This window comes from Lampetra fluviatilis, chromosome 12 (genome assembly GCF_964198595.1).
Source record: "Lampetra fluviatilis chromosome 12, kcLamFluv1.1, whole genome shotgun sequence".
Lineage (NCBI taxonomy): Eukaryota > Metazoa > Chordata > Hyperoartia > Petromyzontiformes > Petromyzontidae > Lampetra > Lampetra fluviatilis.
Window position 1 is genome coordinate 2,311,405 of NC_136286.1, and position 121,896 is coordinate 2,433,300.

The following is a 121,896-nucleotide window of genomic DNA, read 5'->3' on the forward strand; positions in this document are numbered from 1 at the left end:
CCAGTAAACTGGAACTGTGACGCAATAATAATAGTTGATCGCAAGATGCACTACAATTCCAAGCGATGGCTAACATCAAACGGTGAGTAATATCCGAACAACCTTTATGACCGACATGGCGTGGGCAGGCCTTCATCCAGCAGTAGTCTGACAGACAGGATGTAAATTATTATTTCTTTATCTAGAAAAGTCTCAACATGTAGACCTCCGCACAAATGGATTTCAATGAGTCCCTTCCTGGACTGTCGTCTCTCGGACACCTGGCCGCCCAAGCTGACAACACCTGGTATTCTCCGGCAGTCTGCCATTGATGTAACTAACCAGCCTCGGCCCTGCTTGGTTCCCAAATCCACCAGGAAGGGTGGACGCATTCAGGTTGATTTGGTCGCAGGCATTCTGCGTTTTTCCCCGTAACAATTTCCAGTGCCGACTTCCCCCGCAAACACCGGTGAAAATTGGGGGGGGGAGGGGAGGGGGGGCGGTGGGGGGGCAGAGGGGGGCGGGGATGCGCTCGACGCCCAACGCTTTTGAGACGTACGGCGGACTGGCATGCGGTGGATTTACAACGCACGTCCTATTTGTAAATTCCCACGTCTAAAAATAAGCCATCCATAAACATCCTGGGCTACGGAGCATTGCTTGTTCAAACAGCGTGAAGTTTGCAGAAGCCAGCAAAAAAACCAAGCCCCCTGAATGCCGGCTCTCAGAAGTGACTGGCACCAACGGTGGATGAGGGGGGTGTTGGGGAGGTGTGGGTTTTGGGGGTGAGGGGTGGGTAGAGAGTTGGGGGGGGGAGGAGACTGAGATCACATGGGTGTGTAACCCTGCCGAATGTTAACACTCAGCACGGCCAGACACAACTGTGATGTTATTCTAATTATAATTTATTATTGTGCTTGTTTACCGTGGGAAGCCTCACAGAATCCCTTGACTCTTTGCCAGCAGGGTCCTGCCAGGGTCCTGCCAAATCTTTGCAATACAAATTCAAATGCCCTATGTTTATCCAAAAAAGTTTTGCTGAGCATCGGAACTTTTTCAGGAGGGTCCTGCTTGATTGGCTTACTTGGTCAATCCCATCAAATAGTGTTTGGCTTCATGTGGGAGGAAACCGGAGAGACCTGGATTTAACCCACACATATGAAGGGACACCACTCAAAAACTTCACAGTCAAGAATTCACTGATGTGATGCCAAGTGATCAGCACCTCATAACCCATGCCTACAATGGAGCTTCCTCCCCCCAACAAACTCGACAAAAATTAAAACACACGCACCAGGCGTTTGCATCGGCTTGCGTGGCACGGGTGCACTGCCGTCAACGATCCCAACTGAGACAAGATCAAGTGTGCGGGAGTGTTGTGGACTCACTAGCTCCCCCGGCCGCTCCTGGTTGCACTGCCGGCAGTCGCTGCAGGCGAACTGCATGCAGTCGGCGTGCAGGTGGAGGTCACACACTGCAAAGAAGGAAGGGGGGGCAGCAGATGAGACACGGTTAGTCATCGCCTGTTCCCCGTCTGCTCGTACAGCCGCTCACCCAATCCGCTCACCCATCTGCCTGTTCGCCCATCTGCTTGCTCGCCCCCATCGCTCATCCATTCGTCCAACCACCGGACCTTCAATGGAAACTCTGCTTCAAAAGCTAAAATTCAATCATTGGAGCTCAGGGCTGTAGAGGTGCGGGCGGCGGTGGGGGAGAGGTGAGGCAATTTGCTTTAGGCCTCAGATCCAAGGAGGGTTCAGAAAAGGCCAAGGGGACATCTGAGGGGGCCTCATTCTGGCATTTTGGCACGGGTCTGAAAAAGACTTTCACCGGCCCTGTTGGTGCTATTCTTACAGTGACAATTGCACAGCATCTAAAACACTACAGTTTGATTTATTAAAGTTGTCTTTATTACAAGTGAGATGCGCTGGCAACAAGCCGGTGTGTGCAGATAATGAATTGTAACGTTACAGAATTGAAGCAATTTCTCCACCAATTGGGTGACTTTCCCACAAAATCGATGTTAAAGTAATTTCCTGACAACCAAACCAGGACTCTGGCCTGTAAACTCGTGCAATGCTGAAGAACACGTTTGCGCAACCCGTATCACAGTGGGAATAAACGGCCATGATCATTCATAAACTATAATTAATCAGCGATCGTAAAGTTTACTAAAAACTACAGACTCTGCAATAAGAGGTATATGCCATGCTAAATGTATGAACGCACTGTACAACACTGTATACTGCGAGCGAAACCTTTATTTGTGAGTTTTTATTCATAGTAAGCAATTCTCAGTGGTTAGCCGTGATGTAGTGGTTAGTGCACTGAACTGTGAACCCTGTGACCGATTCCAGGCCATGGTCAACATCAGCGGAGAGCGATATCTGAATGGGTCCATGAGCAAACCCGCACCAACCAGTGTCGTGACCTATGGCGAAATAACCCCACGCCTGATATGGCATGGGGAGGGGCCTTTATCCAGCAGACTGAAAAATTTGTATAAATTATTATTAAGAAATTGCTTGAAATTATATCAAGAGAAGACAAAGAGAAACATATGGAATAGATAACATACGCAAGTTAAAGACAGCATATGGTACGTGGGCTTGGGTAGAATACGTCTCGAGGAGGGATGATGGCTGGTGGTTGAGAATAATGGAGTGGCAACCGAGCACCAGAATGGGTCAAAGAGGACGTCTATCGAGAAAGAGCAACCAGGGACATACTCGTACGCAGATCGCAGCGAGGATTGTTACGTCACAGGACTGTGAGAGTTGGTGAAAGCTTGGGTAGGCCTTCAACCAGCAATGGACTGATCGTAGCTGATGACGATGACAATTATAATGAAGATTAAGGAATTCTCACCCTGTTGCATATCAGCTCATGTGTCCATTCCTTTCGACTTTAAGCAATGCTCAATTGATGCCATTTCATTTAGGCCTCGAGGGGAAAACGCAACAACGAGCGACATAGCATCCCCGCCGCGGTAGAATTTCATCAATTTTTCCGACAACGTTTGCCCATCGGCAGCGTCGCAGTCATCGTTGCGAACCCCATTCACGACCACCAGGTTCTGGTGAAACTGTTGCTGGGAGGAACGTAGCTCCCAAAATTTTCCAGCACAGCAGGACTGTGGTTACGAGAAGCCATCGGCAAGGACGGCGCTATCGGTTTCAACGCAGTTACACTGTGTGGGTTTGTTCGGCATACAAATTCAACCGTGTTTCCTCAGGATGCCGTGCCACCAGTGTGAAGCAGTGCATTTTCGGAGTGTTGGGAAGAGGTAATTTTCATTGCGTTAGCGCCATCGAATATTTGGCGCTCTTGGCAGAAAGTATTCGAGCTCGAGGCGACGTAAAAGCCAAATTTGAAAAGCGTCCGGCAACTCTGAACTGAGTGGGAATAACTTGACGCCTTTATTTGGCGAATGCCTAAAAAGTGCAGCGGAAGGGTGCGTCCGTGACAAAGACGACTGTGGGCACGTCTCGGCGCGGAGTAGCTGTCCCGTCGCATGCGGCAAACGGGCCGTCAAACTGACAAGTGAGGCTTCCACCAACGTGCCGTCATGAACGCAGGGGCGCAGGCATCTCCGCGGCGGTGTCTCAACGCGAACTCTCTGACCGGGTGCCGGAACAAGCCGGGTTTTATTGCAGCGGCCCCTGTTTTAACGTTTAACGACCACGAAATAAAAATTTTAAAATCTCGGTCAAAAGAAATCCATTGGGTTTAGTTTTTTTTTTTTTTACAAAAATCTGTGTATCTTCACCCTTTAGAAACAGTCTCGATGTCATCTTCTAAATGTGCTCTAATGGTAAGAGGAGGCGGAAGTGGGGTAGGGTAAGGATCAGAGCAGTCTTACTCTGTGCACACTTTGTTAAGAAATTTTCCTCATGTTAAACCATCCCCGTGCGGTAGAGAGCAACGGCGGCGAGCGTTGTCAGCGTCAGCAAGCATCGTCAGCGTAAGCGGCGGCCGGGGGCGCTGACCCCCCCCCATCCCTCACTAAGAGCCCCCGGGTGCACAGCGCCAGCTCACGTTCAAAGCTCTTCAACCGTACAACCCACACGCTATTAATACCCCCGTACGCGCCTGAAGTAGAAGTCGGAAAAAGGTTGCACGTAAGAAGAAGACCTGATACGGGCAGTGATGAAAAGGAAACTGGCACTGTTTGGACACATACGTAGGATGGACAACAACAGGAAAATTTAAAGTGTGCTGTTCTAAAAATGTAAGGAACCAGAACGAGAGGAAGATCTAACAAAGAATAGCTTGATGACGACATAAGAGGTTGATGCAAGAAAGATTCGGCACTACTTGAGCATATTGGTATAAGACAGAGGAAAGTGGAAACAAATGATGAAATGTGCAGTGGACACCTACGGGCAATCTGCCCAAATGACGAAATGTGTGATGATGAAGATGATATTCTTAGGTTTTTTCCGGTAAAGTCACGTAGGTAAAACCTTTAAATTAATAAAAGTAAAATAAAACAAAATCAAAAATCACGATGATGACGTGCACGAAGCCTCTTGCCATATCAAACAGACTGCACCCAAACTCGTCGGCACTATCCAGGCTCAGCCCTGCTTGGATCGGCGACAACCGCGCACAGACGGGTTCACACAGGGAAGCTGTGGGGCTACGTTGCGGGCTGGAGATGGCAGTGTAGCAAAATCCATCATTGTCCTGTACTTCTATGCTCTCCGCCTCTATCCACACACACCGAGCAGCGTGGGTGAAATATGGTCGAGTAATCCACACGGCCGGCACGACATCGGGAGGCCCTCATCAAGCAGTGGGGACTTATAAACGAGCTGTACATGCGCGTGCGCAGCTGGTGAATGTTCTAGTTTAATGAAACCCACTGCAGGCTTTGGCGATAAAAAGAATCAATAAACGCCACGACGTCCGTGGGCACGTTGGCATCGCCAGTTTGGGGCATTCATCGGAATCGTTGGGCAGCGGGACACCCGAGAGCCGGCACGACGGGCTTTGTTCAGTGAAGCGTGCCGCAATTTAAATACATTATCAGCTCCCGACGTGAGCCAACTGCTAATGCCGGTCGTGCGCAGCGTACGTGACGTGCGCGCAATCGCCGGCTACACTCCTCTCTTGCCAGCTTGACGCGACAAACCTACCCGTCATTTGATGTGTGTGTGTAAAGTGTACTGCCCTTTGTCAATCCACTGCTGGATGAAGGCCTCTCCAAGCCATGTGGGTCGTGGGGGTTGTTTGACCACATTTAGCAGTAGTGTAGCGGATAGCGCACTGCGCTACGAACCCGGTGACCCCGAGTTCGATTCCAGCTCATGGCCAAAACCAGTGACTATTATCTGAACCTATTCTGGGGCTCCCCTAGGTCGACTCAGCCTCAAATAAGTATCTGGTGCAGTGTGTAAACATCACCACTAGGTAGACAAATACACACCCCCTCGTGCGCCGTGCCGGTCTTCATCGGTGCTGGCTAACAGTACTTGCCCCAGCAGTCTGTTTAGGCTGTATGGGAGAGTTTTGTCTTTTTTTTTGTAAAATCCAATCCACTGCTAGATGAAGGCCTCTCCAAGCCGTGAGGGTTGTGGGGGTTGTTTGACCTTATTTCAATAAGCTGGCGAATATATCACAAGTCACTGATATTATCCGTCGACAGGTTGTCTGAAAGGCAGAATTTTTGTTAAAGAAAAATTTGAAGAGCTTGACGTCAAGTTGGCTTGAGGCTTCTCATTGCAAGCACTCATGGGTAGGGCCACACACAGAGCGTGTGATCCACATGCGGTGCAGATGCACTCCTACTCTATTCGACTGCAGTATTTGAGAGCAGGTAAAGACAACGCGAGAGCGAAACGGTTGCAGTGCGACATCAGACTGCGAACGTCATAACAGTGATATATTCTACAGCGCGAAGAATTAATATTCATGATTAAACAATAAACGGTAAACATCGTAACCGCTTAATTTGAATCCAACAGGGCGTTACCAAATGACTGACAGCCCTTTTTATTTAAAGCAACATTGTTCCATGTATGTGGACCACCGTAACTACACGATCCATTTCCATATGTATTTTTAGCGATGTGACAGAAGAATTTACATCGTAAATTAAGCAAAGTTTGCTTTTGATAGGAGCAAACCAGTCAGGCTTGGTGACAATTTATTTATTCTGCTCCGAGAGCCACCGTGGCCTTCAGCGCAGAAATGTGGCCATGTCAAGTAAAAATGTTACCTCACATCATCATCAGTGCTGATCAATTCACTGCTGGATGAAGGCCTCCACCAAACTGCGACAAAAATAGAAATTCCTCATCTACTGTAATGCACTCCATGTCATCCGTGCGGTTGGGTAGGTGCCTTGGTTGAGGTCTCGGAGCCTTGGGAATTCCCTCAAAATCCAGCGAATCTTAGAAATCTGATTTCACGTTTCCAAACTAGGCCCCCTGTGGAATCAAGTGTGGTGTTACCAATTCAAGCTTCATGCGGCCTGATTCAACAAAAAAGCGAGCCCAGCGTTAAGCAATCTCTTTCAATATCAACTATTCAGGTGCTCCAACATCCATTTGCGCACAGCACCAAATTATATGACTAATAAGCTTTTCTCTATTTCCAATCATCAACATGCCGATAGTTTTGGGGAATTTTTTTCCAGTGGAAAGGGACATTTCCATCGGAGCTGTGGCCCGTCCATAATAGTTATAAATGTGAGTGGAAAGTGAGAAGCCAGGAAGCGAGAAACTGGGAAGTGGGAAGCAGCAAAGTGGTACAAGTGGGAGAGTGAAGAGCCGTGAAGCAAGAAAAAATCAAGTAGCGGAGCAAAAAGTAGGGAAGTGGCATACAGAGTGGCAGTGAGATGTACAGAAGCAGTGGGGCAAAAAGCAGTTAAGCATAAAAGCGTCAGAAGCATAAATGTTAAAAGTGGGGAAGCAAGAACCAATACAAATAAGCATAAGGGAAGCAAGAAACAGAGAAGCAGGGAGAAAAGCACTGGTCGCATGCACCTCTCACCTTCGCATCGGTAGGCAAGGCTGTCCTCCAGGTGCCGCCTGCACACATTGCAGAACTTCTTCTTGTACTGCCCCGGGGAGGTGAAGCAGTGTGCCACGGGGACCTGTACACAGGTGAGGGCACCTTCACGTCAGCACAGCCCACCACTGGCCAACCGGCCAGGTACCAGGCCAACCGTTCAGGTGCCAGCCACCAGCTGGCTGAGTACGGACCAAGCGTGCAGGTGCCAGCCAGCTGGCAAGGTACTGACCAGCCAGCAGCCGGTTACTGCCAAGATGGCCGGGTATCAGCGCACAAAGGTACGCTTACGCGCGCTGGTGCATATGTGACGGAAGGAGCACTCAGCTTGATTGGCAAAGCAGTGCGGGTAAAAGAATCCACGTAAGGATTTATCGTTCCCACCAGCAAATCAGCTCGTGTTTGTCAGATTCTTATGGTAAGGAACGCGGCGGAGTCTCCATTGGTCGCAATGGGGATTAGAGGACGCTCATCCGCAGGTTGTAAAATGTCGTCTTAGGACTGGATAGGGCACGTCGCCAGTGGTGCTGATGCCAGGTGGTCGAGACTAACAACAGAATGGCAGATAACGGAGAGAATGCGCCAAATGTAACTTGAGTGCGGAGATTGAGCGACGAGGTCAGCTCGTGTGCAGGAATGGTCACCGTCGCAAGACCGTGAGAGACGGCGGACGGCTTAGGGCAGCCCTTCATCCAGCAGCAGATAGATCGCGGCTGACGATAACGATCGCGATGGTACGCGACCCTGAGGCTCTACTTAAAGCGACTTTAAATTTACATGCGGAAATTGGCGGGACGATTAGTTGGCTGTTTTTTTCGGGTCCCCTCCGCTTTTTGCATCGGGATAATCGCTCCACACATTGCGGGAGGCCGCCGGGCTCTGGGTGGCCATGCAGGAAGATAGCCCGCCGCACGGACTTGTTTGCGCCTTCCAAACACGCGCAGGTGTGCTATTCTGGGCCGGCCAGTGGAAAAACTTTGTGGCCACCAATTACGTCAAACCGTCCAAACACACGCCAACCAGAAAGGCAGTGCGGTAATATATTTGGAGGGGTTTTTATTTTCCCTCCCTCCGGAGAATGGCGGCATAGGTTGTGATGTGCGAGCCTTTAATACGACCGTGTAACACATAAACAAACCTGTTGATGAACCGTGGCAACGTAGACATCAATAAATTATTACAAAAAATTATTTCACAAAATCTCATTGCAGTGCACTTCGTAAAGTGAAAAGACACGGAAGTCGAAGCAGATGGCGTGAAATCCTCTTCGAATGTTTTTCGTCAGTTTTTCTTTTTGTGAAGAAGTCTCGGTCACCAACAATGGGGCAAAATGGCCACGGTGATTTGACAAGTTTTGGCCATTTAGTCGAGGAGTAAATCGGACCCAAAGACCATGCAAATTACCACACCATTCTCTCCTCATCACTCACTCACTTCCTCGTCACTCTTTTATTGCTACGACAACGGTTGTTGCGCCATGTATACACCGCGCCATCATACCCCACCCCTTTGTCACGGACTCGTTCTATCGGAATGGCAGTTTTCTCTCACCATATTTCAGGAAAAAAACGCTCTCTTCCTCCTCTCTCATTGCTCTGCTATGTAACCCCCTCACACACTCTCCTTTTCTCAGGTTGCTATGAGCCTGACACAAAAAAAGTGAGTTGGTTCTTATCTGCTGTACTATCATTAGTGCTTTCTGTTTCTGTCTTTGGAACTCCCATGCCATTGTCTCCTTTTTCCAAGTTCATATTATTTGTTATTATTACTATTATTTAAAATTACACTCGTTTACTCGGGAAAGCCTCACCGAGTCTCATGACTCTCTTTCAGGAGGGTCCAGCTAAGATTTCACAGTAGTGGGCGATGGTTGCTGTGTAATATCCAAAATGAGTCATTTGCGGGTCATCTTTCAATTCTGGCCAAGTTGGACCATGGCCGCCGGCACACAATGGCTGAACCCTTGCGAACGACATCAAAGGATCTTTAGCATCCACTACGAAGAGGACGGCGCGTAGTATTTTTAGGATTAATACACACGCAGTACTAATTGGGACGGCTGCTGGATTCGAACTGTGAATCTCTGCTGCATCAACGCCCCTATGACCTCGCTCAAATAAAAAAAGAGTTGAAAACGCTAACCTTCCAATCTCTTTCTATGTACAATGTCCCTTCTCAAAGACGTTTGCGATTATGTCCTTCCAATTAGCTCTCCGCACCTCCGATTAGCACGGTTGGCTATGTACGGTGCGAAAGACGTTCAACATACATACATACTGCTTACCGCTTTGTATTAGAGGCATTTGGCTTGCCGCGGCTGTGCAGAATGTTTTCACAGGGGCTGAGCGGGCGCCTCGAGACGGGCTTACCTTGACGCAGGTGGCCAGGTGAGTGGAACACATGATGACCACACTCTTGAGGCATTTCTCGTGCGACATGAACTTGCAGACTGCAACAAGATGGGAGAGGAAGGTAACACAGACTGCGGGGGAGGCTTCCGTGCGTTACTCATGCTTTCGCAAACGATTTCAACCATAACTCGGGCTCATTCCTCTCTGCTGCCCTCATAGTTTGCTACTACCATTGTTTTTCTTCCCCAGCCATCTGTGATGTAGGCCCCCTACCCCTGTTCAAATCCAGGCTCAAGCCCTGCCTTATTTACCCTTTTCCTATCACTGACTGCCTCTCCATCTATTAAATAAATGTTGCGCACCGTTGCTGTATGGCTTCTTGAGAGGCTGTCGCTATATAAATCCCAATTGGACTGTATGGTAATTTTAAATTGTAAAGAAGCATAGATACCCATGTGTGCAGGAAATATATCTGGAGTGGGAGCTGCTGTTGCACAGTGGTGAACACATTGGACTCATATCCCCAAAAGGGCCGAGTTCAATTCCCTGGCTCAAGGTTGCATGGCAACAAAAACTGCCCATGTCCACTTAACAGAAAACAGAGAGAGTAATATTGAGAGGTGAATCCCTTGTGGTGGGGCAAAGTGTGGGCAACTCCCAACTCTATAAACATGTTATCACACAGGTAACATCTTCACCTCTAGATGCCATACTTTAATGTAAATGGTGCAGTGTTTCTCAACGCCAGTCCTTGGGACCAACCACTGTGACCGCCAATCATTTGCATTCATATGGAAATGCAGCAATTGCCTGATGATTGCTAATCACAGGAGACTGTACCTTGGAGTTTGAGAAACGCTGATGTACAGTGCGAATACACGTTGAAATAGGTGCGGCTGAGACTGCTGCCGTGTTTAAACTTACAAATACTTTCAACGAGACAAGTCTGTAAACCCTTCAACATAACACCACTTGGTTTTTCTTTTTTAAACCCCTTCACAATTGCTACGTGACACTCGCCCCGTGTTCGTTTTGAACTCACTGTCACCCGGAAACTAAAAATGCACACTTCTCCCCTCCACAGAGCTCTCGCAAAGCAACCAAACCGGATTTTTTTTTCAGCCACGGCCTGACCTAACGCTTGGCGAGCATTCAAAATAATGAAGCCGTGTCAACAATTGGCCCGCAAAAAGTTCCGTCAGTGGATCGAGGACTGAGCGCCCCCCCGCCCCCCCCGACTCCCGAGCTCAATTGCCCCCGTGGATGATCGAGGTCGGCACGGAGCCGTCGCGTCGTAACGATTCCAGTCGCGAAAACTAAACACAATCGCCGGTGACGCGCACCACAACTGGCACGTGCGATCCGCTCGTCTGTTCGGGCTAGAAGGAGAAATTAACCCTTTCCCATTCCGATGACGTGCATGCGTGTACGTCATCTGTAAAAGGCCATGCGGGAGGGCGTGTGGCACAGTTTGTCGCTAGAGTTCTCTGCGGTGAGCACAATGTCTTTAAAAAACAGCGGTGCGATCCCTTTCTAAATAATATTAACGCTAACCGCTTACGCGTTCCGAGATTCAGCAGTGAACGGGATCCACCCTGCAATTTGCAGACATCTCGGAATGGGAAAGGGTTAGGCCACGGCATTGCATTACGGAGGGAAGAGAAAAAAGGTGCGATAATACTAAGAGCGAAGATATGTGCCGGGAACAAGCGGCTATGGGCAGGAATCACTGAGAAGTCTGATGAGAAGGAAGGTAGCGTATGCGGGATATGACTAAAGGGGGGGTCATATCGGGAGATATGACGGCGACAGCAAAGGTGATTCTGCAAGGGTACATGGGAAGGAAGAGGGGAAACGGAAGGGAAAATATCGGTTCGTGGGACAGTGTGAGCAGTTGGACGGGGCTCTCCATGAAATTCTGAAGATCGCGGAAGATGGAAAGCACCTGTCATGGGAATCAGCCCTTAGATGTGAGGATGATATTATTAAGTCAGTGGTTGTCAACACTTTTGGTATGGCGGCCCCCAATCAAGACCACTAGACCCTGCACAGACCCGCACCCCCCCAAATCCCACGACTAGCATCCTTCCCAGGTTACGCAGGCCATAACACAATGAGGTCACATGTCCACGCCTCGAGTCAACACGGTGTTTGTTTCGCGTCGAGTTTGTGCTTTTTGTCATTGCATTGTGGTGTTGACGTTCCCCGCTCACATTAAAAATATCTCCTGCACTGTATCCATGCTGCAGCCTGTGCACCCCTGCCCACCCCCCAAAATGCTTTCGTGACCCCTTTGGGGGGGGGAGCTCTAACTGCTGTTCTAGGGAGATAGTGCAGCATCTGGCTCCGAGCCACCACTCGGCGTGTGACACAGACAACGCTTGAAGCCCTTGGCCGTCTGCTTACGATTCACCGGCAATACAACGCCGGCGCGGCGGCACGTGCTGCACGCAGGGGCATCGTCCCGTCCTGCTGCGGTAAATCATCACGACGAGCTTTGTAATTGCAGCCGATAACGATTTCCGTACTAAACAAGCGCCACACTTTTTTCTCTCTTCTAACCGTTAAGGTGGCTTGGGAAAGTGTGCGAGTGTGTGTGCGTGCGCACGTGTTTTATGATCACCGTTTCCTCTTAACATTGACTAAGTCACGTCAACTTGCTCGGCTCGCCACGCTCCGCGCCGAATGAAAAATGCCGCAGTATCATTAACGCTAAGCGCTAATCTATATTTCCCCAAACAGCGGCCGGCAGACTGCAAATTACGGGAGAAAGCCAATACGTGCCTGCAAATAGCGGCGTGAACATTCAATCACAACTACCAGGCAAACGCGGGTGGCCGTCTTAAGCGACGTCGACCGCGCTATGAAATGTGTGCGAAACCAGTTTGTGGGGCTGCTTGCCACGAAGAGCGCATCACACCAGGCCAGGCGTGTCTGTACTCGCGCAGCCGAGCCCTTGTTCATTGTTGATCGAATGTCACGGCGCAGGTCTCGTGTTGCTCTTCATGCACGGCGCATCTTCCCGTGCCCCACCCAGCCACCGCCGCCACATGCAAGGAGCCCGTTCCGAGCGCCCGTCTTTCGGTAATCAATGTTCTGGGACGTCGCGGATAAAGTTCGATAGGTATTTTGTTGGTGTAATTCGGCACAGGGTGCTAACATTACGTTTGTAAAGCCACTGGCCGAATCGCCCGCAATGCGACCCATTACGTCAGATGTCGGAAGCTATGCAGGGCTGAGCCTGTGCTTGGGACGGGTGACCTCCATGCACACAACAGGTGTTGTAAGCTGCTTCGGAGCTGTGTTGTGTTTCACAGACGGTTGTGCAGCAATATCCATCGTTGTAATATACAATGTTTATATGCTTCACCGTCTATGCTCCGTGCCTTCACCAACCTGCTGTGGCCAACATGGCCAAGTCTCGTCAAATAACCCCCCCCCCCATGACACACACGGTGCAGGGAGGCTCTCATCCAGCAGTGGATTGACAAAAGGGCTGCACATGTCCATGATGTTGGAGTCACCATGATTGACAAATAAATGCCACCTCGGTTAAAAAAAATACAGGGTGCTAATTGCAGTGAAGTGCCAGCTCAGATCTTCCACCAAAAGCCAACCAGTTTCAGGCAAAATTATCACTAAACTTCTCATGTCACCTTATTTGTGTGCATACACTGCGGTCCTGACAAGCTGGCTGTCAAGCCAAACAGATCAATGAAAAGTGGAATCTCGATCCGTCTTATACCTCCCCGAGGCTGACTCCACGTTAAATGAGTACTGTACCAAGTGACATAGACGTATGTATATTCAACTTCTTTCGCACCGTACGTAACCAACCGTGCTAATCGGAGGTGCGTTATACAGGCATCGTGCCACACGGGGAGACAAAAGCAGCTAAAATGCACCCTCGTGTGTGACGTACCATGTGGCGGTCTTAACAGGTGCTCGCTAACAGCAATTCTCCCTCCGGCTTGTAAGACAAAACGGGATATTTCTAAAGCTATTTGTTTCAACTGCCTCCTCCTATCGCTCCCATCCAATCTCCACGGTTTCACATTCCGGCTCAAACACAAACGCGTCCAACCGGTCTGGGTGGATGAGGAGTTCCCAGTTTGAAGAGTGCGATCGCTGCTGCACCACGCCATTGCGCCTGCACCGCTCATTGCACCTGCACCGCTCCTGCGTCTGCACCACGGTGCAAGCCTGTCGTTGGTAGCATATCGAACATTGACTCTTAAATCGAATCGTGACTCGGAAGCGTTACAATTTGTCGAAAAGTTATGCGAGGGGCAGTAGCGTGGCTATCGAGTGTGCAGGCGGTGTAACTGCATCAGGTTCCACAGGTCAGGGGGGCCCAGGCGCCGAGGCTACGATGAGTGAGGGAATTAAACAGGACCTCCTTGCACCAGGACCCATTCCAACCACGGTACGCCACTGCCTGTAGTGCAGCCTTTTGGATGGGAGGGTTGGTGGATCACACCAGTTTGTTTGTTCCAAACTCACTGGCAGCGAGATGGCCAGAAGATGGCAGCACTAGAAGTGGGTTCTTAAAATCCATTCTGTGCAAATCTTTGATTATTCTCTAGGATGCATGCGATGGGTTCTTTGGCTTCCTCCCACAAGAAGACAAACACTCATTAATGAAATTTCCCAAACGTTCCAGTTCAGGACCGTCTATAAAAAGAGTACAGTACTGAGACTTGATGAGGCTCTCGTGGGTAAACAAAGGGCATTGTTTAGCAACAAGCCTGCGCTCAGATGATGCAATAAACTCTGTGAGATTGACTCACATCTCACCAAAGCAGAAAAAACAAAAAACGTTTACATCGCTAATGTTTAACATAGAGAAAACTGCAGCAGCTGTGCAAATCGAAATATATTCATGTTTTTTGGTTAGATATGAACAGCATATTTGCTATTTTATTGTTACATTCCTGAAGCGAATTGCCCACAAAGTCCACCTGATTTTTTTTTCCGAATCATCTCTTTCAACTGTCGTCGCATTATTTTATCGCGGCAATCATGACAACGCAGCTGAGAACTGATCTCTCCCCCTACCTCAATCCAGCGGTCGAATTTTTGTCTGCGCATACGAAAGTGGCAGAATGCATAGCGCAATACCCAATTATCGTGCAGATTTGTATTGTAACGACGCTCCAAACCAAAATTCAAAAATGAGCAGTCATGCCTGACCGCCGCGCAGGTCCGAGCATGGCGGTCCATCCTGTTGCGTGACAGAGCTGTGATCGTTTTCAAGATTTGAGCATGGCTTCATTTCTCACCAAATATTTTCTGGATCGCTGGTAATCGGGAGGGTGGCACGTAGCTTGGTAGCCACAGCCATGGCAAGAGGCATACTGGCATACTGGCACACAACACCCAGTAGTAGAATTCTCACAATGGCCTGTGGGCTACTAGTCAGAGTTCACGATGCTTGTAGATACCAGTCACAGCCACATTGAGAGGTATACTGGATGTGGTGTGCCGGGATACCTCTCGCTATGGCTGTGGTTACAAGTGACATGCCACCTCCCGGTCTACCACAGCCGATACACTTCCCCCATTTGGCAGTGGCGAAGAGTCAGGTGCCACCTCCAGCCTACCATCTCCGGAATACCTCTCGTAATGGCTGTGGTTACTCATCAGAGCCATAGAGAGGTATACTAGATGTGGTGTTCAGGGTGCAGGAAAATGTTCTGGGTCGCAGACCCGGACAGGCCCAGATGAAATTAACCCTGGTTCTCAGGCTTCAGCAGAGGATGGATGTCCCGAGGCTCAGGCGGTTGAAATGAAAATGGTTTTGGCGCAACGGGTGCAGAAAACCGTAGCATGCGGGCTGCAGCTTGTGTTGAGATGACGCTCACGGACGCGATTACAGCGCCGCGCACACAAAAACAGCTCTTCCGCGACCGAGGCGGATGGCGGATGCCCATCCTGCTCGAATCCGATTGCCCATAATGAATGCCTCCAAGCAACCACCAGCACAAATAGAGGAATGATTCAATTCCCTTCAATCAGGGGAGTCAGTTCATTTGAAGTTAGATTAGAGGCGGCTGACAAACAAAATCCCTACTGCAAGAGACTGATGAGTAACTGCATTTCACAAGAAAGCTACCGCTGGTATAATCTTTTTTTGGCAATTGAGTTGCCAACTGTTTACACGTCAGGCATTTGGATCACAATGCTAACACGCATCAGCCGGCTCTTGTGAACGCCGTCACAGGATCTATGATGCCCGTTTGTCATCACCAAACAGCGCACTTTGATAATGCAACACATGACCCAGGCAGTGGCTTAGGGAGACTATCATTCAGCAGTGGATTGAACATGGCTGATGATGATGGTGAATCTGAACCACCGAACGACGATCAACTAATTCCCATCGTCTGGTGTCCCACCAACCCATCTAGCTGGAGCCTGTGACATAACTACTGTCAAATTAGCTCCAGTGTTTTGGAACCGTCTTTCATGAGGAATTTCCAAAATATACGCATGGCTCATGAGAAGAGCAAGTGTGGCAAATGGTTGAATGATTAATGTAAGAGTGTGATATGGCGAGGTAAGATGGAAAGGAAGGGTGAAAATGTTCGACCCCCAAACGTGCAATGTCAATGACATGGTCACAATTCGGGGTCGTAATTCAAGTCAAGAGTAAATTACGTCTTAACATCATGGAGCATTGAAATAAAATCTAGTAGCTGCATGGGTTAACCTGAAACACGCTGCAAAGATACACAAATCGAAAAACACCAATTCGTAGACGCGGCATTCGGTGCCCGCGTCACGAGATTAATAATCGATATTAAAAACAGACTGTAAACGTGCCTTGGAGCGGTTCTTCCGATGACGGGTGCAATTTAAATGTGATCATTACAAGCACTCCCGCCGACGGTGGAATTCAAGCAGCGAACACCCATGCTAATGAGGACTTCAGACGAAGATGTCAGGCCACGACACCGGCCCCGCACACCGAGACCCCGCGCCGTCTCCCTTCATTCGCACGCAGTCATCGATCCCTAGGGAGCCGAGCACAGAGGGTGGACACCACTGCAGTGCCCTCGCAGAAGGTCATTCGTTGTGCAGCGCTCTTACCAAGCCCTCTGACGCAGATACGCAATAGCACAGCCTGACTCGGACTTCTTTATTTTTAACACGTGGGTTTTCCATGGGGGTTGTTTGACCATTCTTCACCATGCTGGTCATTGTGGGTTTGTGAAAGGGGATAAAACCAAAGACTGGTTCAGAGATCACTCGCAGCTGATGTTAGCCTTGGCCAGGAATTGAGCCTAGGTTGCTGGGTGCACAAATCAGTCCCGTTGATCCCTCCCACTTAAAAGTATAAGCAACCCAAGGTTACATATTTTTATTATTTTCTAAACAGGTACCTAAGATGTGTGCCTCCAGGTTGTTCAATACGAGTTTTAAGGAAATAATATAATACACACCTGATAACACACACACACCTTTTACCACAAGCCAGAGCACCTGACAGTAGTTCTAAAGTCTTTATTTCTCATTTATGGAGCACAAGCCCGGAACACATGGCCTTAGGAACATGTGTAAAAGATACGAGTTGTGTGATTTTGGGGGTTGGGTCTCACTTTTACTGATAAGGCCACAAGCAATAAAATGAGCCTGCTACTTTCTGTAAGTGAATTAGGGCTTGTGCTAAAGACAAAATGACCACTGTCATATAAGAATGTGGAATTTCCACAACCGGCTCAAATAAGCGAATGGTGATCAGTATCAATGGGGCACCACAGTGGCGAGATGTTAACTACCTCGCCTGGTATACAGATCGTGGGTTCGATCCCAACCCTAACGCCTGCTGTATATTTGGAGTTTGCGTGTTCTCCCCGTGATCGCATAGACTCTTATCTGGGTCCTCTGGTTTTTTCCTCCAGTTAGAAATGAGCGTTTACAACATTTGACTCAGATACATTTCCACGTGATAAGCCCCTTCGTTGAGCTATCATTTGTGGCCAGGTCGCTTCTGAAAAAGAGCTATATAGCTCAATGGGTATTACCTAGTAAAATAAATAAAAACTTTGCAGTTTTTTAATTCACACCACGTTCCTACTGTTTGACATTGGTTTTTTCTCCAAACTGAAACTTCAAATCAACTATATGCAACTAGGTGAGGGCCCAACTGAGATTTACTGCCATTCCCAAATGACAGCCGAGCCAGAAAAGTTGGGTAGAGAAAGTTTCTGCTGTAGAAATTACTTTGCAATGCCTACGCCTGTCTATTTTTAGAATTAGAGTGATCACCAGTCACATCCCAGCCACGTTGGCAGACATGAAATAAGCACAGACACATGAATAGTTTACAACCCTTTGTCGAGACACGGCTAGAAAGTCTCACCGAGCTGTGTCGGTCATGGGGGTTGTTGTTTAGCGACACTTCACCATGCTTCTTGGTACAAGTTGGTAAGTGGGATGGGGATACGGGAGCCAAGACCAGTTCTGATATTTCTCGCTACACCGCTGTTGTTACCGCCAAGGCTGGTTAACAAACTCGGGTGGTGGGATTCATAGCGCCGTTCTGTGCGCTGACAACTGCGCCACTACTGCTCCCAAGCTATTAATGCGGCCATAAAAAGCGAGTCTCTGAAAGCACGGCTGATTCACTTTGACTGAATACACTGGTGAGCACTCAGGTGCATCAAGGAAACGACCTCCCCAAGGTGTTAGGCAACCGAAGTGATCAATTACATTCCTACCTCGCTGACGTTCACAAACAAACGCGCCCAAGGCTAGCAGCTCACCACCACTGCCACCAACTACCAACGTCACATAGACCACCACTGCCACAACCGCCTCCACCATTGCCACCACTGCCATCACAAACATGGCAGTTTCCCACTCCATTCAGCTGCACAGCGCACACCTGAAGATTGGGAAGCATGGGTTGCTGTGAGCGAGCTAAGCAAGGTCAGGGTCAGGGGTCAGCAGCGCCCTGATGTCACAGGGGTATATAGCGTGGGATCTAAAGCACACGTCGTGCTTTTGGTAAACGTGGCAAATCACCAGGATTTGACGTTAAACACCCCGTGGCATCGTTTGTAAACACAAACCACTGCTGTGGGTTTGCGTTAGTAAGCGAGAACAAAACAAATTCTTGCATTAGAAGGGCTAACCAGGTCTCCCTTCCAAAAATGGGTTTCGCGTTCTCATTTTGCCATCACGGTGAGAATGAAGAAAGACAGTCGGCTCTCTCAGAGGGCTCCCACCTTCTTTAAATAAACGACATTGAGGTGGAAATTGATTTGACCCTGCGCAAAATGGCTTGGCAGCCAAACCCTTCTCGAATCACGTGGAACCCAGATATCTCCAGCAGGGCCCCCCTCTTAGCCCCTACCACCACCACCAATGTATCCTAGATACCAGAGGTGTGGACTCGAGTCATGTGACTTGGACTCGAGTCAGACTCGAGTCATGAATTTGATGACTTGCGACTCGACTTGGACTTGCATAACAATGACTTTGTCCCACCTATGAGATGTGGACTCGAGTCATGTGACTTGGACTCGAGTCAGACTCGAGTCATGAATTTGATGACTTGCGACTCGACTTGGACTTGCATAACAATGACTTTGTCCCACCTCTGCTAGATACTACCAGCTCCTCCAGCCCCCCCCTCCACTGTGGTCTGGTTGGCATGAGATGGTACGCCTGGCCCATCACACATCTGCAATTTCGTGTGGGTGGCCAAGTGTGCCCCCTTTAAATGGGTAAGCAATTTGCGGTATTCATTGATCGTGGATGTCGCTGTATACAAATGTTATGTTATTCTAGTTGTTGTGGGTTGATCGATGAGCAGGTCCCTACCCATTTCCCTTAAATAGGTTGTGGATGCCCGTGGGAGAGTTAATGAGTCCCTCACCGTAGCTGGTTAAGAGTTCCGCAGTTAATTGACTTTGTCAATAGATGAGCGAGGCTCCTCCGCTCCACCTTAAACAGCTGAGTGGGCACAGGTGGGTTTATGTACACTCACAGCCCCTTTGTCAATCAACTGCTGAATGAGTATGCGGGGGTGTAATATGACTATTCTGCACTCCGGTCAACGCGGGCAGGTGAAGGCGGGGAGTAGAGACGTGGCAGCATAGCACATGAACAACAATGATTTGGGCTGCACTGCCCCCCTCCACAACTGGTCAGTGAGTGGGCGTACGTGGACGAGCAAGTCGGCAATCGACGAGTGGGTGATTGAGCAAGACTGGGTGAGAGAAGCCCTCCAGAACACGAATCGGTGACCCTCCCACCACCAACCTCGCCACACCAACCTAACATCTGAAATGAAACGCTCACCCACCACCACCCAACCACCTGCTTTCACTCACCTTCGCACTGGTAGCCCACGATGCCCCACACAAAGTCGGTGCAGTGCTGGCAGAACGTGGGCTTGGTGAGCGTCACCTTGCGGAAACAGTGTCCATGGGAGCCCCCCTTCAGCAGCCTGTGGCGACTCCTGGGGCTCATGTCACCTCCAGCTGCTGCTCCTCCAGCTGCTGCTGCTCCTGCTACTGCAGCCGCGGACGAAGCCCTCGGCCTGTGTCGCCTGTCAACGCTGGGACTGCCAATGTCGCCGTCACCTCCACCACCACCACCTCCTCCTCCGCTCTCAGCCATGCAGACATGCGCGATCGAACTATTGCTTCTAATTAATCGAAGGCCAGGGCACCCCTGCCAGCCCCCCCTGTCCCCCCTGCTCAGGTGTCAATTAATTGACCCCCTTGTTGGGGCTCCCAGGGTCTCGAATGAAGGGCCTCCAGGCACGTCCCTTCAGCACTGCGGGGCCTTCACGACAACCTCCTCCATCCGCACGCAGTTGTCTTCATTATAGCCATTGTTAATTGCCTGTCCTTCCTCGTGTGTTGACGGCGACCGCCGTAAATGAACGGCGCTTGCCTTGCGCTGTACGTAATCAACGTTAACCCCTATGTCCACACACACACAGTCCTGTACTCACTACAGTATATACTTCGTGTGTACTGTATGTTGCCTACCGCAGTCGGAACGCGCTGCTGCCAAGCGGTGCCAATTGACCCAACGAGATCGAATTAAACAATCAAGGCGATCAATGTCATAATCGCGATGACAATGAGTCGATGTGACAGGGTGAAGACGGTCCAGAGAGAACGAAGACACGTTCCAACCCTTCACTCGTGCGGGTAACCACGCGGCCCGCAGTGCGGAGCGACACCGGGACGGGGTCAAACCTCCAAACCGCGCGGAGGTCACTGACCAGGTCGGAGTCCTGCTCAGGGCTAAAGGGTCCGAGTCTCGAAACGACGGCCTCCCAACAACAACAGCAGCAGCAGACGCAGCAGCAGCAACAACGGCGGTGCCTGCTGTAGGAGCTGTCGAGCCACGCGCTCCGGAAGAGAGCGGAGCCACCCCCACCTCCTGCCAGCGACGCCCATTCATTAGAGGCCCTCCCTCCACCACCAACACCACCAATACCACCACCCCCCATGCATCCCCATGCAGCTCAAAGCTCAGACGCATCCTCTCGTAAGCCTCGCCCCTCAACACGTCCGTCGATACACATTGCTGTGCGAAGAGAAGGGAGATTTTAAAATGTGTTTCGGGAAAGGGCCTCCGTTTGAAACGTCGCCAATTATTGCTATGTTTATGTATTTTAAGGCGGTTGGCCAGCATGTTGCGTGTTTCTGTTTGTGATGTTTGATTGTTTTTGGACACGTGATGGGAAAACTAGAGACTGAATATATAATGTTGTTTTGACTGAGGAAATTATAGCGACAGCAAAAATCCGGGGGGAAAGACAGCGAATTTAGTTATACGGGCAAGTTGAACAATTTGATGCTTCAACTGTAAATAATACAAAGTTATCTTGTAAACATGGCCAGAGCTCAATGGAAGGCCTTCGTCTTTGAGGAAGGACATGGCACACAAATGCTTGTGCACCACTGCCAACGCAGTAACAACACAATAACTCTTAAAACATAAAAAATAAACAATTATGGGGAAGGAAAGATCTCAACAACATGATCTTTTCTCTAACCATTCCACGTCCAAATCCTGATACCGTTTTAATTCCTGCCCAGTCCATGTGCCAGTGTCGTCGAGTTAACGGTCCAGGTGGGTCCCAAAGATGCCTTTATCTTATCTCTTGCAGGGCAATTAACCGGAGGGAAAAAAAACGTAGGCGTGGACTGGCAGTATTAAAAAAAGGTATCAAGATCGTTGTAAACGTGTCAGTCTTCACCGGTTGGTAGAGGAACATGAACGACACGAATTCTGGTGTATAACCACCACGTAGCCCATCTAACCCAAAAAACAATGACTGTACGGATCAAGCTACGCCCCCGTAGACAATCACTCTCGCCCACGCATGGTCTTAACTCAGTTATTGCGTTGCGAAAAAAACACACCGAGTCCATCGGCCAATTGCTTTCACAGACAAACACATCCAACAGCATTTGTTTAAGCAACACTGGACCGGTTGGGGAGTGGGGAGTGTCATCATCAACACGGCCCAGGCTTTGTTGAATGCCGCCGTGACAAGACGTCATTTGGCGATAGCACTCCGCTCGAACAAATGCCATTGGATAATTTTGTTCTGGAAAGCCGAAAGACCATTAGAAGAAGAAGAAAACAACATGTCAAGAGTATAACGTGCTGAAAAGAAGGCGCATATCACGAATCGTCACCTGTTCCATATTCATATGTTTTCAATTCAAGCCCCGCCCCACCACTCCCACTCCACATGATGTCTCCGCCCTTCGTTTACATTTCCCACACGCGATGCGCAACGCCGGTGGGGGGGCGGGGCTACGACCGCGACCAATCGCGTGGCTGGGCCCCCTGCGTCACACGGGGCTCGGGCCCCCGATGCTGTCTAGGGAATGCGACGGCCTCGGGGCCTTCAATTAAAAGTGGGGCGGGGGGTAGGGGGGGTGGAGCCACGATCGGATTTGATTTCCCAGTGCGGATAGGAAGGGAACACGCGGCTGATGCACTTTGGGGCCGTCCATAAATGACGTCACGCGATTTTGGACGATTTTTGCCCCCCCCCCCCACTTCGTCACACGGCGTCAAATATGACGTCACAAAACATACAATGTGAGAATTGTATTTTATTATTTTTATTATTTTATTATTTCCCTTCGACGTGACTTTACCGAAAGAACCAATAAGATGAATCCCTGCAGTCAAGAAAGCTTTAAATCGAAATTATGCTTAAAATCGCTTTAAACTATTGTCATTGTAGTGCGTATTTAATGTGGCGCTGCACACTGATGTTGTCGGAGAAAACATGTATTAAAACGTCTATTCAATTAAGTAGAACGTGTTGTCTATACTGTATTTATTTAAAGTTGCGCATTTTAATGTGACGTCACATTTCTCACCCCCCCCCTCGTCACAAATGTCTGACCCCCCCCCCTCTAGGTGCGTGACGTCATTTATGGACGGCCCCTTTTCGCGATATGGCCCTTTTTAGCACGTAATACTCTCTTACATGTGTCTTTTTTTCTAATAGTCTTTCGGCTTTCTGGCTCTCCAGAACAAAATTATCCGATAGCATTTGTTCGAACGGAGTGCTCTTGCCAATAACGTCTGGTCACGGACTTTACTGAAAAAACCTAAGAGAGTATGAATCCTTGCAGTGACGAAAGCTTCAAATCTAGAAGCATTCAACAAGCCTGGCCATGCTGATGAAGGAACACGTGGCTTGGGCACTTTTTCACCGCATTGCCCACACGAGCAGTTGAATAATGATGGTGATGGAGAGGCAGGTTTGGGGCAAACGTATGCCTCGTAATTGATGGATAGTCTTTATTTAACCACGACTCCAGAGAGAGCATTTACATGTGTTGTATTGTTTACTATGGACGGTTTGTATCCGCCCATTTGCATGTATTTGTTTGGTTGCAGGAAATGCTTAAGGTAGCTATCCAGCTTTCAATCAGTGTCAACACCAATTGCTTAATTTAATATGCGTGAGAAGGCTAAAAATAAAATTTCTGTAAGATAAAAAAAAATACCTGAAGCAAATGTGTGATAACCTATGTTAACCTTCAGTGCCACATTGTCAAATTCCTGGAATTCTGCCGACGATTTGAATTAAGTTTGCGGTGATCACTTACATAAACGCCCGCATAGGAAAATGTAGTAAATTTGTCGTGAAGAGGCTAGCCACGATGTTAACTACTTCGCCTGGTATACCGTTCGAAGTCGACCCTGGCACCTGCAGATTTGGAGTTTGCACGTTTCTCTCCCCGTGGTCGCGTGGATGTTTCTCCATGCGCTCCGGGTTTTCCCTCCACATTTAGAAACACGAGTTTTGAGCATTTGGCTGCTATAAACTTTCACATGATGATCCACTTCGTTAAGCTATCATTTGTGGCCAGGTCGCTTCTGAAAAAGAGCTATTATAGGTCAGTGGGCCTTAACTGGTAAAACATTTAAAAATTGTTTAAAGGAATAGTTAACAGCTGTGCTGGATAGGGACACCCATACCAGCCAGTCACGTACTCAGCAGTGGATGAAACAAAATGTGTTCTCTTCAACCCGCAATGACCGGCGTGGTGAAGTATGATCACCTCTTCTCCCTGTGACCGACGCACTTAAACCATGGCACCCAGTCCCAAGCGGCTCTGGACTCACCAGACATCGCTCACTTTGATTGTGATGATGGAGCAAGGGGGTACGAATACTGGATATGAATAGGACACCCTCTGGATTTAATCATCGCTACGTACAACACACTGAACTGTGGAGAATCAAACCTTTGTTGAAGTGGCTCATGATCAAGAATAATAAATTAGTGACGGCCAGTGAATTGAACAGGTCCGAGAGCACGTCAACCGAAGAGATGGAGCGATATATTAGTTCATGTGCAGGCGCTAGGTAGATTGTTACATCGCAGAATCGTGGCTGAGTATGATGACAGGTTCATTGAAAAAGTTATTTTAGATATTGTTTTAATGAAATGCCAAAGTTAGAGTGGCAGAGGCGATTTAATGTAAGTCATGCACCTCGTGGGCGATTGCGCTGAGGCTAATTAACCACGAGTTGACTGCTCTCTGCTGGCCGGTGACGCGAACTGCAAGAGCAGTTTAATTTCGCGTTCGTGACGATACTATTTTATTAATCCTGTACGTTGTCCAAAGTTCTCAACGCGTTGTCTTTAACCGAGCGAATACGGGATGAATGTCATTCTAGAATATTAGTGTTTTTCGACTCAATAATGTCCAGTATGTGCACATCCCCAATCAAGTCTGGTGGAAGAGGGCCCTCCCCACGCCGTGTTGATCGTGGTGATTCTATGATGGCCTTTTACAACGCCTGTTCATTATACAAGTTGCTGAAGGCGGGGAACCACAGACCTTAGAAGGCTTAGAGTATAGCACAGGACAACAATTGACTCTGCTGCATATTACTCTCTGGGTGAAAAAGCAGCTCAGCAGCATCCCATGCAACACGAGACTTCAAAACGTCATGAATTGCTCCTGAATGTTTAAATACAGCAATCCATTACATCCATAAACCTGACAACATTCCAGGGTTGGGTACTCAGCGTGTATTTTAATAAAAAAAAATTTTACCAGAGGTTTGTGATCAATCAGCCTAAGGCAACCTCGAGGGTCCATTACACGTTGCATCATCATACATTGTGAGGACATGATCTCAAATCACAATGGGGTTTAAACATCACCCACTTTATACAATGCAATATTAAAATGTAATGGACTGCCTTTGTCAAATCCAGTACATTGTTGGGTAAAGGTCTCTCCACGAGGTGTCGACAGATCGTGGGGTTTGTTTAACTATAGTTTTGGCGTCATATCGTGAGGGTTAATTGATGTCCTCTTCCTCTTCTCACCACTTGCAGCAGCACGGCTCCGAAAGATGACATCAATCAAAAACTCTATCTCACATCACTGAAATTGGTTACACTTGAGGGCCACCGACGCATTTAATATCTTAATTATATATATTTTTTTCCATAACTGGTGCAATAATCACCCTAAATCAATGTTGCGTCAAACTGTGGGGACCCCATATCGTAGAAGAGGGTGCTTGCTTGAATACGATCGGGATTTAACCAGCATTTATTCAAGAAAGCCTCTAGCTCTGCTGACGAGACAGTGTGTGTGTCGTAACCGGTCCAGAGTTGTGCTTGTCTTGAATCAATTCTGCTGAAATTATGCACTCCCAGAAGAAGGCGGTGCGGCTCATGGTTTGTGTAAGAAACACTTTACATTTCAAGTAAAGAGAGGGAGACATTGCCTACTTTTTACAGTGTTTCTAAATCATGTTCATGTTTCTGTAACGTAATGTTGTTAAAATGTCTATTTAAAGTAATTTGTCCAAATCAACATTTGTTTCAGGAAAATGACAGTACTTAATAATGACAATGTTTGCATACTGTTTTCAATCTAATTTGTCACGGGGTTGTTTAGTGCGCTCAGTTCTATTTGGTTGTTTTTATCTGGTGGCAGATCACTAGCAAATGAGACATATACTGGTCGCTAATGGAGTTCTCGCCTTGTTAAACAAAATCAACCTGAAAAAACTATATTCCTTTCTAAAAATGGTGTCCCACTTCAATTAAACCGACTTTTTTTCATTGTCATAACTAGAATGAGCCATATTGATTGAAAACCAAAGTTGTGTGCAGTAATTGGTGACCGCATTTGATTCATCTGCTGTATGTGCCAGACACCACGACATTTCATAGAACGTTTAACGTCTCATCTTCTTGGTTCTTTGTGGTAAAGTCACGTAGAAGGGAAATAATAAAAATACAATTGTTTTTTATTGCTTTATTTTTATTATTTTATTATTTCCCTTCTACGTGACTTTACCGAAAGAACTAAGAAGATGAATAATAAAGTAATAAAAATAAAATTTTATTTAATTTTTTATTGTTATTATTTTATTATTTCCCTTCTACGTGACTTTACCGAAAGAACCAAGAAGATGAATAATAAAATAATACAAATTAAATAATATTTTATAGTTTTATTGTTATTATTTTATTATTTCCCTTCTACGTGACTTTACCGAAAGAACCAAGAAGATGAATAATAAAATAATAAAAATAAAATTGTATTTTGTTAAATTTTTTATTATTTTTATTCTACGTGACTTTACCGAAAGAACCAAGATGAATAATAAAATAATAAAAATAATTTTTTATTTTATTGTTTTACTTTATTATTTTATTTTTTCCCTTTTACGTTACTTTACCGAAAGAACCAAGATGAATCCCTGCAGTCACGAAAGCTTTAAATCGTTAACGTCTATTTTGGGCAGGACAGTCGCAACAGAGTTTACGAATGTGAGTTGCCACTAGGGGGCAGGAGAATGACTTCTCGTCGTAGCAAGAGATCAAGAGATAAGTGTTGAAGAGTGTCTTCGAGATAAAGGTACCCAATTCCTCACGCCCGTGGTGACACCGCATGGCTGTGAGGGTGTAGGGGGCTTGTTTGGTACCCCCGGAGCGAGATCTGTGAGACTAAGCGTCTAATGTGTGAGAGAGACCTCCATTCATCTGCAGTCGTGTCAAGAGATGATCTATGCCTGTGGGTGGGTCGCCAAGTACAGTGCTGGGTTAGCTGTGATGAACGTGCGACACTGGCTGGGTTTTGTGAGATGTCAATGTCACGAGCATACTGTAACGAGGTGCGAATGGTAAATATTGGTTGGAAAAGTTGGTGACCGATGCAGTGGATGGATGTGTCAGTGCTGCCTAATACGGTGGTTTAGAGGTACGTCTTGTAGCATGCTGGCAGGTGCGGATGGTAGTGCCGAGAATAAGCTGGGGGTGAGATAGTGCCGCTTAAAAACAAACATTGTAAGGTGTAAAGGAGTACCCGGTATATAGTAATTGGGTTGAGACGTGACATTTGTGGCCTTTTTGTAAATCCACTGCAGGATAAGGGCCTCCGCACTGCGACTTATTTGACCGGACACTTACATCATGCTCGTGTGAGTGCGGGTGGGCCAAGTGGTGGATTGATCTTCACTCTTCTCTGCTTCCCAACCTCGTAGCACTCGCAACAGAAAGCACTTGTGTCGTTATCTGTCGTTTCATTTCACTGTGATTCACGAATATATTCGATGAGTTGGTTGTGGTGTCTGCCTGCCGTTCGTGGGTGAGTCAGCCGTGTTTGTAGATTGTCTTGGTTAGGACCGTGGGGCCTGACATACACTGGGCTGGGCCCAGTGGCACTGTACAAAACTACACGGCTCTAGGTACTTTGGTATTACAAGCAGTGCTCATCAACGCACGCAAACGGTGTCGATTCAGGTTTAACGCTTCGAAGTGTGCGGCGAATTCGATTTGGGTCGCGATTAGAATCAAGCAAAGTCGATTATTGGTTGTTTCGTATGATGCGCATCGCTTGTATGGGGTGCCAACGTGACTCCGCCTGGTTTTTTTTAGTTTTTGCTCGCGTCTTCGAGCTAAACGTAACGTGCACACATAATTCGCATACTCCATAATAACGAAAAAACCCGATGCATTAGCGTAACTGTGATAATCGATTAATCGAATATTGATATGAAGTTCTCGAAGCTTGTAGCCAATGAATGCCCCATACCTCCCCCCAGTAAACACAATTCTCTAGAGTCGATGAATCATTGCGATTCGATTCCATACCGCCGATATATCTGTGCTGAATTTAACGGCCTCTAGTGGCTGGAGGAGTAGGGTCGACGCGAGCCCATTACATTCGACACACAAAACTATGGCTGCTGACACAACGATTCAACGTATCGTGCGCCCGAAACAAACCACGCAAACCGTTCACTAATCGACAACAAATCGATATCATTCATTGATTCCAACCACCAACCAGGAAGAGAGAGAAACCCCAAAATTACAAAAATATAAAAACCCAGAACCGTTTCTCCCCTCGACCAATCACGCGCCGCCTGGCGCCTTCCCTCGCTCCCCCGCCCTTGCTGGCGCCGGCCAATCGCGTGCCGAGGTGGCTTAGCCCCTCCCCCTCCTCTCGGCCAATGGGAGGTGTTCATTTTCGCGCTCAAGCCCGTGGATCCGGATCCCTGCCGAGCCCGGCGGGTTCTCGGTGCCGCCCGGAGCCCCCCCCCGGACCCCGGTGTTGGTGGTGGTGTTGGTGGTGGTGGTTGTGGTTGGTGGTGTTGGTGGTGCCCTGGTGGTGCCCAGGTGTCCCCGGCCACCTCCCTCCTCACTCCCCGTGCCCAGCGCAGCTTCGCTCGCCTTCGCCGGTAACCGCGGAGGAAGAAGAAGAGGAAGAAGGGGGCCTATCCGAGGGATGGGAGAGAGGGGGGTGGCAGATTTGGTGGGTGGCCGAGCAACGGTGGAGAGATGAGGGGAGGAGGGGGAGACTTCCACATGGAGTCGGCTGTCTCATCTCACGTGGGGTTGTCTTGGGTGATGATGAGTGGGAGACCCCTCGCAAATTAAGGAGACCCCCCCCCCTCTTCCCATGTGCTGTAATGTGTGCATCTCGTTCTGGCTCGTTCGGTGGGTGTTAGGTGATGGCCTGATTCTAGTAAGGTTGGAAAGCGTGGGGCTTGAGGTGGTGATGTTACTGGTGTTGTCATGGTAGTGATGGTGGTGGTTGTGGATATTTTGGTGGTGTTGATGTGGGGAGCGGTGGAGCAGCGGTTATCGCGCTGCATTACGAACCCGGTAACCCGAATTTGTTTCCCACTCCACGGCTAACACCGGTGACGATTGTCTGAACTGGTCCTCCCCTAGATCAACTCAGCCACAAATGAGTACCTGGTGCGCTGCGTAAACATTTCCACAAGGGAGACAAAGGCGGCCGGGCGTGGTGTTGGCCACCCACCCCCTCGTGTGCTGTGCCGGTCTTCATAGGTGCTGCTCGCCAACAGCACTTGACCCTACAGTCTGTTGAGGCTATCGGGGGGATCCTCGACTTTGGGCCTGATGTTAGTGGCAATGTGATTTTGGTAATGGCAGTGATGCTAATGTGCTTGGGCTTGATGGTGAGGATGGTGATGGTGGTGAGGATAGTGATGGTGGTGAGGATAGTGATGGTGGTGGTGAGGATGTTGGTGGTAAGGATGGTGATGGTGGTGGTGAGGATGGTGATGGTGGTGAGGATGGTGATGGTGGTGATGTTCGTGCAGGTGGTTTAGCAGCTGCAGACGTTTGGCTCCATCCACCGAGCCAAATTCTGCTTTATTTAAAGTCGTATTTGTTATATATTCTAATTAGCGGATTCGTATTCAAGAATACATAAATGTTCCGAGTGAAAGGGCTACAATTATTGAAAGTCAAGGCCGCGGACTACATGATGACCGAGGCTGTGGGGTTGGAGTTCGGGTTCAAGGGTTAATGGATTGCGGGGTTCATTTAAATTAACCCCGAAAGACACGACACGCCGCCGGAAATTAGTAGATTGTCCTTCGTGCTTGTCTGCGTGTGTCAACAACAGTGTTGTTATACATCTGTTTAAATAATAATGATGATGATTTGAAGCGTCTTCGCCCGCCATGTTACGCGAGGCGCACGAATTCGATCCCGGAGTGAAGACCAAAGGGAATTCTGACTTTCACAGGAAGCGGGACTCGCATTCCAATTAACGAAATGATAATTAACCACGGCACGGAATGCGAAACTCCAGTTTCGTCGTTTACGTAGAAGTTAACGTGGCGGGGAGGAATTGGATTCGGCCAAAACCCAAAATGAAATTTCACTCACTCGATTACCAAGCTGTTTTTTGTTGCATTAAGTCCCAATCACACAGTACTATAACCGAATACAATAGTTACATCTTCTTGGTTCTTTCGGTAAAGTCACGTAGAAGGGAAGTAATAAAATAATAAAAATAAAACAAAATAATTCTCACGACGTTTCGGCCACAACGCAAGCAGCCGTCCTCAGGGGAATAATGAAACACCACCAAGCTTGGAGCGTATATTTAAGCTCCAATCTTGGTGGTGTTTCATTCATGCTTGGTGCTGTTTCATTCTTCACCTGAGGACGGCTGCTTGCGTTGTGGCCGAAACGTCGTGAGAATTATTTTATTATGTTTTATTATTTTATTACTTCCCTTCTACGTGACTTTACCGAAAAAACCAAGAAGATGAATCCCTGCAGTCACGAAAGCTTTAAATCGAAACAATACTTACAATTGATTTTTACTGTTTTCCAGTACAGTGTAATATATCTGATTACAGCTGCCCGATCCGTGGGGGGCCTTGACTCATAACCGCACTCCTCCAGCATGGGGCCCGTTGCCCAATCTACCCGGTAACGGTGCGTACCCAACCCGTCACTTAATTCTTTATATTACACTGTACTATATATAGACACCAATTTGATTTAAACATCTTCATGAAGGCAGTCACTAAGCCCTTTGAGGTAAGCCCAGGAAAGCAGCCCATGCCTGCCAGGCCGGGGTGGGAATGGAATAAGATGAGAGGCCACATTGCCGGGGCAGTTAAAGGAGCACGTCCGGACCGGTCGAAATTGTCCCGCGAAAAAAATAAATTAAAAACGACCGGACAAACATGTCGAGCGAGCAGCCATGAAACAAAATGGTTGCACGGGCTTATTCGCTTTTTTGCACAGCTCCTGGGTTTTTTTTTGTCAAAGCAGGCACGGGGCCCCCCCTGGTGCGGTCCTTTTGTTTGTGTGGGTGGCAGCCGGCCGGCATTTGGACGTGATGCGGAGAGGGGAGCCCCCTGAAGGACTTGAAGCTTTAGCCGAGGTACTATTAGCTCCTCTGCGCTCCATGGATCCAAAATCAACTATGTGTTTTACAAACTAAAAGCTAAAACTGGGTTTGGTGCTATGGCTGACTGGACGGATGCCTTAACATCGATTCCGCTAAGCTGAGTGAACAGATTAGAGAAATATAATATTGCAGATTTGCATCATTCGTGAAAAAATGACGAGCGAATGAGCAGCCAGCTCGCTGTTGGCTCCATTTGTGGCAGTGCCATATTGTTTGATGACAGGTGAAGATTTTGACATAAACGTGCCATTGCCGTCGGCTTTAGTAAACCAATCAGGCAGTGCTTGAGTGATGGAACGTGACTGGTTTACCTTACAAGTCTACTGCACTGAAACTTGTACGCGTCCTGTATGGATGAGGTTGGCACTATTTAAGCGACGGTCCTACGAGGCACTCTTCATCCTAATGCTTGCCATGCACTTGTGTTGTTACTTTAGGGATCAATGAGGAGTTGCGCTTGAGATGGAGCGACGTCATATAATGGGAAACGTTCTTCCGCTGTCTGAGGAAGGCAAACGCTCTGCGTGTGCTGCTGTCCCTGTGGGGGGGCCACGAGCAACCCGGGAAGGCTGCGTGGCGGCCGGGGCTGCCGGGGCCACCATGGAGGGCACTGCTGGCCCGTGGGGCCTCCTAGAGGAGAACGGCAGGACTATGGGCAAGGTTAACGGGCACTGCCCACTGGTGGCCCTGCAGCAGGCGGTGGCGCAGATCCCCAACGGAGGAGAGATAGAGAGCGACCCTCCAGGCCTCACTGTTGGTGAGCCTGCCTTGCTGTCGTTTGAAAAGCTTTCCACAGTGTTGTAACGTTGTACACATGCCTTCGATAGATGTCCGTAAATAGTATTTTAAAGAAAGTGGTGTTGACATAAAAAAATTGACATTCATATAACACTGTGAAGTGTACTAATCTAAGTCTGCAACTTATGCGTGATGATAAGTTAACCGTTAAAGGTGAAAGTAAGATAAGATTTAGCCTTAACAACATTGAGCTTATGGACCACTAATTTCCAGGCTTTTGTTGCCTAAACGAATCTTACTGGAAAGCATTGGTCCAAAAGTCCCATAGACTTACGGTGAAACACCCTTGCCTATTATTATTTTACCCACAATCCACCAGGACAACACATCACACTTTGTAGATTGAATGTGTGGGATGTAGTAGTGGAGGTTTCTAAAACGTGGGGTGGGTTGATAGTCTACCTAGTGAGCACCTGCGATTAGCATGGTTGACTACGTATGGTGCAAAATAAGTTCAAGATACATGCATAAGCTCAGCTGCTTGCCTTCCCCAACAGTGGCTGGGTGCCAGACCCCACCTCACTCGCAGCCCACGCCAGAAAAAGCATCCGGGTCCCCAGAGATCAAGCTGAAGATCACGAAGACCTACTTTAACGGAAAGGCCTTATTTGAGTCCTCACTGTGCGGGGATCTGGTGGTGACACCCGAGCAGCCTGGCCAGCAGCAGCAGCCGAAAGAGAGTTCGGCAGCTACGGCAGCAGACGTCAAACAGTCGACGTTGGTGCGGACTAAGGGCCGGCCACGTAAGCTGCAGCCTGTGAAAGGTCCACCTGGGTCGGGTACATCGGTACCACCCGTATCGCACCCTGTGGGTGCGTGTGTCCTGCCTGCACAGCCGGTGCGTCCATCAACCCCGCCGTTGCCCACAACTCCTCCCTTGTCTGCCGACAAGCCACCTGTTCTACTGTCGCCACAAGAAAACAGCGTGAGTTTTTATGGGGGGGGTTTTTTGCATGTTTTTGTATGGTCATCTTGGAATGCAATGTCATGCTTAAAGTTTGCTGTCAAAGAAATTGAGTAGGTCTGTTAAAACATGTGAAAGGATATAAACCAGGTTTATTTTTGTGGTCATTACCAAATTAATATTTCCCAGTAATTCTCAATCTGTGTGATTAAACTGTGAATGACTTTATATGGTTATAAAAAAACACGTTAATAGTGTTCCGGATTCAATTCCCAAATACAATACCATCCTGCAGATGTCAGTCCTGCCTACGTGGATTGTCATGTGTGCATGTTGTGGTTTGGGATGGTGTAAGTGTGATAAATAAGTGCAAAATATTAGTATTCCCAGTGACTCACATTGGACATAATTGGCACCATTTAAATTTAGCAGTTGTATCATGTGGGTTTTCTTTATGGCTAGCTCAACCCAAAATTAACGTGTGGTGCAAAGTCTTTGCATCACTCGTGCAAGTTTCCTGGCACACTGATTATTGAACATAATAGCTCCTTGCTGAAATAAGTAAGGAGGCAGCAAGGGTTGATGTGGCGTGTGTGCAGGACCTGTATTCCATCGGAGATGTGGTGTGGGCCAAGATCAGCGGGCACCCGTGGTGGCCCTGCATGGTGTCCTGTGACCCCAAGTTGGGCATACACATGCGCGTCAAAGGTGGGCACCCCATAATAGTCAAGGAATGCACTTCAATTGGAGATGTCGGCACTCTTGTTCTTAAGACTTTAAATATTGTATCCAACAGATTTTTTTCACATATATTTGGCATGATGGATAAAGGAATGTACAAACCGTTGTTTTTGACATTTGGTACAGTCCAAAATATAATTGTAGATCACAGTTTCTTAATTATGTGTTATGTTTAAAATCCACCTTGTGATTTTTTGTTTGCAAAGATAAGGGCTCTTTATCTTTGAGTCAGTTATGAGCTGTTTTTAAGATGATCACATGTTATAATACAACATCAAAGATTTTCTGAGTATTCATGTTGCAATGGTACAATTATACCAATGATGTTTTTTGCCAAGCAAAGTCGAGGCTGGAGTAAATTGTATGCAAATCCTTATATTACATCATACAAACCGAGAGAAAGAAAATGCAATGTTTTTATTAAATCGATACTCCAGATCATAACAATTGTCAACTCTCTTCCCCCCCCCCCCCCATACTCTCCCTCTTGGAACCCTGATACAATTCCCGCTCAGTAGGGCAGGTGAAGTCTTTCACAAGGCAGTACCATGTGCAGTTCTTCGGGGAAGCCGCGGAGCGAGCGTGGGTGTGCTACCGCTCCCTCGTGATGTTCTCCAGCAGGGAGCAGTACGAGCTGCTGGTCTCAGAGCTGGCCAAGCGTACGCCCTCGGCCAGCGAGAGAACCAAGGTGAATCATCTCGTCCGCCCTCACTCTTCATATTAATGCTGTCATTATATTGCACAGACATGAAATTGCACGCAAGAATGGTGACGTGTTTACATTTGTGTTTTTAGGTGACTTTAGAGTGTTAAGTTTCACGTGGCAGCGGTGGAGGAGAGACTCGTGACAATAAGAAGTGCCGGGTAGCGAATATAGTAGTCTTTAAGTGGGGATTGCAGTTGTCTCGGAGTTATTGTGGTCTGTTAAACCATGATACTTGCTTATGTCCTCCAACCAGCAGGCCTTGACCATGCCATGTGGTCTTAAAGTGCACTTAGCTTGACACAAGTGCTGTGGTGACATCTTGGAAACTCGGTGGCAAGTAGAAGCAATTGTAGTTGTGTGTAAATGTAATGTTTTTAATCATTTACTATGTTGCTGAGATGACGTTTGTGAAAGGAAATGCAATATTATATACAGAAAAATGTCTAATCATGGTGATGACAGCTGACTTGACCATCTATTAGAAAAGCGCAGTGTTCCATTGGTCCGTGAACTAAATGATGAGAGCCTTTCAGAAGGCCTTAATCAAAAAATTATAGAAAGTGGACCCCACCCCCCCAGATGTGGGGGCAAAAAGTTGATCCAACAGGTTTACAATAATTATTGACACCCTCCCCCCAAAAAGAACATTCACTCCCCACACCACCCCCAAAAAAAGATGTCTTTTGTAGGCATATGTCTACACACCCTACATATAATAGAGTCCAGATTTATTTTTCAGGCATATATGCCTACATCTGTCCCCTTCCCACTGTTCAGACATGTCTCAGTCTGACTGGTCTGTTTTATTTGGTCAGGGCTGGTGGTAAACAGGTGTTGGCCTTTTTAAGTAGTACTGTGCATCAGTACTAGTGAGTAAAATACCTTCACTGAAAAATCTATTTTTTTACATTTCTCTTTGCATCAGACATTTCAAAATTTCAGGAAATCAAGAGGACCTGTTTGGTGCTTGGGAGACTGACTAATCCCACAACCAGTATGATTGATAATTATTGTTTCATCCATTATCCATAAATACATCATTTTCCATTTATTGAGCATTTGTTTAGAGTTTTGATAGTTGCGGACATGGATGGAGGATGAAATTAAAAATATCTAATGAGTCTTGATTTGAAGCTTTCGTGACTGCAGGAATCCATACTCTTTGGTTCCTTCGGTAAAGTCACGTAGGTAGAAATATAACAAAATAAATCACGACTTTTCGATAACAACACAAGCCATCGTCTTCTAATGAACTTTGAGGTACAACCCAGTAGTATCTGCACACATGGGGGGGGGGGAGAAGAGGACATCAGTGGGGGCGATGGGCGAGGCTTGAAGTGCCAAGAAGTCCTCCGCAGGAGCATCACCCTCTCTTATGACTTCGTAAATTATCATGGAAGATGGTTAATTGCCAGTATAAATATACCATTCACTCCTAAAGACCAGTTAGCTTTTTGGACGAGTGATTTGCAATTGTGTGAGTAAAGCAAACCATCAACTTTTTTCAACTTTAGCTCACCATAAGGCCCGTTCGTCGATGGAGTTAAACATTTTATCAATGTTTTTTGTAATGATGCGGACACTTGTTTTTTTATTACCCAAAATCCACCAAGGGAGCGCATATTTTTTTAATTTAATCCTTTATATTAAGTTCGCTTGCTTGCTTGCTTGCTTGCGTGCTTGCTTGCTTGCTTAGGACCGTGCAAATCTTTCGCTCGTTTTTTAACCCACTTCCCGTGATCCAATCGAGCTGACATTTTCCACACAGACTCGTTGTGTGAGACAATTAATGTTCGTAAAAAAATTCTTTTTTAATTTTACACTTTTTAGGCAAAAAAATTCTTTTACATTTATTCAAATACAACTCATTCATGGCTTTGGCTGAACGTCACAGTGTAGGAGCCCAGAGCGTAACCCCTCCACAGGCCGTGGCGGAGTAGCGCAGTTGGTAGCGCCCTCGCTTCCCATGCCAAAGGTCGCGGGATCGATCCCCGCGTCCTCCACAGGCGAATATATTTTTAAATCCTTTATATATATTTAAATCCTTTATATTAAGTTCGCTTGCTTGCTTAGGACCGTGCAAATCTTTCGCTCGTTTTTTAACCCACTTCCCGTGATCCAATCGAGCTGACATTTTCCACGCAGACTCGTTGTGTGTGACAATTAATTTTCGTGAAAAAATTTTCCAAAATTTTACACTGTTTAGGGAAAACAAATTAAATATTTAATTACCAATTGCTTAATACTGGCAGACAATCATCTGACCCATAGGTGGCAGCCATCTCAAGCCAGAGGACGAGAAGACTCTAGCCGCCACACATATAAAGGATTTATAGTGAAAAACTTTGTTTTTACGGGTTTACTTGTTATTTACAACGTGCGTGCTTGTCGGAGCCGGGTGAGCAATGGCTGCTGAATCTTTTACCACGTGTGTGTATCGTGTTCGTGGTAGTGTCGCGGTTAGCGCGCTACGCTACGAACCCAGCGAGCCGAGTTCGATTCCCACTCGCGACCTACACGAATGACGATTATCTGAACTGGGCATGGGCCTCCCCTAGGTCTATTCAGCCTCAAATGAGTACCTCGTGCAGTGTGTAAACATCACCACTGGGGAGACAAAGGCGGCCAGGCGGGGCATTGGCTACCCACCCGCTCGTGTGCCGTGCCGGCCTTCATAGGTGCTCGCTGTAGCAGCGCTTGCCTAAACAATATTACAGGCTATTTGGGGGATATTTATGTTTCGCGCACTCACCGCAGATCTTGAAGCCGATGGCTTCGCGCGTGCGGTCTCAGTGGTTCGTGGGCATTGCTGAGGCGGAGGAGGCGGCCGCCCTGTGCCACAAGGAGCGGAACGAAAAGTTCACCTTCATCTACTTCGACGTGAAGCCCAAGGATAAGGGCCCCAACAAGGGACAAACGCCTTCCTCGACACGAAAGCGAAAGTCAAAGGACTCGGTGGACTTCGAAGTTGACGCGGTTGATATGCACGACATGAGGAATGAGTTGGACAGGTGAGAAATATGGTCTATTACAAACGCGGTGAATATGTCAATGAATTCTGACCACCTCACCTCATGTCAAATTTCACCTTGCTGTTGAGGATGTCAGATGGCTCGAGGGTTTTATATTGTGTCAGAATTGAGAGCCGATTAAACTGGCTTCTCAAATGTAAACGTTTGATGGTATCACAAAACCATCATTGACTTCAACATGTTCCAGTTCCGAGAATATTGTAGAGTTTCAGTTTGAGTGCGATGCTACAAATACATTTGTAGTAATGCAATTGAGAAGGTGAATGCACTCGTGGGGTTTATGGGGAATCAAAGTGATCTCCGAAGTAATTGTGTTATATAATTTTTCAGAGGCTGTTCTCTAACATGGTGATGCTACACTCAGTTTTTTTATGGAAAAAATAACTTCATCTCAGAATGTAATGCCAATAGAACAATATATTTTAAATACTGACCTACCTATACATATATACTCTTAAGTATCATGGATTTAGACTTTCAAGATGCAGTGTTTAAGAAGTATGTATCAGTAATATTTTTTGGCTTCTTAAAATGTGGTGGTAAAAGATGCATATGTAATTACATAATTAGAATGTAATAGTTTCCTTTTAAAACATTATTGCAACTAAACTAACGTTAAACATTCCTCCACGATTCTACATAGAAGTTTTCCTAATGTGCAACGACGATGCCATGGAGGCATAGATTGTGCTGCCTTCCCACTCAAGTGAAAGTGTTAATCTTGATGTCGTCGTCTCTTTCTCCCACCGCAGGAAGCTGGATGGTGGAAGCAGCCCGACGGCGGCTTCGGTGTCCGGGCAGGAGCGTGATGATGTTGGCAATGACGAGGTCAGGAGGGCCCGAGAACACACGAATGGGGTTGGCGGCGGGGGAGGCCTCACGCCGAAGAAGAAGCGTGGCATCAGGAAGAGTGATGCCTCTGCCGCCCGATTCATCGTTTTTTGCCAGAAGCATCGCGAACAGGTAAACCTAATGCCCTGGCTCTTAGCCTTGAAAATCAAGTGACAGTGCACCGTTGGCATCGGTCTATTATTATGTAATTGTGTACATGCATATGCGCTCATGCTATCATTAGCTTGCATATGAGGTTAACTTTAATTCACGGGCAAAATATTTTGCACGCACATTTTGACATTCTTTCTCACTTCCACCAGAGCTCCAAGAACAACAAGCCTGTTGTGAGCTCTGTTCTCAGCCTTAATTCTCATTAGCCAGGGAGATGGATATAGATTACATAGCAACACATTCCTCACAAGGATGGTAACATGTAGCCCTTCATCATGTTGGTCAATCCACCTACCTCAGTTGTGTAGCCTTGATCTTGGTGCTCTACCGTCTTATGACCCTGAATGTCGAAAGTCCTTCACATGCGTTTGTTGTGTTTGCATATATCCTGATGCATGGCCTGTGTGTTTGTGCACCCTCATGTGCTGTCTTCCATCCTGCCCAGCTGGTGCAGGAGCAGCCGGAACTGTCCCCAGTGGAGGTGGAGGAGGCGCTCATGACGCAGTGGGAGACGCTGACGGAGAAGCAGCGCGCGCGCTACAAATCCAAATTCGCGAGTACCGCTGGGTCAATGGTGCCTGGCTCGTATCACGCCGCCACGTCTGGCATGAACTCGCCCCCCAAAAAGAGAGAGTCTGCCTTGGTCAAAGGTGCCCAACCCACAGCTGGTGCAAATTCAGTTACACATTTACCAAAATATGTTTTCAAACACCATATTATGTTTTTCCAGCTTGACCAATATTATTCTGTTAAAATACAAATTAACTGGTTACAAGCTGTTCGTGCCATGTCACTTACAGAGCTCATTCAAATAAAGTTTGAGATCTTGTGTGTGCGCATGCATGTTCCTGGTTTGTGGTAGTGCAGCGGTGAGCATGCTGCGCTATGAACCTGGCGAGACGAGTTTGATTCCCACTCACAGCCAACACCAGTGACGATTATCTGAACCTGACCTGGGCCTCCCCTAGGTCGACTCAGTCTCAAATGAGTACTTGGTTCAGTGTGTAATCATCGCCACTGGGGACACAAAGGCGGTCAGGCATGGTGTTGGGACTCACCCCCCACCCTGCTTGCTTTCATAGGTGCTCATTAACAGCACTTATCTCTAACAGTCTGTTGAAGGATATATGCGGCATCTTTGTTTTTTGTCCCTGGTAGCAAAGCACGCTGATAATGAAGCCCCTCAATGTCACGTGGGACTTGTTTAGCAATAATGAAGAGCGTTCAGCATGTAATGACTTAATTGGAATGCCAGGGACTGGTAAACGTGTAAAAGGTGAACCATGTTAGCTCACAAGAACTGGATCTGAGAAATACTGCTTTTTAAAGGCTTCCTGCTTTAGCAGAGCGGCTTTGCCTTTCCGCAATAAAACAAAAATTGTGATCAGGTTTGCTTGCAATGCTCATTCATCTGAGGGCATGTACCCAGCTACCTTCATCGCTGCCACATCGGACGTGTGCTTAAATGCGTGCATTTCTCCGCACAGCGGTGGGAGCAGAGAGCCAGGCCTCCTTGCTGCGGAGGCCGCAAACAGAAGAGTCGGGTGTAGAGGACAGTGTTCCGCGCAAGAGGGTACGCAAGGAGCCAAAGGTATGGGGAGCGTGGCATCACGATTCAACACTGCTCTGCCACTATGCAAACCTCTTGCCAATAAATGTATGACCCCCACTTTGTTTCAGCCCGGTCTATAATTATCTTAGTACAGAACACTGCTGCACAATGCCACACAAGCTTGCACTGTGTAGTGGTGTCCGGAGTTAATATAAAAAATGGTCAGGGCAACGAGTAATCTATGACTGGCACGCAATTTTGTGTAAAAAAAATGTTTATTTCAGCAAAAAAATTACATACTAAAATTATTTTTGTAGTGTTTCACAATTTGTACCAAAGGATCTTACGCACCGGCCACACTTACATTTTCCCTTTTTCAATGGCCGTGGCTACAAGTTACTTGCCTATTCCAGTCTACCAGTGACATTAGAAAAACACCAAAACCTTGCCCATCGCAGGGAGTTACATTCTTCAAATTGGCCACAATCGGCAAATCTGCAAACTTAAAGGCATACAGGAAACTACGCTTTGGTTCATTGTTCGTAATACGACACTTTCTCCTTTTGTTTAATGTTACCCTGCATTAACACAAATATTAAAAGAGTGTTTGCCGATTGGGGCTCTTGATACCTGATGTGTTTTCACTAGACTGGAGTCTTGCCCACGTTGGCTGAAAAGGGGAAGTCCCTCTCCTCGTTTGTGCCTGTGGGTTCTCTACAGCCAGGTGAGTTTGTTTCATGATTGGTTAAATCGACTTTAACATTTTATCAAACATGGGGAGAGTCAATCTTGATTTGAAGCTTTCGTGACTATAGGAATCCATACTCTTTGGTTCTTTCGGTAAAGTCACGTAGGTATAAACTAAAATAAATCGTGACGTTTCGGGCGCAACACGAGTGATAATGTGAGAAATTAGCATGTAAATGTAAGATCGGAGAGCGGCCTCCTCGACGAGGACACGGAAGTGGCTATGTTAATGTGAGAGATTAGCATGTTAATGTAAAGTGAAGTTTGAAAATTAAATGTGAACCATGGCCGGTTACAGCGCAAGATGTGACATGAGTATTTTCTTTTCCTTCTGTCACACTTCACGTTTTCAATCGGGAAAAGGTGTGTTGTGCCCCTAAATCACCAATAATGTACCCATTCCCGGCAGGTCTCAGAAGCTAACCCTATTTGAGATTGCGGGGCTATGCAGTGGGCAGCAGAGGGCAGTACAGCAAAATCCATTGTTCTGTGCTTATATGCTTCCAGATCTTTGCTCCCCACCTTCACCAACTCCCACGATCCAGCGTGGTGAAGTATGGTTCAATAATCCGTGACCCGCACGGCATGGGGAGGCTATCATCCAGCCATGGATTGAGAAAAAAGGGCTATACATGCACACAAGACACGTTAAAGAGGAGTTGCCTCGCTGTGTGCGCATGCTGGTGCCACTGCTTGCTTTTAAATCTTGACAAACCTGCATCGCTGTCGCCCGCAGTGGTGGCGAAGCTGTCAGACGCGTGCAAACCGCTGAAAAAGAGGAGCCGAGCATCCACCACGGACTCCACCAGCCCCTCGGAGTGTGATGAGGAGGGGGCACTTCCCCCGGACGCAGAGGTAATGCTCACTCGCTCACTTATTTCCCATTCGTGTTCCGTGAACTCATCAGCCATGATCTATCCACTGTCGCCATTTCTCATGATCTCACGAAATAACAATCCATCTATCTCCTGCACACCAGATAATGTCATCTTATCTCCATAGTAGACCTCCTCTGAGGTGTGTTTCCCTCCTTTGGCTATTATTAATCTCGACCACCGGCCATACATAGCTTCAGGCAACGTGTGCTGCCCAAGCTCACCATTCTTAACAAGCAATATGTCTCCAACTTGTACATGTTCTCTAATCCCCGTGTTCCTGTTTTGTTTTGAGAAATTGTTGCATGCCTAATAATGCCGCCACTTATTTATCCAAGAAGATCTTACTGAATTTGAAGAACATTTATCAGTATGTTCCTACATTGAGATGTTTGACCAGTTCCTCTTTTAATGAGTGGTTTGCTTTTGGGAGGGAAAAAACATTCAAAGGTCCGCAAACACTGGTTCACTATCTCACTTGCTGTACTGCCATTTCCTGGTGACTTTTGGAGTTTGACAAATATCCATGATCCGCCAACCGTTACCTCAAACGTGCAGAATCGCAGGTATGTGCCGCTACACCCAGTTTGGCTAGAGCCAGGAGGACAGCATTCTGCAGCTACCAGGTTTTTTTCAATTGACTGAGCATTACGTTTTTGACTTTTCAAAGTTGCCACCAGTGGAATCCCACAGTTCTGAAGCTTTAGCTCACGTTCTATATATTTGAGTTCTGGATGAGCGTGACTGATGTTGCATGTGTATATGCACATGTGTGAATGTGTCATGCGGTTGGTAGCAGTGGCATAGTGGTTAACACATTGCTATGAACCCAGCGACCAGGATTCGGCTGCTTGCCACAGCTCACATTATTGGCCAATGATATAACCGGTCGTGGGACTCCCCTTGGCTGACCAGACCTTAAATTATTACCTGGTGTGGTGTGAAAACACCAACACTAGAGAAACAAAAGCACCTGGGCATAGTTCTGGACACACCACCCACCACCTAGTGCACCGTGCTGGCTTTAATAGGTGCTTGCTACCAGTCTGTTAAATGCTACACGGGGGGATCTTTGTGTTTCTCACAGGCTTCACCGGCGGGTCAGGGTGAGGCTGTCTACCAAGAAGGAAGCGAAGACTCGCAGTCCGAGGGCAAGCGAGGCAGTAGCAAGCGAGACGCCCTTTGCCTGGTAATTCCATGCATGTGTGTTTCAGGTGTTGTACAGACCCAGTCATGCCGGGGTGAGGTTAAATCACGTTACATTAGGTTTCTTTCATGCTGTATGGAGACAGCTTTATATACATACCCATCCACTGCTGTCTAAGGGTGCTCACCATGCCATGTGGATCATGGGGGTTATTTGAACATACTTCATGCTATTCAGTGTGAGTTTGAGAAGGCGTGGAACATGAATAAAAAAACATTGTTTAGAAGGTAAGAATCCTTTGAGATGGTTACAAGTTTAATCATACGTATTTTATGCCCAACATGGTTTATTTGTAAAGTATATAATTGCAACTGCCTTTAAAGATGCTATACAATAGTGTGGAGTGCAAAATATGCTCTTTATTCACCCAGGAAAGCCGCACCGAGTCTCAAGACTCGGTGTCAAGAAGATCTTGATATATTCGCATGACCAGAAAACTATACCCAAGAAAATGTTTCCTAATAAATTCCAGTAACAGAAACTGACTGTTATATATATCGGGTCAATATTAGTAGGTAAAACCCAATAGTTTATCTTTTGCAAAGAAGTTGAGGGGAAAAACACAATGAGAGAATGAAACAAGGTTATGACAAAACCCTAAATGTAAATAATACTCCAGGGGCTGTGTTGGCAGTGGTGTGCAAGCACAAACCCAAGAGCCCAAATTAATAAAATAGCTGGCTAACATCTCTGGCATCGTCTTTGACCACAGGCGTGCGAAAAGACTGGTGGCTCCTTGGTTTCTTGCGAGGGCCAGTGCTGCGGGACGTTTCACGTGGATTGCCTGGGCGTTCAAACAGCGCCTGGCGACAAAGTCATGTGCAACGAATGCTCCACAGGTGCCTGCCACGTGACAGACGAACACTCATGAAAGTTTCTTAATTCATTGCAAATAGCTGATGTGCAAATGGAAGAGAATTGCATGCGATCAGAACGTGTGCAGCTTTTTTGCTCCGTGTCGGTACGAGTCTTGTGGCTCACATGGGGGTGGTGCTGTCGCGCGCTGGCAGGATTGCACGTTTGCTTCGCGTGTAAATGTGCGGGCGCGGAGGTGCGGCGCTGCGCCGTCTCCAGCTGCGGCCGCTTCTACCACGAGGAGTGCGTGCAGCGCTCCTCGGCCGCCGTGTTCGAGGGCCGCAGATTCCGCTGCCCGCTGCATGTCTGCCTGTCCTGCCACCTGGCCTACCCTGCCAGCAGCCGGGCCAGTCGCGGTAGGGAGTGAGGGCGACCATGAAGGGTGGAAAGATGTGGGCTTGCAACATGTGTGCAATGTTAAGACACGTGTACAGTGTTAGATGAGGACTTCCGCACACCGTGTGGGATCATATGGGTTATTTGACCATACATTACCACACTGATTAGCACGGTTGGCTACGTACGGTGCGAAATACGTTCTACGTACATAAATACATGGTCAGTGCAGCTTGATGAAGTTGGTGGTAACAAAGATGTGGGAGCATTAAAAAAAGTACAGTACATCACTGGATTTTGCCCCACTGCCCTCTGCTGCCCACCGTGTAGCACCGGAGCCCGATGACATCTTCTCTGCCATCGGGCAGCAGTAAGGGTCAAACAACAACCGATGTTCCCTTGCAGTTACAATGTCATGTCTCTGCAAGAAGTCGAAATGGACATGACACCAGCAGCATTATGGGGATAAAAGTGGGGGAGAGAACTACTTTTTTTTGTTGAACAGGGAGCCCCTCGTCGGTGAGCGACCCTGACACACCCCAGTCTCGTGCAGCGTGCGCCCTGTTCGAGTACAGCTTGCACGTCTCTCCTCCCATCTCTCCCGCGCGTGCCGCAGGGAGAATGCAGCGGTGCGTGCGCTGCCCCGTGGCGTACCACACATCGGACAGCTGTTTGGCGGCGGGGAGCAAGGTGCTGTCTCCATACAGCATTGTGTGCAGCGGCCACTTCGCGCCAAACAAACGGGATAACACGTGGCATGTCAACGTCAACTGGTGCTTCCTGTGCTCGCGAGGTGAGGCGTCCAAATGACCACCTCCACTCCCCCCGTCCCAACTGCGAAATTCTCGACTTGTGGTGTGTTGAATTTAGCTATACAGCCTCTGAGGCCGCTACTTGTCTTGCGCTTCTGATAATCACAAATCGGCGTGTGTAAGCTTCCCTTGTTGCTTTGGTTGCCAAATTGTATGGAGATGGGCTTTATTGTTAAAACATAACTGTAAGGGCAGTGTTCAGATTTTTTTCCACGAGTTTGTTTCAGTTTCTGTACGTGTAATACTTTTAATGCTGAAATATGCAGTTGAGGTTAAATGTTTAAATGTACAGTGATGTCTCTGCTGCATATGTTAGAGAGCATGTTGAGTATCGAGCTGCTTCGTATTCTAATGAGAAATTGTCACCTTCTCTTCTGTTCTCTGGGATTGCACCTCAGCTGCCTGGTGTGACGTAACAGAAAATGTGCTGCTGCTGAACTCCTTTCCTCATTCACTTGTTAATCAATTGCTATGTTTTTACGAGCGTTGCTGTTTCGCTCCAGACAGTTGTGGCCGGGTCTTCAGAGCATATCCGCAGACCTGGCGAATGCTTGTGGAGCAGATGCTTCCCATAGCCCCTTCTTGCACTCAACAGCCCCACGCGTGGGTGTGTGGGCTCACCCCCTGGTCTACGACAGTGTGATAATAGTGGCCACGCGAAAACATAGTTGCTAATGGAGATGAGGTGTTGCACAGATTTTGAAATGCTTCGGTAGAAGAGTAGAATGCACCCGACTAATTTTGGTAGTATTAGAATATTCTTTACTAACAACTGTTTTTCCACTCTTTATACATTTATGTTGTCTAGCTTGTGTGTCTTAAATGTTTGTATTTTATTTCACGTTATTTTCACATGCACATGGTTTTTGTTCTCTGTGTAACGGAGTTGCACTGCATATTGTGAGTCTGTCTTGGGGAATCATGGGTAAGCTTCCCTCCCCCTTCCCCTGTGTCTCTCCGGGTGTTATAGGAGCGCCTTTGCCCGATGCAGGCCCCGCTCTCTTTGAACAAAGTTCCCACTACCTATTGAGCGAATACAAAAGATCCAGTGAACTTGGGAAGTTACCCATGATTCCCGTAGTCCCCGCAGCAGCAGCAAAGGCCTGTGGGAAAGGTAAATGTTTACTGCCATTGCTTTTTGGCTGTTGCCTTGCCCTCTTGCCTCCACTTTTCACTACACCGCTCTCCCCGTTTACTACATGGCAGTGGCATGTTCTTGCTTGCTCCATGCCCTTACCATAGTCAATCCGCATCTGGGCTGCTGGTCACGCTGTCTCTGAAGGGCATTCCTTCCATCTGCGGTCCTCGACCAATTGGCGAAACTTGTTCATCGGCCTCAACCTTAAGATTATCAAACACGAAGCCTAACAATGTTGAAAAACCCCCCTTGACAATTGAGCTTGGTGTTTTGATTGGTTGTAAGACAACTAAGAGTTTCCCCCTTCAGGTTGTGCGTGGCCAGCGATGTTGATTCAGTTAAAGATCGTTTTTCGTTACCCGAGGTCTAACTCCACGGGGGTTATTTCGAGTCGTCGCAAACAGCACAACATTTATTTCGGCCAAACCTACCCAAAGCGGCTGACACATTTCCACCTTTAGCCATTTTCTCAAAAGGTCAGTGACAATGAAAACGTGCCAGCTGTTCTCTGAGCTGAGACATTCACAATTTGACTAATTCCATGGCAGCCGAAATAACCCCTGCTCCCCCCTCCCCTTGTTTTGCATACCGTAAAGTTTCCATTGGCTAATCGTCGTGCACCGTCAAGTCGGGTAACGGCTTCCAAACTGATTTTAGTTTTTGCCGAAAACTGTAGCTGCCTTGCCCAGCAGTTGGTTTGCAACACAGATCACCGGGGGTCACGAAACTAAAAAAAAATCACGACAGGATGCCACGCTTTATTGGTGTTCCCTGTCTTTTATCAGAGTAAAAGTTGGACCAGAAAGTGAACTGTTGCGGTTTTGACCATAAGTCAACACTGAGGATTGAGGCTCATCTTGCTCTGTTGGCACCAGTGCCGCAAAGTTGTTCCAGGTTTCACGTCAACTGAAGTAGTATGACCGGGGCCGCCTTCGAGGCCGACCCAGCCGCGTTTAGCATTGCAGTGTTCATTTCCTAGATTCTGGTCTGTGTGTTGCAGGTAACATTTGTGTTAAAGGTGAACAGATATGTGCAGGACTCGACAGTTGCACCAGATGTGAAGTTTTACAGTACTTTTTCTTGGCAAAGAATACGATTTTATATTTTACAGCCCTTTGTCATTGCACTGCTAGATCACGATTGCTGGATTCATAGTGCAGTGCGCTAATCACTTTGCCACCACTCTACCAGTTTTTCGACTTTATTCTGTTGCGTATTCGATTTCAAGACAACTCTTGCAGGGCCTTAGGTCATCGGATTTTCAAAATCCCCAATTCGAGAACTGGTATTAATGCTCCATCTTCTTGGTTCTTTCGGTAAAGTCACGTGACTTTACCGAAAGAACCAAGAAGATGAATCCCTGCAGTCACGAAAGCTTTAAATCGAAATGGTATTAATGCTGCACTGCGTTTTTACGGAAATAATGAAATTCGGCACGTAAAATGTAAACTCGAAAACTTTATTGTGACTGGTGGGAATAACTGTCAAAGTTGGGCAATGCAGATCCCATATATCCTTCAAAGGTGGGGGGGGGGGGTGGTGAGCACCATCCGCTTGTGTTGCCACACAATAAACTTTACGGTATACCAGCACTGCAGTGTGGCTTCCCTTCCCCAGTTTGACTCTTGATTGCTGTCTCCGTGACCGATCATCGCGTGGCGGCGGTGCATGGCTTAATGGCTCCAAAGCTGCAACTGTGTTTGTCGTGTCGTGGCCAGGGTGGGGGCTGGGCATGAGTTGTCGTGTGTGTGTGCGTGCTGGTGCGGTAAAATGTTACGATGGCTCACGAATGTTGTGCTTTGCTGCTTCTTCACCTTTGTCACTGGAGTGCGACGATGCGATCTCGGTCGCTGCGGTGTAAACCCAACGTGGTCCTTGAAATGCCATTTTCATCAAGCATGCTTGCATTCAAACCGATTTACTAAGAGCTGTTGAATCGTGCCAGTGATTTATTTATTCATTCAGTTCATTGGCTCCTTCTTAGTCCTAAATATATCACAAACTTAAATTCAACCCCAACGTACCTTCATTGAGTACGCTTTAAAAAAGTTGGTCCTGGTGGAACTTACATCTTCATGTTTTTAAATAATGTATCTCGCATAAATTCGGTAAAATGTAACATTCTATTTGGTTATTACAAGGCAAGAGGCACAACCACTGAAGGATATAAACTGAATGATGTTCACCTTCATTTACATCACTGGATATGGCTGATAACTTTGTGCTGCGTCGTCTGTGTCATGCCATCAGGTTTCATATACATTTGCTGGGAATCTAAATGAGAAAAATGCTCATACAATGTATAAGTACATATTTTGAAGCCTGTACATGTGAATGTTTTTTTAGCAAGCACAGTGATTAAATGTTAATAAGTATAACCCGTAAAAACGAAGTTTTTCACTATAAATCCTTTATATGCGTGGCAGCGAACTTAATATAAAGGATTTAAAAATATATTCGCCTGTGGAGGACGCGGGGATCGATCCCGCGACCTTTGGCATGGGAAGCGAGGGCGCTACCAACTGCGCTACTCCGCCACGGCCTGTGGAGGTGTTACGCTCTGGGCTCTTACACTCTGACGTTCAGCCAAAGCCATGAATGCGTTATATTTGAATATATGTAAAATAAAAAAAAATTTGCCTAAAAAGTGTAAAATTTTGGGAATTTTTTTTCACGAACAATAATTGTCTGGCACAACGAGTCTGTGTGGAAAATGTCAGCTCGATTGGATCACGGGAAGTGGGTTAAAAAACGACCGAAAGATTTGCACGGTCCTAAGAAAGCAAGCAAGCACGCGAACTTAATATAAAGGATTTAAAAATAATATTTAACCGTGCTGAATGATTACTCTCCCGGTGTGGGAGAGGGGAGCGATTCAGTTGACGTGGTGGCGTTTGTTGCTTGTGCGGTGCGTGCGTGTGATGCCAGGTGGCTGTCTCCTGTGCTGCGAGTCGTGCCCGGCCGCCTTCCACCCCGAGTGCCTGGGCATGGAACCACCAGAGGGCACCTGGTGCTGTGCCGAATGCCGGGCTGGCAAGAAGCCACAGTACCATGACATTGTGTGGGTCAAGTTGGGCAACTACAGGTGGGTGTGCGAGCAAGCAACCGTGCATGTGTGTGCGTGTCTATTGGCACTGGCGACAGCACAGGTGGTGCGTGTGCCAGTTGTCTCGGGTAACCTACAACACCTGTGACCTGGCAGCAAGCCTTCGCCATTTCAGATGGCCTCAAAGTTCACTTCGCCTGCCACAATAGGGCTGGATTTTTTGCAGCTGTTGTTGCCATATGTGCGATTGCGGTGGCTTTGCATGGCGTGGCGAGTGAGTTCCAAGGTACGACTACTCCCCTCGTGTGTGCGCCGGTGCCAGGTGGTGGCCAGCTGAGATCTGCCAGCCGCGCAATGTCCCGCAGAACATCCAGAACCTCAAGCACACGGTCGGGCAGTTTCCCGTGCAGTTCTTTGGGTCGCACGACTACTACTGGACGACGCAGGGTCGTGTGTTTCCGTACATGGAGGGCGACAAGGGCTCCACCGACTACAAGACGAACTGCCTCAACAAGACGTTCAAACGCGGTACTTTTGTGCGGATACCCGCATAAAGCGCTGTTTCTGTGCCTGTAATTTTATCCAGTTTGGAGGAAAATGGAATAAATAAAAAAAACCTCTTCTTTTTTCATAGCACCTCAGCAGTGTGTAAAGCACTCCTACGAAACGAATTTGAAGCTTCATTGAGACAATTTTTTTTTATCTACACTCCGACGCTATCATGGCGTCACTGTGAGGTCACTCCCATGAACTTCAATATATGTCAGTGCAGTGGTTTAGATGTTTTGCATTGTAAGCGTCATTACATTTGTTTTTTTCTTTAATCAGTGTCCTGAAATGTATCATATCGTCCACAAAGGAAACCTATCCCTCTGTCGTCATTTGATCACCTAGTCCCTCGATGTGGGTGTCGCAGTATTAATCGTAAAAAATAAATTGTGATGATTTCAGTCCTGTGGGAGTTTATAGTTTACCAAAATCTGTTTCCGACTGAGCTTACGTATACTTAGACACTGAGATCCTCAATGAGCACACAATGCTTGCTTTGCCACCAAGTTCTCCTGGGGTACCTTGGGATATCAATACCGATGACATCGCGTCTAACCAGAGATACGTAAGCGCCATATGGCGCGCTTTCTCTTTGACTGACCCTGTCCTCTCGTTTCTTTCAAAGTCTCCCTTGCCAAAAGATACCCCTGGGCTCGATGGGCGCTTACCTAGTTGTGATTCTATCCAGGAGGAAGATCCTCCTGGCTGTGTTGGATTGACAGCTGCTGTCGAGAGCTGGCATGAGAAGGGAGCTCGCATAGGGAATTTCTCCCAGGAGGGAGCGTTCGGGTTGTGTGTGTATGTTGAACTTCCTTTGCACCTTACGTAACCAACCGTGCTAATCGAAGGTGCGGCTGGTAAAAGACCTTGGAACACCTGCACTCGCACAGTGCATTTGAATCAAAAAGTGTGTTTCAGGGACCTTGTGCTGACTTAATCGCTTGACAATGAACAGCCAAACGCAGTGCTGCCACCTTGACAGATTTGCCACCAGAGGGGCAGATGTTGTAACCGTTTCCCAGATGTTCTTGACTTGGTATCGTCCGAGTCTTGCACCGCTAACTTGAGGTGCCGCGTGTTTGCAGCACTACTGGAGGCGGCCGCACGGTACCAGGCCCTGAAGGCCCAGAGGGAGACGCGGGAGGCGCAGGAGACGGAGCGCAGCGAACGGAAGCCACCCACCTACAAGCATATCAAGGTGCTGTCGACACCTCCCCCATCTGGCCCACCTAGACGCAGACACACGGTGGAGTTGTGCAACCCCATCAGCGATTTTAATAATTGTCACGATTTGGAGGTCGTAATTGCACGTTATTGTTGTACAGTTTTGTTAGTTCCATGAACTAAATGTCACAGTGTTCAGCATAATTAGTAAATTATTGAATCTCAAAGGACGTATTGTGAGCATTATAAATATATAAATTATTGGACTGCTACGTACCTCACAATGTGGAAAACTTGAGTGCCCCCTCCAAAATAACACACGGTGTTGCACCATAACTAGCATGGGCTATACTCTTAGGTTTTTTCGGTAAAGTCACGTAGGTAAAAAATAATAATAATAAATGAAAATAACTCAATTAAATTCGTGATTTAATTGAGTTATTTTCATTTATTATTATCTAGAATTAACATGGGTTATCTATAATAGGGTGGTTAAAATCGGGTTGTTTTTGCTTTATCAGAAACCGAATGAAGCTAAAACGGTATAAAAAAAACTTTGACACGTAGAAAAATGGATATTAAACATAAAATGTTTACCTTTTTAGTTGAGAAAGGAAGAGAGCTGCCATGTTGTCATGGTTATTAGCACCTCACCTGGACTTGCATGGACGTTGACACGATAGGAATATTTTATTAACTCAGTCCACCCATCAATATAAATGAGTAATGTGACTTTACCGAAAGAACCAAAGAATGAGTAATGCACAGTTAGCCAATTGGCAAGTCACATGTGGTGGGGTAAAGTGTGGGCACACCCACCTCTTCCAAGACAATTGGTCAGCATAGAAGAGTAGATCAAATTCAGGAGGCCCTTTTAGCCGGCAGTGGCGTGAGCAAGCACTTGCATGGCTGCACACACGTAACTTTTTATTGACAGACAAAGGGCCAATGCATTCAAGCCCCTGTTCTCTGTACATTCACGCATATCAAACGGTGCATTCGTTACTCACGTTCCGCTGGATATCGTTACCGGGTCTTGACTTTTAAAAGCCGGTAACCAATTTTAATGTGTTGTTTGGGAAAAATGAAGAAACCGGGAAGAGGGCAAGACCTAACAGAGAATGGTTTGACGATGACATAATAAGAGATTGGTGCCAGAAAGATGTGGCACTACTTGAGCGTATTGGCACAAGACGGTGGAAAGTGGAAACAAATGACGAAATGCGCATAGATCGTGTTGATGAGCCAATTCTGAAAAAGATTACCGGCTTACCAGTTGTTATTTAACACAACCCTGTTTTATAACGAGGCCTGGTTCCGCTTCTCCTACAAAGCAGCACATCATTGTGTGGTGTTCCGTCTACCCACAGTGCAGTTTGAACTTGCTTTGATTCGCCAATTTTGTCTGCCAGTTACTTGCATTCTCGTAAATTTGCAGTGATGTATACATAATTGATATTTATGTGATATCCGTTGTTTTTACTCATGCTGTTTCCTTTAAGGATGTATATTTGCAGCGTTAAGTTAATGTAACCAAACACAGTACATTTCTTCATATCTGCATGAAGAAAGTAGTTATCGATGGACTCTACATATCCTATTAGCACACCTTTTATGGTGTGAATTGTGACATGCCTAATAAATAATAATTCAAACTAAACTATTTTAACAGGTAAGGCCCACTGAGCTATGTAATTGATGACATTCACCGCTGGATGAAGACCTTAACTCCATGTACATTACAGCGGCTTCTTTTTTTACTGCACTTCACGCCAGTCAGTGTGGGATTGTCAAGCAGGCAAGGGCAGGAACCGGATCTGGGAATCAAAACTTGGCTTGGTGTGCAATTTAAACAGAGGCGTGCGGTACTACTTCAAATGAGCGTGTGCCTCTCGATAACCTGATTGCACACTCCCCCACACCCTGTGCCTCCTAACCCCCACGTAGGCCAACAAGCCGGTGGGGCGCGTGCAGGTATACACGGCAGACGTGTCGGAAATCCCCCGCTGCAACTGCAAGCCGACGGACGAGTCTCCGTGCGGCCTCGACTCGGAGTGCCTCAACCGCATGCTTCAGTACGAGTGCCACCCGTCCGTGTGCCCCGCGGGCGACCGCTGCCAAAACCAGGCGTTCACCAAGCGCGCCTACCCTCCCTCGCAGATCGTCAAAACAGCTGGGCGTGGCTGGGGGCTGCTCACACTGGTCAGCATACGCAAGGTAAGGTGCCCCCCCCCCCACCTTGTTCGCCTACTCGCTCACTCACACGCTCACTCACACGCTCACTCACACGCTCACTCACACGCTCACTCACTCGGTCACTCACTTGGGCACAATCGTGGTTTATTTCTGGCGTGAATTCCCAGCTCAAAAGTTTCCACGTGAACCTCTCGGCCTGCTGGGAGCTGAGAGATTTTCCACTTGACCCTTGCTCAAAAAGCAGTTGGGCGGCGCTCCTGACTTGCAAAGATACGAGCTGTCTGTATTTTTGCGTTGCGTCTTCGTTTTGAATGTACCTTTCAGGGAGAGTTTGTGAACGAGTACGTGGGGGAGCTGATCGACGAGGAGGAGTGTCGCAAGCGCATCAAGTATGCGCACGAAAAGAACCTCAGCAACTTCTACATGCTCACTATCGAGAAGGTGAGGCTTCACTCGCACCTCAACTGCTCTCCTCTCCCCACGTGATGCGATGATTTGGTGTTGCGCTTCTTTTCGAGAGTGAATTGTTTTTGTTTATTTATGGTCCTGTTTGTATGGTTTGTTACGTTCCGAATAGTTTTTATCTCACAAATCGAAAATAATAGAAATGAATAATATACTATTCATCCTGAATTCTTTGGGTCTTTCGGTAAAGCCACGTAGATAGGAAAATAATAATATTTTTTATATTTTTCTATCTATGAATTCCTGCAGTCACGAAAGCTTTAAGTCAATATTTTATTCATCGTGTAAATGAAACAATTGATAATGTACTGCGGTTTGTCAATTCGTTGCTGGATGAAGGCCACCTTATGCAGTGTCACTCGGGTTGTTTAATCTTACTTCACACTCATCGGTGTGGGCTGGTGCGGGGGTGGGTGCCCCGGACCGACACTAAAGTTAGCCGTAGCTAGAAATCTCTGTGCCACTGCTTCCGCATTCATCAAATGTATCCTGAAGTATTGAATTACTCCTCATTAATCATTCTGTGCTCATTACCCAGAACGCTAGGTGGCAGCCTGTCCCATATGATGATTAGCTGGCATATCTGGTTATTTAAGTCATGGATCATCAGCTCAACTACTCGGGCCAATTCAAATAACACTTGATCAGCATCAATCAGTCGTGTCACTTTGGGTGTTGCTCGTAGGGACCCTTTAAGAGGCAGTATATGATGGGGGCTGCTACCATTTTCTAAAGGGGCCTGACCAATTACAGTTTCAGGATGATTTAAGTCAGCTGAATCGACCAATAGCCCCAGCCGTAAACTGATTCGCGTGCATACAACCAGGATCGCATCATCGACGCAGGACCCAAGGGCAACTTCTCGCGCTTCATGAACCACAGCTGCCAGCCCAACTGCGAGACCCAGAAGTGGACGGTGAATGGCGACACACGCGTGGGGCTCTTTGCCACCTGTGACATCGCTACAGGTAACGCCTGACTCGCGCGTGCAAAGAATCCCCGTGTGTCACCTACACAGATTGTTGGGGGCATGTGCTGTTAGCGAACGCCTATGAAGGCTAGCACGTCGCATGAGGGGGTGGTTTTCCAGCACAACGGCTGTTTACATATTACACCAGTTAAAACTAAAACTAGAAACTATTTTTATTTTACCAGGTAAGGCCCACTGAACTATATAGCTCTTTTTCAGAAGCGATCTGGCCACAAATGATAGCTCAACGAAGTGGCTTGTGTGGAAATATATTGCAGCCAAATACTCTATATGCATGTTTCTATATGTGGAGGGTAAAACTGCAGGACCCGCAGAAAAATCCACACGACCACAGGTTAGAACATGCAAACTCCAAATATACAGTTGTCAGGGTCTGGATCAAACCCACGACCTCTTGAATACCAGGCCGAGGTAGCTAGCATCTCTCCACCATGGCACCCTGTTGACCTAAGGGATGCCCAGAAGCTATTCAGATTTTCGCTCCTGATGTTAGCCTTGGTCAGGTATTGATCTTGGATCACCGGGTTCATAGCCCAGTGCACCAGCCACTACATTACCTCATATACGCACACGACATTTTGGTCTTTCGGATGTGTCCGTGCATGGGTTTGTCGTGATTCTATATGTGGATCCCAGCAGGCACGGAGCTGACGTTCAATTACAACCTTGACTGCTTGGGAAATGAAAAAACTATCTGCAAGTGTGGGGCCCCCAACTGCAGTGGCTTCCTGGGCGTCCGGCCAAAGGTACTGCCCCCCCCCCCCCTCTCTTGCACCCTCACAATCCAGGTGGCCATATACTGTACTGAGCTGGGCCTGGGAAAACGTGTGAAGCTTGCTCTGGGCTAATAACGCATTCGTTGCTTGCGGCGTTAGTACGCTGTCAGTACGCCAAGTCTCAGAATCATCTGCACGCGTCTCCGCCCGTTCATTGTGTGTTATATGTGAACGACGCGGCTCGTATGTGTGTATGTTGAACTTTTTTTGCACCTTGCGTAGCCATCCGTGCCAATCGGAGGCTCGGTTTCTCAAGCGAAAAATAGGCATAAAGTGACTTTCCCATTCTCTTCATTGCACGCCCTCCACTCCACCTTGGCGCACCCTAAGACGGCGGCAGCGGCAGCCACGGAGGAGAAAGCGAAGAAGGCGAAGCGGAAGGCGCGCGGCCGGCGCCCCCGCACAGAGACGACGCGCGCCGAGCACGAGGACGAGTGCTACCGCTGTGGCGACGGTGGCGAGCTCGTCATGTGCGACAAGAAGGCCTGCCCTAAGGCCTACCACCTGTCCTGCCTCAACCTCACCAAGCCTCCCTTTGGTGAGCGTCTCGCACACACGTGCACAAATGCACGCGTGCAACCCAGCAGAATAAATGACAAAAAATTGCATGGATTGTAAGACGCACCGTTTTTTCCGCCCTTGTATATTAAGGTAAAAAATGAAGGTATATTATAATCAATCTTGATTTGAAGCTTTCGTGACTGCAGGAATCCCCATACTCTTTGGTTCTTTCGGTAAAGTCACGTAGGTAGAAAAATAATAGATCACGACATTTCGGTCGCAACACAAGCGACCGTCTCACATTGACATGCTAATCTCTCACATTCACATTTACGTACAAATTCCTTCTCTAGCTCCGCCCACTTACCCTTGGGTTGAGCCCACCAAAATCCTATATAGACTCTTGTTGCCGCAGCTCTTTCTCCTATGTCAGCAGTTGTCCTGCTGTATCTGTTCCACCTGATGACGGTCGCTTGTGTTGCGATCGAAACGTCATGATCTATTATTTTTCCACCCGCTTGACTTTACAGAAATAACCAACGAGTGTCGATTATAATCCTTCAGGTTTGCATGTGGCCACATTTGTGTAACTTTATTGACACCAGGCACAAGTGTGGTATGTGTCTTACTGGCCTTTTTTTAATCCGGAGACTACTGTAGTACTTGACAGCCCCTTGTCAATCCATGGCTAGGTGAAGGCCTCGCTGTGCCATGTTGATCATGGTAGTTGTTTGCCTTCAGAGCGCTGGATCGCTTCAACCATCAATAACCATCGGTCTGTGCGCGCCGCGTGTGTGCCGCCCCATCGCACGTGCAGGTAAATGGGAGTGCCCGTGGCACCACTGCGACGTGTGTGGGCGCCCATCGGTCCGCTCCTGCGAGCTGTGTCCCAACTCCTTCTGCAAGGAGCACCAGGCCGGCTCACTCACCCACCTCACCCGGGACGGTCGCATCTGCTGCGAAGAGCACGATGGCTGGATCGATGATATCGCCACCATTGTTGAAGAGGAGGAAGAGGAGGAGGCGGCGGTGCCTCGTGACGACGCCGCCAAGGAGGAGGGCCTGGCGAGGCCAACGATTCGGAAGATCGGGGAGCTGGCCCGCAGGGCGGTCCTCCAATCTGCTGGCGAGAAGACCTCTCAGCCCAAGGTGGCGGCCTACGTGTCCCAGGGGCCCAGCTCAAGTCAGGCCATGTGAGGGGAAATAATAAGGCCAGAGAGCGCATAGCGAGCGTGAAGGGTTATTCTCAATGGCGCTTCACCGGGCTCATTTTGTTTTGTAATTCGGGTTGGGTAACACTGTTAGGGAAAAGTGGCCGATAACGGCAGTTGATAAAGATAATGGACCCTGGGTCGCAACCGTGAATGTGGACCGGAACCCTTTCACTCAAGCTTTGTGAGCAAGTGTTCCTTCTTTTTCCCCCCCCCTTTCTGCCTGTCGAATTGGAGCAGACGTAGGAATCCAGTGAATGTATTATAATGGTTGAGGTACGTTTGCCTGCTTCAGAATATTTTTTTAATTGATATCCCGTAAGCAATTTTAGCACCTTAAGAGATGACGGTGGGAAAGTGAACAAGTTGCAGATTTGATGGTGAGGTACCCGCATGGCTCGGTGTTCGCTCCGTGGGACCAGAATTTTATAGAACAAGTTATGAAATCCAGACAGCATCTTCCAGTTTAACACGTAGGCTTTCGCGACTAATATGAATAAGATGTTTTTTGGGTTAGATTGCGTAAATATAAATGTGTCGTTAAACCCACCACCACCCAACACCGCCAATTAGTAAGATTTATCACGTAAATAAAACGTGCCGATTAGTTAAGAGTTCAGCACACCAGTGTGTTTGAGAGTAAACCCGCAGCATTTACAATTCGAGTATGACGTTTCGCTGGTGATTACAACCAGCATCTTCCAGCAACAACAGGCTGCATTGAAAAAAAATCAAACCCCATTCATTGATTTGTTTTAACAAAATCACAGCAACTGGGAAAAAATTACCAATTGTTGGAATGTCGAGTCTTTCCAGCGATTCCAGCAATTTTAATGTGTATTTTAAGCTGACTGGTGTGACCTGTCAGGTATTGAGCACTGAGAATGTTGGGCTTGGTGGTGGGAGGGGAAATGAAATAAGCTGGGGGGGGAATAAGTTGTTCACCTCCCAGTCTTGACCTCGGTTAGCACTCTGCGCCATGTGAAAAGAAAGTACAACCCAGAAAATAATCAGCTTTTCACTTACAACTGCAAACCTTAGACTGTGTCCCAGGCATTTGAGCTTTGTAAATGAGAAAAAATAATAAAATATTAACATCATTTGAATACAACTCAATTACTATCTTGAGTTATAATCATGTTGCTATGGGAGTGCTGCCATACTTGTTTTTCTCGCAGCTGTCACTATAGCACACTTGAAGGGCATTTAAAATGTTTCTTTCTCGTTATGAAACCTCAAACTCATGTGGGACGGCCAACAAATACACAAGGAAGGTGTTAACTCACTCATGATGATCTGGCCTTTTTTTTTAATCTTTCGTCAACTTCCATGTATGATGTTGGAGGCCATTACCATTTGAAAACATGATCTGCCTGTACACGGATTGAGAAGGGTGGCTTGTGTTGTCACATGGTGGAAAGTTTCTAATTGCTTGACCATTCTGTGGGTGAGCACTGAAGCAGAGTTAGAGTTGCAGGTAGCGCTTTTGTGTATGTATATACGTATGCATGTTGAACTTTTTTCGCACCAGACGTAGCCAACCGTGCTAATCGGAGGTGCAGGGGAAGGACAACCAACTAAAGACAGAAAGCAGTTCTAAAGAACTGAGTTTTAGATCTAGATTTAAAAGTGCATAGCTCCAGTGGCTTCCTAATATCTGAAGGTAGAGCGTTCCAGACGGCCGCAGAAGCGCATATCAAATCACGCGATGCAATGTCCGTCTTTGTTCGATGGTTAGCCAAAAGCCGCTGCTGTGAGGATGACCGAAGTTTGCGTGACGGTTTATACTCCTTAACCACCATTCGCCACACGCGCACATTTAAAGGCGTTCGTTCGCATTTCACTCGCTGCCTGACCGCTCGTCTTCCCAGAAGGCAGCCTCGTTCAGGGTGGGGGGGGGGCGGGGAGCTGTGGGAACCGGCAGTCGATTGAGACAATTGTTACGGCGAGAGAGGTTGGCGTTGGGGCGGGAGACGGGACGGCGGAGGGAAGTTTTTGTCGGCTTAATGCAAATATGAGCAATAGTTTTTTTTGCCCGGCTTGTGATTAGTACTTGTGTAAATTTTGCCAACAATGCCACTTGGCTGTATCTTCCTCTTCAGGGTTGGGTTGTTGTATGCGCATGTTTACAAGCCAGGGTGTGTGGAACGACAGGGCTGTGGATTCATGAAGGAATATAGTAGACTAAAAATGTACTTACAATTTTTTTTACTCCATTTTTTTTACATTAACTTAAAACACTAATGAGAACTGTAGGGCAGTGCTGTGGTGGCTGTGTGAAACAGATGGACATTGTATTTTCTAAAGGTCTTTTGAGCCTAAGCATGATAATAACTGGGTCTGGCTGCCGAGGACTCCGATGGCTTGTTAGTGGGTGTGTTCATTAGAGAGATGCCTGTCGTTATATTGCTTTCAATTATTTTCTTTCTTTTTATATAAATGATAAAAGCTAACCCTTCTTTTTTTAAATACGTACCTTGAAAAACGATGGTTGTAGATAGTCAAGTGACAGTCGTGCTGATGTTTATTTGCGGCTGGCTGCTGTGACCTGCCATTTCCGCTACGCCACCCTCGGTTCCCTCGCTTCCGTCTGCGTCCACCGCTGCTTCGGAGATGAAACGCCAGGCGCAGACCGCTCGGTGGCGCTCTGCGCACGCTGTAAACCCCGCCAGCAGCATTGGTAATGCCGCTCCATTTGTTCACTTTGATTTCAATGTAATGCGCTTATTGAAGGGTTCAGCCGGCCGGTTTTGGTGACTGGCTGGCAAGTGTTGATGGCCAAGCCACTGGCTGGAAAGTGGAAACCTTCAACTTACGACCATCCGCAGCAGTGATGCGTAGTCGCATTCCGAGATTTACCAGGCGTCATCAAAAATTATTCGCGGCCGCAGTTTGCGACGCTTCGGCAATGCTGCCCAAGAGGGGGGCGGGTGCCGGCTCCTGGCTTGTCTCCATATGCCGATGGTTGTTTACAGCTCGGGGAGGTGATACTGCTGCGAGTTTCGATTCGGCGTTTGTCTTCCGTTGATATGCAATATCAGAGGGAGCTGCGTGTGGGAGTTCAGGCGTCTGTGTGGGGTGCGAGGTCCAGTTGTTGCACCGCAATGCAATCTCCGAAATCTGAACAACGCCCATTCTTCTTGTGGATTAGGCACAAACCACATTCTCAAAATTTTACCCCGTTGAGCGTTTTTGTTTTGTTCTTCAAATGTGAAAATAGATTTGTGTGCGGTCTTAATTCTAGGTAGTAGCGATGACTGAACGGTGGGACTTGCTTTTTGGAATTGTGCAAAGTGCTGCCAGATTAATCTCACATTTGCATAATCTGCAGGCGCGTGCAGTTTTAACAACCGGATAGAACTGAGCAATAATGAGGACACATTTGTCGGTGGAGCGCTCATTCTTATCAAGGTTTTTTCGCTGTTGACCTTTTATATATATGGCATTTGTTTGAGCCGATTAAAAAAAAATATTGTTACATTGTAGGGGCACTTCTGCTTTGACGACGGGCATGCTCGGCTATTCCCATCGTCCCGCACGATCACTGTGCCACCCCTTCCCTCCGCCGCCACTACCCCTCCACCGATGAATCAAGTGTTACAAATGTATTTTCTTGAATATATTGAAAATTCTTAACTCAAAAAAATGAGACACTTCCACTTAACTTATACTGCTTGTATTCCATTCAAGTGTAGCACTTTTTTTCAAGTGATTATTTTCCAGACCAACACGCGAGATGCATGAAACACGGTAATAGATTCTGTTATGAAATCTACCCATGTGCAAGTGAATGTGTCTTCTCCATGGGGCTGTTGCTCAGCCATGCTGCCCCATAGCCTTCCACCCCCCCATCCCCTCCCTCTCCACTTCCTAGCTCCAAGTTGTCTCAGGTTCATGTATTACTGCTGTACAATTGCAAATACATGACTGGCTGGGGCAGGCTAAAACTGCCCTTTGTTTTGTTTGTATACATTCGTTTGCTTCACATTCAACTTCGTAACAAAATAAATCGACTCGTGTTAAATACACCACTTGGGGAGTGTGTGTGTGTACGTGTGTGATCAAACCCACAATGCCGTTCCAACTCCGTCCAGAGTCACGTGAAAGCTACGTGTCCAATAAAGCACAAGTAACGGAACACTTCCGTCGATAAGAGGAAGATGTGAACGAGAGGTGACTTTACAGGCAGTGAGTGGCGCTTTTTCATAAATAAGGGCCATTGACTTGATGTCCCGTAAATAAATAAGTTTATTTTTAAATATCTGTTGTTTTCCTCGCACTTTGTTTATAGGTGGCGTCGCCACTTTGGAAGGGTTTAGCCAGAGATCAATCGATTGCATTTTTTTTGACAATCGGCTAGCATGGAGCAGTAACCTGAACGGAGTTGAGCCAGTTTTGTGCGAGTTGCCCGGGTCAGGGATTTTTCGTCGTCTGCTATGGGTGGGGGTCAATCCCCTAGCACGACATTGGGCTTGTATTTCAAATATCTCGTCGCCCACGTCGCAGGGTGGTGCAGTGGTAGCACTTACACCTCGCAGCAAGAAGGCTCCTGGGTTCGATTCCTGATTCCGGACACTTTCGTGTGGAGTTTGTTCTTTTCTACATGGGTTTCCTCCCATAGCTTAAAGCATACGATGTAATTTGTGTTGGCCAAACATCCCAATGCAAGACCCTTGTGGAAAAAAATAGCCTTTGGACTCTGTTGATTTTCAGGGTCAATATGTTGTATGTACAGTATATTGAACTTCTTCGCACTGTACGTAGCCAACCGTCCTAAGCGGAGGTGCAAAACTCAAAATATGCAATCATCATTATTATCCATGATGATGATTGCATTCTCCCCAGTTGGAGAATCGGATCGGAGAAGTATTTGGAACAGGCACCTCTCAGTTCTTGGGTCATCCACCCCCTGCGGCCACAAATAGCAGAACCCCCAGTCGGCAAGATGTCACTTGTGTCTCGGCACCACATGAGCCATGTACGCGAGACCTAATTCCAGTCTATGTCCTACAGTCCTTTGTTATATTGTATTGTTTTTTCTCAGCGTGTAGGCACTTGGTGTCTTAATGAGACGCAACAGCGATGCGTGGTTTCGCAAGTCCCTGGAATAGGTTCACTGACAAGGACATAACCGTCGAAGGAACACAACTGAAAATCACACGAGTGTTTGTGTGCAACTGTTGAAGCCAGTTCGAGATCAAAATAATGAAATTGAGGCAAGCAGGAGCAGGTTTTGGAGTATTTAAAAAAGGGCATAACGTAATAATAAACAACTTGATAACTTAATGGAAAAGAAACAAAGCCAGTGTGTGCCTCGAGAATAATGTTTTGTCATCGACCAACCTATTCCGAGAAAAGCGTGAAGGCATCAATTGTGATTAAACTTTATTGTACAGTAGCAAAAGTATAACGCGGTCCAAACATGGGCACCGACGGGAAGCAGCGTGCAACCTCGGGGCTTTCTCGATCCGACCGCTCCGCTGTCCCTTGAGACTCGGCTATCTCCCCCCCCACCGCCTGAGTTAAATGCCTGACAGGTGTATAGAGTCGTTGCATGTATTTACACAAAGTAACCTTAAGCACTATGATTTTGTCTCTTGTTTTATGGACCAAGGCATTGACGAGAGGGCCCCATTACAGGTCGTCATAATTGGTAGACTGGAATGCCTGGGTCTCTGGCCGAAGCAGCACATACTTCATCAGTGGCATGAACAACACAACACAATCTTCAAACGTTATAAGCCATTACACTAACACTTCAGGAAGCAAAGCGCGCATTTGACCTTGTTACCAGACAGTCGCACTGTCTCCCCCTGGGTCGTGCAGATCAGAAGCTGACGCCTTCAGTTTTTGCCACCTCGTTACATCGACGCAAAGTGCGTCATTGAATGGAGACGCTAAGCTCCGTGTTGGTTGCGCCGAGTTCTGGTGGCATTGGCTGCGCGACTTCAAGCCCAAGTGCCTTGATACGGGGAGCTTTATTTGCCCGTGGTGCAGAAAATCCGCCGATGATGCTGGCTGCTCAATGTCCCTGCGCCAGCTTGCGTGTTGCCGATGCCTGATGCTCCCATCACCAACACTGCGTGATCGGCGTGCCGATGATGCTGGGTGCCGATTGGTGCTGTGTCGCCAGCGCGTGTTGTCGATGGTGCCGGGCGTTGAGTGCTGGACGCTCGGTTCTAGGTGCTCCATCGTCAAGCGCCGGATGCTGCTTCACCGCCCTGTGGCTCGATGAATGCTGGGTATTGACCACTGGGCGGCTGGCCTGGTGGGTTTGTCGACGAGGGCTGCCGGGTCCTGGGTCACCACCCTGTGTACATGGGCTCCTGGTCCTGGACCCTGTCGCCGCGTCTTTGCCTCGAGTGCCACAGCAGTGGCGTGCGGGCGCCGGGCTCGGCGCGGAGTCGCCGATTGCAGTGGATGAGAGCGAGGAACAGCAACAGCAGCAGAGCTGGGCCAAGCAGCAGTAGCAGCAGGCAGCATGACAAAAGGCAGCAGCAAGTCAGCAGCAGAAGCAAACAACTAGCTGCAACGACAACTGCAGGGGATGGTGGTAACAGGATGGTCACGTGCCCGCATTGTTGCACAACCATTGTTGGGCACCATTCTAGACAATTCGTGGCTCAAATTATTTCCAGCATCAAGTTAAGGATTCTGTTTTCTTGGTTCTTTCGGTAAAGTCACGTAGAAGGGAAGTAATAAAATAATAAAAATAAAACATAATAAAATAATTCTCACGACGTTTCGGCCACAACGGAAGCAGCCGTCCTCAGGTGAAGAATGAAACACCACCAAGCTTGGAGCGTATATTTAAGCTGGGTTGGAGGGGGGGAGGTGGGAAGAAGAGCGCCTTGACAAAATAATTTGCATATCAAGAGGAATTTAGCATATGGAAAATGCGTAGGAGGTGGGCGGGGGGGTTTCAAATTAATATTATGCCCGTGCATTATGCAGGATTAGCAGCATCAAAGGGAGGGGGAAGGGGGGTAGCATTAACAAAGGAAAGGAATGTTAATAGTATGTAGCTGCAGTTACTAAACAACCACGTAAAAAACTAAAGTATAAACTACATAAACAACTAAAGTATAAACTACATAGCATCATCAGTATACTCACTATACTCTACAATAAGCTGATTTACTAACAGTAAGTAATACGTCGTAAAAATTATATAATATGCTTCCATCTAAACTTTATTCTCTTACATCACACGAGTCTACACCGTACTATATACTGCCATAGACAAACCCAACATTAAATTATATATTGTATTGCTATAAACCACCCTATACCTTATACATTTTAATATAACACTATGTATTATTCTACCCACCCTAATGTGTATCACACTGCTATATGTTTACTATACAATTACGATACTATATATTACTTTGTACATTGTATTAAGCATATAAATGTTATACTATTTGTTATTATACACTGTACCATTGACCGTCGTGTCAATGGGTGAGTCGTGGGCGGAAACTTGCAGCGGAGCAAAGAATCCATTCCCTGCGGAGAATACAATGCCAGTGAGTGGAACGCGGTCTGAAAGTCACCGTAAACGTGAACACAATCAGTTAAGATCCGAAATGGTTTATTACGTCCTTCCAATGATTGCTAAGCCAGAATCCATCTTCTCGGTTGAAATTGTCTCTGTGTTTGTATATGTGGATCGCCTCATGAACGAATCTCTCATGATAGCCAGATGGCTTGCAGAGAACCTCTGTCTTGGAGAAGTCAATGTCATGTGAGCCCACTGGCTATCATGAGAGATTCGTTCATGAGGCGATCCACATATACAAACACAGAGACAATTTCAACCGAGAAGATGGATTCTGGCTTAGCAATCATTGGAAGGACGTAATAAACCATTTCGGATCTTAACTGATTGTGTTCACGTTTACGGTGACTTTCAGACCGCGTTCCACTCACTGGCATTGTATTCTCCGCAGGGAATGGATTCTTTGCTCCGCTGCAAGTTTCCCGCCAAGACTCACCCATTGACACGACAGTCAATGGTACAGTGTATAATAACAAATAGTATAACATTTATATGCTTAATACAATGTACAAAGTAATATATAGTATCGTAATTGTATAGTAAACATATAGCAGTGTGATACACATTAGGGTGGGTAGAATAATACATAGTGTTATATTAAAATGTATAAGGTATAGAGTGGTTTATAGCAATACAGTATATAATTCAATGTTGGGTTTGTCTATGGCAGTATATAGTACGGTGTAGACTCGTGTGATGTAAGAGAATAAAGTTTAGATGGAAGCATATTATATAATTTTTACGACGTAGAATTGTAATGTATTACTTACTGTTAGTAACTCAGCTTATTGTAGAGTATAGTAAGTATACTGATGGTGCTATGTAGTTTATACTTTAGTTGTTTATGTAGTTTATACTTTAGTTTTTTACGTGGTTGTTTAGTAACTGCAGCTACATACTATTAACATTCCTTTCCTTTGTTAATGCTACCCCCCTTCCCCCTCCCTTTGATGCTGCTAATCCTGCATAATGCACGGGCATAATATTAATTTGAAACCCCTCCGCCCACCTCCTACGCATATTCCATATGCTAAATTCCTCTTGATATGCAAATAATTTTGTCAAGGCGCTCTTCTTCCTACCTCCCCCCCCCCTCCAACCCAGCTTAAATATACGCTCCAAGCTTGGTGGTGTTTCATTCTTCACCTGAGGACGGCTGCTTGCGTTGTGGCCGAAACGTCGTGAGAATTATTTTATTATGTTTTATTTTTATTATTTTATTACTTCCCTTCTACGTGACTTTACCGAAAGAACCAAGAAGATGAATCCCTGCAGTCACGAAAGCTTTAAATCGAAATTGAAGGATTCTGCTTTTCGAATTCTGAGTTTCTGGTGGAAATGTACCACAATGGGACGAATTGTCAAGGTTAGCTCTGTGTGTTACCTATCCTTTGTGTGTGTTGTCTCCTGTGTCTGCGTGTTCTGTGTGTGTCTTCCCTGTACTGAGTGCGGAGCGGTAGCCTAGCGGTTAGCATGCTGCGCTAAGAACCTGGTGACCTGAGTTCGATCCTCGCTCGCGGTACAACACCAGTCACGGTTATCTGAACCCGTCTTGGGCCTCCCCTAGGTTAACGTGGCCTGAAATAAATACCTGGGACGGTGGGTAAACATCACTGCTGGAGAGACAAAGGTGGCCGGGCGTGGTGTTGTTGGTCACCCACACCGTTGTGGGCTGTGCCAGCCTTGATAGGTGCTCGCTAACAGTCCATGCCCCATCGATCTCTCTAGACTATACGGGGGGGCGGGGGGTGGTCTTTGTCCCTGTGCCTGCGTGTTCCCACCCAGCGCGCTGCCCGACACGAGGCCGATGAGCAGGGGACTCGGCGAGCAGTGGTCTCCCCCCCGGCGCAGGAACGGCGGCACGCACGGCGACGGCTCTTGGCTCCCCGCGGGGCAGAAGGCGCCGTCAGGGCACGGGAGCGGCGCCTTTTCGGGACTCTGGGGAACCAAAAAAAGGGGACGAATTGGGATCACGTGGGGTCCAAACAAAAACCAAAACCGGGACCACGAGGGGTCCAAATCCGGGCCCAAACGGGGATCACTCAGGGGACCACGTGGGGACCAAACGGGAACCAAAACCGAGACCAAACAGGATCACACTCGGGGAACCACGTGGGGACAAAACGGGAATCAAAACCGGGGCCACTTGGGGCCCAAAATCGGGGTCAAAAGGGGATCACTCGGGGAACCACGTGGGGACCAAACGGGAACCAAAACAGGAATCATACTCAGGGGACCACGTGGGAACCAAACGAGAACCCAAACCGGGATCACATGGGGATCACTCGGGGGACCACGTGGGGATAAAACGGGAACCAAAACATGGAAACGACGCAGGAAGATGGGAACGTGCCGGTGTTACAGCATTATTGGTGCGAAGTTGGGTGGGAGATGGCGATGGTGTGAAAGCGAGAGAATGGGAAAAGCCTGGCGTGGCCACGCTGTGTTATAGCGTTGTTAGACAATCGAACAACACACGTGAACAATAGCAATGCCGTTATACAGACAAGGGAACCCAGAAACTGATAGAACGTATGTGTGTATGTTGAACCTCTTTTGCACCGTACGTAGCCAACCGTGCTAATCGGAGGGGCAAAACTCTAAATATGCGATATATTTTAATCCATAATAAGGATTGCATTCTCCCCAGAACAGGCTCCCATGAGTTCGAGAATCGGAGCGGAGAAGTGATGGAGCAGGCACCTCTCAGTTCTACGGTCATCCACCCCCATGCGGGAAGATGTTACTTTTGTCTTGGCACCACATGAGCCATGTACCCGAGGCATAATTCCAGTCGAAATCCGACAGTCTTTTGTTATATAGTATTGTTTTCTCTTGGCGAGTAGGCACTTGGGGTGTCTTAATAAGATGCCGCAGTGATGTTTGGCTTCGTAAATCGCAAGTCCCTAGAATAGGTTCACTGAAACGAACATCGCCGTCGATGGGAAATTACAAAAATAAAACCACAAAGCTGTTAAATTTCGATTTAAAGCTTCTTTCGTGACTGCAGGGATTCATATTCTTGGTTCTTTCGGTAAAGTCACATAGAAGGGAAATAATAAAATAATAAAAATATATTCTATTTTTTTTATTTCCCTTCTACGTGACTTTACCGAAAGAACCAAGAACACAAAGCTGTTCTAAAGAAGTTAGTTTTTTTTCAACTTATATAATGTAACAGTGCATAACTCCAGTGGCTTCTTAATATCGGAAGAGCGTTCCAGACGGCCGAAGAAACGCATCTCGAAGCGGGCGATGCAGTGACCGAACAGCAACTTACAATACATTCCATTCGCTGAGCAACTGGCGCACATTGTACACAATTGAACTGGGTGGGACCGCATCGCCAGCACAGCACATGCCGATGTAAGTCGAGGCTGAGATAGCACGTTGAAGGCTACAGCGCAATGCAAGAGCCTCATGAGTGTGAGACGTGGCACACCGACAGGCAAACCCAAATCTGTCAACTCGGTGGCAGGTACAGCGCACGGATATTGCATGAGGCGGCGACAGCGGGCACAGCAGAGGACGGGCTGTCGCACCGGGCAGTAGTAGTCTTCAGGACACAGCAGGCATCCCTGCTGTCCCTCTTGGGGCTGGTAGTAGCCACCGGGGCACGGAGTGCAGTACACGACGCCCTCCCACTTCTGCTGCCCTGATCACGAACCAGGGATCGAACTTGGTCAGTCACAAGGCAGAATGGCGTTTGGTTTATTCATCGGTCGCTTCTCGTTCTTCCCCCCCCCCCCCCACCACCCGTTTATATCGCAGTCGGTGGCAGCCTCGTGGCTCCAGCTTGAGGAGGCTGCAAAATTCCACTTTTTTTTTTGCCCAACTCATCACGGGCGGTCGTTGACCCGCGTTTGAACTCGAGAGTCCAGCTTGCAGCGCAGACTCAACCCTCCAGCCCCTGAGCCACACGGCCCCAGGGCAGAGGTTGTATCGTAGGTAGGACAGGTACGCCTCCTCCCTCTTGTCTCTCCACATTGATATACAATAACATTTGGAGAGATAGGGTTATTGTATTTAGTTGAACAAATGGTTCAAACTGACTGCCATTGACACCAATGCATGTGTCGAGGTATTATTGTGCACTCCCCATGCTGTCAGCCGGTAGTATCCCACACGTGTCAATAGGGGGCGGAAGAGGGACTGAGCCCAGTGTCAAGGGACCATGGCCCAAAGGGCCAACGGTAACCCCTATGGGACAGCAGACCCCAGGAGGGGGGCTGGGGGATGACGTCACCCTCCAGGACCTGCTGGAAGGTTCTGGAAGGAAGGCGTGGCCGGGGGGGGCGGAGCGAGCCACGGACTCCGTATAAAGCCGGACCTCTCAACGGCCCCGGCAGTCGTCGTCCACCCGACGATCTAAGAGCCTCCTGAAGAGAAGAGCCCAATGGGCAGAACCGTGCCCCTGGCAAGGGTCGGCTCAAGCTTATACCAGTGAAGACCAACAAGCTTCACTCAAGAAGGCTTAGATTAGCCAGTGAGGGTGTAAGGGGCCGTTACCCCTTTGTGTTAATGATTTATTGTTAATACAAATACGTGTTGCCTCAGAGAGACTCTCCACTAGTTATTGACCCACTACACATGCATGGATTCTGTTTTGAATTTAATTTAGGACGTTTTTTTTCTTCTCACATTACAGGTGAACATTCGTCAATTCTTTTGCCTCAATCCATGCAGGCGAGGGGGTGAGTGTCCTCTGCGTGCATGCAGGTGAGTGTTACCTGCAGGGCAGGGTTGGCACTGCTGGGCACCGCGCCCTGCCGTTTGCCACCCGCCCGGACACAGCTCACACTCCGTGCAGCGCTCTTGACTGTGCACCACAACACACGCTCGTTGAATCACATTTGAAAAAATTATAAAATATTTAACTTTTTAAAACATTTCTCTCTCCAATTTCTACCCAAAAGCATGCTCTATCTGGGTCACATGGTCATGGAAATATTTTGGGAAATCTCACGGCAGTCTAAAATCTCCGTTGTTAAAGAACAGTCCATTAAACGGATGTCACAGAGCTACTTATGAAATAATTATCAGGTTATCTCGAATCCACACAGTAGGGAGCAGCACTCATTGGTGACTGGGCTGAAACCACCAAGACAGACATTCGGACACACACAGGCAGACGGACGCAATATTCAGATACAACCAGAGAAACACGGACACACTTAAAGACGGACAGACGGGTGCTTGCAATTGAATCCCACCAAGCAGGACAGACGGACAGGTATGCACTCGGACATACACAGAGGCTCACTCAGACACCATACACTCGGCACTCAGACACCTGCAGTTGAATCCCGTCTCGCACGGCAGGCACACAGACCAGCCGGGCTCCGAGCTGTACGACCCCGGTGCGCAGGGGAGACACGTGGATGAGTTCGATCCCGGCATGAAGCTTCCTGTGAAATGAGTTCCCCCAAAGTGTCATCGCCCACGGGTTCACCGGAGCCACTCCTCATTCCATTTATTCTTCCATTAAAACCTCACTGAGTTTCAAGACTTTTTAGGGCTGCACTCCCCCCAACCCCCCTTAATGAATAATTGTTCCTCCACAATTCTATGCACCCCCCACGTCCATTAAGAGGCAACTACTCGGCTTCAAGCTAAAGAGAGACAGAAGAAAAAAAAACAAAGACGGACGGACAAACAGAAAAATACGGATGGCGCCAAGTAGTCCGACAACGAACCCGGAGCACGGGTAACGGGTAACGAGCGGGTGGGTGGGTGGAGACGAGGGCGAGGAGGTGACGACACGGGAGTTGTCTCGGCGCTGTCCCCGCGAGACTCGCCTGTGGGACACGGGAGGCAGCTCGAGTCTCCGGGCCGCGGCGCGAAGCTCCCGGGGGCGCACGCCGAGCAGAGTCGCTGAGCCGGCTCCCTGCCACGCACATGAGCCGGTCCAGGTGTCATTCCACGTTCTTGTGGCGGGAACTCCATGGGATTTTTTGGTTTTGCCGCAGCGGTTTAAACGCGTCGGGTTCGAGGGTTTTGATGGCTCGCCGTGGCAGTCGGTGCGCGAAGCGGTGATTATTTTAGCGACCTTTAGAGTGAGTGATGATGGTGATGATAATTATCATAGTTTTCATTTCACTCATTTATCGATTCATGATTGACTGATTGAGTCAAGCGTATTGTAAGAGGGTTTTGCTTTTATAATGCAACAAAAGTCAAATTTATTTCCTGCTCAGATCAGCGTTTCAGCGTTGGTGTTCATCTCATATGCACAGGAGGCAGTGTTGTAAATTCCGTATTCCTACGGCGAGGACGAGTTTACAAATAGGACAAACCACTTGACTTCCCCACGATGGTGCTACTCATGTCATCAACCCTGAAGGGATGCCAGGCCCAGTCAACCCCCTCTCCCACCCCAACCAGGATTAGAACTCGCAACCTTGTGCCTGCCAGCCACTCGCTTTAATCGTTCTGACGACAGAACGATGAATGTGTCCTGTCGTAACGCATTTACCTTTAGTAAGCATTCCCCTTTCTAATGATTCTTCTGATTCCGTTCCAATGACGTACGTGTGCGTAAATGTTTGTCATGGGAACGGAATCTGAAGAAAAACTCAAATAAAATTCCTTTATCGGTACGTCTTCCAGCCTGAAGACGTACCGATAAAGTGGCAAAGTTTGGCGCCAGCTATCATAGAGTGCAGTCGTGTCGCTACGGTTCTCTGCGGTGAGTGCAATGTCTTTAAAAACAACGGCTCTCTGCCTCTCTAAATAAAATGAACGCTGAGCCACTTTTCATAGATTCAGCAGTGAACGGGACACCCAACCTGCAACTTGCAGACGTCTCGGAACAGGAAAGCGTTAAAAGCGACAGATTAACGATGGTAACAATGACACTCCTAATATGATCGACGATTACAATCATCATAACTACTGTCATAACAAGTGACGAGCCTGTCACAACACGATTGTATTTTTGTGTCATTTACGATCTTTGCTATGCCTTTTACATCTACCGCAAGTATATATATACACAATCATGTTTAGCTTCATGCAAATTGCATCTCACACAATCGCAGAGCAACCACAGACGGAGCTGGCAGGTGGCAGCTGGGTGGTGAGCCAGCTCTTCCAACAATTACCCGAGCTCTGATGGTCCTCTACGTGTAACAAATCGTTTTCAGTTGTGTGTGCTTCCTGCGCGCTACGTGAAGTGAGAGTCGAGAAAACCCACTGTGAGTAGGAGCCCGGCGCGCACGGGAGACACTGGGCCTGGCCCCCCGCGGGCTGGTGAGACCCCGGGCTGCACGGGCGGCAACTCAGGGGGGACTGGCAGCCCCCCACGGAGCAACACGCGCACGTGGGCACACCTGTGTGTGACACGGGTGCACACACAGGTACACACACCTAGGTACACACACCTGTGTGACATAGGTGCATACACAGGTACCCACCTAGGTATCTACACCTGCGTGGCACAGGTACATACTTGTAGATTTGAAGTTTTCGTGACTGCAAGGATTCATACTCCTAGGTTTTTTCGGTAAAGTCACGTAGGTAAAAATAAAAATAAATAATAAAAATTATAATAGAAATAAAATAATAAATCACGACGTTTCGGAGGCAACACAAGTCTCCATCATTATTTCTATAATAATTTTTATTATTTTTATTATTTATTTTTATTTTTACCTACGTGACTTTACCGAAAAAACCTAAGAGTACAGGTACATACATCTGTGTGATACAGACACACACACAGAGACATGCCTGTGTGCGACACACACGCCTATGTGATGTGACACACAAGTACACCTGTGCTCGCAGGTGTGCACACAGTGTGGGGAGGGGGGGGGACGCACTGGCGTTGGAGAATGACCCTGGGGGGCAGGGCGCGCACGTGGAGTTGTCGCGACCGGTGCAGTTCACGGGGACGAGGCTTAGGACGAGGGCTTCCAAGGGGCGGCCCCCCTCCTCGCTCAAGGCCTGAGCCAAAACCACACCTGTCCGTACACACACACACAATACAGGCATATATTTTTATCACCATCAGCCATACCATCATCATCAGTCATTATCTATCCAGGACGTGTTCTCAGTGAGTTTGTTCTCGGGGCCACGTGTGGTCGCTAAAGCCGCGCGCGTTGCTGATACGACGGCGCCCTGACCCCTAATACCCAACACGGGGTCATGCCAAGTGATTACGTTGATGGACAATTCATTCAAACATCGACTGCCCGGGTGATCAGCTGTCTAGTTGATCAGCTGTCTGGGTGATCAGCTGCCCGAGTAATCAGTGTCCAGGTGACCCGCTGCCTGCATAACGAGCCCAGGTGACCAACTAACTGAGTGATCTGCTACCCAGATTATCAGCTGCCCAGGCGATCAGCTTGCCGAGTAAGAATCTGTGAAGCTGAGGTGCCCCTGGGTAATAAAAAAGGTGTTACTCACGTGGCGCGGAGCAACGGAGCAACAGTAGCACGAGGAGGAGGAGGGGGCTGAGAAGGAGGCGGTGGAGGAGGCAGCAACGAGCCGGGAGAGGAGCGGGGACGCTGCACAAGACCCTCATGGTTCGACACCGTGCATTGCCCCCCCTCAGCTCTTACCTGCACGCACACGCTGTCACGAGTTTCACATTCAACATGTTTTTGTTGTTGAACCGGGTGAGAACTCAAGAGATCAGGATAGAGTTTAGTTTGCAAGAGTGACCCCGAGCTGTCACGAACGTGATAAAAAAAACAAGGTAATGCACAGCAATGAATTAACTTCGATTAGCACGGCTGGTTATGTACGGTGCGAAAGAAGTTCAACATAAATAACCAAATAGGATTCGGCCAAAAACCACTGCCATATCTGACTCATCATCGCACAATGAGATTGAGTTACAGAAAATATTAGACACACGTATAGGGTAGATGCAGTTCTTTAGCATCAATATGCTAAATTCCGCTGTTGATATGTAAAATCCTTTGTCAACGCGCTCTGCTACTCCCACCCAGCTTAAAATACGCTACCAAGCTTAGCATTGTTCATTAGGACGCTGTCTTTCCGACAACTCTGTTCTTCACCTGAGGACGGCTGCTTGTGTTGTCGCCGAAACATCGTGAGAATTGTATGGTTTTATTTTTATTATTTTATTATTTCTCTTCTACGTGACTTTACCGAAAGATCCAAGAATAATGAGTCCCTGCAGTCACGAAAGCTTTAAATCGGAAAAAAGACAAAGTTCCCCCATATAGCCTTTAAAAGACTGTCGGGGCAAGTGCCGCTAGCGAGCACCTATGAAGGCCGGCGCGGCACACGAGTGGGTGGGTGGCCAACACCACGCTCGGCCGCCTTTGTCTCCCTAGTGGTGATGTTCACACACCGCACGGGTCATCGGGTTCGTGGTGGAATCCGCTAATCACCACCACTACCCCAAACGTTAAACAAAGATCCCCTGTATAGCCGCAATATCAGCACAAGGGCAAGTGCCCTTCGCAAACACTTATGAAGGTTGATACTACTCACGAAGTGGTGGGTGGCCAGCACCACGTCCGATCGCCTTTGTCTCCCGAGTGCTGATCTTTGCACACCACACCAATTATTAATGTAAGGCTGAGTTGACCTAGGGGAGGTCCAGGACCCGTTCATATTTTCGTCACCAATGGCCACGAGAGGGAATCGAATAAGGTTCGCCGGTTTGTCGTGCAGAGCGCTGACCGCTCTCCCACAGTAACGCACGCAGGCGAGGGGGATTTTAAGGCTGTCACGTGAAGTGTGGAAGGCTAGCTGCTGGCATGAGGTCACGGGACAGGTGCAGGTGCTATGGGTTGACAGTCTGAGATGACTGGCAGATGCACCACCTGTGCTCTCCTTTGCGCCAGTTTGCCGACTGCGTTATAGCCGCACGGCGCTCCGCTCGTTGTTGTGTCACTCCTCTGCTCTCCATCGCTGGAGGGCGACTGCCTCAAACTGCTGCCCAGTAGCGTCCTTCACAAGTCTCTTATACAGAGGCCGATCTTAACACCGCCGGTATCAGTCGACGGCAAATCCACTCAGCTCCAAATCCTCCTGTACTGCATCAGCACCTCTCTTATGCAGCCTATGCCGCACCCGTTTAGCCTCCCCCTCTCTCTCCGGCCAGAGTCTGCTTGTTGTACGTAGCTGTGGCCAAAGCCACAGTCTTACTCATCCATACCCAGCGACTCCGGGCGGCATCTGCTTCTCTGCCGACCCCCACTGATGCTGCCATGGCTAGTTGGGCCAGCATTTTCGTGGACATCACGGTGTTATTGAACAACACCTCGGCCGGTCGCACAACTGTAGGGACATCGCCAGAGAGCAGGGGGACACTAGTGCTTGGATCAAACTCAACTCAACGTTTACGCCAAGGCCGTAGCCATGGACTCAACATTGGGGGGGACCAGATCTTCCAGGGGGTCTGCCCCCCCCCCCCCCCCCCCCAGAAAAATATCTAAATTTGAAAACTAATTTCCTGCCTAAAATATAAAAAAATTCACCAACACATGGGATGGACTTTTTATGAAAATTTTACAATAATGTCTAATAGTGTATTGTATTACACTGCTCTGTTTTTACTTTTTTTTACCATTTCTTGCTTCATTGTATATAATGTTTGAGATTAGGGATTAATAAAGTACAACCATAACCACAATCATATAAACATAAATCTATGCATTGATTTATATGAAGACAAGTCCAGATATTGTGGCCAAGGTTTAGCAAATTGTTGTTTTTATTTACATAGCATAGCAATTTTCTTTATATCTTTTATAGCAATATATGGGGGGGGAGCATTTTGAGCATATTTGAATATTGGGCATGTGTCCCCCCCCAATATATATTATAATTAAGGCCTTTGTTTACGCAGGAATGAAACGGCTCGTTTGTGTAATGATGGGCTCGATAACTCTTCTATTTATGAAAGCGGAACCGACCTGATTTGAGTAATTACATACCCCATTCGCCCCTTGGCGCGTGCCTATAAACTTTGCACAGCCGGTTTAGAAGCCAACAAATTACAACAGCGAGTTGAGTTTTAGGGGAAAAAAAGTATGCCATTGACTACGCATGTCTCTGGTCATGTCCTGTGAAAAATTACAATCACATGTCCTGGTCATGTCCTGGAAAAAAAGACAAACGCATGTCATGGTCATGTCCTGGGAAAAAAGACAAACGCATGTCATCTCAAGTGAAACCTTGCCGAAACGGTGGCACGTTTTACTCGCGCTTTTGCACGTCGTGAAGAGACATTGTACGCAGTGGAGACTTTATGGAGCCTCCCAATTTCTCACAAATGCAAGGCGTTAGCAATGAATGACGCGATGCTCCCAACATACCAAGGCCGTAGCCATGGAGTCAACATTGGGGGGGATCAAATCTTCCAGGCGGTCTGGGGGTCCCGCCCAGAAAAAAAAAAATCTAAATTTGAAAACTCATTTCCTGCCTAAAATAAAAAAAAATGCATTAACACATGGGATGGACTTTTTATTTCTTTTTTACAATAATGTCTAATAGTGTATTGTATTACATTGCTGTTTTTTCTTTTTTTACCTTTTCTTGTTTAATTGTATGTAATGGCAGAGATTAGGGATTAATAAAGTATAACCATAACCACAATCATATAAACAGAAATCTATGCATTGTTACATGAAGACGAGTCCAGATATTGTGGCCAAGGTTTCGCAAATTGTTGTTTTTATTTACATAGCATCGCTATTATAACTTTAAAATAATTACGGCATTGCAACACCACCGAAAGGGAAGGCACGGCTGAACAGGGACTGTAGAAAGGAACGAAATAAAAATCTAAAAGTGAGTGCAAATCAAGCCATAAGAGCTCTCAACAAGGCCATTCACAGCGACACCGTGAGCACATTGTCCCTCTCATTAAATTGGAGAAATAAAAGCGTCGAGCTTCTGAAAAAGAATGCGTTTCTTTTGGCTTGCATCGTGTGGGTATAATGCCAAGCTTGTAACTACTGTACAACACCCGACCACGCGACAGAGCCAGTCAAATCATGACGGTTCGTGGGCCATCAAAAATGCCAGTTGAGTTGATTTATCAGCAAAACCGGAATTGTGAACCCCCTTCTGTTGTGTGATTCCTATCATAAACACATGGGGCGAGAAGTTATCTCCCTCGCCTGGTATACAGGAGGTCGTCGGTTCGATCCCGAACCTGACGCCTGCTGCTGTATATTTGGAGTTTGCGTGTCTCTCTCGCCGTGGTCGCGTGGACTTTTCTCCGGGTCCTCCGCTTTTTCCCTCCACATTTCGAAACACGCGTTGAGATTCTTTGGCTGCTACCACACATCTCTACATACTACGAGTCACTTCGTCGAACTAGCTAACATTAGTGGCCAGATCGCTTTTGAAAAAGAGCTATATGATCCCTATGGCGGTACCCCGGGTACCAAATAATACAAAATGGCCGAGGCAATTAAATATTATATTTCTGGGGCACTATTTTTTCAGGGGTGTACTTAACTCCGCGACTGGGGTACCAATCAATCCGAAATCGGTGCTACTCCGCGATGTCGAAACGCAGCGAGGACGATTGTGCTGAAACCCTGAACGCTCGTAATGCACCGTAGTGGTGGTGCATCGTGTACAGCTCATCGAGATGAGTCGATTGCCGCATCGCCGACCATCAACAGACTCAAAGTACTGTAACTGCATCACGGACATTATGCGAGAGCCGGGGTATTATTGTACCCCGGGGTACCGCCATAAGGTTCATATATCTGAGCAGGGCTTTACCTGCTAAAATAAAATATTGTAGTAGAAAAAAATAAATTACGCCTCAGATTCGTCAGCGGTGTAAGTTATCACAACCGCCCACGTAAAACAAACTCGAGGGATAAACTAATGAATTCCAAAAAATTAAGGCTGCAATGCGGGGCTCGAGATAAATGGGAGCCAAACATCATATTGGTCGCGCAAGCCTTCGCGTTAAAGCACACCGCAGGTTCGCTGAACACGAGGAAATGACGATTGGAGCGACACGCGCGTCCACCTTAAACAATTCTAGAAGGCAGACTTGGATCAAAATGATGACAAAGAATGGCGTTCCTCATTGCAAGGCCCTCCGGTCACTGGCGGTCCCTGACGTGCCGCCAACTCCCACCACCACCATCATCATCGTGCTGCTGTCAAACCCCAATGTTTCAAATGTGTGGCGGCCCTCACACCGCTGATGTCTTATCGGGCGAAAGTGTGCCCCCCCCCCAACTCTGAACGTTTGTGAAGAACGCCGACATCACGAGATGCTCCAGAGCAGGGTGGAAGGAAGTGTTCTTGGGGGATTACATTTGATGATGGAAACGCAGCGTGCCATTGAATGAGCGCGCACGACTTTCCACGACGTACGGATCGCAAAGACGGACACTGAAAGGGACGCGGAGCTAAAAGTTGATACGTGAAGATTCGTCGAGGGAGCGATGCTGCGAATTGCGCTGAGAGCAACGAGAGAGGGACACGCGTGGGTTAGAGAGCAATCGTCAAATCACAGACATCATGTTGACTTTTGACTGATAACTTTCGTGGCTGCAGGAATTCATATTCTTTAGTTATTTCGGTAAAGTCATCACCGAAAGAACCAAAGAAAATGATGTTGACTGTTTGGGAAGGTTAAGTGGGCAAGAGCGGAAAGGCATGGTGGCTGATGGAGGAGACTAGTGGTGGTGACATGGCAGTCATTTTAAACTGTTTACTATTTTATTATTACACGCTTTTATTTAACTCACTGTTATTGTCGTATCCTCAAATCTTGTAACTCAATTTTTACCCACTTCCCAATGTATCGACTGCAAACTTGGTATACTTATGTCATACTGGTGACAATACTATATTGTATCATAAAAAAATTAAATCTATATTTTTAAACTTTCTTTTTGAATGTTATGTTTCGGCTTGGGTCTAATTGTCCACGCTCAACTGATGTTGGCTGTAAATCACCACGGTCCCTTACGTTGTGGCAAGCTTCGGGGCCACTTGCTGGAGTCGTAGAGTTCTGCCATTACTAGTACGGTACATTTCATGAAAGCGTGTTTTTAAAAAAGTTTTTTTAAATATAACTTTTTTAGTTTTTATCAGATAAGGCCCACTGAGATATTTAGCTCTTTATCAAAAGCGACCTCGCCACAAATCGCTCAACGAAGTGGCTTATCACGTGGAAATGTCTAGCAAGCAGCTAAACACTCGAAACGCGTGTTTCTAAATGTGGAGGGGAAACCCGGAGGACTCGGGAGAAAACAAATCCACGCGACCACGGGGAGAGAGACAACACGCAAACTTCAAATACACAACAGGCGTCAACGTCGGGATAGAACCCACGTCGTCCTGTATACGAGGCGAGGTAGTTAATATCTCCTAGCCACCGTGGCGTCTTGCGAGGAAACGCGCCTAAGGGTGGCGACCGCCGCAGATACGGAGCGGTGACATCGACTCTTCAGCAGCAACGAGGGGGAGGCGTTCATCCAGCAGTGGATAGATGACCGCCAATCATGATGACGATGAACACAAACATAAACCCCCTACCCGCCCCCCCTCGGGTAGCCTACATAAACTGTTGGGTCACCGTGCTGTTAACAATCAAATATCTCACACGCACGCACACACACAATATTAAAGACAGGTATACTCATTTCTTAGGGCTGAGTTAGAGTCCCAGGACCGACTCAGATGTGATGTTACCCGTGGCCAGGACTCGAACTCAAGGGGCCGGGTTAGGAGCGCACAGTGCCCTTAACTACTACGCTACCGCTCCATTGACCTATTGAAAGCTGTTGGGGGCAAGTGCTGTTAGCAAGCACATGTGACACACACACGTGTGACACACACGTGTGACACACACACACACGTGCAACAACCACAACAACAACCGTCATTAGCCACTAAGTGGCGGTGACGTCACCACGGCGCTTGTGCCAGGCTATGTGCACTTTACGGCCACATGAAGTATCGAACGTCCGCTGGCAGGAGGTCACGGGACAGACCCAGGTGCCATGGGTTAACCGACTGAGATGACTGGCTGATGCATCACCATCACCACCATATGGTTTCGCTTTACTGCTTGAGCCGAATGGCTCACAGGGCTATACCAAGGTGCCATGGGTTTTGACTGCCTGCACGCATACAAAACAAAGACCCACCCGTATAGGCTGAACAGACTGTAGGGGCAAGTGCTGCTAGCGAGCGTCTATGAAGGCCGGTACCGTACACGAGGGGGTGAGTGACCAGCACCACGCCCGACCGCCTTTGTCTCCCTAGTGGCGATGTTTTACACACTGAACCAGGTACTCATTTGAGGCCGAGTCGACCTAGGGGAGGCCCAGGACCGGTTCAGATAATCGTCACCGGTGTTGGCCTTGAACGGGAATCGAACTCGCATCGCCGGCTTCGCTAACCACTGCACCACCGCTCCCCACACACCCTCACGCACGCACCTGGGACGCCCCCACGCTCCTGCCCGGAGCACGACTCCAACAGCTCTGCTCCGATCGACTGCGCGCTCGCTCTGCGCTCTTCGCTGGGGACGCAGAGCTCCGTCACATGACTCTCCAGGCGTGACCACTCACAAATGCGGAACGCGTGACTCCGGCCCGCGGGGGGTTACAACAGCGGTTTCCTACAGCACCGCCCCACACCCGCCGCTCCATCATCGTCTCTCCACGTGTGCCCCCCACGTCACCCCATTGTCCATCCTCCCCTTCTTCCCTCTCAACTCACTCTACCCCCCTCCACACACTCTCCTACCTCTCCCCTCTCATCTCACTCTACCCCCCTCCACGCACTCTCCTACCTCTCCCCTCTCATCTCACTCTACTCCCCTCCACGCACTCTCCTACCTCTCCCCTCTCATCTCACTCTACTCCCCTCCACGCACTCTCCTACCTCTCCCCTCTCATCTCACTCTACTCCCCACCACGCACTCTCCTACCTCTCCCCTCTCATCTCACTCTACTCCCCTCCACGCACTCTCCTACCTCTCCCCTCTCATCTCACTCTACTCCCCTCCACGCACTCTCCTACCTCTCTCCTCTCATCTCACTCTACTCCCCTCCACGCACTCTCCTACCTCTCCCCTCTCATCTCACTCTACTCCCCTCCACGCACTCTCCTACCTCTCCCCTCTCATCTCACTCTACTCCCCTCCACGCACTCTCCTACCTCTCTCCTCTCATCTCACTCTACTCCCCTCCACGCACTCTCCTACCTCTCCCCTCTCATCTCACTCTACTCCCCTCCACGCACTCTCCTACCTCTCCCCTCTCATCTCACTCTACTCCCCTCCACGCACTCTCCTACCTCTCCCCTCTCATCTCACTCTACTCCCCTCCACGCACTCTCCTACCTCTCCCCTCTCATCTCACTCTACTCCCCTCCACGCACTCTCCTACCTCTCCCCTCTCATCTCACTCTACTCCCCTCCCTTCTCCCAGCCACGTGTGCTGTCAAACATTCCCTTTCCCTCTCTGGCTCTTTCTGTCGGTAGAAAATAAATAATTACGCGCACTTGATATGCGATTAGGTACAGACCAAGGGTTGGCAAAACCTGCGGCTCCAGGTTTGGCATGCGGCTCTTTAAGGGCCGCCTCGTAACGTTGTTTATCAAGCACCACCGTCTCGTATTCGCCACGTGCATTGCGGCCCTTGGCATTTTTATTTTTACGGAATTAAAAATGCCTCTTTTTAAATCCTTTATATTAAGTTCACTTGCTTGCTTGCTTGCGCGCTTACGACCGTGCAAATCTTTCGGTCGTTTTTTAACCCACTTCCCGTGATCCAATCGAGCTGAAATTTTGCACACAGACTCGTTGTGCGTGACAATTTATTTTCGTGAAAATTTTTTTCCAAAATTTTCCACTTTTTAGGATTTTTTTTTTTCATTTTTAATTTAAAATACCAATGTGATAAAAATGAAACTCTTACTCAAGACAAACAGAAATGAATAATAAAATAAAACCGATGCCACGCATATAAAGGATTTATAGTGAAAAACTTTATTTTTACGGGTTAACTTTTTGGCATTTCCCTTGCGTGGCTTCCATCATTCACCCCCCACCCCTGCACATCCCTTCCCACGCATTTGGAGCAGACGTCGTGGTGCGTCCGGCGTCACGCCGCTGCGCGCTGCGGTCAGCGCCCTCGGCTCACGATTGGCAAACCGCGAGTTGAACCAATCGACGATCATCGCCATCATCAGCATGTGACTCCTCACCAACCCATCTGTGAATCAGCGTCCATCTGTGTGATTCGTCATCGCCCCCACTGTGTTGATGCACTGACTGTATGACCATCATCTTAAGGGAAGCCAACAGTAGTTGTCCTATGCAAAAACTGACCCTGCCATAGGCATGTGGAATTAATGCCATTGGCTCTGGGCCATCGACGAAGATTCAGTGCCGCTTCATATTTATTTAAGCAGGGGGCAGCTTGATTGACTCTACTGTGTGCACTGTTATATCCTGTACATAAAGCACCATCCAAATTCACATCCACCATATATATTTTCCAGCTCTCCCTTGCAAGGGGCATGATGATGATAAATGATATTGTGCAATCATCACCATCGGCCATGTCAAATCCACTGCTGGATGAAGGCCTCCCCAAGCCACCGCCATCTCTCACGGATGTATGTTGAACTTCTTTCACATCGTACGTACCACACCGTGCTCATCGATATTGCCACGTAATCACCTGGCACATACACACGAGCAAATTTGCATCACTCCATCTCCACGGCGGACTGCCTCTTGGTTGAGTTCCATTCCGTGGCTGCTGCCCGCTCCGAGCAGTGGAACAGCGTGAGAAAACACGTCCAGCAAATGAATGTGGCTCAGTACTGTACGTTGCACGTAAACTACACAGCATGACGGCACGATGTCGTTTAATCTGTCTGTGTTCAATGTTCGTAGTAAAACGTAAAGGGGCACTCATTACACAAAGTGCTTGCCACACATCTCGTCAAGGAGCATAAACCATCGCGCGAGCTCCGATCATCCTTGCAGTGACTTATGGCTAACCGTTGAACAGAGGGGTCACCGCATTGCGCGCTCTCAGATGCGCTTCTGCGGCCGTCTGGAACACCCTTCCTTTCGTTAAATCATCTAGATTGAAAACTCATTTCTTAAGAACTGCTTTTTGCTTTTAGTTGGTTGTCCTTCCCCCGCACCTTCGATTAGCATGGTTGTTTACGTACGGTTCGAAAGAAGTTCAACATATATACATACAGCCCCAGTGGTGGATAATCAGAAAGAGTTGTGCGACGCACGTGTTAGCGGAAGGTTGGTGCTCGTCTGGCCAGATGAAACTCTGACAGGGATCGCTCAGCCGTCGGACAAGCGGGTTATCCGCCAACTCGTGGATCACGTTCAGAATAACACATTATTTAGCGATGCTGCCGATGCCGCTGCTGCTGCGTTGGCAGTGGTGCACAAGCACAATTAACAAACGAAACAATCTCAACAAATTCTGTGTCAATAACACGATGTTTCTGGCAACAGATTTGTAAGACTTGAGGCCTCCAAAGAAAGGTATATAATCGGCGATGGGAAATTATGTCACCCACAGTGGGCAGTGGGTGACTTTGACGAAGCGCCATTGTGTCCTTAGAAGGTTCCCTTTGTCGGGCAGGGCACTTGGGCCATCATCGTCGTCATCGATGTCCTACGGTTTTAATCTCCACCTCAACGATCTCCAAGTCTTGCCTCTCGAACCTCACGGTTCACGTCGCTCTCCTCTCCCCTGGAGTCTCCTGCTGGAAGATGTGCGCAAGGCACGGGGAAGCTGACTGGTGAAATTTGGGGTTTCTCCAAATTTCTCAGACTTTCCTCCAAATTTCTCAAGGCTTCCCACGGAATTTCTTCAAGATTTCCCTGCAAATCCACGTAATTTGCTTGATCCAGATTCCCCAAAAATGTTTACATTTGCACGAGTTTTTTTATTTAAGGACTCAAAAAAGAAATTGAATAAATTCATCGCTAAGAAACATGATAGACCTTAAAACGAAAATGTGGCTCAAGTAAGCGTGCTTTGCTTCAGCACAACCCCTTTCCATTACCGCGGGCGTCCGTGCCGTCACGACAACAATCGCGGTACCGTAACGCGAAATGCACATTTCAGTGGCCAAATGGCTCTGCGTTCTCCTGATTTCGTTGAATCTTGGAAGCTAAACAGGTTTGAGCCTAGATAGTACCTGGATGGGAGACTGCCTGGAAATACAATGCGTCATAGGCTTGGGCTACGAGGTGATCAGGATATGGCAATAAAATCAGGGATTACTAAATCTATCTGTGCGGTGCTTTAAAAAAAAAAGCTGCCCCTTGTATGTGCACGGTTGGTTTTTCTCCAGGCACTTCAGTTACCTCCCACATGCTCATTATGGGAATTGGCCAAAACATCCCAATGTAGCGGGACCCTGCCGATCTTGAGACGATGACCCTATACCTCTGTTCCACTATTTGACCAATAATAATTATCATGATTAATTGTTATAATTTATTATCATATTATAATTATAATTCACAATTATTATAATTGCGGTGATTGTCGCCGATCTCGCGTGACCGCCACGTCGCGGCGCCTACGCGTTCCGCCCGCGCTGGAGGCATGCTGGGGCCCGTGCCTCCGGCAGCACGAAGAACGCCAGGGCTCGGGGAGGCAGCGCCAGGGGGCACCCCGGCGGGAGGGGGACCCCCGGGGTCTCGGGGACCGAGCCGTGAGCCTGCGTCCGCAGGGGGGTCCCGTTCAGCATCACGGTCCTGTGGGGGGCGGGTGGGATGGGGATATGCGGGGATCATAGTGATGGTTTTATAGCGGCTTGGTGCTTTTGTAAAATTCACGCCATTCTCATAGCACGAGGTTATCGAGAAGGTTCAACGCTTCACGGACGGGTAATGGTCTGTCCATGGGGATGGGGGGGGGGGGAGTAAGGCGATGTTGCTACGTGGTTTTACCCATCGTTATCGTTAATAGGATCACGAGTGCAATGAATTGGTTTGTGGGAACGAGTAATAGGATCCTGATGTTGGTTAAAATGATCATGATTGTGGTTAATATGATCGCGAGTGCAGTTAATAGGATTGTGTGCACCTACCTGGAGCGCAGGCCCGCGTCGGGGTCACCAGGGAGCAGCAGGAAGCCCTGGGCGGGGCCTTCGCTGAGCGGGGCCGGCAGGGAGAGAGACGCCGGGTTCGACCCCAGGTTCAGTGCGAACAGCGTCACGGAGCCCGCGGGGAAGGACGTACTGGGGGGGGGGGGGGGGGGAGAGTGGGGGGTTGGGTTTAGAGTCCACCGTCATCATCATCGATGTCATCATCAACTTGACCACTGCTGCCACTATTTTTTTAAACCAGCCTTCGTGGAGATCGTCAACGATCGCAATGCAGGGCCCAACTGAAAGTTTTAAAAATCGATGAGGCTGTCCTGTGTGAAGGGCATCACCATCACCACCACCGTCAACATCATCAGTGCACAAAGTGTTTTACGAATTTGATCGCAAGATCTGCTGTTAAAAGTGTAACTGTTCACACGCTAATTTAAAAAAACTATTCGTCAGGAAATGTTTTTACGATGCATGCTCATCGTGCCCCATGGTGTAAACCAGTGCAGTCTCCACAACTCTTATTGTCCACTCTCTCTACTGGCCTCTCTATTTATATGCCATGAAGGAGGGTCATTATAATATGGTGGAGGGGGTGATGAAGGGGTGGGGTGGAGGGGAGTGGTGGTGGTGGAGGGGATGGGTGGTGGTGGAGGGGAGTGGTGGTTGTAGAGGGGAGGGGTGGAGGTGGAGGGGAGTGGTGGTGGAGGGGAGGGGAGGGGTGGGGTGGTGGAGGGGAGGGGTGGTTGTAGAGGGGATGGGTGGAGGTGGAGGGGAGTGGTGGTGGAGGGGAGGGGTGGTTGTAGAGGGGAGGGGTGGGGGTGGAGGGGAGTGGTGGTGGAGGGGAGGGGTGGTGGAGGGGAGGGGTGGGGTGGTGGAGGGGAGGGGTGGTTGTAGAGGGGATGGGTGTGGGTGGAGGGGAGTGGTAGAAGAGGAAGAGGGGGTTCGTGGAGCGCAGGGGTGGAGGAGAGGGGCGGAGGAGAGGGGTGGGGGGCGGAGGAGAGGGGTGGGGGGCGGAGGGGAGGGGTGGTGTAGGGGAGGGGTGTGGGTGGAGGGGAGGATGGTGATGGAGGGGAGGGGTAGAAGAGGAAGAGGGGGATGGTGGAGGGCAGGGGTGGATGGGAGGGTGGTGGTGGAGGGGTAGAAGAGGAAGAGGGGGTTCGTGGAGTGCAGGGGTAGGGGGTGGAGGGGAGGGGAGGGTGGTGGTGAAGGGGAGGGGTGTAGAAGGGGGGTGGGTGTGCCGCGCCCCTCACCTGGAGCAGTGCCCGTAAACGCGCACCGAGGGAGCGCCCCCCCCCCTCCGCCTCCACGCGCAGCACGCGCCCCCCCACGAGTCGCTTGTGCAGGAGGGAGAGCCAGTAGTCCTGTGGGGCGGAGGACGCGGTCAACGTGTGCACGACCTGGGCCTCCCTTGGGTCCACTCGGCCTCAAATGAGCACCTGGTGAGGTGTGTAAACATCAGCACTGGGGAGACGAAGACGGCCGGCGGCAGTGTGGGCCACATCGCCCCCCTCGTGAGACCTCAATTGGTTCTCGCACGAACGGCAGCCGCTCCACCAGGCAGCTGGAGATGATAAATATTTTTTCGAGAAATTGTTTTGTTGTGTTTACGTTTTTATATAATGCTTCTTTCAACGTGATTCGCCTCGTGAAGATAACATTTTAAGTTGTTCATATGAGATTCCGCTGCAACACCGGAGTCTGATTTTTGCCTTGGGGAGGTCTCGGGGCGGCTGTGAAGGTGTCCGAGTGAGAGATTTCCCTTCATCGCGACGACCTTCTCGCATTGTAGCCACGCCGCTTGAGACCCATTCAAGGCGGTGACAACGGCGCCCGTGGCTGTGATGAGAGACGATGTCACGAGGCGAGGTCGCACCGTGAAATGTAGCAGCTCAAGGCCTTCACGACGACATGCGACTGTTGTTGCACGGTGCGCGGTCTCTTGGTTGCCTTGGCTAATCTGTTGAGTCGTGTTAGCTGATCTTAAATTGTTCTTTAGGCTTTTAGCAGTGTCAAATGGGTTGTGTAGTGTGGACTTGAGGGTCATGGGGACAGCATTGTTGTTTTGTTTCGTGTTGTTTATAAATGCATACTGTTGGTAGAAAAGACAGTTGTATCACTTTCACGAGGAGGCCAATAACATGACGAGGTTTGTCTTAATCAGAACACCGTCGTTTCTGAGGTCACTCACAACAGCCCCACCTAGTGGGGATGTCACGAGCCTCCACTGCCTAACAGTCTATAAAGCCATACCGGGGTGAGGGGGGGCATCCTTGTCACTGTTTGTAACACTCCACTTCTCCCACCTACGCCACCAACATTCCTCTTCCCCTGCTGCGATAATTAAGCGATCATTTAATGACTTAGAGTTGTTGCTGTATTTCAGTCCACTGCAGGATGGCGGCTTCCTCCATGTTACGTCAAATGTTTGACCATACGTCACACTGGTCAGTGTGGGTTGCTGAAGTCTAAGTCCAGGACCGGCTAAACGATCACTAGCCTGTGATGCTTGTCTTGGCACTGCCGACTGATGAACCCAAACAATGACGAGCCTGATCTGCGAACACTCACTTGGCCTTGTAAAGGTGCAACCCCCAGTCTCCATTCCCGCACATCCCCCCACCAACCCCAAGTCCACCATCCCCCCCCCCGCATCCCCACCCTTTCCCCGCTCTCTAACCGGCAGAGGGTTGAGGTGGTCGTCCACGAGATTATAGGATCCGTGTCCGAAGAACGCCTGACGCACGACCACGTCCACTCCCATGCGTGCCGCCATGCCCAGCTTGTCCAGCCACCTGCGGGGGGTTCGGGAGGGGGTGGGGGGGGGCAGCGTGTGGGGGGATCGGGGGGTTACAATGGCACTCATTGTCACCCGACTTAAACACCTCAAAGTCAATGTCAGATTTTCAAGGTGGTGGTGATGAGTAGGTGATGACCGTGGTGGTGAATTTTCAAGGTGGTGGTGGTGATGATGGTGGAAGTGGTGGTGATTCTGGTGGTAGTAATGGTAAGAGGTGATGTGGAGGCTGTGAAGCCGTTTTGGGCCTGGGATGCAAGAATTGAGTGCATTGAGGTCATCGGCATTAAGATCAGGGTGAGAGCCTGGATTAGAGTGATAGTCAAGGTTAGGGCCATGACTGAGTCCGGTGTGGGGTGATGGTCACGCCTGGGGTCAGGGTCGGGGTCACGCCTGGGGTCAGGGTCGGGGTCACGCACATGAACCCTGCCACGAAGGTGTCCGATAGCCCCGGCGCTCCGCCCCCCCATGCCGAGCTCGTCTCGCCGAGCCAGATGGCCTTTCCCGGGGCCTCCTTGTTAACCACCTACGGGCACACGTGAGCGCGGACAGGTGAGTGTGGACAGGTGAGAATGGACAGTTGAGCACAGGTAATTATATAGAGGTGAGTACAGACAGGTGACCGCACACACGTTAGCACAGGTGAGTACATACAGGCGAGTACAAACAGGTGAACAGACAGGTAGGCACGCACAGACAAGAGGCGCATTGCACAGTGATTTAAGACAGCGGTCCCCAACCTTTTTGGCACCAGGGACCGGGGGTGGGGGGTTCATCATTGGGCCTTTCCCCCTTTTCAAAGAAGCTCTCCAGCGACGTTTGTTTTTTACTCATTTTGGCTACTAGGTGTTCTTTTGTCTATCATGTGTATTAGACCTCCCCCTCCTCCTCTCTGCCCATTGTGTTGGCGGGTGCAGTGGCTGGCCGCTTGCGCACAATCGCTCCATTGTGTTGGCGTGTGCAGTAATTGGCCGCTTGGGCACAAGCGCTTCCACGTCCATCGCCCACCCTTTTGGCCTCGCCCCCCCTCCCTCCCGATACGTTCCTTTCATTGGCTACCATAGTCTGATGAGCTCCCCCCTCCCTCTCCCTCCCCCCTCAACTCGCTTTTAAGGGATTACATCTTGAATCATTGCCTCACTTGATACAGCTAATCTGGCTGTGACGGTCCCACCTGATGACGGAGACTTGTGTTGCCTCCGAAACGTCGTGATTTTTGTTTTTATTTTATTTTACTTTCTACGTGACTTTACCGAAAAAAAAACCTAAGAAGATAGGTGTAACGGGTTCCGGAGACACTTGTAGAGGTAACTTCTTTATTACAATTCAACAGTCCAACAGTCCTGATACTCTGTAACAACTCCCAGGTACACAGCCTAGGTACACAGCCTAGATACACAACTCTGGCTACGCTCTGGAACTCGGCCTCACAAGGTCGTAGAGTCGGGAGTTCCAGAGTCCCACCACTGGCTCTCACAGCGTCCCAGGGTCCTCAGATGGCTGGTCTTGGGTCTTGGGTCTTGAGCTACGACTGGCCCTGATCGTCCAGGGAGCTCCCCTATTATGCCTAGTCCCCAACGAGGGGTGGGGCCGTGTGCGCCCCCAGATATCCCACAGAGCACACACAGCCCCCCCCCTTTGGCGGCGCCAAGAGGCTTAAGCGCCTGGGCCACCCGGGAACCCAACGCCTGACGCCAAGAGGCTTAAGCGCCTGGCCCGCCCAGGGTCCCAGAGCCCCCAGCAGCCCCTCCCTTCTGATGTCACTACATAGGGGTTAGCAGCTTGTGGGCTTACCAACACCGTGACTGAGACAAGTGCGTAGTGCGGGAAAGATGGAAGTGGTAAATAAAATAATGGGCGGGACACGCGCGGACTCACCGCTCACCTCCTGCTGCTGTGCGGCCCGGTTCCTAACAGGCCACGGACCGGTATCGGTCCATGGCACGGGGGTTGGGGACCTCTGATATAAGACACAGGATTTGGGGTACAAAACAAGTGGCAGAGGAATATGGGATAGGGGCATGAGACAGAGGAGTGCTGTCGGGGGCACAGGGCATGGGGTTTATGGGGCAGGGGGTAGTAGGCGCACGGGGGTCTCACCTCCTGCACGGCGCTGATCTCTGCTGCCAGCGAGTCCAGGATCTGGGGGTCCATGAAGTTGTCGAGCGTGGCTGTGCGTCCGTTCATGTAATACCTGCGAGGGCACAGGTCAAAGGTCAGTGGCAAAAGATGGCATTGGACGTAGCCATGCAAACCGTTTATAATGAAATGTCTGTGTCGCTACTGTATTGATCGACTCGATAGCTGGGATGTGGAGTAACCCTAGTGCACAAGAGCCCCATGGCACAATCACCCCCCCCCCCCCCATCAAATGGTGGCGATTAAGGAGGAAGAACCAGAACAAACGGAGGAGTTGCAGGATATTGGGAGCAGCTCTAATGGCCATTCACTCACTGGTGCCACGTCACAGCCTCAATGGCATCCTTGGCCGAGTCCAGAAACCTGCGCCGGGAAGGGGGAGGGGGGGGGAAACAGAGGGGAGAGGTCACCAAGAGATGTGACCCAAGGTCACGTGGCACAGAAACGTAACCCAGGTGTGTGATAAAAAAAAACTGTTGACCCAGTGCCATGTGTTACAAACACTCGGGAGGCAGGGTCATGTGACCCAGAGTCACGTCACTGGAGGATTGTGACCTCGGGTCATGTGACCAATAGACATGACCTACCGCAGAGACCCAGGGATGTGGATGCGGCCACCCGCGGGGCCCCTCCTACCCCGTGAGCAGGGTGAGGGCGCTGCGCCGCGGCCGGGTGATGTCGGGGCCGTAGAGCTTCGCATCCTGGAACGCGGGGTGGCTCGACCTGAGCAGCGTCCGCAGCGTCAAGAAGTCCGCCCCGAGCTGCGCTCCGCTCAGTTGCCTCCCCGCCACGTGAGGGTAGCTGTTGGGTTCTGAGTGCAGTAAGCAAACACCGTGCGCGCGGCGATCATGTGGACGCCGTCGACGAACGCTCGACAGCTGGGTTACAACGTGCGCACCGCACTTTACCGGGAGCGTCCCTTGAGGCCCCCTCCCCCCCGCGGGCATTGCTGCTCGGCGAGGTGAGATGGCAGCTGCTGCGTGCGGCGGATTTAGGCGCGACTCGAACCGCGAACCTCCCCACAACAAGAGTCGAACGCGCCACCGCCGGGCCACGTCACCGCCTCCCCCCACCCCTCCCACCGGAGGTCCCAGGGCAACTCGACAGCGGCTACGCCACGCGGTGTGCGGTGCGACGGGGTGCCGCGTGGTGCGGCGTGTCCCTCACCGTTGCCGAGCTCCCAGGAGACGTGGTCCTGGCCGCGCGCGTGGACGTGGCGCAGGATGAGCCGCGCGTTGCCGTCGTCCCACGCGCCGCTCGGGCCGCGCAGCAGTGCGTTCAGGCCGAAGACGAGGCGCAGGCCCGAGCACGCCGAGAAGCCCAGCAGCTCGTCTAGCGCGGCGCCTGTGACGCCCGCAGGCCGGAGCAGGGACAAGATCAGGTTCGAGAGCGGGAGCCGGATCAGCAGGAGAATCAGGATTAAGAAAGCAAGAGGAGAATTAGGGTCGAAAAGAAGGAGAGGACGAGGGGCAGGAGGAGGGAAAATTAAGAAAAGGATCAGGACCAGGGCTTAGTTTCAGCCAGGTCTGTCGAGGTTGGTAAACGGAAAATAATTTCCTAACACAGTACACCACATCCAGGATACCTCTCTACTCTGGCTACGGTTACTGGTAAAGTTCACCAGTTCACAGACGGCCCGGACACTGTTCAGTATTAAGTCCTAATCAGGACCGATGTGATGTTTTTTGACATGTGATGTTGCCGTGCGATGGTGGCGGTGGTGGTGTGCAACCGTTGCTTGGGCCTTGTGATGGTCAATTGAACCGTGTGATGGGGCTGCAATGTGTGATGGAAATGGTGATGATAATGGCACTTGAGATGATGACGATGATGATTATGATGGAGCTGAGCGATAGTGCTCTAGGATATACGGAGATGATGGTGATGCAGCCGTGTGATGCTCAAGTGCCCTACGATGTGATGAAAAACAAAATGTGCCAGGCTTTATCAATCCAATGCTGGACGCTGAATGAGATGGTGCTGTATGTGATGCTGCTCATTGTTGTGGCGGTGCGTGATGCTGCTGGGACCTGTCATGGTGATGTTCTTCAAGGTTTTTCTCCGTTCATCTCGGAGCATCCCTGGCAATAGTTCCTTTGCCCTCTGCCTCTGCCTCCGGATCTTCGCCTCCGAGAAGATCGGGGGACGACACGAGACGCGGGGCTCCATCCGCACCTCTGCACACACCCACGCATACAGAGAGACAAAGGTCCTCCGTGTAGCCTTAACAGACTGTTGGGGCAAGTGCTGTTAGCGAGTAGCACCTATGGAAAGCCGGCACGGCGCACAAAGGGGTGGGTGGCCAACACCATGCCCAGCCACCTTTGTCTCCCCGGCGGCGATGGTTACCCACTGCACCAGGTACTTATTTGAGGTTGAGTCGACCTAGGGGATGCTCAGGACCGGTTCAGATAATCGTCACCGGTGTTGGCCGTGAGCGAGAATCGAACTCAGGTCACCGGGGTCGCAATGCAGCGCACTCACCGATATACTCTCGCTCCCTGGACACACACACACACACACGTGTACATGCATCATCACGCTCATGGTCGGCCATGGAGACGCAACCCCTTTTCTTTGCTCTTTGCCCAGGCGTGCTCCCTTTTCGCGGCTCTGGCTGTGACGACCCGCGGCTTGATGTACAGTCCTCATCAAACCCTCGTCCCCCCCCTCACCCAAGCCGCCTGCCAGGAGCGCGACAGACAGACTTGGTGCACCGGTGCATCACTGACACATACAGACACCTGACACCGCACAGCGCCAACCGATTAGACAAGCCAGGCACGATGTGCCACGTGTCCAGATCACGGTGCAGAAATCAATCTGCAGCCACAGAGGCAGCGAGGTGGTGTAGCGAGCAGGGTTACCGGTCATCAACGTCATCGTCATCAGCCACGATACATATCCACTTTTGGATGGAGACCTCCCCCAGGCCGCTGCCGTTCCTCAGGGATGCGCGATGTGACGGTGGACCGAGCTCCCGCGCGCTTAAGCGGACTTCATCGCTCCGCTCTCTCGTTGTGGACGTGTTCGTCTCCGTGACGAGTCTGCGAGCGACGACCTGTCCTGCCCCAAGCCCGCTCACCTTTCTTCTACGGTCACTGTGATGCCTCCAACTTGTGAACGTATCCCTATGCCCTGTGTTCCTCTTCCTCAGTAGTGCCATTCCATGCTTGTCATTCCAAGCTTTTATCTCCCCAAAGGGGTGCTGATCTGCTGCGTTTATTCTCTACTGTGTGCAGACGTGTTTTAGTGGTGTCCCCTCGTATGTGTGGGGTTTTCTCCGGCTACTCCCACTTATATCCACACCAAACAAAAAATAACATGAACAAATACACTCAATAAGGTACTGGCCAAACATTCCAGGGCAGCATCCTCCTAATATAGAAGCTGTGAGACTCAGAAAGACATTCCGAAATAAATTATTGGATTAAAAAAATGGCCTTGAGATTCACAAACGCTTTGTAGCTAAATAAATATGTTATAGTCCATGGGTAAAGGAATTGGCCAATTGTTGAAAGAAGGATCTCCTTTCAAAACATTTTCCTGAAACGCGAAGAGACATTGAACGGCGAAGAAGCGGGAGCTCGGGACGACGGGATTGAGGTCCGGAATAGAGCCAGGAAACTTATCCCTGAGCTGCGTTCAGAGGCTCTCGGTCTCCTTCTGTGGCTGGCGACAGTCACGGATCACTCCACGGAGCCACTGCCATCGAATAAAGCGTTGGTGGCTTTATTTTTTATAAAAAGTATGTTGGCCAATGATCTTTGTCAAGTAAATGAACACACACACTATTATTTTCATTCAGTAGAGGATTTGGCCAAACTTCCCAATGCAAGACTCTGGCGTTTCTCCTTCTCATCCTCAACCTCATCTCCTCGCCTCCAGCAATCCAAATCACCCACCGTCAATGCATCCGATCTCGTTGGAATCCCAGTTCATAGTTTGATGGAAAATTGCCTGGCAATAATCACAATAATTACTATAAATCAATTTGTAATGCACACAGAATATTTCACGGACATAAACGGCTGTGACTGAGGCACGGAGCCAAGCTGAGTATCGCTCGAATGCCGCGCGAGAAAATGGTGGGGCCTTTAAGTGTCTCTTTAAGCGTATCTTTAAGCCAGTGTAGATTGAACGTTGCTGCTGTGATTGTGCAGCGGGACGACAATGATGATGATGATGGCCGCAATCCATATGGCTGGGGCTGCCACGGAGAAACCACGCCCGGCAGTGGCGCTGCCCAAGCCAACTGCGGTTGAATAACGAGCGTTGTTAGCTTGGGCAACAAGGTGGCCACAAGATGAGAGCACAGCGACAGGCCGGTGAAGATGTACGTGTTATCCCCTCAATTGCTGGTGGGTTTTCTCCGGGGACTCCACTTTCCTCCCGCACGCACGATGCCAAAAAGCTCGCATGTAGAATTGACCAAACATCCCACTGTAGCAGGATCCTCCTGAAACAGAAGCGTTGAGACTCGGGCGAGGCTTTTTTTCCTGGGGGAAAATAAAGAGGAAATAATTACCGTTGTTCTCCCACGAGGGGGTCAAGCCGGAAACCCACGAGGGGCTCCCAGATTCCGGCTGGAAGATCAGGAAGTCCTGCCTCGTGCCCCCAAAGCGCAGGAACGCTGGGGTCAGGGCCTTGGCCAGGGTGACGAGGCGAACGTGTCTGGTGGAGCAGAGGGAGGGCGAGGTGCAGCCTGAGATGACTGGCAGATGCATCACCGTCACCACCACCATCACGTACAGCCCATTTGTCAATCCACTGCTGGATGAGGGATGAGGCCCTACCCATGCCGTGCTGCGCTCATGGCCAACATCGAATATTTGAAACCGGTCTTGGGTCTCCCCTAGGTAGACCCAGCCTAAAATTGGTACCTGGTGCGGTGTGTAAACTTTGCCACTGGGGAGACAAAGACGGCCGGGCGTGGTGCTGGCCACCCACCCTCTCACGTGCCGTGTCCGCCTTCAAAAGTGTCCGCCTTCAAAAGTGCTCGCTAACAGCGCTTGCCCCAAAAGTCTATTAAGTCTGTGTGTCTATACTATATATGGGCATGTGCGTGTGCGTACAGTACAGTCCGCGCAACTTGTTTACATGTCGGTGCGTCTGTGCGTGTGGTCGAGAAAACCAATGTGTATTATTACTTATTATTTAAATTTATCCATAAAATCCTGACCTCGTTCCACGACTCGATTTCGGGAAGGGCCCCCCGCTAAGTTTCGCGGGATCTTTAACGTCCACCGTGGACGGTGGACGTTAACAACAACCACCATTCGCCACTAAGTGGCGGTGACGTCACCACGACGCTCGTGCCAGGCTAGGTGCACCTTGAGGCCACGTGAAGTGTCGAACACCCGCTGGCAGGAGGGCACGGGGCAGACCCAGCAGGTGCCACGGGTCGACTGACTGAGATGACCGAGACGACTGGCTAATGCACCACCTGTGCCCCCTACTGTGCCAACTTGCTGTGCTTTAACCACCCGGCGCTCCGCTCGTTGTGAGCGTCGCTCCTCCGCCCTCCGTTGTTGTTGGAGGGCGACTGCCCCCAACTGCCCAGTAGCAGCAGCGTCGTTCACGAGCCTCCTCCACAAGTAGCGCACACACAGACGCACAGCCAAAGTGTCGACCAGGGGGGCCCATCCGTGGCTGGGTGTTGGAACCCACGAAGCCCCCTGCAACGGAGCGGCTGACGTCGTTCCGCCGGGTTGACGCGTGTAGATCTCCCCTCGCTCACCCTCACCTCAGGAAGTCGATCCATCCGTTCTCCACCACCGAGGTGTCGATGGCGAACGAGAGGAACTCGGTGCTGAGGGCGTGCAACGCCTCGCTCGTGTCCACGCTGAGAGCGACTTTCACGGGAGCGCCGCGGCTCTCCCCGTCTCGCCGCGCCGCCACCGCCGCCGATGCGCACAAACAGCAGACGAAAGCGCGGAGCGTCGCTCCCTCCATCACTCTGGAGGTGGGGGAGGGTGGGGAAGAGGCAATGGGTGAGTGATGATGGCGATGGTTGTGCCGGTGGTGGTAATTGATGATGGTGGTGATAGTGATGGTTATTCGTTATAACTGCGGTGATGATAAATTAGAATTACACTTTGGCTCTTTGGGTAAAGTCACGTAGAAAATTAAATAATACTAGAATACGACGTTTCGGTTGCAACTCAAGCAACCATCATCAGGTAAGAATGAATGATGAAACACAGACACGGAAACAACACAGGCACACGCACATGCAGAGAGAGAGGCACACACAAAGACACACCGAGCGAGACACACACCAAGACAAACAAGGTAATTAGAATTGTGATGGTAATTGTTACTTGACGATGGTGCGGTGATGGCTATTGACGATGATGATGGAGGTTGATCAGTAGGATGACGAGTCCGATGGCGGTGACGACGACGACGACGATGAGTTAATCAACTCCGACGACAAGCACACGCACATCCCGCTCCTTGCGCAGAACAAAACCAATCTTCGGTGATCGCCTCCTCCCCTTCCTCCTCCCAGACCCCTCGAGCCCAGCTCCGCTGTGACAACAATTGGCGGGGCACCACCAATGGCCAGGGTCTCTCACTCGCCTCCAACTCCCCACGGCAAAGAAGGACAATCTCCAAGCCAACCCCCCTCCTAACGCCAGCCTCCCTACCGACAGCAGCAGCGGAACGGAGCGGTGGCGAGCGGATGAAGATCGAGTGCCGATGATGAGAGGGCACGCGATCGGCTCCGGAGACTCACGGCGTGAGCTGCGGGTCGTGGCTTTATTGCCAGTGGGTGAGGCGGTCTCGGCTCGGTTTGATGATTGCACAAAGACCGGTCGGGGTTTAGTTCCAGCCGAGCCTGTAGGCGTTGGCAAACCGGAATAACATACTTCCGTCGTCGGCGGCACACCGCATCGAGTGTACTTCTCTCTCTCTCACGCTAAGCCAGTGGCTGTTACAGTCGAGTGCCAACCTGAACTGATCCCGTCTATGCCAGCGACCACGAAAGAAAACAAAATTCAGTGGGAAAACTAATTTTGGGTGCGTAACATCAGCAGCAGCGCCACCTCGCAACAACAACAAACCTGCCATTCGTCACTAAGTGGCGGTGACGACACCGCGGCGCTTGTGCCAGGCTAGGAGCACTTTGAGGCCACGTGCAGTGTCGGAACGCCCGCTGGTAGGTCACGGGACAGACCCAGGTGCCATGGGTTGGCCTACTGAGATGACTGGCTGATGCATCAACGTCACCACCATATGGTTTAGCTTTACTGCTTGAGCCGAATGGCTCACAGGGCCATATACCAAATAAATGAAATTGAAACTGAGTAAGCCGGTGGGGGGGGGGTAGGTTTGTGGCAATTTTGGAGCCGTGAGGTCTTTGGGGAAAAAATGCGGAACCGTGTTTGAGTCGGTAAGAAAAAAAAGACCCGGCACGGCCGAAAACAAGAAAAACCCACACACCTGCATTCACTCACGAAGTCAACACAAAGATCCCCCGTTTAGCCTAACGCAGCCTGGAGGGGCAAGTGCTGTTCTCTATCCATTAAGATCGGACGGTGAACACCACGCTCGGTCTGAGCTGACCTAGGGGAAGCCCAGCACCGGTTCAAATACTCGCCACAGAGATTGGCTCGTAGCGCCGTGCGCTAACTACTGCGCCACCACTCCCACAAACGCAACAACAAAGACAAAGATCCCCCGTATAGCCTGCAACAGACTGTAGGGGCAAGTGCTGTTAGCGAGCACCTATGAAGGCCGGCACGGCACACGAAGGGGGTGGGCTTGCCAACACCACGCCCGGCCGCCTTTGTCTCCTTCCTGGCAATAATTTTTACACATACCACCAAGTACTCATTTGAGGCTGAGTCTACCTAGGGGGGGGGGCAGGACCTGTTCAGCAAATCGTCGCTGGTGTTGGCCGTGAGCGATAATCGAACTCGGGGTCGCCAGGTTCGTAGCGCAGCGTAGCGCTAACCACTACACTACCGCTCCCCACGCAGAGCAACTCACCTGTATTGACACTGTTTTTGTCACGCACCCACACCGCCACACGCTGGCTTCTCCCACCGGCACGCTCATTCACAATCCAGAAACTCGAACGGCAGCCGAGATTCGTCACTAAGCGGCGGTGACATCGTGCCAGCCTAGGTGCACTTTGAGACGGTTCACGTGAAGTGTTGAAGATTGGCTGCAGGCAGGAGATCACGGGACAGACCCAAGTGCCATGGGTTGACCGGTTAATGACTGACAGATGCAGCAACCTATGCTCTCCACTGTGCCACTGCACACACAAAGACATTCTTGGTTCTTTCGGTAAAGTCACGTAGAAGGGAAATAATAAAATAATGAAAATAAAACATCATAAAATTCTCACGACGTTTCGGCCACAACGCTAGCAGCCGAAACGTCGTGAGAATTTTATAATGTTTTATTTTCATTATTTTCCAAGAATATGAATCCCTGCAGTCACGAAAGCTTTAAATCAAAATTTAAAGACAAAGATATTCTTAACGGACTGGGGCAGGTTCTGATAGCGCCGAAACTATGAAGGCCGGAACGGCACACGAGGGGGTGGTGTGGCCAGGATCACGTCCGACCGCCTTTGTCTCCCCCAATGTTTACACACCACACCGAGTATTCAATGCGATCCACCTAGTCCTGATATAAACCCAATACTGATGCTAACCTTGGCGGGGAATCTAACTCTGACTTCCTGTTTTCTCACACGCAATCGCATTTTCCATCAGCAAAGTCCGCCGTGAACTCGTGTGACCGGCGGGTCCTTGAGTGGTTATCTTCGTAGCACCAGGCATCATTATCATCATTACCACACTTGTTTTTAACGAGGATGGGGGCAGAGCAGGGGGTTACGTTGTGAGCAACATAGGGCAGTGCAGCAAAATCAGACGTCGTATGCCAGTAAACATGCAACGTTGGCCCAACGTTCTGGGATTCGTTACTGGGATTGTATTTCTTCTATACCGTACTCCCACGTCTATGCACCTCATCTTCACCAATTGGCAATGTAATTGAGGAAGTGTTTCTACCGGCTGTGATGATACATCAGCCCGGTTTCCTTCTGGTCTAACTGATGTAAGCGTTGTAGTTTAACTGAGCTATTTCAACTGAAAAATAACCTTGGAAAACTCCAAAAAAAAAGCGTTTAGCCACAAGTCCGGGAGATGTAAGGACAGCAAGTGGGTTCGCGAACCCATCTGTGTGGGTATTTGAGTGTTGTCCAGGATAATTCTTTGTTGATGTTATTTTTTTTCCTCTGGATAGTGCAGTTTTCCTCCACACGAAGTAAAACACTTGCAGAAATTGAAATTAACTAGTCTTGAGACTCAGTGGGGCATTTCGGGGGGAACCGACAATATTGTATCTAATAACATTGATCTCGTTTGTAATTGTGTCCAGAGTATACTCTTAGTTCTTTCGGTAAAGTCACGTAGGTAAAAAATGAAATAAAAATTAATAAAAATAAAACAATAAAAATCACGACGTTTCGGAGGCAACATAAGCTTTCACCTGAAGACGGAAGCTTGTGTTGCCTCCGAAACGTCGTGATTTTTATTGTTTTATTTTTATTAATTTTAATTTCATTTTTTACCTACGTGACTTTACCGAAAGAACTAAGAGTATGAATCCTTGCAGTCACGAAAGCTTCAAATCTAGAATGTGTCCAGAGTGCCCAGTGACACGTGCATAGCACACGCAATGACACATGTATTGGTATTTTACATCTATAACTAATACCAGAGGTGTGGACTCGAGTCATGTGACTTGGACTCGAGTCAGACTCGAGTCATGAATTTGATGACTTGCGACTCGACTTGGACTTGCATAACAATGACTTTGTCCCACCTCTGACTAATACAGCGTGCATTTTCGACGAAATACCTTACCCAGTCATGGAACACATTATAAATACGCATAATTCAGAATCTTTATTTATAATGGAGGAATCCGATGAGCTATACAGATCTTTTTCACTGATGTCCAGTAGGGGCGGGTTAGAACGTTACAACAACAAACATTACAAAAACACGATAAAAGTGCAAAGTATAGGAAAGGTAAGAAACTCACTTAAACATACAAACATAAAACACCTTTTTTATCTTACCAGGTAGAAGAGACCTAACCACAAATGATAGCTCAACGAAGTGGCTTATCATTTATGGACATTTATAGCAGCAAAATAATCTAAATTATTTAAAGGCATGTTTCTAATTAAATGGAGGTCCCAACGACTCATATACAATGTATCCTTAGCTGTAACATAATACAACATAAGTGCATTTTTTATCCAGGATCGCCACATTTACTCTTTTTTTCAGGAGGGTCCTGCATTAGAGTTTTTTTTATTGTAAGATGTTTTCAGACAACTAACGACGAGTGTTGTTTATACAAGTGGGAGGAAACCGGAGCACTCGGAGGAAAACCCACGTGCGTGAGGGGGCAACACTCAATCCCCGTACAGATGGAAACAGATGGGGATTAGTCTACTTGCTGTACTGCCTTCTCGTGGCGAGCCAGGAGAATGGCAACTCCTCGACGCCCAATGGAAAGAGTTTCGCAACATTCTTGCGGTGATCCACTGACTCTCACCTCCACAGTGCTGGGATACAGGCGTGCGCAACTACCACTGCCCACCTTACTTTGCGAGTGTTGTGCACGCATGTCTTAAATCAAAATTTAGATTGATTGAGACCTATTGGCTCAACTTGAAATACCTGTGGACCGTTATGAAACCATCCGCGGTGTGGTTCATTTGACTGCCTGGGCAATGTTTATCAGAATCAGGCGACGTGTTCGTCCTATCTGAAGAAACTTCTCACGTCGCTGAAAGCCTGCCTCTGTGCCTGACTCACCTTCTCACTTCTCCTTTCTCATGGCTGATGTGGATGCAGAGCAACGATTACAATTTCACATTCAGACGGTCAAGCCAGACAACCGCAACAGGAGCAGCGGAGTGTATCGCTGTGATGTCTCCTTCGTATTTGTGGATCAGGCATTTCGTCGTTATATGTTGTGCGGTCTGTTCTGGAGGACCACAGTCGCACGCTTATATTTTGCTCCGAGACTTTGTATACGTGCAGTCCCAGTGCAGCTGGTCCCATCTTCATCAATGGTTTCCATAACTGGTCTATATCGTTAACGAAGCAAGCCTTTGGTTCGTGCTAAATGGGAATATCAGGCTTCATGATTATCACTGTTGTTGTTGTTACGCTTGTTTTGTGTTACTCACTGAGGATCAACTCTGGTCCAGGCCACTTGCTGTACTTCCCTCTCCTGCCTAGGACCCTCCTGGGTGCTGCTATGCGTAATCCTTCATTAGTAATTTGTGGGTATTTCTTTTAGAATCAACCAACCTTTATTTTAGGTGCCAAATATCGCCCTCAATAAAGTAGGCATCGGTGCGCATTACAACAGAACGGAAACGGTACAGGGGGCAGAGAACAACAGGAGTGGCTTAACATAACATTGGGATGTTTTGCCAATCCTGCCATACTACCAGTTACGTTGCGTTTTGTTGAGCTCTGGGAGGAAACCGGAGAACCCGGAGGAAACCAATGCAGAACCGAGGGAGAACAAACAAACGCCACATATAAAGGCACCCAAGTCTGGAATCGAATCCTGGACCTTCTTTCTTACTGTGAGGCACTCGGATTACCACTGCGTCATCCTGCCGGGTAAGTGGGATGTTGATATTTATTTGTCATATACTATATGAAACAGGAGTTTTGCTAGCTGGCTGTCTGTGCAAGCCTTTTCTAAAACACAGTATTAATGTACTGTATGTTGAACTTATTTCGCGCTATACGTGGCCAAAGCCGCACTAATCGGAGGTGCGGAGGAAAGACAAACTGAACACAAAAAGCAGTTCTAACGAAATTAGTATTTCAATCTAGATTTAAAAGTGCATAGCTCCAGTGGCTTCCTGATATCGGAAGGAAGAGCGTTCCAGACGGCCGCAGAAGTGAATCTGAAAGCACGATGCGGTCACCGTCTTTGTTCGATGGTTAGCCAAAAGCCGCATCTAGGATGACCGGAGTTTGCGAGACAGTGTATGGTCCTTGACGAGATCAGCAAGGCATTGTGGTTCATTTGTGGCAAACACTTTGTGTAAGTCGTTAATTACAATGAATCAGCCATGGTCAATCCACTGCTGGACGAAGGCCTCCCCAAGCCACCGCCATCTCTCACAATGCTGGCATGTGACAATGGTTTTAGATACAATATTGCCTTTTTTTCTCCCCGAAATGCCTCACTGAGTCTCAAGACTAGTTTAATAGGAGGGGCATGCATTGAGATGTTTGGCCAATTTCAATACCATGCAAGTGGTTTGCTTCGTGTGGAGAAAAACTGGACTATCCGGAGGAAAAAAATAACAACAAGAATGATCCTGGACAGCAATTAAATGCCCACACAGATGGGTTAGCAAACCCACTTGCTGTACTGCCATCTCCTGGACGTGTGGCTCAGCTTTTTTTTTAGCTTCCCAAATGTCTACGTTATTGACCAACCGCTATCCCCAAATCGACGGGTGACAGGCGTGCAAAACCACCACACTCAACTTCACAGGTGCTCGGAAGCCAACTCATCATACCTAACCCACGTGGCCAATCAAGTAACGAAACGCGGTTTAATAAACAAACAAAAAAACCCGCGCTCTTTCCGTCCGATTAGCATCACGGCTCGCAGATTGGCTGAGGCATGCTTCTAGATTCCCCACCGCTTATGCGTACGGCCTCGTGTCCGATTGGCCAATTCTTTAAACGCGCGGACCACTGGGAGAGCGCCGAGTTGGGACCGGTCGCGCATGCGCTCTGGGAAATGTGAAGCCGTGCTTAAGCACCACGTGGTCGGGGACCCGGGCTGGAGATGTCAGCAGCAATAAGAGCGACCCACAGGACTCGGCGGTGTGGCAGTCACCGGGGCAGTCGATCACTGGGGTAGTCAGTCACTGGGGCAGTCAGTCACTGGGGCAGTCAGTCACCAGGGCAGTCGATCACCGGGGTAGTCAGTCACCGGGGCAGGCAGCTACCAGGGCAGTCAGTCACTGGGGCAGGCAGTCACCGGGGCAGGCAGCTACTAGGGCAGTCAGTCACCGGGGCAGTCAGTCACCGGGGCAGTCGATCACCGGGGTAGTCAGTCACCGGGGCAGTCAGTCACCAGGGCAGTCGATCACCGGGGTAGTCAGTCACCGGGGCAGGCAGCTACCAGGGCAGTCAGTCACTGGGGCAGGCAGTCACCGGGGCAGGCAGCTACTAGGGCAGTCAGTCACTGGGGCAGGCAGTCGATCACTGGGGTAGTCAGTCAATCACTGGGGCAGGCAGTCACTGGGGCAGGTAGCTACCAGGGTAGTCGGCCACCAGCGTAGCCAGTCGCCAGGGAAATCCGTCAGTCTGTGATGATAGTATCAAGTCACCATTCAGTCAGTCACTTAGGCAGTCAGGCAGCGTGACAGTAGTCGGGTTACTCATTCAGTCAGTCACTAGGGCAGGCAGTCTTAGAAGCAACCTGCCGTGCCTTAGGGCAGGCAGTCCGTCGGGCACTCGGGACAAGCAGTCTTACAGGTAGTTTGTCAGGTACCCAGTCAGCCTGTGTCAGGTACTCGGGCTAGTCAGTCAGGCACTCAGTCTGGCAGACACAAGGCCAGTTACAATCAGCCGCCGTCACTGTATCAGACAGGCACATAGCAGCCAAACTGTGGGTTGCTAAGGCTGATATTCAATTACCTTATTAGTCGGCCAGACAATCCCTGGGGGCAGACACAAAGATCTGCGGTCTGTTAAGTAGCTCTGGTTCCCAGACATTCTGTAAGGCACTCATCTTACCAAGCCAGCAACTCTAATAAACTGCCCAGTCACTAAATTCACTGCCAATCAGTCAACCACTCGACTCGCCGCCCAGCCGGTCGCTTTGCGGTCACCATCAGCCGAACAGGCGATGGAGCCGCTGGCGATGATGCTGGGGCTGCTGCTGCTGCTGCTCGCCCCGTGTCGCGGCGATGACGGAGACCACGGGGACTTCATCAAGAGGGAGCACAGCCTCATGAAGCCTTATCAGGGTGAGGACACGGGGCTCTGGGGGGGGGGGGCCGAGTCAGGCTTCGGTTCGGTGGTCGTCTCGAGCAGCGTTCGGGGTCACGTTAGGCGTAGGGTTAGAGGTCAGTTCGGGTGAGGGGTTTGGGATAATAAGGTTGGTGAGCAGAGCCTGGTGACAAGGGCTGGGTCAGGGGTGAGAATTAGAGATATAGGAGACATGGATTGTACTGCATCTTCAGTCACTGGAGTACAGCACCTGTAACGTTTCGTCTTGTGGCACGTGTAGTTTATAGGCAGTGCGTGTGTTAAGTCAATGCAGTATATCATTGGGCGTCAAACCTACTCTTATTGTTCAACACAGTATGTTTACGTGTATGCTAACCTAATCTGCCACTACCTGCATGTGTAAGACAAATGTATGGAAAAGCAAATTTACTTGAAGGCAGCAAGATGCACATGTGAATTTCCATTGTGCCCAATTAAGCCGGGATGTGAACTGCATACAGTAGATGCATATGAAGCCATCTATTTGTTGTGTGTGAAGTAAGTATGCAACTTTATCTGGTAGGCTAGCTATTACTTGCGTATCAAACGACTGGGTTATCTGTACGTAAAGCCAATATATCGCATCTGTATATTAATAGTTATCCTATTTTAACCGGTATGCATACCTGTCAACCCATACAACCGCAATCTTGTGCTGGGAAATTGAGTTTTCAGGTCCATACGGCTTACAGCCGTTACAATACGGGCAAAAATGTATATTTGTTTGTGTTTCTCCCTTGCGATGGAACTTTGTAGGCTGAACGTTGGGATTTATAAGGGTACGGGGTGACCAATAAGGTCTGCATTGGTCTTTAGTAAGGTAGGCACTGATAAGGGGTTGACAGGTGTGGGTTTGGCTTAGCATGCAGGTGACGCACCGACTTAACAAGGCACGTGTGGCAGACCCTCTTGTCAGTTCACTACCTGGATGAGATGCTCCCCACGCCGGTTTACTTGACCATACTTCACCACGCTGGTGCGTGTGCGAGTTGGGTTGAAGGCGAGGAACAGAGACGTGGGTCAACAGTAGAGACCATGCAACCGCTGATTTTCGTACACTGCCCTCTGTTGACAACATAGCGCCACAGCAGCCTATCACACCTATTATTATTATACTGGTAGGAACCACCTGGTTCTACCAGCCCACAGGGGATTATTGTGTCCGTCCGTCGTGCATCCAAAAATGGGAGGGGTGGGGCTGGGTGGAAAGGGGAGGGAGGGGAGGGAGGAGCTGGCTGGGGAGGGTGGGGCTGGGTGGGGGGTGGGAGGGGTGGGGCTGGGTGGGGAGGGGCTTGGTGGGGAGGGGCTGGTCACCCCGTGGTGCCCTTATAAAACTCAACGTTTAACCTACTCACGCCGGCTTGTGACCGCCCTCACAGTCGGGCATATTTGCGGAATACACCACGCCGCCGTTGACCCTGGCCATTGACCGAGCAACACAACGTTCCTACCAGCTCCCTCCGCAGGAATGTGTTTAATTCATGGTGGTCACCTATCTCCAAGCACTGTGCAGAGTCAAAAACCTGTTTAGCTCCCCAGATCTGACGAGATCGGGTGCATTGCGGGTGATTTGGTTAAAGGCTAAGTCAGCATGTTATTTGTTTTGAGGCCGGTATTGCTAGACGTACAGTTGACGTACCGGACATGCGCTTACATTGGGGGTTTTGACGGTGCTTGTCCCATTTCCACTATCCACCACCACGACCAGTGCATCTCGTTTAGCTGGAGTGGCACATGATGACGAACATTTATCACTTAATTGTCACCGTATATTTAATGTACATCTTTATAAGGCGGTGGGCCTTAGACTTGTGCAGTGAGTATTTTATTCATCGCTTTAATTGTAACCAATTATTTCCCGGATCGACTTTGTCGGCTGGGTTAGGCACTTGACCAATAAGCGCCGTGGTGGTAAGATGCGAACTACCTCGCCTGGTGTGCAGGATGTCGTGGGTTCGACCCTGACACCTGCTGTATGTTTGGAGTTTCATATCCTCCCCGTGGTCGCGTGGATTTTTCTCCGGGTCCTCCGGTTTTTCCCTCCACATTTAAAAACATGCATTTGGAGTGTTTGGCTGCGAAACATTTGCACATGATAAGCCATTTCATTGAGCTATCATTTGTGGCCAGGTCACTTCTCAAAAATATGTATATAGCTTACCTGGTAAAATAAAATAAAAAATAGTTGCCACAGCCATAAGGAGAGGTCTACTGGAGGTGGTGTGCCGGATGCGGTCACTTTTTTTCTGAGTCGCCAAACCCCAGACAGGGTCTGCTGCAGCAAAATCCCAATAGTAACATTGCTAACAACCACGATGTCTTTGTAGTGGGATTGACCTTACCACTGTGACAGGAGTCTAACTTTGACGATAAGCTCACGCTTACAGGAATTGAGGGCCACTGACTCTTGGGTCAGAATAAGCAAGGGTCGTTTATTGATTGAAAATGTGTTCAGCTTTGTTTGATGTGTGATTGTGGGGACGAGCATGCCCAAATAGGTCAGTCCCATGGTATCAGATGAAAAGTCTGACTTGTTGCTAACGTCTGAGCTGGCGTCACCGGAATTGCACCAACATCCTGCACTCGCCTTATTCAATAGTACATTATTTGGTGATGTCTTGCTCGCAGTGGGGCGCAAGTTTAATTAACAAAAAACCTCAATGCATTCAACTAAGAAGACTGTGGCCTTAAAAGGAAACATAATAGGAGACGTGTCAGGCAATGGCCCCTCTTCACAGCACATACATGATGTGCCATAAGTGATACATGCTATGAAGTCTTTATGTGCTATTCAGAAAGACTATTTCCTGAAACGTTACCAATTATATATCTTTTTTTCTTTTAAGGCCACATTGTTATTGACAAATGCGTTGAGTTTTTATACGTACTTCATCGGTATGTTACCACATCATTCACCTTTATTAGCCATGTGCACAGACTGGTATCGTTGAATGTGCTACATGTTGCTGTTCTGGCCCAGAAATAAAAATGGATTGTTCAATGCTCCCCATAAATCCCGCTCCAGCCCCATACCTGCATGTGTATGAGTTGTAACCTCGCTTGTGTTACCCGCTCTGCGTTTGTGAAATGTACAGACCCATTAGCTCACACAGAGACCCATAGACTCGCACAGAGACCCGCAGACTCGCATAATTGCCACTATAAAATAAACATGCTGTCTCTTTAGAGAAAATTGAGATGTCATATTTAGACACTACTTAAATCCACATTGTGTTAAGTACAAAAATACCTTTTTACATTTTCTTTAAGCCAGAATAGAGCTTATTGAGACTTAGAAAACAGATTGCTGGAGTAGAGACGTGGGGATGCAAATGTATACAGACACAAATAAAAACAGCACTAATATGCAAACTTTGCACAAGGTTGCAGTAATTATTTAGGATGACTGCTTCAAATAGAACGTTTCCAAGGACTTTTGCATCCCGCAAGCTTCCTTCCCCTTGCGTTTCCTCCATATCTGTGGGCTCTCTGGCCACCTAGGCCGACTCGGCCTTAAACTTCCCCTGAATTGCTTCACGCAACACTTCACCATATGAAACACTAGCTTTCCTACCCGGCTTCGCCCGGGACTTGGATCACCACGCCCGGCCGCCTTTGTCTCCCCAGTGGCGATGTTCACACACCACACCAGTTACTCATTTGAGGCTGAGTCGACCTAGGGGAACTCGGGTCGCCGGGTTCGTAGCGCAGCGCGCTAACCGCTACACTATAATGCGTGACGCTTCCACATGCGCGTGTCACATGACAGATTTATTGAGCTCCCCCCCCCCCCCCCAAAAAATGTGTATTTTTTTAATTTTTGCATGATGTACAGTCTGGTAAGTACCCACATGGCAAGTTTCAAGTTTGTTGCATGTCGGGAAGTATGCTAAACATTTTCAACAGACACACATAATCACAACTTTGCCTTTTATATATATGGAGATAGCTCAGGGAAAAAACAACTAATTGGCACGTGGGATTTTCCTGCCTCACAAGGCGGCAGCTACTGTGATCAGATCACCCCACAGTGCGTCCACCCGATGTCAACGAACATTGGAAGCCAAGCGGGGACGATGCTGGACAGTACTTCGTTGGGTGATCACCATGTTTAACAGGTGTTATAGGCTTTCAAGGCTCCATTGTGCACATCAAAGGATAATGCAGGTAAATCCATTGTTCTACTGTACTTCTGTGCTCCCACGTCTACGCTTTTGATTAGCACAGTTGGCTACGTATGGTGCGAAGGAAGTTCAACATACATATGTAGTGACTGACTCAGAGACACTAAGAGTAGGAGGTACTCTGTTTATTAACACGGCCTGACAGTAACACTTAGTAACTACGGTTCTCAGTCAGGACAGCTGGTAGACTGCCTGACTGGCGACCCCGAGATGGTGAAGACGACGAGAAGAACGGTGAAGACTCCAGCAGCACGACGGGGATCCCCCCACTCCACACGACAGCCCCGAGGTCCCCTCCCGGGGCCCCTCTTATACTGCCAGCGTGGCCTGGCTCCGCCCCCGGCCACGCCCCCTTCTGGAACCTACTAGCGGGTTCCTGGTATGTCCCTTCCGTGACCTTTCCCCTACATCCCTCTGGTCTATCACGTGGCCAGCTGTCAGTCAGGGCTGCTGTAAGCTGCAGATCCTCTTCCCTGCCAGCAGCCAGCGCTATGCTGCTACGTGACCGATTCTATGTCACTATACTTTTGGTTCTTTTAGGAAAGTCACGTAGGTAAACAATTTTTTTTTTTAAATAATTACTTTCTTTTTTTATTTTATTTTTCTACCTACGTGACTTTACCGTTAGAACCAAAGAGTATGGATTCCTGCAGTCACGAAAACTTCTAATCTATGTCACTACACATACATAAGCTTCAACGACCTGTACCTCCTCGTGTGACGTGCTGGCCTTAATAGGCACTCGCTAACAACACTTGGGGGGGATCTTTGTCTTTGTGTGCCCTCCAACAGGCGTTGGCTCGTCGCCAGGTGCGCAGTGGGACATCACGGGCAACACGGTGGTGATTGGCCACGCCGTGCGACTCACGGCCGATCAGCAGAGCAAGCTCGGTGCCATGTGGAACACTGTGGTACGTGGCCAGCGCACGTACAGCACACGACAAAGGTCCCCCGTGTAGCCTTAACATACTGTTTGGTCAAGTGCCGTTAGTGAGCACCTCCTATGAAGGCCGGCACGGCACACAATAGTGTGGGTGGCCAGTACCACGCCTGGTCGTCTTCATCTCCCTCGTGGCGATGTTGACACATTGCGCCAGCTACCCATTTGAATACGAATCAATCCAATCCCACACAGTGGCATTTGTCGACGTTCCACTGCTGATGATGCTGAGACCCAAAGTCACAGTTGAACACTCTTCGTCCTAGTTCTGAAATTCGATAGTTTAATTCCTAAATTGTGTTAGTCGACCACCTGGTAGTCTAATGTGAATTCGTTTTCATTGTTCTAGTGGCCAATGCCTGGAGTGCTTATAGATATAATAGTGTTGACAGAGAGCGCAGCTACTGTACACGGGAGTGCAAACAGCACTGTTCAAACACTTGCACCCACCCCCATTCAGGCACACGCACGCACATAGACCCCCTCGCTGTGCCCATCACAACCTACACCATCGACAGTGCAGGAGGAGGAACTTGAGTGCCAAGCATGTATGTATGTTGAATTTCTTTCGCACCATACCTAGGCAACCGCGTTAATCGTAGATGCGGGGAAAGGTCAACAAACTAAACACGAAAAGCAGTTCTAAAGAAATTAGTTTTCAGTCTAGATTTAAAAGTGCATAGCTTCAGTGGTTTCCTAATATCGGAAGGAAGAGCGTTCCAGACGGCCGCAGTGGCGCGTCTGAAAGCGCGCGATGCGGTGACCGTCTTTGTCCGACGGTGAGCCACAAAAAAGCATTTGGGTCCCTCCCTCCCCACACCCCACCCCTCCACCCCCTCCTCATCTTTAAACCCCAGGGCACTGCTCCTGCATGACAATGAGCTGCCCTCCTTGAACTGGTTATCCGGACAGTGAGTCATTGAAGTCACCAATGACTCTGGACATCCTTGCAAACGAGGTGTTACATCTCAAGGCATTATCCAGGTTAAATATTCCAATAAAACATTACGAAGCCTACCAGCAGTAAGTAAATTCTGAATTTGTAGCTATCATCCCACAGTTTTAAATAGTCACATTTCCGCACCAGTTTGTCCCAATTGACAGTGGGCAGCGAGTTTGCGGATATCACATTTTTGGCTCTTCTTATGTTGATACACGCCGGCCGGCAGGCGCACTGGTTCTTTCGCTACACTACGAACCTGATCTCCTGGGTTTGATTCCTGGCGACGGCTCAAATCGGTGGCAAGTGATATCTTAACCCGTTGTTGGCCAGCCCCGTTCATCAACCCTCGCTGACCGACGTGGTGAGGTATGGTCAACAACCCCCATCAACGACAGTGTGGAGAGGCATTCATCCAGCAATAGGGCTGTACACTATACACTTCTAAACTCGTCTTAAACACGAGTGTGTTTTCAAAACTAGTCTTCACACAACAACAACATCACCACGGCGCTTGTGCCAGGCTAGGTGCACTTTGGGGTCACGTGAAGTTGGTAGGCCGGTCACGGAATGGACCCTGAATAAGATGATTGGCACACACTCCCCACCACCACATCCCTTTCACTTTCCCACCACCACCCACCCCTTGCTTAGTATTTCTCCGTCGGCCACCTTTGTGTCCAGACACGCACAGATCGGCTTCCACTTCCGCCCCATATCTTCCTTCCGTACAGTTGGAGCACCCGCGTGGCGACACGCGGCTGTGTAATTAAGAGTTCCGTGACACCGTACGAGGTCGCATCAACTCGGCCTCGCTCTGTGACACCGCGCGAGGTTGCATCAACCTGGCCTCGCATGCGGCCAGACCTGGGAGAGTGATCGGCCTGATACGGCCCTGAAGTCGTTGCCCCCCCCCCCACCGCAAGTCGCGACATGTATGATGTCTGGCTCATTGTGAATTGAAATTAACCAGGTGCGGTGGGTGGAGGTCGTCCGGCGTTCGTGGCCAAATCTCGGTGGGGGAACGATGGCGTTCACCGCAAGCAGATGTCGCCCGTGAACCGATCCGTCCGAGGATTCTTTGACGGTTTTTGTGCAGTGCAGAGAGTGGTGGCGCAATTCCTTGGGATGTTTTTGGTCTTGATGTTATAGATACGAATTGGGGATTAAATGATCTTTTGCTTAGGGCGTCCTGGTCAAACCACATTTCTACTGCGGAAAACTCTGTCATTTTTTTTGTACTTGCGGAAACAATGCTAAGTGGGAGCTCCCATTTTTACAAAATAAATAATTTTAGTCGCCTTACCCAGAGTTCAGACTCAAACTTTATTATTACATCTGGTAAGGCCCATTGAGCCTAGCATCTGTTTTACAAGTACGACCAGAGTTGTACCACATGACGGTGAACAGCGCATTAACGCCTTAGTGCTGCACGGAAGCGAATCTTCAAATAATACGTTATTTAAATGTATGCCGTACTTCAATAGGGATTACCGTTGGTAGGGCTATTTTAGTAAAGAATAGACAGGAAGAACAAGTTCAAAGGGCTCGTATAATGCATAATGTACGTTGCCTCAGTTAACCCCCCCCCCACATTGTGCAAGAGCGCAGAAGCGTGGTCAACACATCTACGCCTCTATATAAGGAACGAAACAGTAAGACTTCTCCACAAATCTGGCTGTCGCTTGATGAAGCTAGTTGTCATTACTGGCGAAACGTCGTACTCAGTTTGTAAATGATGTGGCTTGGCTCTCCAACACACCGGTGTGCTGTACTAGTATACTACACTATACACTACATTATACACGATACTCTACACTATACACTACACACTACACTAGTGCTGTACTAGTGACGAATTGGCCACATTCTATTTACGTGACAACCCTCACTAGTTGGCTGTGTCGGGTGGTGGCAGGTTTTAACAACACATTTATATATTTACACGATCTAACCCAAAAACCTCTATTATGGATGATATTGATCGCGAAAGCCTCCGTGTTAAACTGATGGAAAAGTTATTTAAACAAAACGATCAGTAGTAAAAGAAAAGACAATTTGCCTTTGCTAGTGCTGGTTCTCATTGCTTCCAGTTGTGGAGGGTACACCCTCAGCCTCGATGTGTATGCAATCTCAGGAGTCATACGCAGGTGGATTCGTTGAGAAACTGGGAAAGCGACGTTAGTGACTTCCTCATCGCGCTTTCTCACACAGAGACCCATAGACGTGTGTACAGACCCATAGACTTGCATAGTGACCCATAGTGTAGTGAGTTTGTGGCTTCCATCCAATCACCAACATCACCATATAAAATTTGTTTTTCACTTAATTTGTATACATTCAGCAATGTCCAAGCGACGATCATTGCTGTCAAATACAGAGGGTGGTTGAGTGCTGCCCTCTAGTGCGAAGACCGGACGTCGTCGCTTGAATGGATATCAGAGGTAGCTCTTCCATGTCTGCTTCCTGGGGCCGTTCTCCAACGCAAAGGGTTGCACTGCTCAGTGAGCGTTCCGAACGGGTTATTTGTCTAGTGGCGTCACGCCGGGAGCAGATTCGGGATAAAATTGGGGAACATTTACAACAACAAAAAATGGATCGTTTAAACAAACTATCCGATGTACTTCTCTGCAGCCGTGCCACGTGACGGACTGGGAGATGCACGTGCACTTCAAGGTGCACGGTCAGGGCAAGAAGAACCTGCACGGGGACGGCTTCGCCGTGTGGTACACCAAGGACAAGATGCAGCTGGGTGAGCCGCAAGTGAACGGTGGCGCCGCGATTAGCGCAACTACACCACGAACCCGGCGGCTCAAGTTCCATTCCCTACCACGGCTGACGTCGGAGGCGAATAATGTTTGAACCCGTGCTGCCTTCCCCTGCTCATACCCCTCCCTCACACTCACCTTAATTCAGAGTAGTGTTGACACAGGGCTGCAAATTATTACATTTTTATACAATTTTTAACGATGTATTCATTGTAAAAAGTAGCACTGTTGTGGTCCTGACAAACCGTTCCGGTATTGTTCAAGGAGCTGCTGGTGTCTGCTATCATTGTGAGTAGCCTCAGTCGTCGCGTTTTATGCGTGCGTGACCGATACAGGCAAGTCTTATTTGTTCAGGCCAAAAACAAAATGGCCAGCTGTCCACCCGGTACAGCCGGCCCCGCTGTGAGCAGCGGAAAGGATAAGAAAACGCACGGTTGGTGTGGCCGGGTGGCTCGGAGGTCAGAGCGTTGAGCAGGCACCTTGGAGAGCTGCGGTTCGAATCCTCGGATTGAATCCTGGTGTCGGGCGCCTGTGATCAAAGTCGGTTCTCAAGTGTAGTGACTCGCCAGTTACTTATATCGAGGTCTATAGACTCGCACGGAGGTCCATTGGCTCGCTATACATTTCCACATGATGAGCCACTTTGTTGCGCTATTATTTATGGCCAGGTGGCTTCTGAAAAACAAGTTGATACCTCAATGGGCTTTACCTGGTAAGATAAAAATAGTGTCGTTTAATTTGTATATTTTTAAGTGCTTTATTTACCTTTCCTCTACTTTGCACTCCGATTGTATTGTTTGACCCACCCCGACTGGACATCTACAAAAACAGAGCTTTATAGCTCATCAGATTCCTCCCGTATAAATAAATCTTCTGAGTCTGACTGATTAAGCTGGGTTATTGAGTGGAGCAGGTTGGCGCGCTCTCAGTCCAGTCACCAGTGACTGCACTGTGCTTGTGTTTCAGGGTCGGTGTTTGGCAGCAGGGACCCGTTCCACGGGCTTGCTATCTTTGTGGACACCTACCGCAACGACTTTGACGATCACGATGTGAGCCCCACATCCCAATCTCCCCCCCCCCCCCCAACCGTAACCGATAATAATACATTTTAAAAATCACATGATTAGTCATTAACACTGCTTTCTAACAGACAAATGTGTTGGAATGCTGGCACAATGACTACTAACGCATTGTGTGGTGCTATGAACCTGTTGACCCGAGTCTGATTCCCGGCCACAGTTACCGGCACCGGGTTTTTAACAGCACACTGAACAAACCACACATGCCGATTCATCTCTGCATCGTTAAAATGTCAAACGCTCGTGCTGGGAGGCGGCCACGAGGCGATGGGGTTCACAGGTTGTACGTCGCCCAGCTCTGACCTCTCACGACCTTCACCCTCCGCCCACCGCCAGCGCTTGTTCCCGTTTGTGACGGCCATGGTGAACAACGGCTCCCTGCGCTACGACCACAGCAAGGACGGCAAGACGACGGAGATCGGCGGCTGCTACGCCGACCTGCGCAACAAGGACTACGACACCTACATGGCCGTGCGCTACTCCCGCCAGCGGCTGACGGTCAGCGCTGCGGCGGCGGTGGCGGCAACGTGGTGCGACCATGCGACGTCGGTTACCCGCGTCCGGGTCGTTTGTGTACAACGACTGTGAAGGACGTCGCGTCACGTCGTACGGTTTGCGTTGTGATGTATACGATGCCCAGCGCCGACGGCCACCGGCATACCTGCAGCTGTGCCAGGGGGGCAGTGGACCCTGTAGGAAAACTAGGCAAGGCACAGGGCCCTACCTGCTGGTAGGCCTCGCCTTGCCGATAACTACGGGACATCTGTGAAAAATAACTTTACAGCTCATCGGATTCCTCCAATATAAATAAATGTTCTGATTCTGTAAGCCGACGCCAACCAATGCTCTGTGTTTGAGAGCAGTCCAGGCGCCGGTCAAGACGGAGCTCAGCCTGAGATCTCGGAGGAAGTTCTGCGATGTCTGATTCCGTGGGCCGTTCTCTCGTACACAGAGTGGTGCTGCTTCGGGAGAGTGCATGGCTTGGTTTCCTGACCTGACGCCAATAGCACAATTTGGATACGTTCAGAAAAAGAGGCAAAATAGCCTTTAAATACTTGACACAGCATTACATTTAATGCAACAATAGATTTGTGGGTTAAGCTGACCTGGGATAGGATTAGGATCAGCAGTTTAATTTTTGTTATTTGTTGTGTTTACATCCGGAAGGGCAGGTGTAGTTTGACGTGGCCGTGGGATTACAAAAGCCGGGTGAGACAATACCGTCCGCAACAGTGACGCCCATTACAGTCCGAATCATTACATCGCACAGTGCCGTGTGATGATTACACTATTATAGCCTACAGCACAATACAAGACATTACACAATACCAGCACTCTCAACTCCACATACCGCAACACAATATACCCTGGACCATGACTCGGTGACCCACAATGAATGCATCACAATGCACCCTGTCTCCCTAAACCCCATTGAATACGACACGCTGCACCACAACACACTAAGTCACGCTCGCTCGGTATACAGTTTACAATACTCATAATATTTGAGAGTCCTTGGTCGATCCACTGCTGAATACAAGCCTCCCAGTTCCTTGTTGGTCTTGGGAGCTGTTTGACCATGCTTCGCTATGGTCAGTGTGGGTAGGTGAAGCTTTTGGTGGGGGGGGGGGGGGTTGTGGCAGGAGATGTTACCCAGGATTGGTTGAGATCTATCGCTTGGCACTAACGATAGCCGCGGCTGGGAATCAAATTCGCCAGGTTCACAGCGCAGTGCACGAACCACGATGCCACCACCGCTCCACCTCCACGGTATACATACGTATCAAGTGTTGCCTACCATGTAACGATACATGTTCCGTACCTTGTATCGACGATACATGGATCATCGATCACAAATATGTTGTCTCGCTTCACTATACACGCATTGATTCGTGCGCGCGTGAGGTTCCATTATCTCACCGCACGCTGTAAAAGTTGTGTTATTTTCTACGTTACATCTTGGGGCGGTCGCAGCAGACGAACTTGTACCAAAGGACGGAGTGATTGAGAAACGGCACAAACGAAGCAATCAAAAAGGATGTAAAAAATAATAGATTCCTGGATAGAATCGCAACCCCAAAATTGCGGCAATTCATCTCATCACTGCGGAGGGGGGGGGGGTGTTGATAGGGGGAGGGGGGGGTGGTGGTTGTTAGCGGCATAGAGACGAGCCGTACGGTATGTGTCGGCGTGTTCTGAAACACGGCAAGGTGGTGGCACGGCGATGCAGCACCTGCCAGGCGTGTCGGTCATTTAACCGATAACGCCAGGGACTTGTTTCGTGAACCCCCACCCACTTCACGTGGTCCTTCGGCATTTCACGCAGCCTCGAAGCGCACCCAGCCTGGCACAAGTGTCACGATGATGTCACCATCAGTTAGTGCCGAAATGGCGACTGCTGTTGTTGTTCGTATGTCGATGTGTGTGTGTGTGCATGTGCGTGCGTTTGTGCGTTCGTCCCTGCCAGGTGATGCTCGACGTGGATAACCGTGACGAGTGGAGGGAGTGCCTGGACGTGGCGGGGGTCTCGCTGCCCACAGGATACCACTTTGGCGCGTCCGCCGTCACGGGGGACCTTTCCGGTGCGTACGTGTTGCGCGGACATGTCGTCGGTGCCACAGCGTGTCACGGTCCAGGTCTCCCGTCATGGTCATCGGTCGTTATTATCTCTCCCATTGTTCATTCGTCATCGTAGTCGTCGGACTTCATAATTATTTATATCGGCAGCAGCATTACTCATGCATCACCCATCGATGGTTCATCATCATCTATTCATCCATTCAACATTATTATCATCATCGGTCATTCATCATTTAACATCATTGTTCATCTGCCATCCAGCCTTCATCCATCGTTATGGTTTCATATCCCGATTAAGGGTTCATTCATCTCATCATCAATCATCACTCGCCATCTCCATCATTCTCCAGCATTTGGCAGTTTTGAATTTTCAACATAGCCTGCTCTTGTCCACCACGGTGACCCCGCTAAAAACCCCTGAAATAATATAGGGGAGGAAAACCGACGTGGGCTATTAACATGTTAACCTCCGCCCTCCCCCCACCCCTTGCTCCTGAACTCCTGCTCCCTCCCCAGACAACCACGACGTCGTCTCGCTGAAGCTCTACGAGCTGAGCGTGGAGCGCCCAGCGGAGGACTCCGAGGTCGACCGGAGCAGTGTCCTCCCGGCGGTCGACCTCTCGCTCGTCCAGCGCGGTGAGTCGGCCTTGCGCGAGGGAGCCCGGGTGCCGGGCTACAAAGATGGGGGGTAGAAATCGGTGTAAACAAAAAATAGGGAAACGGTAATATTCACGAGAGTGAGGGTGGGTGGTTGGTTATGGCGGCAGTAGTCGTAACAGCGGTAGTGATAGTGTTGGTGACTGGTGTGAGCGGGAGTGATGGTGTCGGTGACGGTGGTGTTAGCGATAGTGATGGTGTTGGTGACAGTGGTGTTAGTGGGAGTGAGAGTAGTTGGTGATAGCTGGGCAGTGGTGGCTTTTGGCCAACCCCCTGTGGGTTTGTGGCTTGCACAAATATTGCCGAGCTCCCTCCCGCACGGGTGTTGAGGAGCCATACACTGGCTCACCAGGAGCAGGTAGTACAGCAAAAATTTGACTCCCTCGCACTTGTTAGTTTTCTCCAGATCCTCTGGTTTCCTCCCGCATGTAAACACTTCGCTAGCCAATAACACCTTAACGTATATATAGAGAGGACCGCGGAGCTTTGGCAACTATTGTTGCCGGCTCGTGGCTTTCTTCCTGCTTGTCCGTGGTCCTTCGAGAGAGCGAGAGCAAATCTCCCGTGCGCGCTGCGTCACAGGTAGAAAATCGCAAAGTCATTTTTGTCGGCGGTGACGGTGCCGTCGCTGACGCAAATGTTTCCCCTGCAGCGAGCGCGGACGACTCGACGGGCTCGGCCCGCACCGCCCCAATGTCCGGCTGGCGCCTCTTCCTGCTGCTGCTGTGCGCGCTGCTCGCCGTGGTCGTGTGCGCCGTCGTGGGCCTCCTCATCTACCAGCGCCGCCAGGAGCACAGCCGCAAGCGCTTCTACTGAACCGCAGCGCCCCCCACCATCCAGCCCCACAGCCTCCCTCCCGTCACCGACCCACCAATCCATCTGTCCTTACCCACCCACCCAGGCCCTTCCGCTCCCCAGCACCCACCTGACACCCACCCATCCGGGTCAAGGCACTGTTGTTGTTGTAACATAGGCGCTATTTAACCGAATGTAGCGGGCGTCTGAAAGGCGCAAACTGTAGAGCGAGATACCGTTAGGGGATAGAACTCGTCTGTTTACAAAGCCCTTAGAGAACCTTTGGCTAGGTGGCGGGGGGGGGTTATGAAATAATTACCACTTTGTGGGAAGTTAAGTGTTGGTTGTCCAATCGATGGATGAGATTGTCACTCACTGTGGGGAACGTGAAATTTCCACAGTTGTCTCAGCAGCGCCATCAAGGGTGGGCTGCTCTGCCCCTGCAGCTCGTTTGAGCGAAGATTGCGAACTGAGCGTTGCTCCGACTCGCAGTCTGAAAGTTGCTATTTCAACCTCCCCTGACCCTCCCCCTCCGTCACTATTTCATAAAATGACGGCCGCTTGTGGGGAAAATCCCAGTGGTTGCCCTGTGGATTTAACTGAACCTCCCGCCATAGCAATGTGGAATTCCCACAACCTTTTTAGGGACCAACAACGGCGTTGCTCACCGTCCCACGCTAGTAAGAGCAGGATGGAGCCTCGACTTTTTTTACAATTAATACTTTTCCATCCAGGTCCCCCCCTTGACGTTCCAGCATGCTTGTAATTTTCAAGCGAGTAAGGAAATCCGTCAAACGAGGCGATTCCAGACAAGAGGAGGAGAGGTCACTGTCAACATAGGCCCTGAGCCTGCTTCAACGCTGAACCCATACGATTTTTTTTTTTACTACTAGAAGCAGCCTCAAGAAAACTTCAGAAGCCAAAGTCTTGACATGGTCCCCTTCTGGCTGCCGGATCAGAGTTCAACGTGACGAAACGCAGAGGGATCGTACCCGCACCGATCCCACGCAGCGCGAACGCTGCGCTCTGCGGGTGACCGACACCGAACGAACCGCGACCCGGTTAAAACCTTCACCTGGATTGGGCGAGAGGCGGGGTGTCCGATCGATCGTAGGGGGGGGGGGGTGGGGGGAGGCATCGGGGAATGTTTATCGAGGGTGGTGATAACACTGGGGAATATTGAGATAATCAAAAGTGAATGTGTAGTGCGCCGCAGTGCATGCGCGTAAAGTCGTACATTGCTCACCGAGATCGTTTTCGTGGAATAATCACCCGGCGTTGAGCTCCTCCAGGCAGTTTCGCTCCCGAGTCTCAGACTCCGTTGTTCCCGACTGCCTTGAGCTTTGTGTTGCGGATTCTCTCAACCACACATCATCTCATCCACGTCGTTACCATTTTACCGCTATCGCCAACCACCATTCAACCACGTCATCGGCACATTTAATAACGTCACTTATCGTAACGTCACGAGTTGATTTCTGTCATCAACAACCATGAAACCACATCATCATTTCGTCATCAATTCATCCACATCACAAAAAATAGGTCCACTCTTTCCGCAAGCTTTGTCAATCACTGTCGAGATTCCTTTTCCAAATGATGCAGTATATTTTTGTTACACTCTATATCACCACCACACGGGTCTCCCGGTCTCTTCAGCCTGCACTCAACTCTGATGAACGTTGCGTGCGGATGGGGGATCGGGTTTGGTGCCGGTGTTCAGAGCGTGGGCTATTATCAAGACGCTCGTCGATACGGCTCCCTCTCTGGCTAGAGCCAGTGGAGGGGGGGGGGGGCTCTTGTGTTTGGTGAAACACTTTGGCGCGAAGTCCAATTTTCCTGATGTGAAGTTGTGTTGGATGTCTCACGTGTGAGCAGGGGAGACGCTCGCTCAAGAGTCTTGCGACGTTTACCCGATTTTCAGTAATTAGCCGATTAATTTTATTTAACGATTGTTAGCCGATTGTGTTTATTTAAAAAAAAAATCTGTTTTGTTTTTAACAAAAAAAAGTTAATACAAAACGTTTACAAAGTCACATTGGATTAAAAACTATAGCATTTCATCGGGACTCTGGTAACCTCGGCCATTAATCTCTCCGCGGTAAATATTAACAGTGGTGGTTCTGTACTAAGACTGGCCCGTGGCATTGGAATGTGGAATTTTCACCATTGGCTCAGGGCTGCCAACACCAGCACCCAGGACAACTCTGCTCAACGCCCGATTAAACCAGGAGGACTCAACTTTGGGCCACCTTCACATCTTGGCGGAACGACCAAAAACTGGTTGCGTTGAATTGACAACGTCCCCCCCCCCCTCCCCGTTGTTGGCGATGGAGGCCGTTGGTGCGTCTTCACCAAAAATCAGCCGCAGAGGAACATTCAAATGCCTTGAGCATTAGCGGTTGCGTGTGGTTGCCATGGGCCCTCGTTCTAAGGGCTGAATTTATAGGAGGTCCCTGTAAAACTCCCTCCTCATTGCCCGGCGCCTGGCCCTTACTGGTTCGTGGGCCCCGTTTTAGGTACACGCCAGCACCTGCGCACTGGATAGCTACGCCACTGTTCGTGTCGTGGCGTTTTAAAACCACTAAATTTGTGTTTGCCTCGTTTGACTGCATGCCTCTCTCTTCAGATGGGCCTCTTCCTCAAGAACTCTGGACTTGCGTGTGTGTGCGTGTTTCAATAAAGTCCCGTTGAAATGTGGCATAGCGCTTGAGAGTTCGTGTCGTGACGCGTTTGTACATGCAATGCACGGTTCAGTCCACGGCGTGGCGCGCTGCTACCATTCCCCCAATGGTGGAACGGCGACCACAAGCATCCCAACGCCGTGCGACGCGTCTTACGGTCTAATTTTGTCCATACTTCGCCACGCTGGTCAGTACGGGTCGGTGAGGATGGGAAGCGCAGACGAATTGATTTCCCAGCCGCCCACCTCTCAGCTTCGCAGCAACCTGTTGTGCACGGTGATTCACCATCTAAGCGCCGGACAGGCTGAACGCCGTCTTAGCTTGCGAGATTTCTCGCAAATAATCGGTCGCATTCCGGATGACTGGCTCACGGGAATTTGTTCACGCAATTTGCGATATAGGCTTATAAGATAATGTGTGCAATTCCGTGAAAGCCTCGCCAAATTTCATAAGGGTCCGACTGCGTGCGGACGTTTGGTGGTAGGCGTCTCGGAGAATGCAGAGTTTTGGTTTTGCCGTGCGTGCGTCAGGAAACATGCGAGGGGGGAAACCTCTCGGAGATCTTGCGATGGCGTTGCGTTTACCCGCCGCAATGTAAATCCCCGCTGGTATTGTGTGCAGATTGGAACGAGTTCACGAACCCACTTGCAGTTCTCAACGAAACTATACACGTGTTTTTATTTTACCAGGTTAGGCCCTCGCTGAACTACGTAGCTCTTTTTCAGCAGCGACCTGGCCATATGATAGCTCAACCGAAGTGGCTTATCATGTGGAAATTTATAGCAGCCAAATACTCTTAAGATTGCGTGATGTTGATTCTAAATTTGGAGGGAAAACCCCGGAGGACCCGGAGACAAAACCACGTGACCACGGAGAGACATGCAAACTCCAAATATACAGGCGTCAGGGTCGGGATCGAACCCACGACCTCTCGTATACCAGGCGAGGCAGTTAACATCTTGGCACCGTGGCGCCACATTGCATTCGCCTGGCCACCTCGAAATTCTCGCGGTTCTGGAAGCTTCACAAATCTCGATACGTGATCCACCAACCCCCTTGCCCCCAAGGCGCTTAGAGATCACGGGCGTGCGCCAACCACTCGGCCCGCCTCAACAAATCCGTTCTCGGTCGAGAGAATTGTTCAGCATGTTGAGTCCGAAGAGAGCCGCAAGACGAGCGGCAGTGTGAGAGAGACGTGGACACAAGGTTTGCCGTCGTAAGGGCCCATCGGTGAGCCGTGTCCAGATACATGCTGGCAGGGACAGGACGAGAGCGTCATACGGCTCCTCAATTATCATGGCTCATCGGTGAGCCATGCCCACTTCGCGACTCTCAGAGCATCCGAAGTCCCATGTGTATTTTCACGAGCAGGGAATCACGTGTAAGCCATAGCCAGCTCCTATAAACTAAATGTCAAGAGGTTATCGCGGCAAATGTAGGTGCGTATGTACGTTGAACTTCGTTCGCACCGTACGCAGCCGACCGTGCTAATCGGAGGTGGCATGAACAACACATTGCCGTGCGCTTCCTTCCCACTTCCCTGCGGCTCGCTTCCGCAGCGGTTACCAAAGTCGTTTTTCCGATCTCAAAGTTCCGCTCATTCAGCTTCATCGCCGCCGCCGCCGCCGTCCGTCCGGCTGCAGAGTTTTGTTTAAATGTCTTCCCCTCGCTCGCCGACAGCTGGGTTCCACCCCAGTGCCCGTCTCGGTCGCCTGCCCTCCTCCACCCTGCGACACGCACGGCGTCTCGACCCATGACGCCCTCATCCGATGCACGACGACATCGACAGCGCACACCCTACACGTTGCCCCCCCCCTATCCTGGCCATTGCGAGGGTTCCCTCAAGCCATGAGCCACGCGATCTGCGGCTCAAGTCCTGAGCCACCCGTCCTACGCACGGCGCCACTGAAGCCGTCTCACAGACGACCT

At 49.1% G+C, this 121,896-nt stretch overlaps 5 protein-coding genes across 19 annotated transcripts in view; 2 read left to right on the forward strand and 3 right to left on the reverse strand.

Annotated features, from left to right (window-relative positions):
- DGKQ (diacylglycerol kinase theta) overlaps window positions 1-20,744 on the reverse strand; it is a 71,017-nt gene extending 50,273 nt beyond the window's left edge. Inside the window, exons 1-4 of the mRNA XM_078861328.1 lie at window positions 19,691-20,744; window positions 9,366-9,445; window positions 6,979-7,081; window positions 1,368-1,453 (exon numbers count right to left, since the gene is read on the reverse strand). Coding sequence (XP_078717454.1) covers window positions 1,368-1,453; window positions 6,979-7,081; window positions 9,366-9,445; window positions 19,691-19,979 — 558 coding nt within the window. The 5' untranslated portion in view covers window positions 19,980-20,744. The remainder of the gene's footprint in view (window positions 1-1,367; window positions 1,454-6,978; window positions 7,082-9,365; window positions 9,446-19,690) is intronic.
- Window positions 20,745-26,682: 5,938 nt separating this feature from the next.
- On the forward strand, window positions 26,683-60,704 carry LOC144935021 (histone-lysine N-methyltransferase NSD2-like). Of its 13 annotated transcripts, XM_078861313.1 has the most exons (26): window positions 28,406-28,574; window positions 30,987-31,051; window positions 31,516-31,835; window positions 32,374-32,801; window positions 33,380-33,488; window positions 34,037-34,209; window positions 36,985-37,238; window positions 38,012-38,222; window positions 38,710-38,914; window positions 39,752-39,855; window positions 40,465-40,540; window positions 41,300-41,418; window positions 42,526-42,627; window positions 43,358-43,484; window positions 43,656-43,856; window positions 44,453-44,629; window positions 45,619-45,762; window positions 48,715-48,871; window positions 49,155-49,360; window positions 50,467-50,579; window positions 52,493-52,762; window positions 53,066-53,182; window positions 54,033-54,174; window positions 54,834-54,943; window positions 55,304-55,511; window positions 56,292-60,704. In XM_078861313.1, the coding sequence occupies exons 3-26, from the start codon at window positions 31,541-31,543 to the stop codon at window positions 56,669-56,671; spliced, it is 4,428 nt and encodes a 1,475-aa protein (XP_078717439.1). In that variant the 5' UTR covers window positions 28,406-28,574; window positions 30,987-31,051; window positions 31,516-31,540; the 3' UTR covers window positions 56,672-60,704. The 13 variants fall into 13 exon arrangements, with proteins under 13 accessions (XP_078717438.1, XP_078717439.1, XP_078717437.1 ...); XM_078861312.1 differs by lacking the exons at window positions 28,406-28,574; window positions 30,987-31,051 and adding an exon at window positions 26,683-26,749; XM_078861311.1 differs by lacking the exon at window positions 30,987-31,051 and having other exon boundaries at window positions 28,406-28,648.
- Window positions 60,705-62,063: 1,359 nt separating this feature from the next.
- LOC144935027 (uncharacterized) lies at window positions 62,064-79,874 on the reverse strand. Of its 2 annotated transcripts, none has more exons than XM_078861334.1 (10): window positions 79,663-79,874; window positions 72,662-72,816; window positions 72,073-72,213; window positions 71,445-71,580; window positions 70,048-70,136; window positions 69,543-69,657; window positions 68,980-69,068; window positions 67,792-67,904; window positions 66,031-66,187; window positions 62,064-63,136 (listed from the first exon to the last, which is right to left on the reverse strand). In XM_078861334.1, the coding sequence occupies exons 2-10, from the start codon at window positions 72,777-72,779 to the stop codon at window positions 62,988-62,990; spliced, it is 1,107 nt and encodes a 368-aa protein (XP_078717460.1). In that variant the 5' UTR covers window positions 72,780-72,816; window positions 79,663-79,874; the 3' UTR covers window positions 62,064-62,987. The 2 variants fall into 2 exon arrangements, with proteins under 2 accessions (XP_078717460.1, XP_078717459.1); XM_078861333.1 differs by having other exon boundaries at window positions 72,662-72,829.
- A 1,439-nt stretch (window positions 79,875-81,313) lies between these two features.
- On the reverse strand, window positions 81,314-95,952 carry LOC144935033 (heparanase-like). Its single transcript, XM_078861342.1, is given in 14 exon segments — window positions 81,314-83,979; window positions 84,315-84,464; window positions 85,574-85,614; window positions 85,616-85,684; window positions 87,001-87,115; window positions 87,537-87,643; window positions 89,218-89,311; window positions 89,572-89,619; window positions 89,893-90,067; window positions 90,424-90,600; window positions 91,287-91,433; window positions 93,785-93,930; window positions 95,003-95,215; window positions 95,580-95,952. Coding segments are annotated over 13 exon segments (1,656 nt in total). The 5' UTR covers window positions 95,212-95,215; window positions 95,580-95,952; the 3' UTR covers window positions 81,314-83,801.
- Window positions 95,953-100,446: 4,494 nt separating this feature from the next.
- Window positions 100,447-119,978, forward strand: LOC144935034 (vesicular integral-membrane protein VIP36-like). Of its 2 annotated transcripts, XM_078861344.1 has the most exons (9): window positions 100,447-100,450; window positions 103,223-103,318; window positions 108,317-108,435; window positions 112,039-112,156; window positions 113,139-113,221; window positions 113,588-113,749; window positions 115,719-115,833; window positions 116,348-116,467; window positions 117,141-119,978. In XM_078861344.1, the coding sequence occupies exons 1-9, from the start codon at window positions 100,447-100,449 to the stop codon at window positions 117,302-117,304; spliced, it is 981 nt and encodes a 326-aa protein (XP_078717470.1). In that variant the 3' UTR covers window positions 117,305-119,978. The 2 variants fall into 2 exon arrangements, with proteins under 2 accessions (XP_078717470.1, XP_078717469.1); XM_078861343.1 differs by lacking the exon at window positions 100,447-100,450 and having other exon boundaries at window positions 102,067-103,318.
- The last annotated feature ends 1,918 nt before the right edge of the window (window positions 119,979-121,896 follow it).

Excerpts from the sequence above, each read along its gene's own strand:
- LOC144935034 (XM_078861343.1), top strand. The coding sequence starts at position 103,198 with ATGGAGCCGCTGGCGATGATGCTGGGGCTGCTGCTGCTGCTGCTCGCC. Across the intron at positions 112,157-113,138 it reads CAAGGACAAGATGCAGCTGG|GGTCGGTGTTTGGCAGCAGG; the intron begins GTGAGCCGCAAG and ends CTTGTGTTTCAG. Across the intron at positions 113,222-113,587 it reads ACGACTTTGACGATCACGAT|CGCTTGTTCCCGTTTGTGAC; the intron begins GTGAGCCCCACA and ends GCCCACCGCCAG.
- LOC144935027 (XM_078861334.1), bottom strand. The coding sequence starts at position 72,779 with ATGAGGGTCTTGTGCAGCGTCCCCGCTCCTCTCCCGGCTCGTTGCTGC. Across the intron at positions 70,137-71,444 it reads GCGCCGGGCTCCTACTCACA|GGAGCCGGCTCAGCGACTCT; the intron begins GTGGGTTTTCTC and ends TGTGCGTGGCAG. Across the intron at positions 69,658-70,047 it reads CTGCCTCCCGTGTCCCACAG|GAAGCTTCATGCCGGGATCG; the intron begins GCGAGTCTCGCG and ends CTCATTTCACAG.
- LOC144935021 (XM_078861312.1), top strand. The coding sequence starts at position 31,541 with ATGGAGCGACGTCATATAATGGGAAACGTTCTTCCGCTGTCTGAGGAA. Across the intron at positions 34,210-36,984 it reads CGGCCAGCGAGAGAACCAAG|ATCTTGAAGCCGATGGCTTC; the intron begins GTGAATCATCTC and ends CACTCACCGCAG. Across the intron at positions 54,175-54,833 it reads CACCTGTGACATCGCTACAG|CAGGCACGGAGCTGACGTTC; the intron begins GTAACGCCTGAC and ends TGTGGATCCCAG.